Here is a 119,752-nt window from a genome sequence, read left to right as displayed (position 1 = left end):
TGTCATTATTAGCTGCGTATTTACCTAAATGGGAGAGCCAGATACGGACGGGATGCCATAGTACGATGGCTTCACAACTAATCTGTCATTATTAGCTGCGTATTTACCTAAATGGGAGAGCCAGATACGGACGGGATGCCATAGTACGATGGCTTCACAACTAATCTGTCATTATTAGCTGCGTATTTACCTAAATGGGAGAGCCAGATACGGACGGGATGCCATAGTACGATGGCTTCACAACTAATCTGTCATTATTATCTGCGTATTTACCTAAATGGGAGAGCCAGATACGGACGGGATGCCATAGTACGATGGCTTCACAACTAATCTGTCATTATTAGCTGCGTATTTACCTAAATGGGAGAGCCAGATACGGACGGGATGCCATAGTACGATGGCTTCACAACTAATCTGTCATTATTATCTGCGTATTTACCTAAATGGGAGAGCCAGATACGGACGGGATGCCATAGTACGATGGCTTCACAACTAATCTGTCATTATTAGCTGCGTATTTACCTAAATGGGAGAGCCAGATACGGACGGGATGCCATAGTACGATGGCTTCACAACTAATCTGTCATTATTAGCTGCGTATTTACCTAAATGGGAGAGCCAGATACGGACGGGATGCCATAGTACGATGGCTTCACAACTAATCTGTCATTATTAGCTGCGTATTTACCTAAATGGGAGAGTCAGATACGGACGGGATGCCATAGTACGATGGCTTCACAACTAATCTGTCATTATTAGCTGCGTATTTACCTAAATGGGAGAGCCAGATACGGACGGGATGCCATAGTACGATGGCTTCACAACTAATCTGTCATTATTAGCTGCGTATTTACCTAAATGGGAGAGCCAGATACGGACGGAACGCCATAGTCCGATGGCTTTACAACTAATCTGTCATTATTAGCTGCGTATTTACCTAAATGGGAGAGCCAGATACGGACGGAACGCCATAGTCCGATGGTTTTACAACTAATCTGTCATTATTAGCTGCGTATTTACCTAAATGGGAGAGCCAGATACGGACGGGATGCCATAGTACGATGGCTTCACAACTAATCTGTCATTATTAGCTGCGTATTTACCTAAATGGGAGAGCCAGATACGGACGGGATGCCATAGTACGATGGCTTCACAACTAATCTGTCATTATTAGCTGCGTATTTACCTAAATGGGAGAGCCAGATACGGACGGGATGCCATAGTACGATGGCTTCACAACTAATCTGTCATTATTAGCTGCGTATTTACCTAAATGGGAGAGCCAGATACGGACGGGATGCCATAGTACGATGGCTTCACAACTAATCTGTCATTATTAGCTGCGTATTTACCTAAATGGGAGAGCCAGATACGGACGGGATGCCATAGTACGATGGCTTCACAACTAATCTGTCATTATTAGCTGCGTATTTACCTAAATGGGAGAGCCAGATACGGACGGGATGCCATAGTACGATGGCTTCACAACTAATCTGTCATTATTAGCTGCGTATTTACCTAAATGGGAGAGCCAGATACGGACGGGATGCCATAGTACGATGGCTTCACAACTAATCTGTCATTATTAGCTGCGTATTTACCTAAATGGGAGAGCCAGATACGGACGGGATGCCATAGTACGATGGCTTCACAACTAATCTGTCATTATTATCTGCGTATTTACCTAAATGGGAGAGCCAGATACGGACGGGACGCCATAGTACGATGGCTTCACAACTAATCTGTCATTATTAGCTGCGTATTTACCTAAATGGGAGAGCCAGATACGGACGGGATGCCATAGTACGATGGCTTCACAACTAATCTGTCATTATTAGCTGCGTATTTACCTAAATGGGAGAGCCAGATACGGACGGAACGCCATAGTCCGATGGCTTTACAACTAATCTGTCATTATTAGCTGCGTATTTACCTAAATGGGAGAGCCAGATACGGACGGAACGCCATAGTCCGATGGTTTTACAACTAATCTGTCATTATTAGCTGCGTATTTACCTAAATGGGAGAGCCAGATACGGACGGGATGCCATAGTACGATGGCTTCACAACTAATCTGTCATTATTAGCTGCGTATTTACCTAAATGGGAGAGCCAGATACGGACGGGATGCCATAGTACGATGGCTTCACAACTAATCTGTCATTATTAGCTGCGTATTTACCTAAATGGGCGAGCCAGATACGGACGGGATGCCATAGTACGATGGCTTCACAACTAATCTGTCATTATTAGCTGCGTATTTACCTAAATGGGAGAGCCAGATACGGACGGGATGCCATAGTACGATGGCTTCACAACTAATCTGTCATTATTATCTGCGTATTTACCTAAATGGGAGAGCCAGATACGGACGGGACGCCATAGTACGATGGCTTCACAACTAATCTGTCATTATTAGCTGCGTATTTACCTAAATGGGAGAGCCAGATACGGACGGGATGCCATAGTACGATGGCTTCACAACTAATCTGTCATTATTAGCTGCGTATTTACCTAAATGGGAGAGCCAGATACGGACGGAACGCCATAGTCCGATGGCTTTACAACTAATCTGTCATTATTAGCTGCGTATTTACCTAAATGGGAGAGCCAGATACGGACGGAACGCCATAGTCCGATGGTTTTACAACTAATCTGTCATTATTAGCTGCGTATTTACCTAAATGGGAGAGCCAGATACGGACGGGATGCCATAGTACGATGGCTTCACAACTAATCTGTCATTATTAGCTGCGTATTTACCTAAATGGGAGAGCCAGATACGGACGGGATGCCATAGTACGATGGCTTCACAACTAATCTGTCATTATTAGCTGCGTATTTACCTAAATGGGAGAGCCAGATACGGACGGGATGCCATAGTACGATGGCTTCACAACTAATCTGTCATTATTAGCTGCGTATTTACCTAAATGGGAGAGCCAGATACGGACGGGATGCCATAGTACGATGGCTTCACAACTAATCTGTCATTATTAGCTGCGTATTTACCTAAATGGGAGAGCCAGATACGGACGGGATGCCATAGTACGATGGCTTCACAACTAATCTGTCATTATTAGCTGCGTATTTACCTAAATGGGAGAGCCAGATACGGACGGGATGCCATAGTACGATGGCTTCACAACTAATCTGTCATTATTAGCTGCGTATTTACCTAAATGGGAGAGCCAGATACGGACGGGATGCCATAGTACGATGGCTTCACAACTAATCTGTCATTATTAGCTGCGTATTTACCTAAATGGGAGAGCCAGATACGGACGGGATGCCATAGTACGATGGCTTCACAACTAATCTGTCATTATTAGCTGCGTATTTACCTAAATGGGAGAGCCAGATACGGACGGGATGCCATAGTACGATGGCTTCACAACTAATCTGTCATTATTAGCTGCGTATTTACCTAAATGGGAGAGCCAGATACGGACGGGATGCCATAGTACGATGGCTTCACAACTAATCTGTCATTATTATCTGCGTATTTACCTAAATGGGAGAGCCAGATACGGACGGGATGCCATAGTACGATGGCTTCACAACTAATCTGTCATTATTAGCTGCGTATTTACCTAAATGGGAGAGCCAGATACGGACGGGATGCCATAGTACGATGGCTTCACAACTAATCTGTCATTATTAGCTGCGTATTTACCTAAATGGGAGAGCCAGATACGGACGGGATGCCATAGTACGATGGCTTCACAACTAATCTGTCATTATTAGCTGCGTATTTACCTAAATGGGAGAGTCAGATACGGACGGGATGCCATAGTACGATGGCTTCACAACTAATCTGTCATTATTAGCTGCGTATTTACCTAAATGGGAGAGCCAGATACGGACGGGATGCCATAGTACGATGGCTTCACAACTAATCTGTCATTATTAGCTGCGTATTTACCTAAATGGGAGAGCCAGATACGGACGGGATGCCATAGTACGATGGCTTCACAACTAATCTGTCATTATTAGCTGCGTATTTACCTAAATGGGAGAGCCAGATACGGACGGGATGCCATAGTACGATGGCTTCACAACTAATCTGTCATTATTAGCTGCGTATTTACCTAAATGGGAGAGCCAGATACGGACGGGATGCCATAGTACGATGGCTTCACAACTAATCTGTCATTATTAGCTGCGTATTTACCTAAATGGGAGAGCCAGATACGGACGGGATGCCATAGTACGATGGCTTCACAACTAATCTGTCATTATTATCTGCGTATTTACCTAAATGGGAGAGCCAGATACGGACGGGACGCCATAGTACGATGGCTTCACAACTAATCTGTCATTATTAGCTGCGTATTTACCTAAATGGGAGAGCCAGATACGGACGGGATGCCATAGTACGATGGCTTCACAACTAATCTGTCATTATTAGCTGCGTATTTACCTAAATGGGAGAGCCAGATACGGACGGAACGCCATAGTCCGATGGCTTTACAACTAATCTGTCATTATTAGCTGCGTATTTACCTAAATGGGAGAGCCAGATACGGACGGAACGCCATAGTCCGATGGTTTTACAACTAATCTGTCATTATTAGCTGCGTATTTACCTAAATGGGAGAGCCAGATACGGACGGGATGCCATAGTACGATGGCTTCACAACTAATCTGTCATTATTAGCTGCGTATTTACCTAAATGGGAGAGCCAGATACGGACGGGACGCCATAGTACGATGGCTTCACAACTAATCTGTCATTATTAGCTGCGTATTTACCTAAATGGGAGAGCCAGATACGGACGGGATGCCATAGTACGATGGCTTCACAACTAATCTGTCATTATTAGCTGCGTATTTACCTAAATGGGAGAGCCAGATACGGACGGAACGCCATAGTCCGATGGCTTTACAACTAATCTGTCATTATTAGCTGCGTATTTACCTAAATGGGAGAGCCAGATACGGACGGAACGCCATAGTCCGATGGTTTTACAACTAATCTGTCATTATTAGCTGCGTATTTACCTAAATGGGAGAGCCAGATACGGACGGGATGCCATAGTACGATGGCTTCACAACTAATCTGTCATTATTAGCTGCGTATTTACCTAAATGGGAGAGCCAGATACGGACGGGATGCCATAGTACGATGGCTTCACAACTAATCTGTCATTATTAGCTGCGTATTTACCTAAATGGGAGAGCCAGATACGGACGGGATGCCATAGTACGATGGCTTCACAACTAATCTGTCATTATTATCTGCGTATTTACCTAAATGGGAGAGCCAGATACGGACGGGACGCCATAGTACGATGGCTTCACAACTAATCTGTCATTATTAGCTGCGTATTTACCTAAATGGGAGAGCCAGATACGGACGGGATGCCATAGTACGATGGCTTCACAACTAATCTGTCATTATTAGCTGCGTATTTACCTAAATGGGAGAGCCAGATACGGACGGAACGCCATAGTCCGATGGCTTTACAACTAATCTGTCATTATTAGCTGCGTATTTACCTAAATGGGAGAGCCAGATACGGACGGAACGCCATAGTCCGATGGTTTTACAACTAATCTGTCATTATTAGCTGCGTATTTACCTAAATGGGAGAGCCAGATACGGACGGGATGCCATAGTACGATGGCTTCACAACTAATCTGTCATTATTAGCTGCGTATTTACCTAAATGGGAGAGCCAGATACGGACGGGATGCCATAGTACGATGGCTTCACAACTAATCTGTCATTATTAGCTGCGTATTTACCTAAATGGGAGAGCCAGATACGGACGGGATGCCATAGTACGATGGCTTCACAACTAATCTGTCATTATTAGCTGCGTATTTACCTAAATGGGAGAGCCAGATACGGACGGGATGCCATAGTACGATGGCTTCACAACTAATCTGTCATTATTATCTGCGTATTTACCTAAATGGGAGAGCCAGATACGGACGGGACGCCATAGTACGATGGCTTCACAACTAATCTGTCATTATTAGCTGCGTATTTACCTAAATGGGAGAGCCAGATACGGACGGGATGCCATAGTACGATGGCTTCACAACTAATCTGTCATTATTAGCTGCGTATTTACCTAAATGGGAGAGCCAGATACGGACGGAACGCCATAGTCCGATGGCTTTACAACTAATCTGTCATTATTAGCTGCGTATTTACCTAAATGGGAGAGCCAGATACGGACGGAACGCCATAGTCCGATGGTTTTACAACTAATCTGTCATTATTAGCTGCGTATTTACCTAAATGGGAGAGCCAGATACGGACGGGATGCCATAGTACGATGGCTTCACAACTAATCTGTCATTATTAGCTGCGTATTTACCTAAATGGGAGAGCCAGATACGGACGGGATGCCATAGTACGATGGCTTCACAACTAATCTGTCATTATTAGCTGCGTATTTACCTAAATGGGAGAGCCAGATACGGACGGGATGCCATAGTACGATGGCTTCACAACTAATCTGTCATTATTAGCTGCGTATTTACCTAAATGGGAGAGCCAGATACGGACGGGATGCCATAGTACGATGGCTTCACAACTAATCTGTCATTATTAGCTGCGTATTTACCTAAATGGGAGAGCCAGATACGGACGGGATGCCATAGTACGATGGCTTCACAACTAATCTGTCATTATTAGCTGCGTATTTACCTAAATGGGAGAGCCAGATACGGACGGGATGCCATAGTACGATGGCTTCACAACTAATCTGTCATTATTAGCTGCGTATTTACCTAAATGGGAGAGCCAGATACGGACGGGATGCCATAGTACGATGGCTTCACAACTAATCTGTCATTATTAGCTGCGTATTTACCTAAATGGGAGAGCCAGATACGGACGGGATGCCATAGTACGATGGCTTCACAACTAATCTGTCATTATTATCTGCGTATTTACCTAAATGGGAGAGCCAGATACGGACGGGATGCCATAGTACGATGGCTTCACAACTAATCTGTCATTATTAGCTGCGTATTTACCTAAATGGGAGAGCCAGATACGGACGGGATGCCATAGTACGATGGCTTCACAACTAATCTGTCATTATTATCTGCGTATTTACCTAAATGGGAGAGCCAGATACGGACGGGATGCCATAGTACGATGGCTTCACAACTAATCTGTCATTATTAGCTGCGTATTTACCTAAATGGGAGAGCCAGATACGGACGGGATGCCATAGTACGATGGCTTCACAACTAATCTGTCATTATTAGCTGCGTATTTACCTAAATGGGAGAGCCAGATACGGACGGGATGCCATAGTACGATGGCTTCACAACTAATCTGTCATTATTAGCTGCGTATTTACCTAAATGGGAGAGTCAGATACGGACGGGATGCCATAGTACGATGGCTTCACAACTAATCTGTCATTATTAGCTGCGTATTTACCTAAATGGGAGAGCCAGATACGGACGGGATGCCATAGTACGATGGCTTCACAACTAATCTGTCATTATTAGCTGCGTATTTACCTAAATGGGAGAGCCAGATACGGACGGAACGCCAAAGTCCGATGGCTTTACAACTAATCTGTCATTATTAGCTGCGTATTTACCTAAATGGGAGAGCCAGATACGGACGGAACGCCATAGTCCGATGGTTTTACAACTAATCTGTCATTATTAGCTGCGTATTTACCTAAATGGGAGAGCCAGATACGGACGGGATGCCATAGTACGATGGCTTCACAACTAATCTGTCATTATTAGCTGCGTATTTACCTAAATGGGAGAGCCAGATACGGACGGGATGCCATAGTACGATGGCTTCACAACTAATCTGTCATTATTAGCTGCGTATTTACCTAAATGGGAGAGCCAGATACGGACGGGATGCCATAGTACGATGGCTTCACAACTAATCTGTCATTATTAGCTGCGTATTTACCTAAATGGGAGAGCCAGATATGGACGGGATGCCATAGTACGATGGCTTCACAACTAATCTGTCATTATTATCTGCGTATTTACCTAAATGGGAGAGCCAGATACGGACGGGATGCCATAGTACGATGGCTTCACAACTAATCTGTCATTATTAGCTGCGTATTTACCTAAATGGGACGGCCAGATACGGTCGGGACGCCATAGTCCGATGGTTTTACAACTAATCTGTCATTATTAGCTGCGTATTTACCCTAATGGGACGGCCAGATACGGTCGGGACGCCATAGTCCGATGGTTTTACAACTAATCTGTCATTATTAGCTGCGTATTTACCTAAATGGGAGAGCCAGATACGGACGGGATGCCATAGTACGATGGCTTCACAACTAATCTGTCATTATTAGCTGCGTATTTACCTAAATGGGAGAGCCAGATACGGACGGGATGCCATAGTACGATGGCTTCACAACTAATCTGTCATTATTAGCTGCGTATTTACCTAAATGGGAGAGCCAGATACGGACGGGATGCCATAGTACGATGGCTTCACAACTAATCTGTCATTATTAGCTGCGTATTTACCTAAATGGGAGAGCCAGATACGGACGGGATGCCATAGTACGATGGCTTCACAACTAATCTGTCATTATTAGCTGCGTATTTACCTAAATGGGAGAGCCAGATACGGACGGGATGCCATAGTACGATGGCTTCACAACTAATCTGTCATTATTAGCTGCGTATTTACCTAAATGGGAGAGCCAGATACGGACGGGATGCCATAGTACGATGGCTTCACAACTAATCTGTCATTATTATCTGCGTATTTACCTAAATGGGAGAGCCAGATACGGACGGGACGCCATAGTACGATGGCTTCACAACTAATCTGTCATTATTAGCTGCGTATTTACCTAAATGGGAGAGCCAGATACGGACGGGATGCCATAGTACGATGGCTTCACAACTAATCTGTCATTATTAGCTGCGTATTTACCTAAATGGGAGAGCCAGATACGGACGGGATGCCATAGTACGATGGCTTCACAACTAATCTGTCATTATTATCTGCGTATTTACCTAAATGGGAGAGCCAGATACGGACGGGATGCCATAGTACGATGGCTTCACAACTAATCTGTCATTATTAGCTGCGTATTTACCTAAATGGGAGAGCCAGATACGGACGGGATGCCATAGTACGATGGCTTCACAACTAATCTGTCATTATTAGCTGCGTATTTACCTAAATGGGAGAGCCAGATACGGACGGGATGCCATAGTACGATGGCTTCACAACTAATCTGTCATTATTAGCTGCGTATTTACCTAAATGGGAGAGCCAGATATGGACGGGATGCCATAGTACGATGGCTTCACAACTAATCTGTCATTATTAGCTGCGTATTTACCTAAATGGGAGAGCCAGATACGGACGGGATGCCATAGTACGATGGCTTCACAACTAATCTGTCATTATTAGCTGCGTATTTACCTAAATGGGAGAGCCAGATACGAACGGGATGCCATAGTACGATGGCTTCACAACTAATCTGTCATTATTAGCTGCGTATTTACCCTAATGGGACGGCCAGATACGGTCGGGACGCCATAGTCCGATGGTTTTACAACTAATCTGTCATTATTAGCTGCGTATTTACCTAAATGGGAGAGCCAGATACGGACGGGATGCCATAGTACGATGGCTTCACAACTAATCTGTCATTATTATCTGCGTATTTACCTAAATGGGAGAGCCAGATACGGACGGGATGCCATAGTACGATGGCTTCACAACTAATCTGTCATTATTAGCTGCGTATTTACCTAAATGGGAGAGCCAGATACGGACGGGATGCCATAGTACGATGGCTTCACAACTAATCTGTCATTATTAGCTGCGTATTTACCTAAATGGGAGAGCCAGATACGGACGGGATGCCATAGTACGATGGCTTCACAACTAATCTGTCATTATTAGCTGCGTATTTACCTAAATGGGAGAGCCAGATACGGACGGGATGCCATAGTACGATGGCTTCACAACTAATCTGTCATTATTAGCTGCGTATTTACCTAAATGGGAGAGCCAGATACGGACGGGATGCCATAGTACGATGGCTTCACAACTAATCTGTCATTATTAGCTGCGTATTTACCTAAATGGGAGAGCCAGATACGGACGGGATGCCATAGTACGATGGCTTCACAACTAATCTGTCATTATTAGCTGCGTATTTACCTAAATGGGAGAGCCAGATATGGACGGGATGCCATAGTACGATGGCTTCACAACTAATCTGTCATTATTATCTGCGTATTTACCTAAATGGGAGAGCCAGATACGGACGGGATGCCATAGTACGATGGCTTCACAACTAATCTGTCATTATTAGCTGCGTATTTACCTAAATGGGACGGCCAGATACGGTCGGGACGCCATAGTCCGATGGTTTTACAACTAATCTGTCATTATTAGCTGCGTATTTACCCTAATGGGACGGCCAGATACGGTCGGGACGCCATAGTCCGATGGTTTTACAACTAATCTGTCATTATTAGCTGCGTATTTACCTAAATGGGAGAGCCAGATACGGACGGGATGCCATAGTACGATGGCTTCACAACTAATCTGTCATTATTAGCTGCGTATTTACCTAAATGGGAGAGCCAGATACGGACGGGATGCCATAGTACGATGGCTTCACAACTAATCTGTCATTATTAGCTGCGTATTTACCTAAATGGGAGAGCCAGATACGGACGGGATGCCATAGTACGATGGCTTCACAACTAATCTGTCATTATTAGCTGCGTATTTACCTAAATGGGAGAGCCAGATACGGACGGGATGCCATAGTACGATGGCTTCACAACTAATCTGTCATTATTAGCTGCGTATTTACCTAAATGGGAGAGCCAGATACGGACGGGATGCCATAGTACGATGGCTTCACAACTAATCTGTCATTATTAGCTGCGTATTTACCTAAATGGGAGAGCCAGATACGGACGGGATGCCATAGTACGATGGCTTCACAACTAATCTGTCATTATTATCTGCGTATTTACCTAAATGGGAGAGCCAGATACGGACGGGATGCCATAGTACGATGGCTTCACAACTAATCTGTCATTATTAGCTGCGTATTTACCTAAATGGGAGAGCCAGATACGGACGGGATGCCATAGTACGATGGCTTCACAACTAATCTGTCATTATTAGCTGCGTATTTACCTAAATGGGAGAGCCAGATACGGACGGGATGCCATAGTACGATGGCTTCACAACTAATCTGTCATTATTAGCTGCGTATTTACCTAAATGGGAGAGCCAGATATGGACGGGATGCCATAGTACGATGGCTTCACAACTAATCTGTCATTATTAGCTGCGTATTTACCTAAATGGGAGAGCCAGATACGGACGGGATGCCATAGTACGATGGCTTCACAACTAATCTGTCATTATTAGCTGCGTATTTACCTAAATGGGAGAGCCAGATACGAACGGGATGCCATAGTACGATGGCTTCACAACTAATCTGTCATTATTAGCTGCGTATTTACCCTAATGGGACGGCCAGATACGGTCGGGACGCCATAGTCCGATGGTTTTACAACTAATCTGTCATTATTAGCTGCGTATTTACCTAAATGGGAGAGCCAGATACGGACGGGATGCCATAGTACGATGGCTTCACAACTAATCTGTCATTATTATCTGCGTATTTACCTAAATGGGAGAGCCAGATACGGACGGGATGCCATAGTACGATGGCTTCACAACTAATCTGTCATTATTAGCTGCGTATTTACCTAAATGGGAGAGCCAGATACGGACGGGATGCCATAGTACGATGGCTTCACAACTAATCTGTCATTATTAGCTGCGTATTTACCTAAATGGGAGAGCCAGATACGGACGGGATGCCATAGTACGATGGCTTCACAACTAATCTGTCATTATTAGCTGCGTATTTACCTAAATGGGAGAGCCAGATACGGACGGGATGCCATAGTACGATGGCTTCACAACTAATCTGTCATTATTAGCTGCGTATTTACCTAAATGGGAGAGCCAGATACGGACGGGATGCCATAGTACGATGGCTTCACAACTAATCTGTCATTATTAGCTGCGTATTTACCTAAATGGGAGAGCCAGATACGGACGGGATGCCATAGTACGATGGCTTCACAACTAATCTGTCATTATTAGCTGCGTATTTACCTAAATGGGAGAGCCAGATACGGACGGGATGCCATAGTACGATGGCTTCACAACTAATCTGTCATTATTAGCTGCGTATTTACCTAAATGGGAGAGCCAGATACGGACGGGATGCCATAGTACGATGGCTTCACAACTAATCTGTCATTATTAGCTGCGTATTTACCTAAATGGGAGAGCCAGATACGGACGGGATGCCATAGTACGATGGCTTCACAACTAATCTGTCATTATTAGCTGCGTATTTACCTAAATGGGAGAGCCAGATACGGACGGGATGCCATAGTACGATGGCTTCACAACTAATCTGTCATTATTATCTGCGTATTTACCTAAATGGGAGAGCCAGATACGGACGGGATGCCATAGTACGATGGCTTCACAACTAATCTGTCATTATTAGCTGCGTATTTACCTAAATGGGAGAGCCAGATACGGACGGGATGCCATAGTACGATGGCTTCACAACTAATCTGTCATTATTATCTGCGTATTTACCTAAATGGGAGAGCCAGATACGGACGGGACGCCATAGTACGATGGCTTCACAACTAATCTGTCATTATTAGCTGCGTATTTACCTAAATGGGAGAGCCAGATACGGACGGGATGCCATAGTACGATGGCTTCACAACTAATCTGTCATTATTAGCTGCGTATTTACCTAAATGGGAGAGCCAGATACGGACGGGATGCCATAGTACGATGGCTTCACAACTAATCTGTCATTATTAGCTGCGTATTTACCTAAATGGGAGAGCCAGATACGGACGGGATGCCATAGTACGATGGCTTCACAACTAATCTGTCATTATTAGCTGCGTATTTACCTAAATGGGAGAGCCAGATACGGACGGGATGCCATAGTACGATGGCTTCACAACTAATCTGTCATTATTAGCTGCGTATTTACCTAAATGGGAGAGCCAGATACGGACGGGATGCCATAGTACGATGGCTTCACAACTAATCTGTCATTATTAGCTGCGTATTTACCTAAATGGGAGAGCCAGATACGGACGGGATGCCTTAGTACGATGGCTTCACAACTAATCTGTCATTATTAGCTGCGTATTTACCTAAATGGGAGAGCCAGATACGGACGGGATGCCATAGTACGATGGCTTCACAACTAATCTGTCATTATTAGCTGCGTATTTACCTAAATGGGAGAGCCAGATACGGACGGAACGCCAAAGTCCGATGGCTTTACAACTAATCTGTCATTATTAGCTGCGTATTTACCTAAATGGGAGAGCCAGATACGGACGGGATGCCATAGTACGATGGCTTCACAACTAATCTGTCATTATTAGCTGCGTATTTACCTAAATGGGAGAGCCAGATACGGACGGGATGCCATAGTACGATGGCTTCACAACTAATCTGTCATTATTAGCTGCGTATTTACCTAAATGGGAGAGCCAGATACGGACGGGATGCCATAGTACGATGGCTTCACAACTAATCTGTCATTATTAGCTGCGTATTTACCTAAATGGGAGAGCCAGATACGGACGGGATGCCATAGTACGATGGCTTCACAACTAATCTGTCATTATTAGCTGCGTATTTACCTAAATGGGAGAGCCAGATACGGACGGGATGCCATAGTACGATGGCTTCACAACTAATCTGTCATTATTAGCTGCGTATTTACCTAAATGGGAGAGCCAGATACGGACGGGATGCCATAGTACGATGGCTTCACAACTAATCTGTCATTATTAGCTGCGTATTTACCTAAATGGGAGAGCCAGATACGGACGGGATGCCATAGTACGATGGCTTCACAACTAATCTGTCATTATTAGCTGCGTATTTACCTAAATGGGAGAGCCAGATACGGACGGGATGCCATAGTACGATGGCTTCACAACTAATCTGTCATTATTAGCTGCGTATTTACCTAAATGGGAGAGCCAGATACGGACGGGATGCCATAGTACGATGGCTTCACAACTAATCTGTCATTATTAGCTGCGTATTTACCTAAATGGGAGAGCCAGATACGGACGGGATGCCATAGTACGATGGCTTCACAACTAATCTGTCATTATTATCTGCGTATTTACCTAAATGGGAGAGCCAGATACGGACGGGATGCCATAGTACGATGGCTTCACAACTAATCTGTCATTATTAGCTGCGTATTTACCTAAATGGGAGAGCCAGATACGGACGGGATGCCATAGTACGATGGCTTCACAACTAATCTGTCATTATTATCTGCGTATTTACCTAAATGGGAGAGCCAGATACGGACGGGACGCCATAGTACGATGGCTTCACAACTAATCTGTCATTATTAGCTGCGTATTTACCTAAATGGGAGAGCCAGATACGGACGGGATGCCATAGTACGATGGCTTCACAACTAATCTGTCATTATTAGCTGCGTATTTACCTAAATGGGAGAGCCAGATACGGACGGGATGCCATAGTACGATGGCTTCACAACTAATCTGTCATTATTAGCTGCGTATTTACCTAAATGGGAGAGCCAGATACGGACGGGATGCCATAGTACGATGGCTTCACAACTAATCTGTCATTATTAGCTGCGTATTTACCTAAATGGGAGAGCCAGATACGGACGGGATGCCATAGTACGATGGCTTCACAACTAATCTGTCATTATTAGCTGCGTATTTACCTAAATGGGAGAGCCAGATACGGACGGGATGCCATAGTACGATGGCTTCACAACTAATCTGTCATTATTAGCTGCGTATTTACCTAAATGGGAGAGCCAGATACTGACGGGATGCCATAGTACGATGGCTTCACAACTAATCTGTCATTATTAGCTGCGTATTTACCTAAATGGGAGAGCCAGATACGGACGGGATGCCATAGTACGATGGCTTCACAACTAATCTGTCATTATTAGCTGCGTATTTACCTAAATGGGAGAGCCAGATACGGACGGGATGCCATAGTACGATGGCTTCACAACTAATCTGTCATTATTAGCTGCGTATTTACCTAAATGGGAGAGCCAGATACGGACGGGATGCCATAGTACGATGGCTTCACAACTAATCTGTCATTATTAGCTGCGTATTTACCTAAATGGGAGAGCCAGATACGGACGGGATGCCATAGTACGATGGCTTCACAACTAATCTGTCATTATTAGCTGCGTATTTACCTAAATGGGAGAGCCAGATACGGACGGGATGCCATAGTACGATGGCTTCACAACTAATCTGTCATTATTAGCTGCGTATTTACCTAAATGGGAGAGCCAGATACGGACGGGATGCCATAGTACGATGGCTTCACAACTAATCTGTCATTATTAGCTGCGTATTTACCAAAATGGGAGAGCCAGATACGGACGGGATGCCATAGTACGATGGCTTCACAACTAATCTGTCATTATTAGCTGCGTATTTACCTAAATGGGAGAGCCAGATACGGACGGGATGCCATAGTACGATGGCTTCACAACTAATCTGTCATTATTATCTGCGTATTTACCTAAATGGGAGAGCCAGATACGGTTGGGATGCCATAGTACGATGGCTTCACAACTAATCTGTCATTATTAGCTGCGTATTTACCTAAATGGGAGAGCCAGATACGGACGGGATGCCATAGTACGATGGCTTCACAACTAATCTGTCATTATTAGCTGCGTATTTACCTAAATGGGAGAGCCAGATACGGACGGGATGCCATAGTACGATGGCTTCACAACTAATCTGTCATTATTAGCTGCGTATTTACCTAAATGGGAGAGCCAGATACGGACGGGATGCCATAGTACGATGGCTTCACAACTAATCTGTCATTATTAGCTGCGTATTTACCTAAATGGGAGAGCCAGATACGGACGGGATGCCATAGTACGATGGCTTCACAACTAATCTGTCATTATTAGCTGCGTATTTACCTAAATGGGAGAGCCAGATACGGACGGGATGCCATAGTACGATGGCTTCACAACTAATCTGTCATTATTAGCTGCGTATTTACCTAAATGGGAGAGCCAGATACGGACGGGATGCCGTAGTACGATGGCTTCACAACTAATCTGTCATTATTATCTGCGTATTTACCTAAATGGGAGAGCCAGATACGGACGGGACGCCATAGTCCGATGGCTTTACAACTAATCTGTCATTATTAGCTGCGTATTTACCTAAATGGGACAGCCAGATACGGACGGAACGCCATAGTCCGATGGCTTTACAACTAATCTGTCATTATTAGCTGCGTATTTACCTAAATGGGACAGCTTGAATCGGACGGGACGCCTTAGTCCGATGGCTTCACAACCAATCTGTCATTATCAGCTGCGTATTTACCCTTATGGGACGGCCAGATACGGACGGAACGCCATAGTCCGATGGTTTTACAACTAATCTGTCATTATTAGCTGCGTATTTACCTAAATGGGACAGCCAGATACGGACGGAACGCCATAGTCCGATGGCTTTACAACTAATCTGTCATTATTAGCTGCGTATTTACCTAAATGGGACAGCTAGAATCGGACGGGACGCCTTAGTCCGATGGCTTCACAACCAATCTGTCATTATCAGCTGCGTATTTACCCTAATGGGACGGCCAGATACGGACGGAACGCCATAGTCCGATGGTTTTACAACTAATCTGTCATTATTAGCTGCGTATTTACCTAAATGGGACAGCCAGATACGGACGGAACGCCATAGTCCGATGGCTTTACAACTAATCTGTCACTATTAGCTGCGTATTTACCTAAATGGGACAGCTAGAATCGGACGGGACGCCTTAGTCCGATGGCTTCACAACCAATCTGTCATTATCAGCTGCGTATTTACCCTAATGGGACGGCCAGATACGGACGGAACGCCATAGTCCGATGGTTTTACAACTAATCTGTCATTATTAGCTGCGTATTTACCTAAATGGGACAGCCAGATACGGACGGAACGCCATAGTCCGATGGCTTTACAACTAATCTGTCATTATTAGCTGCGTATTTACCCTAATGGGACGGCCAGATACGGTCGGGACGCCATAGTCCGATGGTTTTACAACTAATCTGTCATTATTAGCTGCGTATTTACCCTAATGGGACGGCCAGATACGGACGGAACGCCATAGTACGATGGCTTTACAACTAATCTGTCATTAGCTGCGTATTTACCCTAATGGGACGGCCAGATACGGTCGGGACGCCATAGTCCGATGGTTTTACAACTAATCTGTCATTATTAGCTGCGTATTTACCCTAATGGGACGGCCAGATACGGTCGGGACGCCATAGTCCGATGGTTTTACAACTAATCTGTCATTATTAGCTGCGTATTTACCCTAATGGGACGGCCAGATACGGTCGGGATGCCATAGTCCGATGTACAATATAGTTTAATTTAAGATTATTTATCTTATTACTAGTTGACGTGTACTTGGCGTTGCTGGGGATAGACGTGTACCATCACGGACTGATGAAAACATTTAATTTTCTCTACTTTCTATATTACATATATGAAATATTATTTAATTTAAAGAAAGCAGGTACGGGCAAATACCGATAGGCGGGCCGTAATAAACATATGACAAGTTTAATTGAGTTGCATTTTAAATAATATTCGATTTTCGTTTAGTACTTTTATAGCTTGAAATGCTGAGTTAACAAATAAATTTTTATTAAAATATTTTCGAAGATATAGCGATTTAAAACAAATTAAAGACCTTTATTTTCGCCTGGAGACAGCGCAGAAAATATCCGACCGAAATGTGTAAATACTACTGCAGCATATTTTTGGGAGGTCATTGACCAAATGACCCTCACAAAAGAGTCGCCATTGTTTGTGCGAATTTGGTTTTGAATTCACCCGTTCTCATGCAAAAAAATGCTGAAACATACAACTGCTTTCTTTAAAAAAAAATTCTTATGTGAAACTGCGCAAGAGTCCCAACTGATTCCAGCCATCTAGAGCCAGTGAGACTGTGGTATCCCCAATTGGGGTATGTTGTGAGGCTGAAAGTAGTGGGGAGGGGATGGAGATTGAGAAGAGGAAGTTGGGGAAGTATCTTAATACATATTCAGAACTGGTCACCAAACGTGGCCAAAGCCATTTCAAGCAACATTTCAACTCCGCACCAGGGCGATACAGAAAGTATCTTCCACTCAGGAACGTGCCGCAAATGCAATATATATTATTTCAAATGAGTAAATTGTGAAATAACGCAAATAAAATTTACTTGCGCACGCTGGGATTTGAACCCGCGACCTCCGGCTTGCTAGTCGAGAGCCCTGCCCCCCAACCACGTAGGCGACCATACATGCATGCTTACTGTGATTTCAAGCCAATTAATTCACCTATACTTCAATCAATGAAACGGATGTGGTCAAGTATTTCTAAGCACCCTGTTCTACGGTACCTACCTGCTGTTAGTTTCATTATGATTTTTATAAATACCATCATACAATAAGATCAATAATTCTTTTTCATTGATTATTGTTGTAACTCCCGGTGGTTGGTTGCTCTTTATATTCCTGATTCCGCGATTAATACAACACATAAAGGAACTACGGTGAAAAATACTATGGCTTAAAAATATATATTCATATAGATCTGAAGCGATCGATACTACTAGAATGTTCCGGAAGGACGGCCAATGTAAGATGCATTCAGCCTAGAACTCTGTGGAGATGCGTCTAATTTTATACTGATAACATTATGACGTTTCCTACCCACTTGTTATTATAGCGCAATGAGCGCCTACCTACTTACCTGCGCCCGGCGGCGCTCGCCCAGTAGGTACATCGAGCCGTCTAGACATTACGCGCATCCGCCAGAATATAATACTTTATTATTATTCATTCTAGACCACGTGTCCCGGAAAGACAAGGATCCTGGGTTAGAGTCCTAGATGTGACCATATCCTTTTCTGATTTTTCTGTTTCAGATTTTCGTTTAGAAATCGCTAATATTGTCTTCAATTACTTTTTTTTATTTTATGGTTCCTTTCGTAATCCTCTAACTAGGGCTAACAACAATTTCATACAACTTTCATGTTTCTAACTAACTAGTACTGCGGCTCATTTGGTCTTATTTCTATTACCATCTGATGGTTGTATTTACTCAACTGATTTTACGTTACATTAATGAGTTTTATGAGGAAAAATTCTTAGCTGGATAAAAAACCTCATAGTGATGAGTTACCAGTTGGGTAATTTGACAGTATATTGTAACAATATTTGAAACATAACTACTTATTAATCATTATTCCCAAGAAGAAACAAGTAGATAATAAAGACAGCTAGGGTAACATTCAGTTTTTAGCAAATGGGATACATAAAATCTTATTATTTAAGAAAGGACAAGGATGAAGAAATATTAAGACAATTGTCTGTCAAAAGAAACATCTTAATTATATTTTTAAATTTAACTAAGGAATTGGTAGACTTAATATGATTTGGATGAATATTAAACATACATTTCTAAGGTCGAGGAATGGGTAGGTAGGTGATTGGTGGGGGTGTCGCTGAATTAGGTACTAATTGAGCAACTCATTATTAGTATAAATACCGGGTTTTATCGTAATTAGGTCATTAGTCTTTCAGCTATCGTCCACCAATCAACGGGAGAATTGTGAATATGGAGAAAATCGAGTTCCGCGCTGTCATAAAATTCCTTACCAAGCAAGGAAAATCAGTTCAGATCATACTGGAAGAGATGTTATCAGTTTACGGGGACTCTTGTCCAAGTAAAACTATGGTTTACAAGTGACATACCATGTTTAAACAAGGCAGGGAGTCGCTTGAAGACGACCCACGGCCAGGAAGGCCTATCGAGGTGACCACTCCGGAAATTATTCAAAAAGTCGAAATATTAATAATAGAAGATGCCCGACTAAAGAAGAAACAGCTCGCAGAAATGGTTGGAGTATCGGATACAACCATTTTCTAAATTCTTCACGGCCATCTTGGCATAACTAAAGTCAGCGCAAGATGGGTCAGAGAATGCTCACGCCGCCTCAAAAACAACAGCGCGTGGTGTGTTCTCGTGCAGTTTTGGACCTCTGTAGGGAATACAAAGATGGAGTGTTGGCTCAAATTGTTACTGGTGATGAAACTTGGGACCTGAGTCTAAACAGGACTCTATGCAGTGGCACAAGAAAGGCACACCACCACCCAAGAAGTTTAAGGTGTCACAAGAAGGAATCCTGTTGATCGATTACAAAGATAAAGGTGTTTACATAACCGGAGTTTACTACGCTTTAATTCTAGAGCAATTAAAGGAAGCCATCAAGGAGAAAAGAAGGGGAAAATTGACCAAAGGTGTCCTTCCTCTGCACGACAACGCGCCTGTTCACAAGAGCCGTGTTGCGATAGCTGCCCTGCAGAAGATGGGCTTGGAAATTTCGCCACATCCACCCTACAGTCCTGACCTGGCTCCCAGTGATTATTACCTTTTCCAAACTTGAAAAAAGGGGAAAAAGTGAAGGATACTGTTTTGGCGTATTTTTTAGGCAAAGACAAATCTTTTTTTTTTGAGGGTATACATAAGTTAATTGAAAGATCCGAAAAATGTATTAGGGTAGCTGGTGAAAATATTGAAAATGAAAAATAAATTTGGTTTTTTATTTCCACTCCTTACCCCCCATTCCGCGAACTTAAAAACGTTCCCTCGTAAGTGGTGCCTGATATAAATAGTTTCTTTGACCAAAAGAAGTTTTAGTATGTACCGCCACAAAGTTCAATGTAGTCAATTCTAGTTGCACGCATTTGTTGTGTTCTTACAGCAAATTTAATATTGATAAAAAATCGACAAAGCATTTGAGTGATATATGGCTGTTTTATACACATAACATTACATTCCTTACAAAGTAGGTTGGATGGATGACAGAATTTTTTTTGTACATAACTTTAAGGATCAATTTTTGAGTAATACTTTTTAGTGGTTCAACATTGGACTTAAGACATGATCCCCATCAAAGATATTAGAAGAACGAGATATGCTATGTTGGCCGCCGGACCGTAGACGGAGTACTACCTAATTAGGGTACTTTGAATACTATCGGGACGTGTACGTACAAAAATCTGTTCTATGTATTAGTGCGGATACCTTAGCGTAAACGAAGGTGTGCAGTAGTATTGGTGAACAAAACCGGCGACACTGGGCAAAACAATTCCACACAGTATGAACTGCTCATAGCACATCTCGTTCTTCTGATATCTTTGATCCCCATGTTATAAGAAAGTCGAGATTGTACTGAGGCAAAATAGACAGTTTTTAATTTCTCTTTGTCCAATATGTGTCGAAGTTCTTTAAAATTGAATGTAAGTCTCCTGATAAACTTTGTTAACATATCGATATGGTCATTCCATCTTCAAAATTTACCAATCTTTACACCTAGAGACATGAAACAGTCTACACTTTCCAAGGGGCAGCAATTACAATTATGTATAATTTATTTATTAATGATACTCATAATTAGATTATGAGTATCGGAAGGCTGACTTTTTGATGATATACTAAATGTGACATATTTAGTTTTTATTGTATTCAATGTTAAGATGTTATTATTCAGCCAACTCTTTACTGCTCTTAATCCTAAGTCACATTTGTTAAAAGCATCTCTCCAGGTTTTACCCTCAAATATTAAAGCAGTATCGTCTGCGAAACTAGCAATGTTGCCAGGAACATCTAAATTACACAAATCATTAATGTAGAGTAAAAGCAATATTGGTCCAAGCACACTACCTTGCGGAACCCCAAAAGAGATTGGTTTGCTATTGCTTAAATGATTATTTATCTCTACTTGTTGCGTTATATCACTTGGATAGGATGTGAACCATCCTAGTGCTGTACTGTTAATGCCAAGAGAAGTAATCCATGGGAAACCGCATCAGATGCTTTTGATAGATCTAAGAACACAGCTAAAGCATTGTTTCAATAGTCCAAGGCAGTAGTGACTTTGGACAATACCCTCAACACTGCATCACTCGTTCCTATATTCTCTCTGAAACCGAACTGATTGCTAGAGAGTATATTATATGTTTCTAAGAATGATACCAATCTCGACTTAGCCAATCTCTCTATTACTTTTGAAAGAGTATGGAGTAAGGATATAGGTCTGTAATCGTTGACATCTAAACGATCTCCATCTTTAAAAAGGGGAATTACTTTAGCTTTCTTAGAGTGAGAAGGGAGCATCGCACTCTCCAAGCTAAAATTTACAATACAAGATATGGGACCAGCTAATTCGAAAACATGCATTTTATACACCATAATACTTAAAGAATCAGTAGCACGAGAAAGACATTTTTAAATCATTTATCACATTTGTGACTTCAGAAATGCTAGTTGGTTAAAAATCAAAATTGTCCCCTGTAACGTGAAGTTCAGATTTAAAATCATTCACAAGACACATCTCACTAGTTTTATTAGCACTCCACAAATTATTAGCGAAGCTTGGACGAATGTCACTGAAAAAGTTATTTATATGATTAGTAATTATATTTGGACTCTCTTCCATTGAAGTAATAATGGTATACAATGGCAACTCAAATATCATAACTATGACATTTTCTCGGTCCACTAGAATGTCTCTCAAAGGCTGCAGTTTTAACAAACACACAATTACAATTAGTTCTTTCGAAAGAGGAGTAAGATGATAAAATACCTGATGATAAGATGATAAGACTACTGCTCGGAATCGGAACTTGGAGAAGCAGAGGATGACCACCGATGCACTGGACTGACGAAGAGACTGAAGCGGGCTCCAGAATGACTAAAAAAGAACTTCATGAAGAGTACAGCGAGGGCCTCATGAAAGACAAGCTAGTGAGAATACAAAACAATCTTCACTAGCATAGTCCCCCAACAAACCCTGGCTTCAAACATTGCCGCGATGATGACGATCACAGCCCACTTCTCACAGGCTGTTGACATTTTACGTACACATCCTTGCAGAGCGGTGGATATTCAGTATGGTCCTGGAGAGAGAACACCATTCAGAATCGTAACGTTTAGTATCTATGTATACTATCCTTTTCCGCATCTCCTTCCCCTCCCCGATTTAGGACTCCGGCGAAGTAATAAGTGTATGATTTGGGAGTTTGGTATTTGGCCTAACCAATATTATTGCAATTACCAACTGATTTCTATTATCGACCTTGTTTTTTAGAATAAATACCTAATTTCCGATGATAACTTAGAAAATCGATGTCCTCCGCCTAGTTTAGATAACGATTAGTAATAATAGATTTATATTTGTTCTCGAGGGAGAAACTGACTTCATTGTAGGATAATATGAAATCGAATTATTGAACTGCCAAAATGGAATACGCCCGCCTAGTAAAAGGAAATTGAGGAAATGTCAATACAATCGGAAATACTATTTATATTGGTAACTATTTATTGTTAGTTCATGTTCAGCCCGCAAAACAAATCGCTAGTTCTATATTGTGCTAATTCTATGGAATCAATAATGGCAGGGGCAGGAACGCCAGCAACAAGAACGCAGGAACAAACTGTTGTAGGTAGGTAGAAGGAAGAGTAGCTAGACACCATAATATTACGTCCACTGTAAATGCCAAAACGGACTACATTTTATTCCCGGTGGGACGTGGTATTATTATTTTCATTGTAGTAATAATAATAATTTAATTTGGTTATTATTATTTTTTACTAACCGTAGGTAAGTACTTCAGAAATATTTTTTTCTTATATTGAACAGCGATTTAAAATTAAAAAAAAACCGCACGAATGACAGCAAACTTCAACTGTGAGTGGCATATCCAATATCTATGCTTCAACTTATTGCCGATTTCGATGTGTTGTTGTAGTTTACTAGTTTGTAGTTAATTATATAAGGGACAATGATTTTATAGTACTAAATCATTATATTAATTTACAAATACTTCCCAGTGAGTTTCCCATCTATTATAATTACTTATCAACTGCTGTGTGTTTTAGTGTGCGTCATTCAACGTTGACATTGTCACACACATTCTTTGCGAAATACAAAACATATTATCTAGGATTAATACGATTGCTTATTCCTATGTGCCAATTACACAGCGAACGCTGTGCTTCTACCAAAGGAATTAAAAAGGCTATTTATTTGTTCGGGCGCTGTATCCCACCCAGGTTAGGCGGTATTTCGCCTCCATTGGCGACCGACCTTTGCTTTTCCACCCAGTCAGTTAACCTCCTCGGTCTGCCTCTGGGTGAAGTTGATTTGATAATATGTAACATTGGTATGATTTGGTTGTTGCAGGATTGTCAGTGTCCATTGATTGCAGTACAGGTTGGTTGCAGAGTCAGCATGTCTTCGCTAGACAAGTGGGTGGAGCTAGCCAAGCAGTGCAAATACCTGCCCGAAGATGACCTGCGGGAGCTGTGCGGGCTGGTCTGCGACCTGCTCACGGAGGAGTCCAATATCCACCCCGTACAGACGCCGGTCACCGTGTGCGGGGACATACACGGCCAGGTGTGTAACCTACACGACAAGGTCATAGCACGGCAAACACAGAATAGAGAAACTAATGGTTGTCGTTTGTTCCAGTTCTACGATCTGGAGGAGCTGTTCCGGATAGGGGGGCAGGTCCCCGACACTAAGTACATCTTCATGGGAGACTTTGTGGACCGGGGCTACTATAGCCTGGAGACTCTCACGCGCCTCATGACCCTCAAGGCTCGCTTCCCCGACAGGTACACTGAATTCAATTTCTACATCTTCCTATTTCTCTACATAATATGCCTTTCATCAACTATTTCAAAGTTGTTTGAGAAACTTCTTTTAAATAAAATCATTCACTGTATCAAGCCAGTAATTTCACCTAACCAACATGGTTTCACTTCAGGAAAATCTACTTTTTCCAATCTTTTAATTTGCCAAAACTATATATCCGGATCCATGTCTAAGAAGTTACAAGTTGAAAGTCGATACTGATTTCAGCAAAGCATTCGAAAAAGTTAATCATGATCTGTTGTTAAAAAAGCTTAATAAATTAGGAAGAGCAGGGTATTTATACATGTGGTTTAACAGTTATTTAAGTAACAGGCAATTGGCTGTTAAAATTGATGACTTTATTTCATATAAATTTATTGCTACCAGCGTCCCCCAAGGGTCACATTTGGCATCAATTGTTATTTTTGATATTTGTAAACGATGTGCTCACTATCTTCAACGATGTCGAAGTTTCAATGTTTGCGGACGATATGAAAATATACAAAGCTATAAGAAATATTAATGACTGTCAAATAACTTGTTTAAACTTTTTGTTGGGTGCCAAGAGAACTATCTACAACTAAATATAAGCAAATGTCTAATTATGAGATTTCATAGAATAAAAAATCCAATAATTTATGATTACTCCATCAATGGTGTAGTTTTAACCGCTGTAACCGAGGTGAATGATTTAGGTGTAAACTTTGATCAAAAACTGAATTTTATAAACCATATTGAAATTACATCAAATAAAGCTTTGAAAATATTGGGTTTTGTAATAAGAATTTGCAGCCAATTAAAAAATATTCAAACCCATAAAAATTTGTACATGTCATTGGTTAGGAGTCAAATTAAGTACAACTCGACAGTGTGGGCACCTAGTTACGCTAGTCATTCACTCACGATAGAAAGAATTCAATATAAATTCTTAAAATTTATTAATTTCAGAATGGGTATTACAAGGGAATGTGTCAACTATGATTACCTACTATGTCAATTCAATTTATTAAAATTATCTGAACGCAAATTATCCTCGCAAACCAACATCGAGGCATTATCTACCGTTCTATTGTGATATATCCAACACAGAATCACAATTCTACACCCCCGTTTACCGTATACAAAATTTGGGTAATGACTATAAAGATGTTGTTGATATATTCAACACATCATTCACCAAATAAAACAAGTCATTACCCAATTTATTTCAGAAAGAATTTTCGTTCAAGAATCGCTAAATATGACCGAAGGAGATAGGGTCCTATTAGCTCAAATATCTTTATGTATTTTGGTAGAGTGGTGCCCCGGCAAGGCAAGGTTCCTGGGTTCGAGTCCTAGATGTGACCGTATCTTTTTCTGATTTTTATGTTTCAGATTTTCGTTTAAGAATCGCTAATATTGTTTTCAATAATTAAATTTAACTATACAAACTAGGTAGCTATGTTTATCTTACCAATGTATTGTAATTTTCTTAGTGTTATATTTTTCCATCTTGCATGGTGGGGTATCTAGTTTCGATTTTATTTCGTCAATGACTTTTAGTCCAGTCAGTGGGGGATAAAATAGGGCTCCACCTTGCAAAAGGTTAGGTAGTAGCGATTTTCACATATGTTGTTAAGATTGGGACTCTAAAGAAAAAAAAAAGTTTTCGACCTTGGGGGGGTCGAGCTCGATCCGCCATCTTGGATTGAAGGTGCCAAAATTTGGTTTTTTCAAAATAATTATGAAGTGGTTGATTTAACAAACAAATTGCTGAAGACAAACTTAAAACCAACTAAATTACCTACATTTTTTGTAGAAAGTTTTTTTTTGTAAGTCTAATAGGTAACGAGTTACAGCGGTTGAAAGAAGAAAATTTTGACAAAAAATTGTAAAACTCCAGTTTTCTTGATAAATTTTGTACTAACATATTACACAATATCATTTTAACGTATTTCTACGTTACAATATACTTATATAGCATCATCCGTGTTGCTCGATGACGTTGATTTGTTATAGTGGGATCCTAGTCTACAGCTGACTTGGCAACACTGATTGAGTCCTGGTTACAGGACGTTGCCTGGATGCTCATGTCTGCAGATGTTCTTTTCGATGAAACAATGCCAGTTCAAGTTTCACAAGAACGATTTTTAGCCAATGAAAATAACAAAGTCCGTGAGATTTCGATGCTTACAAAGCAATATTATACAGGATGATTTTACAGTTAAGCAGGCTGAAGAAGATGATGATGAGTTGATTGTCAGTACTGCGATTTCCTTGTGTTCATCATATGACGCTGTTTTCATTATTGGTCAAGACGTTGATCTCCTAGTTCTGCTGACAGCATATGTACCACCCAAAATTAGTATATATCTTCGCAAACCTGGGAGAGGCAAAACTTTTGAAAGACTGTATTCTGCGAATAGTGTGAAATACAAAGAGGCGGCTGAGAATATTCTGTTTCTTCATGCCTTTAGCGGCTGCGATACAACATCGTCCTTCTTCAACCAAGGAAAAACAAAATATTGTTCGCTTGTGCAAAACGACACAAGACTCAATGCCATGATAGGAATCTTCAAACAACATGATGCAACACCAGAAGACATAGCAGTTGCAGGAACACGCTTTCTTGTTGCTTTGTACGGGGGTGACATGGATAAGGAAACCTTGGAAGAAGTCCGCTACAAACGTTTAGCAAAGTCGACAACAAAAAGCAAATTCAATCTTGCCTCTTTACCACCAACGAACGACGCTGCACGGTACCATGCATTTAGAACGTACCATCAAGTCCAAAAATGGTATGGAATCCAAAAAAATCCAGAAAACTGGGGCTGGAAACGTGACACCAACGGGCTTGTTCCAGTAAGAATGACAAAGAAACCAGCACCCGAGACTTTATTAAAATTTATTTCATGCAATTGTAAAAAAGGATGCGGCGTTGCATGTAGCTGCAGGAAAGCTGGATTGAAGTGTTCTATTGTATGTGGGTGCTGTAATGGTCAAACATGCCGAAATTCGCCAGAGGTTCACATCGATGTCGAGGACGAAGAAGAAGAGATTTTGTCAATGGAAGCCCAGAATCTCAGTATCACAGGCAATGAGTTAGATGATGACATTGATGACGAAGACTGTTATTAAGTAACATAATTTATAGTAACATAATTCATAGTAATAATAATCTGTGAAGTAGACCTACTGGGGATACCACAATAAAAAAAATTCGACATGTTCTCTACCTCATGGTGGTGTGGAAATGAGTTAGCAAAATTATTATAATTATGTAATGAATAACCCGAAAAATTTACAATGTTGGGAATTTCATCATTTTTTAGAAAAATATTCACATTTCCGCCACTGTAACTCGTTATCTATTAGACTTACAAAAAAAAACTTTCTACAAAAAATGTAGGTAATTTAGTTGTCTTTAAGTTTGCCTTCAACAATTTGGTTGTAAAAACGACCACTTCACAATTATTTTGAAAAAAACAAATTTTGGCACCTTCAATCCAAGATGGCGGGTCGAGCTCGACCCTCCCAAGGTCGAAAACTTTTTTTTTCCCTTAGAGTCCCAATCTTAACAACATATATCAAAATCGCTACTACCTAACCTTTTGCAAGGTAAAACTCCCCACTGACTGGACTATTTGTTTTAGAGGTTGTTTTTTAATTTGTCTTCTATTTTCTTTTTGATTTTGCTTTGATTTTTTTTTTATCCTGTTTTGATTTTGTTGTGCTTATTTACATGTTCTTTGTAGTAAATAAAAAAAAATAACATGTAAAAGCCCAGCCGGCCGTGAAATTAGAAATAAATAATGTATTATCACCGGCTAATGGAATTAACCTTTGCAGGATAACGCTGCTGCGCGGCAACCATGAGACGCGGCAGATAACACAGGTGTACGGCTTCTACGACGAGTGCCTCACCAAGTACGGCAATGCCAATGCCTGGATGGACTGCTGCCGCGTCTTCGACCTGCTCACCATCGCCGCCGTGAGTTCCTACACCCCCTCTCTGATGAATGTACCCTTTGCCTGTACCTCTAACTCTGTGACTAATGGTTTCCTTGTGTGTTGAGCAGCTGATTGACGACAAGGTGCTCTGCGTGCATGGGGGCCTCAGCCCCGACCTAAAGACGCTGGACCAGATCCGCTGCATCCACCGAGACCGCGAGATCCCGCACAAGGGCGCCTTCTGCGACCTGGTGTGGTCTGACCCCGAGGAGGTGGAGCGCTGGTGAGTATTGACAGAACTCGCCCATTGTATTGCGTGGAGTGTGTGTTTGCTAACCTAATCTAACTGCATTATCTCATGTCCAGGATGGTGAGCCCTCGAGGAGCCGGCTACCTGTTTGGGGAACAAGTGACCAAGGAGTTCCTGGAGATCAACAGTCTGAACCTGATCTGCAGAGCGCATCAGCTGGTGGATGAAGGCTACAAGTACATGTTTGGGGACCGCCTGGTGACGGTCTGGTCGGCACCAAACTACTGCTACCGCTGCGGGAACGTGGCGTCCATATTGGAGATTACCTCGCCGGAGCGCCGCGAGCCCAAGCTGTTCCGCGCCGTACCCGACTGCGACCGCGTCATCCCCAACAAGTTCACCACACCCTACTTCCTCTAGCGCTCCACCCCACAACACCGACCTGTATTCTTCTATTCTCAATGGCCTTTCAAAACTCACCACTATTGTTACTTGATTCTTTTGTGCTCCGTGCAATGCAATGCCATCTCCATTGATTGCTTGCCACTTTAACAATAAGCAATGGAATAAAGTTGTTATTGAAGGAAGTTCTGGCTATTTCCAACACGTTATTATATTGGTATGCGGGTACGGGTACCTGGTTACTGTATGGTAATGGGCTACAGATGCAGATATGGTTTAATCTTTAATACGGACAAGCGCTATTGTTAAAGCGTCAAAGTTAATAAAATGTGAAAATATTGTCACTGGAAAGCGATCCTGTTGTAACCAATACAAGTAACGTTGTTCTATAGCTTATCTGGGCCCGTCGCTTCTATGAAGATACTTTTACGGCTGGTTTAAAATTCACAATTTATTTTCTAAATTTTGATTAGCTTTTGAATTTCCGATATAAAATTGTATTTTATGATATCCTGTGATAGAACATTATTATTTTAAGAAAACAAAATAAGTATTGTGTTGGGATTATTGCTACATTTTGATTTCTTATTCTAATCCTCGCCAAATAAATCTGTTGTCATCTTAGCAATGAACTGTTCCCCACTTTGTCTAGTTATTTGTTATTGGTGTAAGTGGATATTATGTACCGGGAACGGTTACAGGTTTGATGGTGGGGGGTTCAACCAATCCTCCCTTCTTTTAAATTAATTAAAATCACTGTAATAAAATACATTATTTTACACTTTGATCAGCAAATTATTATCACTCTTGTGATAAATGAACAAATTTTAAAATTAGCATTTTTTTAATGTTTATTGGTACAGTATGTAATTATTTTTAAAATAATGAATGGATGGATTTATGGGGAGAGAGAGAAAGGGCAAATTACCCACATATTTGGTACACTTTCAGATTTATAAATGAGGTTATATTGGTGACCTTGTTAACATTCAGGAAATGTTTAATTCTGTTTGTGTACATATGATGATATAATAGAATTATTATAAACTTTGATATGTCTTCAAGCATTATATAAAATGGTGTGAGTTATTATATTGTAATGTTATAACTTCCATCCACGTTTTGATACTGAAAGAATTGGGAACATTTGTGTGTTTTTAAATGACTTGTGTATTAATGTTTGAGGTTGCATAGTGTATATTCTTTTTACTCTGATTTTGTATACCTAGTTATCAAAAAAATAATATTTTAAATAACACAATTTCAAATGGTGTCTGATGCTTTTCTTTTTAAATACCTACCGTAAACCAGGGTAACTTTGTCACTTAAAATTGTGACTGCGTTAATTAGAAGTTTAGTAGTATTTATATTGGTGATTTTTAATTAGGTAATTTATTGTGAAAATAGAGCACTTGAGCATGATTTGCCCCATCAGTAAGAAAGAAAAGATTACAATGTGCAATATGGAATCAAATCCAAAAGGTACATTATGTTACGGCCATACACACAACATCATAGAATAAAGAATACAACGAGTGCCTTGTGGGTCAATTTGGGCCTATATTTCCATACAAAAATGTGTTTCATCATAATTACTAAATTCAAATGTGAAAGAGAGACAGATTGCGTGCTAAATGGTCTAGAACCAAAAGGTACTAAAGTCAGTGACACATTTGTTTCCATTCAAATTAGTATTGAAGGCACTTCTAGTTTTCTTCTTTATTCTATACACGATATGGACCACAATCACTTACATAAATATAAATAACAAAACTGCTATATCGACGCTAGTCTACATATGACATCATGCTTTTGTTATATGTGCACTCTCAAAAGGGAATTCGTATATGCACCATTTGCTGAGTAGATTTTGAATTTTCGCAACATGTGCAATCTTGACAACTATAAAATTGCTGGATAAAGATACCCCTTATGAAATATGAAACTCTTTATTTAATATTTTAGGGAAGGGCTCCTGTATTATTACTGCTTCAGACATGTGCCAATTTATGTATCTCACTTATGTTACGATTGCGTGCAAAGAGTTAAAGTGCTCGTTTGGCCAAATCAATGTTTTCACGTAATATGCAAACATGTCACCGTTATCTGTCTCATTAGATAAAATGTACTAATAGATAATGCGGCTGTCGCATATGTGATGCTGATGCCTCACATATCGACGGCAGAAAGGCCAATTGACATAACCAACATTTTCTATTTTCACTTTCTGATACATTTATCCGTATACTCAAGGTTTATTATAAATTATGAAAACATGGTACCAAATTTTCATTGTATGTAAACATCAAAATGTGAAAATTGAAGTGAAAAAATGTTGGTTACGTCAATTAGCCTTTCTGCCGTCGATATGATCCATAAAGTTCTACTAAAACATATTTTGTCAAAACGTGCTTCATGGTGGCACAGAAAAGGTTAATAACATAGACATATGAATATTAGTAGACCTGCCCTAAGTGATTAAAAGCGTATTATCCCCACTCCCCATACCGGTTCCATTGGAGCCGGCTGGGCTCGCGTACGGCCTCAAGTGAAATTTGAAAACGTGACGTCATCATTCTTGTGCGAACTATGGTCGAGGCATCATCGGTTCATTTTACGAAATAACACGGCAAAATGTTGACTTGTAAAAATAGATGTGAAAAAGAGAATAAACCCAATTGTCGTATTACATTCCATAAGTAAGCATTATTTTACTCTATTTTAAGCTTATTCACACCGTATTATATGGATCAGTTTTAGAAACATATACTATCACATTACAATGTAGCGATTCTCAAGTGTGCTCATCGTTGTTTACTGGGGTAAGTAAATTATGAAACATTTGTAAAAGTGTCTTAACTAAATACTCTGAAACTAACTACGACTCTGCAAACAGAAGAAATTTACTTTGCCGAATTTGGACTTCGCAAATTAGTTCATAACGTGGCGAGTAATTTGCGCTCCCATGTAAAAATGTCTATTCATTCAAAAGCAGATTTTACTTTTAAGAACTAAATGGTGATATTATAATGCGAGATGCCTATTTACTGTCAGATTGATTTATTGACGAATCACAGTCAGCTTCACCCCCTTCGTTCTTCAACAGTTGATATTACCCCTCGCCATTATCTTCTCGTCTATTAATTCCTATGTCTGTGGTTAATAACTACATTCTGAAATTGTTACTACATCCTGCTTTGCGGGTTAAATACTTCGGGTGAAGTTAAAAAGACAATTGAAGTCTCGTCTCCAAAAGGAATTTAATAACCCCAAAACATAGTTCTGAGATAATTGAGCAAAACTGTTAGGTCGGGTTGTTTCACATAATTTGAACGATTCATCAAATTCCAAAGTTAATATTTCAAGTCCTTTTCAGTTCCAATGAAATAATAACAGAATTTTCACAGAACTTAAATTTTAACTTTGATGAATTGTTTAAATTCTATGAAACAACACATCCTTAGATGATCAAATCGAAAAAGATATTTGTGTTTTCTTTGGGGTTTTATTATTAAGGGCCAGTTGTTTCACCGAATTTGAACAATTCGTCAAATCTTTATGAAAGTTGCTCGACTTTCAATAAATATAATATTCATGTATAATAATATATATATAAACCATCTGGAAGAAATTGATAGTGATAGTGAAAACCCTATGAAACTCCGTTTCCTAGTTTAGAAGAATTTAGCGCACAAAGAGACAGACGCGGATAGTGACTTTGTTTTATATGCAGAGATACCAATGTACTGTCACGATTACGAATTTACTAAGTTCGCTATTATCTGGGATGTTCCCTAACGTTGCAGACTATTCCAGAATGTTCTAGAAACTTCCAGCCCTTATATATTTAAAAGCACGCCCTTCAGGTAAAAACAAGAACCTTCTTCATGAATGGAGGATAGAGGGCTACCACACCATATAACTCTGTTGATCCTACTGGGACTCGTTTGACTTTGGGGGACTTTTAACGACAGGCTCATGGGCCAGTTGCTTCACAAAACATGTGCTAAGTAAAGACGTAGTGGCGCATCCTTATATAATAAACGAGTAATATTATATTGAAATAATTGTATTTGACGCTGCTGTCAAGTTCCCGTTAACCGCCAATGCTCAGCTCGTCAGCGTTTGGTTAAATTATGATGATCATTATGCTTGACAAACTAGAGACTGGCCGAGTTCAAATGGCACGCGTATGTCAAACGATGATAAAATAATACAAGATGACAAAGTGGTGCATTGGGATAAGTTGTGAGAGTGGAGGGGGAAGAGAAATAAACGACAATGATTTGAGCTTTAAGTCACATTAGTATTATGCCTCTTGGGTGATTAAAGAAACACATCAGTCTATCACAGGCAGCGCTGTAATCGGTTAGTGTGTAGCCAATGTCCACACCACTGTAACTGTAACGGCGAGCTGGCATATCCGCAGTGTTCGTTTCGAGCTTCAGTATATAGGATGACGTGTCTCTCGCTTGTGCAGCTTACATTTTCAGACTACTCGAAAATTATAAACAACTGCGACGGTAGTGGAATCACAGGTCGTTATAAAAAATACTCTTGCTTCATTAACATCCATATGTTAACATGATATAAGCTGCTTTTGCACACAAAATCAGAGGAAAATACATGGCAGGCTCGCTGTAGGCCATGGCCTTCCTTGAAGTCCACGAGTACCCTTTGATTTGTGGAAAACACCGACAGACATTGGCTCACCGTGAGACACGTGATTCACGCACTATGAGTTTTGATAACGGTTACAGCTTGCGGATGAGTTTGCGGCTAAATACAATAAGCAGATAAAATATTGCCGTCACAAATTGGTCGCTTGCACTGGACCTAAACTCGGTGCAATAAATAATAACTCCGAATTGGTTAACTCATAAATATTTAATGACGGTACTCTTGGCTATCATAATATAAACAGGAGCGGAGTTATCTACATGACGGGTGTGCAGCAGGCAGCGTGATGGCAGAGGCGGTGGCGGGGCGGGAGTTTCCTACTTCTTCGCCTTTGGCTTGAGGGTGAAGTAAAGGATGAGGAGTCCTGCAGCGGCGTACGTTGCCTTGGCAACCTGCAAACAAATGTTTAAATGATATAACACGTAATAATATTCTCCCATCACACTAAAACAATGGAGACAGCTATTTCCGTTGATTGACAACTGGAGCAATTCAAAGCCACAAAACAAGTGATATCAGAAAACAACTTCAGAGACAGACAGCACCATTTATTTAAGACTGGTGTTTTCTACTCTGTTATTATTATTTCTCAAAATCAAACATACTAATTTCGGTTGTGGGTGATGTGAAATATTCCTGCGCAATGTGTAAAATTATTCATGTTCAAAATTGGAACTGAAAAATATTAAATTCCTAACTGACGTGTAGTGACGTTGTTCGACTTTTCTCTACTTTCTATAAATATAATATGCATGTATTATACATATTAACCTTCCGGAAGAAATTCTCTAAATGATAGTGAAAACCCAATCAAAATCCTTTGCATAGTTTAGAAGAACTAAAGGCACAGACAGACGCGGATAGTGACTATTTTAGTAAATAAAGATATCAGGCAAGCGATAAAGTAGGTACCGTCAATATTTTATTAATGAACAATTCTTTATTTCGTATTTGTAAAAAGCATTAACTTTGTGGCTCGTCATATTTACAATAAAAAACACATGCTACAACTTTTCGTACGATTGTAATGTTTTTGTATATTTATAAAATCATTTGTAACTCATCAAATTTATTTAATTAACATCATATAGGTAAATTTCTTCTCGGAAAGGCAATTATTATTTTTAATAAATATTTTCAGCTTCACAAATACTAAATTATAATAATGGTCGGCGCTAGCATTAATATAGAATATCAAGTTTAGGGTAAAACATTGCGCTGACTATGAGTTGATATTTGACGGATCGATTAGAATCAGGTGTTTTTCACCTGTCAAAAGTTTTTCGTATTATTTTTTATAGTTAAGCAAAAACTATTTGTAACGTAGCCTTTTAAATCTGTTTCAGATTCGTAATCACAAGAACTTTTCATAAACCTGGAAAAAAATAATATTAAATCTACCATCGAAAAATTTGAAGGTTATGTACAAAAAAACTTACATAAATACCTTAGGTTTTCTCAAAATATTGTCAATTTTAATATTAAAACAGTAGAAATGAATCGATCCATGTAACATAAAAGAAAAACTAGTGATATTATGGAGTTATTTGTGTTAAATTTGATAAAAACTTACGTTTGCTCTGCCCTTGTCGGTGACGGAGTTGAACACCTTCGACAGTCCTCTTAGTTCGTCTCCTTCAGCCATTTTCTGGGGAATTATTCAAAAGGTATATTAAATTAATTGTCTGTACTTCGTTGCCAATTGCGACGTAAGTTACGATAAAAATTTAAGCGGTCAAACTTTACCTGTCAATTTATGGAATCCAAAATGGTAGCAGAATATTATATAACTTCGTTGGATTGGCTGAACTCCGCAGTCCACGGCTACCAACTGTATCATTCTCTCCTGCTGCGTGAACTCAGTCGCAATACTCGGTCGTTAAAAATTACCAACTTGCGTAAATACGCGCGTAATATGAAATAACAATCCATTCACGGCTTTTTAGGTTCATTGAATGATTTTCTCCTGCGACGTTAACTCGGTCGCAGTACTCCGCAATCCGTGGCTACCAACTTGCAGAAATGGCGCGTAATATGAAATAATATTTTATCATTCTGTCCCTCCGCCATCGAAATCTAAACAGAAATAAAAAAAAATCACTAATAAAAATAGTATTGTCCAATATGCAAAAAAATCATTTCGAATTGTAGGTTTTTTGCAAAGGTCTCCTACTTTTCCCACTGCTGGTAGAGGTATATTTATATTTTTCACACAGGAGGCCTTGAGGAAAATAATTTAAGTCGGGGCCTATGTGATCTTTGGAGATGCTGCGTGGAGTGTTTTTTTGAGGAGAGGAAGGAGTAAAAATGGGTTGTAGTACGGAGAAAACACAGAAGCCTGCAAATCATTCCACAGCTGAGCCGTTGAACTCAAGAACGAGTCGTAGAAACCACCCATTCTCAATTAGGAATCAATGACGCTAGTTCCTCGGAGTATCTTCCATTGAAATAACGGTAGAACAAGGACAGCTCTACTGCCTGCTCCTGCGCTCCAAAGATTGCAATCCAATAGGGGAATCTACCACACCTCAAAGTCTTGCCGCGTGGAATTATATGCGGTATCGAGTCAACCATAAATACTTGGCCAATGCTTTGAATTCTGCTTTTAAAGTCACTTTAGACACTCTAGGAAACAACGCCTACGGTCGGTCTTGTGGATCTCTTCTGCCGGTCCTGTCCGGTTCCACTATGCCTAGGGATTGGGTTTAACCCAACATTCCTTCATCCTGCAGACTTAATATGGGAAGTCTCTTTGGCGGTCTGCTACATGTCCTGCTACCAGTTGTATAAATTGATATTTTCAAAAAATCGATTTAACTCATTTGCCAGATGTAGTTTTCTCACGAGACATCAAAGATTCGTCTTCGGATCTTCCTTATAAAACTGTTCCAACACCATTTTACTCTTCATTCTGTCTTCGCGAGTGTTCAACACTTTGATAAGTGTCTAAAGCCTGTCGAACTAATTAATACATTATATTCAATTTACCAAAAAGGGAACAAAGAAAAACAACAGGGTCTAGTTTGACAGCTGGGAATTTGTTGTTGAGAAAACAAATGAGGTACATTCAGTTTATTTTTACATTCTTTATTCAAATTAGTTTATTTTTTCTTTACAGTAGAGCACAAGGTACCTAGCTTCCTAGTTAATCGAAGCTTTGTGACATGGTAAATAAAATAATGGTGTATTGCAAACATCTTAGGTAAATGGCTACATTTATAAGCACTATTTAAATATAACAACAAAACATATACAAATAAAAACATTGAATACTTTCAAAATAAGTATTGTGAGAATACTAATTTGGTAGTCTCCTGTTACTATTTTTCCCAATCGTAAAAATATTATTAAAAAAAATAACTGTGAAAATAGGACTATAAATTAAATTAAAATGTGTATTGTAATAATATGATACCTAATGTTCAATATTTTAATTTATCATAAAATTTACCTACATTTGAAAATATATACTAGTTCCATCATTGATACAAAAAAGTCGTTATTAATATAGACAAATTGAAATCAAATGAGTATGGAAAATTGATTGTAAAATCAAATAATTCGGTTATCTTTGAGAAAACTGCTTAGTATTTAAACATGTGAAGAGAAACATAAATAACTCAGTCGGCAATAGCCAGAACCGGTTCCGCGCCCTCACCAGAGCTCGGTGCACTCAAATACAAAACTTAATATATGTATGTTTTTAAATCATAAAAAAAATATATACAAGATGTCCATGGAGAAAATGCAGCATCTTGGAGGTGATTCATGAAGTATAAAGATGCATTCTCACCTGATCTAGCTTTTCTATGGATTAGAAACCCTAAGTTAGCGGACACAGATGTTTCGGTAATTATTCGGGATCGCTGGCCACACTTAATACGATTTAAAAAAAAAATACCTTTTGATTCACCCTAATAAAAGGCAACTATCTGCATTTGGGAAATTTTAATTTTACATTCTAATTTTCAATTAAGTAAAATGAAAATTCTCTATTAAGAGCCAGCGATCCCGTATGTTTACCGACGTTTCAATTTAAGTTGATCAACTTGACACTTGAAAGCATAATTGACAAGTGAACCCTGTTTAAACAAGTTGAACAAGTTTTTTCAAACAATTTTTGTTGTTCATTAAAATTTGATCAACTGAAACATCTGAACTCGCTATTTCGTTCTATAAATTGACCATAGAGACTCATAGGACAGATTAGATGTGAATCTAGTGTAAGAAAAAAAGGTTTTTCAAAATTCCAATGATTTAAGGTACTCTTCAGGTAAAAAATGTTCGTTTTTTCATATTGAAACACAAAAACCAATTGTTTTTCGGAAAAGCTATTGAACTTCTTTACTTGTACTGTCTTATAAAATCACCAAAGTTAGTGCTCTTTACCTCTGGACACCTTATATAAAATCGAATACGCACACTAACTTCAATACTAATATATTATGATAGATCATTTCATAAGGCCTATAAGATTCTAAGTAGAGGGTTAAAGTTTTATCATGGTAATTTGTAGCTAGGTGTAGTTTAAGTAAAATTCTAGCGTTATTAACCACCCTCCAAGTTTAACCCATTTCACTAAATGTTGGCTACCAAAATAAAGAACACACTCAAACAGATCATATTGTCATCTGCTTATTCAGTAAACAAATAACTTATAATGTTAATAATACGTCCAACTCCAGTCAAATATTAGCAATATCAACAACGTTAACATTCCTTTCAATGGCGGCAAATAGAATTTATTTACTACTTGATGGCGGTGTTGTGCGCTTTCTAATTTGTACTTTGGTCAATATTGATAAAAAAGGTTCTATGTGTGTGTATGTAATAATTACAAACAACAAAAACATTCCAAGGCGTTTTTCAGGATGCCAAAAAACGTTGATAGGTTATTTTGTGAAATATAATAGGAGTTTGTTAAATACTAACAAAATAAATGTTCCTGATTACTAAAAAGTGAAATCAACAAATAAGAAATTAAAGAAAAGTATTTTATTACCTTCTAAACCACCAAAGACAGAGTTAATAACAGCCGCATTAATATTTTTTTTTATGTATGAGCAAAAAGCAGTAAGGTCGCACACAGGTTACCTATTTTTTTTCGATTTCTATAATTTGTAAACATAAAAAAAAAAAAATTATCACATAAAATTCATTAAAATGTATGAATGAAAACCGAGGCGCACAACTCAAGCCGCTAGGGGGCACTAGTGTAGCATGTTGCCATCAGAATGTATGGGAAATGTCAGAGGCAGGGATTATTAATATTATAGGGTACTCGCTGTAAACAAGCACAAACAAATGTATAGGTTGACCTGACACCGTGAGTTACTGGGAATGAGTCCATTTCAAATGCACGTATCTGGGCACGTATCAATCCAGCCGTCAGCTCGGCCCTTTACGGGAACCATATTAAAAAAAACTTAACACTCAATTAATAGAAAAACAGACTTCACACGAGCTTCGTGATGAACATTGATATGACAATCGGAAGAAATTACCGAGAAGGATTTGAAGTTTAAAAAATTACATGTTTAAATGTTATCAGGGCGAATAGAGTTTGCGGTTGTCGCATATTATGGGTGATTTTTAAATGAATTAAGGAATATAACACCTAATTATTTTGTTCAAATTTAACGTATGGCAGATCTGGCGCTGGCGATAGCACCTGTGATAGAATAAATATTAAGCTCTATTGGCTAAAATCTAAGCGTAAGCCATTGTTTCTCAACCTGGGGGTCAGGTACAGGGAGGGTCACAAAATAAGTAATCCAAAAATCATTTTATTAATTAATTATTTTTTTATAAAGAAAGACAAACATTGCCGGGTTACGAATAACCTGACAATATTTGAAAATCTCCTACTACCACCACAGTAAGCGGAGAATGTTGCGTGTGTTGTGATGGAGGACTTAGCCAGCCAGGGAATTGAACACAATTGAAGTGGAACCCAAACAAAATGTCAACTCAGCCACCGACTGCCATTCATTAAATAATGAATGTCAAGTTATAATCAACTGTTAGATACATATGCCTATTTCCTAGTAAACTAATAAATAAAATTGTGTTGACTAATTCATTAATGCGACAGTCGAGTTTGATTTTCACTTAAAAGGTTTTCTAAATGCGGAACAACAAAAGTAAATTATTTTCAAGTAATAAACGATTTCTATGTTTAGTTTTTAAAGCCAACGTAGACGAGAAGCTCTTTTAACACAAGCAAGAACAGTTTCAATGTTTTAAAAAAAACTCTGTTACTAAGTTTACGGTTGTGCAAGCTAAAACTTATTTAAATCTATATCTATGTTTTGTCAGCCGATATTTCAATTAGTTGATTGTGAGTCTACAGTTAGATAATTTGGCAGCTGAAACAACTTTTTGTAAATATTCTGCTAAAAGTAATATGAGAACAAATGTTATACATGCCTTGTGGTTTGGACTTGTTGCTCATTGGGATTTGGGGTAAGTGTAAACACATTCTTTTTCACGTTAGTGGTGTAAAACTTTGATAAATGTTAAATTATATATCGAGGGGGTCGTAAGGTTTTTACCTTTTTTTTGGCTTTCGAGGGGGGATTGCGCGACACTAAAAAAGTTGAAGAAACGATGGCGTTAGCTATTTGTGGCTTTCAAGGGGGGCGCGACACTAAAAAAGTTGAGAAACGACGGAGTTAGCTATTTGTGCCAAATATACCATCATTAATGCAGATAAACAATTAACCCTTTTTTTTATAAAAAACTTATAACAAAATGCATTATCAGAAAAATGATGGCAGAAGTCAGCTATGCAAGAAATCGCGAGATTATGCTACACTGAGATAATAGAACAACCTCAAAGGAAAAATAATCATAAGAATTATAATTTTTATTAACGGTACTTTCCAAAAGGAGGCGAATCGACATCACATTTCAATAAAATCCAGTATTCAAACATATTATTTTTTAACAAAAAAAAAAGAAAAATAGATTTTTATAAATTATCCCATAAAGTGTGTTGCTCTTCCTCCCCCGACAGGTCCCATCATTGGAGCAGGTGCACTGTTAGCTCCTTCGGAAGCACAACACCCCAAAAGAAAAGCAACTTACATTCATAGTATTATATATTGTCCAAGTTAATTTGTCCAACATCACATAGTGCTAATGTAATTGCTTTTCATTTCTTACATTCCATTTATGCATACTAAATCAGTACTTTGTTAGCACCATTCAATAAAAAATTAAAAAAATAGAAAAAAATCTTAAAGACAAAAACAGTAAATGAATCTTTGGAACTGCATATAATGTTACAAATTGAGATAATCTTTTCCTCTTACGGAGGTAAAATCATTTGTATTAGAGGACCGGCCCTTAAGATAATTCTTTTTAAACTAGAACATTGTATGGTGGCTAGTTTCAAGTAGAATTTATCCCCGCTAAACAAACTAACCTAACTTACCTAATCTAAATATGTTGATAAAAAGCATTAATATTATTTCTGACAGTAGGTGTGCCACATTATTAGCTGCAAACTTTCAATTGAGAAGAGTGTAGTGTAGTAACATCATACGGCAGAAGAAAAACCTCGCAACACAATATGTATTACACTTTATATAATAAAAAAATAGCTCAGTGGGTTTCAGCTAAAGATTAGCGACAGCTGGCATAATATAGCGAATATAGCTTACATTTCACTAATAATAATATACTTCTTTGAATAAATTATGTTGCAGTTACAAAAAATATATTCCATAGACGTTTTCAATTTTGGTAATACAATTTTATCTTAAAACTAAATTAAAAATATGCAACGATAACTTAAGCAGTCAAGAATTTTGAGATCAATATTAAAATATCAGTAAATTTCAAACGGGTGATTTAAAATAGGTTTTCAAAATAATGGATTATATTTGGTCCTCCAAATTTTGATTCAGAATAAGGCCAGGATATTCACAGACAGTCAAAATAAAACAATAAACCCTTTAAAACATATTAGGAACGATTGTTTCACAGAATTTTAACAATTCATTCAAAGTTAATATTCAAGCCTGAGAAAGAACTGTCCCATTATGAATTAATAACAGAAACACGAATAGAACTTTGACAGAACAGGAATTTTAACTTTAAAAATTAATAAATTGTTTAAATTCTGTGAAACAGCCCATCCTTAGCCAAATTAGTAGCATATTCAATGATAATTTTTATATATCTGACCAAAACCAAATCTAGCTCTAGTCCAATGCCGTAAACTATCTTTTGTCCTTATCTGCAAGGTTTACCTTTTGTATATAATGTCCGGAGAGACACTTCTCGTCTATACTAATCCACAGAGAATCTCTCGTCTGCGGTCATCCAGATACCAAAGATCTATGCCAGAGTTAAAATGGAGACAACAACTAAAATAATTGAATGATATTCATTAGAAATACCCGTATGTACATACTCTTTGGTGTACCAAACAATAAGGTTAAAATCTTTTTACATACATAATACTTATCCTTTTCACTTTAGAATTCCTCAAGCACGGGGAACTTTGACTTGATAACTTTAAAATAAAAACAATAAATATATATGATTATTTGTGCAGCATGTAATGCTGTAAGCGGTGAATAGGTTTATAAAACTTTCTCCAATAAAGCACCAAAACTTCAAGATTTAGTGTCCAATCCATTGTCTCGGCTGATTCGTAAAGTACTGTCGAGTCCATAGATAAGTGATGTTTGTTTAGTTGCGGTCTTCCTCGTTGCCGCTCTCCTCGGAAGAAGCTCGGTCTGCGGCTGACAAGGCCACTCTGGCGTACTCGTCCGTGTCTATGCTCTTGCAGAAGTGAATGGCATACCTACAAACAGATATGTTTAGTTTTGTGTTCAGCAGTCTGTTACTAGCTACAAACATCATTTTACATTAGAGCCTCTTGGAAACATATCTGAACCCCCCCGTACATACATTATAAAAGTTTGTTTTTTTCTATGTGATTTGTTTGCTGTTAAAGGAAAAATAATTATTCTTCTCAGTTTGTCTCTAATAATTATACTTGATTCTATGGATAAAATACTAAAATTTTGTATGATTAAAAATTATCATTAATAAGTTAAATAATTGTTTATATTTTTAGTGTATAAACTGCAAAAAAAGTGAGTGACAGTTTTCTCGCTAATTCCCTACACAAAAGGAATGTGTTTTCTAAATATCCAATTCTTTCAAAATTATGAATGTTTCAGTAAGTTTTTTTGTTGACATTTTCATATTCAGTACTAAAATTTTATTATTTAGAAATTTCTATGTTTATTTCAAATGCAAACATTTGAAAGGTAATATTATCTAGTTTCTAAAATGATATTTGTTTTTACGACAACTAAAAAAATAAGATTAAAATACCTCGGAAGCATTCCGAAGGTGTGTGAGAAATTTCACCATCGTTGTGAGTTGTAGGTAAAAATATTTAAAAGCCAGAAGGGTTACGAGAGTGTACGAAGAATCACCTGAGTTTCTCCCTGAGCACGGCCTTGCAGGAGTAGCGCGGCATCTTGAGCAGGAAGAAGCAGGTGTAGCTCTCGGGCAGGAAGTGGTCAGCAGGCTGGTACTTGTCCAGCACCTGCAGCACAAAGTCTCGGCCGCGGAAGTCGGCCTGGGAGCGCGGCAGGCGAGTGCGCCCCCACACGAAGCGCAGGAACAGTGCGCGCTCCGCCGGGCTCAGCTCCTCCATCACCTCCCAAAACCACTGCACCAGCGGGGCCCCAGCCTCCACTCCTGCCACAGTATTATTAGTATTTACATTTCATCCTTAGTCTTGTCAATTATATCCTTTACTGCATAACATCTCTAGTAAACATACTTTCCAAACACCTACACATTGAATGTCAGATCCCCACGTACGCACCTTTGTAAGTGGCTAGAGATCTGAGGGCGTTGAGAGGAATGTCGGGTGAGCCGCACACGAGCGCTTCGAGTTCGGCGGCGCTGAACAGTGACAGCAGCGGACCCGGCACCACGCGTGAGGCCCCGTCACGCACTGCCATAGCCTGCGCATCAAACTCGTGCAGTCTGCAACCAACCAACCACATTGAGTGAGTGAGTGTATGTTAAACATGTACATATACAGTTCAATACATAATGATTAAATGTATTGTTTTGTTAATTTTTTAATTCATATTCCTTTCTCACAAATTTAATTTACTTATTCCATACTATGCTGTCTTAGTAGAGGTAAAGTCACAAGGAGGAAATCCATAATTGGTTTTATTTTACTATATTATACTTATGTACAAACTGATTAAATGTAAACTGTCGATTTCCTGAAAATTAATAAATAAATAATAGTATTTGTTTTTCTATTTGCTAAAATTAGGGTCTTAGATATTCATTCTTAGATGCCATGTACATATTTATTATGGGATTATACAGCTCTGATTTGGGATTTGTAATGTGTCTTTTGAAACATGTTAATAATTTCTGTTTCGATTTTAGGTCCGGGTTAAATCTTCCCCATAGGAAAAACTAAACCCTTCCACACACTTTTCCACAAATGATCATCTAGTCAATCAACATTATGCAAGTGCATTATATAAGCAAAATAAATACAAAACAATACAAGAACAACACGTCAACTCACCAGAGATCAAATGGGAAAATAATTCACCGACTCCAGATATTTTCATATCAGAGGGTTCGGCTCGGTAGAACTTCTAACAGGGCCTATAAATCCTACTGATCCCTCAACATAAATATTTTAAAAAAATTTCGTTATCCTACATGTATTTAAAATGACTGATTTTTGTATTTTTATATATAAATTTTTTGATAGATCTAATACGCCTAAATTTTTAATAAGAGAGCTAGGTATAATGCCAGTAGCCAAAATAACGAATGGTAATATTTTTATAGTCTGAGAATGCCAATTATTTTTATCTCATTTCCTAATATTTATACTATTTACTATTATATTATCATTTAATTGACTTTTACAGCGTGAATTTAATAAAACTTCCATGAAAGTAATGTTTTTTTAATAACATTTTCTAACACCTTCTGCCTGAGTATGTATATAAATACAAATTAAAAAAAAACCAATGTTTGTATTGTGCTAAAACGAAACCAAAATATGAAATTTTTTTGGTTATCTTCGGCGAAGAATTATTTAAACTTTTAATTGTATGAACAAGATAAAAAGTGAAGTGGCAATTTTTAAAAATAATACAACTGTGTATTTTAAATTTAAAAATAATACAACTGTGTATTTTAAATTTAAAAATAATACAACTGTGTATTTTAAATTTTGAATTCTGTAAATTTTTCGATGTTTACCAAAAATGTCTGTGGTAAGCTTTATTTTCAATGCACTTTTTAAATAGGAAATAAATATATTACAAATACAAAAACTTAATTTTATTTATTTTCTAAAATAGTATTTGTTTTTACGACATCTTCAAAATGAAGAAAAATATAAAACATTTAAAATACCTTGGAAAACTTCCAAAATTCAATGAGAAAGTATTAAAGAATTTGAAAGTATTGTTCGGGGGTAACCTGTGCTACCTTTGGGGGGATTCTACAAGATTTTATTTAGAAATTCCAATGTTAAGGTAGTTTTTAGGTAAACAAGTTGAATTGTTTGTATGAAAAAATATTTTTAATGAGAAAGTAGACATTTGTCATTTCGAAAAAAGTTATTTATCTTTTTTAATTCTACCTTCATGTAGAATGACCTCCTGAAGTTAGCGCACTTTACCCCCGGATACTCTGTATAACTTATGTATCTTTCCGTGAACTATTTTACGTCTCAATTAGTAAGGTTTTCACATACAGGTCGTTTATCAATTGTTGTTTAGTAAGACCGGTACTCTTCTAGATTTTTATCTTGGATAAAATAATAATAGGTATAAATTAGACATGTATTTTAATCACACTTTTGAATATTTAGATTTTTATTTCAATTTGTATAATAAATAAAAAAAAGTGTTTGTTCTTGAACTCACCGGTAGTTGAGAGCGAGAGAGACGTATTCGTGACGATTCTCCGGGGTGATGCGGCGGTATCTCCGAGAGAGGGGGATTTCTCTGCCTGATGCTGAAGGAGTTGAGAATGGCAACTCCAGCTGCTGGAACTCCTGCAGACATATTACTTTTAGACGGACTGTGATGCATTACTTTAAGGACTATTGAGTGATGACCTCGGATTGTAGGAGATTGAAAACACTTTGTAGGGGGAGTTAGAACAGCCAGGAAGGCATTGTTCTTAAATTATACTATAATCTTTTGGACTGTAATGTAGGTAGACTATCGACCAACAAAGTCGTGTAGACAGGGCGTGAGGATGTTCCAAAAAGAAAGTAAATTACCTCGCAATCAAAAGATGGTAAAAAGCATTGCTTTTACCTTTTATTGGTCTGCAAGGAGCAAATTTGTATCCCAAGATATTATGCTTTTGAAGCGAGGTGACGGAATTAGACGAATTAAAGGTAGGCCGAATTATCTAGAGTTAATAATATATCGATGACTCTATTATCTCTATATCTTAAGAAGTGACATCTACACACGTCTATCAAAAGTATTAGCAAAGTCATCAATGCTTTACAGCTCAGAGTGTGACAGTAATGTAGCAGTTTCTCACATTGTGGTCAGGCGCCATGTCGCGTATGCAGAGCAGCGCGGGCAGGAAGCCGGCGTCCACCTCGGCTAGGTCGCGAGGGCGCAGCGCCTGCCCGCCCAGCTGGCGCCACACTCCCTCCGCCAGGTGCAGGCCCAGCGGAGACCCCGTCCTGATGGCTATACCCATAAGCACGCCTGCCATACAGATAATCAATATTACATTAGTATATTCTATTTTTATTTTATTAACACTGTACACATAAAAATTACAAAGAACAAATACCAATGATGCACAACAATATATATACGAGAGGAAATGAAGTGTGGGTGAAGTGAAAAGAAAACAATGATTAAGGCTATCTGAAAGTGAAAAGTGAATAGAGAGGCAGATAAGGTCTGTAAATAGTAGGACCTTAACATCTCTACATTTGCTTATAATATCATTAATGAATATTAAAAATAATATTGGTCCGAGGTGGGACCCTTGAGGAACCCCACTTATGGCCTCAAGTATATAAGATTGTACAGAATTAATCTTTACATCAAGCTCAATACCCAACAATCGGAGTGACCAGTAACCCCACTTATGGCCTCAAGTATATAAGATTGTACAGAATTAATCTTTACATCAAGCTCAATACCCAACAATCGGAGTTTAGATTTAAGTATGTGATGTCGAACCTACTTCCACTTGTTGTTACAGAATAAGAGATTCTAATGGTATAACAATTCGTGACCTTCTTGTACTTACTGATTTAAACATTTTCTCTTCATCTCTCCACACACTTTCTTCCTATTTAATATTCTTTGTTTATTAGAAAGGATTATGAAGTATAATTTTAATCCCAGACGATATTACCACAATATTTTAAGGACATATGTAATAGGTATATTAACTATGTATAATTCAATACTTAGAACCATATATCTTGTACTGAAATGTAGCCATGTTGGATAGGATCAATAATGTTGCTGACAGGTTATATAATAGGCCTCATAGATTACGAAAATTTGTCAAAAAATTTTTTATAAAATATATAGTTTTTATAATAATAAATCTGTTTTTTTACCTTGTGACGTCACAACATAAAAATGTCCCGTCTTTGATATATTTTTTATAAAATTCCACACTGATTTTATTTTTAAACATAGCAACACTATTATAGTTGCTTTTGACATCTATGCAAATATATTTGACATTTGACCATTGACATTACATAGTTTATTTATGATGACATCATTTACTTCACTTTTGCGAACAATGTTTTGTGAAATTATAAAGTAATCTTATGATTTAAAAGATGGCTGAAATTAGATGATTTGATCGTTCAGAGATGACGCTGCGTTTACTGTGCAAACTTGTGTTATGAGCCGTCAGTCGCGGACAAACTTGCCAATGTCATTGCATTTAACTTACATTACGTCAAAAGGATAGTAATTTATGAACGCCTATAAGGTTTTGTTACTATGTACATGTGAGTAGTTATAATACGGACATGTTGATAAAAAGACAATTCTTTATTTCGCCGTTGAGGTAACCAATGTATTTAGCCCGATTAATTATTTACGTGTAGCCTTTGAATAGGCGATATTTGGTAATTATTATTTGAAGGCATAATATTATAAGCCGTAGAAAATCATAGAAATTTGACAGATATTATAACTAGGGTTGCCAATGCATATGTTCTAAAATACCCACAAGTTCCTTTACCTCCAAAATTAAACAAAATTCTGCGTAAGTTTGCATTTTTTTTAATTATCAATTCATTTTCGGGTTTTATTTTTTCTTCAGGCAAAATAGAAATTTGTTCAAAAATTTGCTGCGAAAGGAAAAAAAAAAAAAGTTTTTTCTTACTTGTAATTGTAAACATTATTTTTCAATATGGTAGGATAACCCAGAAATGCTTTTGTAATCGGTATAAGTTACATAGTTCTCATATTGTAGAATCCCCGCTTTTTCCCCACATCACAAAATACATAATCGGTTTAAATTCTCAGAAATTCCCCGCAATCTGGGGATATTCCCACGAATTGGCATCTTTTTCTGGATGGCTTTTTTAAAAAATGATTTTTGTGTATTTACTAAAAAATAAATTTGCACCCATAAATTATGACCTGTCTTTCAGGTTTAAAAAAATGGTCCTTTTTCGAAGATCGTTATTTTCAAAAAATATTTTCGTAATGTAAAAAAAAAAAAAGTACAATTGGTATGTAGAATGAGGTTAGGTAGATGTGTTTGCGCGTTACCCAGGAAGCGGTACATGTTGAGGTTGAGCACGGTGCAGGCGCTGGGGTCCAGCAGCAGGCAGTCGCGCGAGGCTCCCTGGTCGGCGCGGCCGTTGGGTGTCCTCATGAGCAGTGGGGCCGCGCCACTCTGCAGCTCCTCGCACATCTCTGCAATGGATTCGCTGTAGCCGCCGCCGCAGTCGTCCACACTCTCGCCTGCAACGCAACAAGCATAAACATAGCTGGAGAAAACAATTCTAGAGGCTGCTGAAGTAGCAGCGATGGCTCTGTAATGTGAATAGGACAGATGACGTAGTGGTTTCATTCAGCCAATGCTATGTACTCACCAGTGAATGAGTCCCATAATACTTTCTGCATATAGATTCGTTTAATATTTCTCCCAATACATTTGGACTTATGAACGATTGGGATAGTGTTAAATTGTATTCTAGAAGAATTTGAGAGGACAAAGGATTCCAGCCGCATATATTTCATCATATTTCTAACTGTGTGGGGTTGATATAAGGAAAGGAAGGACGGGAATCAGGAAGGGGCCAGTGTGTCCAGGAGTGAGTGACCTACGAATCTATCCCTCCCGCTGCGATGCAACACGATGGAGCTGGAGAGGTCAAGGGGTCTCCCCAAGCCGACCTCTCTCCATTCGGCCCGCAATGCAGCTGGCCGTCACCAAGACCTGGACACACCTCACTCAATGAACCCGGGTACCCCTGCCAAGTCACCAAACGTAGCGAATCACTTGGGATGACCTAAGGGAAAGGTGGTACCCCTACCCGCCTCCCAATGTTTCAACTTCATAATATTTTTTTGATGACCATCAAATAGACAACACAATCTTCATTTATTTATTTACAGCTGATCACAATTTGATCAAGAACTAATTTGTTATTTTTTTGTTGTAATATACCATTTTAAAATAAATTAATAAATTTCCTTGAAGGTCTTGTTTATGGAACCGAGGCACAATGACTCACCCACGAATTTGACCTTCCAGACGCGGTGCGGCAAGGCCAGCGCCTCGTGCGTAAGCAGAGGCAGGCGCTGCACCATCTGCGCGAAGACAGAACGCGAGGGCTGCGGGCCGACTCGTGCGCGGCGGGCCAGTCGCCGCAACTCCACCACGGGCCCGTGCTGCCGGTCGCGCACCATGGTGCTCATCACCACCTGGGAACAGATCGAGGAACTGTTTACCTAGGCACCAATGGGGGTACAGCATCGAACAGAACAGAAGAGAAGATGAGACGAACCTTCCTGAAGGCGGCCTCCTTAGCGTGGTAAGGCAGCAGTGAGCGCAGCCTTTCTATGGTTTTGGCGGCTAGCATGGAAATGACGGGTATAATCATCTCTGCGGCCTGATGCAGAAGTACCTGAGCACAAAACACACAGATTAAGATATTTATTTATTAATTATGAACACCCTGTTGGGCTTTTACATGATTTACTGCATGATATAGAGGCAACAAGAGTTGTAAATGTTTAGAAAACAAAAAAAAAAAAATAGCATAAGACATGGTATATATAAAAGTGCATTTAAGTGAATATAATATGTTATGGCAGCCACTAGAATAATACCTGGTACTTCCTAGAAAGATCTAGAACATCGATCACACCTACATCGTATGGGAACTTACGAGATGCTCGGCGAAAGTACATTGAGCGCCCGAGATCTTCGAGAGCAGCGTAGTACCTATCTAGAATAATAGCGAATCCGCTAGCCTACATATTTACGGCCTGAAAGATTCAAGATTTTACAAGGCGCATGTGACCATATAAATACCACATCGCGATACCTAGCAGTCAGTCGGTAGTACTCAGTCGATCAGTCTCGTTCAAGTGTCCAGCTGCAACTGACGACGGGCGCCCGCGTTCCATGAACGCGTACCGCGCCACCAACCCCCCCTCCCGCAAAGGTCCGCAGGTGCTTACAAGCATATCAGCTTTGCTTGCGGTTCGAGCTCACAATCATCGGCCAACCAGGACCACCGTACCTTTGGCTTACTTCACACTGGAGTACCAGGAAGACCCAGGTCTTCAACAGTGGTGAACACCACCTGCAAGTCCATCTCCACCGACGTGTTGTCGAGCCACCAACTTCATCGCCGTGATCGTGGACCACGGATTCATATCCCACCGTGATGTGACCTACGAGCATCCCATCGTGATGCACAACAACTACCATGACGACATTGTCATTTATCATCAGCAACAACTGTGACTACTCTGGTTACTCTATTTGGAATCTGTAATCTGACTAACTCAATAAAGCCGCTGATAGGATACCACAAACATCTTTCATTCGTCTCCTTACCAGAATTTGTATATACATATTATTAAGATGTCAATAGTAATCCAAGTGTATGAACATGAGAAATAAGAGTATGTGTTAGTTAGAACCGGAATTATTGTTGCAGAATAATATAATTTGCCTGGTTGCTCGATTTGGTACTTCAAGTTGAATAGGTGCAGAAGTTCACAAGTCTAGTTCGGAGTGAATAATTTTAAACAAAAAACGTAAGCCATTTATTTTCTAGGAAATGTATTTTTAAGGTGAATACACATAAGCATATACATATGAGCGCACATAACCCTATCAGAAAGATTGACAGCTCACCAGCCTGTTGAGCAGTGCGGGGGCGGGCAGCGAGTGCAGGAGGTGCAGCTCCAGGGGCGGCAGGCAGGGGGTGCGGGGCACGCGGGGGGTCTCCCGGCAGAGCGCCACCGTGTGGGCAGAGCCACACGCCACCATGCTGATCTTCTTGGACTGGGGAACAGAATACACTCATTATCATTACTGTTAACACGAAACCCATTTCAAACCATAATGCAAGATACTACCTGCAGAGCCAGGACGGGGCGGGGTCTCTGGGCGGCGGCGGTGGTCCCGTCTCCCAGCTGGCCCTCGTCATTGTCGCCCCAGGTGAACACCTCCCCGGCATCGCTGCATGCAACACAGTGGAGGGATCCTACAACACATTATAAGACACATTAAATCAAATCCAGCTAACTAAACATCAACTATAATCTGATAATATATACCTATATGTGAGCTTGGCCTGCTTCACCATATCACTCGCCGTACATTCTCGCGTGAGAACATTAAGGATATATTTGTAAGCTTTTAAGTACTAAATGAGAATCAGGAATATCGAACATTTCCACATCCAAACATTTTTACTTCTCCCTCATGTTCATTGAGCGTAGTCTTGACTTTTGATTGTTTTGCATTTCAATTGTTTGTACATTACTTTTCCGTTTAAAGATGGTAGCCGTTTTAATGGTTCAGTAAAAAGATTATTTTTTCAAATGTGAAATTGTTGTGTTTATTTGGACTTTCTTGATTGCATTTTTTAAATTGAGACAGTTAGTTAGTTTTTTTTTTATACATTTGTAAATCTGAATCGATTTCCACTTAAATGTCATATTTTTTCAAATTTATTTTGAATATTCGAGTTTGAAGGGTGGAGAAAATTCGTTTTACGCGAAAATATGTCTTAATTTTACGAATTTACACAAAATATCTTAATTTAAAAGGCCGGCTGACGAAAATCGACCAAGAAAAATCGATTTACGTGTAAATATATCGAATCTTTACGAATTTCTGAGGGGCCGGCCGCGACGGAAATAGTAATTTCAATTTACGCAGAAATAAATCATATTTTTACGAATAAATGACTTTCAAAAGCGAGATGTGACGGAAATAAGCTGCGAAATCTCGATTTATGTGGAAATATATAGTATTTTTACGAATTTAAGTCGAATATCCGAATTTAAAAGGCCGGCCACGACGGTAATCAGCCGTGAAAATTTGATTTACGCAGAAATGTGTGGTGATTTAACAATAATAACACTCTTTTGGACACGAGGTCCACTGTTCACAGAACTACTAGTTATTATATTTATTTACGGCGCAAGTACCTTTGAATACACATAAGAAATCAGTCAAAATATTTCAGGTTCACAAAAGTCGAATGCTGTATTAGTCTAAGTTATTATTTAATGCAAGTTATTGACGATACATGAGTCATGTAGCAATGTATGTATTATAGATTATTATGCGTTGTTTGTTGGTTACCTGTGGCGATGGATATGATCTTGTAGCCTTGCAGCGCGTGCACCTTCCTGGGCCTCCTCACGTGGTCTGCGCTCCCGTGTCCCAGCCGGTGGTAGTCACCCTTTCCCCTGCAAACACAAATAATACTAGTTTCTGGATACACATATATAGAGTTGTTTAACGCATTGAAGATAACAACACAACTCACCAAGTGTAGACACTGCCGGACCTGGTCAGCGCCACAGAGAACTGTGAGCCACACTCGACTCTTGCCACTCCCAGCCCCGCCAGGGACTCTATCCGCAGTGGAACCTTGCAATTATCAGACCCACCGCGCCCTGGAACCATTGAAGATAACAACACAACTCACCAAGTGTAGACACTGCCGGACCTGGTCAGCGCCACAGAGAACTGTGAGCCACACTCGACTCTTGCCACTCCCAGCCCCGCCAGGGACTCTATCCGCAGTGGAACCTTGCAATTATCAGACCCACCGCGCCCTGGAACCATTGAAGATAACAACACAACTCACCAAGTGTAGACACTGCCGGACCTGGTCAGCGCCACAGAGAACTGTGAGCCACACTCGACTCTTGCCACTCCCAGCCCCGCCAGGGACTCTATCCGCAGTGGAACCTTGCAATTATCAGACCCACCGCGCCCTGGAACCATTGAAGATAACAACACAACTCACCAAGTGTAGACACTGCCGGACCTGGTCAGCGCCACAGAGAACTGTGAGCCACACTCGACTCTTGCCACTCCCAGCCCCGCCAGGGACTCTATCCGCAGTGGAACCTTGCAATTATCAGACCCACCGCGCCCTGGAACCATTGAAGATAACAACACAACTCACCAAGTGTAGACACTGCCGGACCTGGTCAGCGCCACAGAGAACTGTGAGCCACACTCGACTCTTGCCACTCCCAGCCCCGCCAGGGACTCTATCCGCAGTGGAACCTTGCAATTATCAGACCCACCGCGCCCTGGAACCATTGAAGATAACAACACAACTCACCAAGTGTAGACACTGCCGGACCTGGTCAGCGCCACAGAGAACTGTGAGCCACACTCGACTCTTGCCACTCCCAGCCCCGCCAGGGACTCTATCCGCAGTGGAACCTTGCAATTATCAGACCCACCGCGCCCTGGAACCATTGAAGATAACAACACAACTCACCAAGTGTAGACACTGCCGGACCTGGTCAGCGCCACAGAGAACTGTGAGCCACACTCGACTCTTGCCACTCCCAGCCCCGCCAGGGACTCTATCCGCAGTGGAACCTTGCAATTATCAGACCCACCGCGCCCTGGAACCATTGAAGATAACAACACAACTCACCAAGTGTAGACACTGCCGGACCTGGTCAGCGCCACAGAGAACTGTGAGCCACACTCGACTCTTGCCACTCCCAGCCCCGCCAGGGACTCTATCCGCAGTGGAACCTTGCAATTATCAGACCCACCGCGCCCTGGAACCATTGAAGATAACAACACAACTCACCAAGTGTAGACACTGCCGGACCTGGTCAGCGCCACAGAGAACTGTGAGCCACACTCGACTCTTGCCACTCCCAGCCCCGCCAGGGACTCTATCCGCAGTGGAACCTTGCAATTATCAGACCCACCGCGCCCTGGAACCATAAACAAAAACACTTTTGTACAATGTAATGTAGAAATTTAATTTAGTGGGACAAAATTTTTCATTACAAACACCGATATTTAACAAAAAAAACAATACTAAAGGGTAATAGTGGACTGATGACTCACCCAGTTTGCCATAATCCCCGTCTCCCCAAGACCAGACGTTGTCATCGTCAGTAACGCACAGTGTCTGCGCATCGCCCGAGCCGCATGCCACGTCCACCACGCGGTACCCAAACAGCGCCTCCACCTGCAACATACACGCATCGGTTTATTCAACTGCAAACCTGGGTAAACTGTACACACTTTTAGATTGCGGACTTACCAGTTTTGGTACCAGCTGGTCCTCCGAGTCCCCGTGGCCCAGACGGCCGTAGCGCCCCTTGCCCCAGGTGTACAGCTGCCCGGCTGCCGTGATGCACGCCGAGTGTGCGCCCCCGCACGCCACATGCGTCACCTCGATACCCACAAGCGCGTTGATCAGCTTGGGCCTGTCGTACTGACTGCAAAACATACAAGGAACAAGTTCATTTTAACACTGATCAAGATATATACATTTAACCAGTCCAGCGTTCTTCGTGTGAGCGATCTAATATCATTCATCCTGGAATTTTTTGCGATGGAATTTTAACCTTTACGCTTTGAAAACTGTTTAGAGTCAACAAAAAAATAAATAACTTACACCCTATTTCCGTGGCCGAGCTTTCCATCTTCCCCTTCTCCCCAGCTGTAGACGGCCCCCTCGGCGGTCATGGCCAGGCAGTGCTTTCCTCCCGAGTTACAGGCCACCTGCGCAGACAATACACAATTGTAACCAAATAGAATTAAATTAGAAGTGGCGCCCAACATGGGGGTAAATCCTCAAACCTATATTGAAATCAATAACACAAGTGGTACTACGATGTAGGACTAACCTTTGTAATATACACATGTTGGATTGACTCCAGCAGAGTGGGAACCAAAACAGAATCTATTCCACCGATTCCAAGTCTTCCTCCTGCTCCATAACCTAAAATATAAACAAAGTAGGTTAGTGAGGGCTATATGCTTGGGGAAATAGAGGCTCATTGACTCCCTAAAATTACAAGACGACTATATGAAGTTCATAATATAAAATATCATACAAAACAAAACAACAGTAGCGACATCTAGCATTATAATGAGAAATTCTGTCCATTCTGCATGTACCTACGCGTAGCCACCTTTGGGTAGGAGTAATAGTGAAGTTAGGTACCTGTGGCGTAGAGCTTCCCGTCGTGCGTGACGGCCAGCAGCGTCTGCTCGCCGCCCACGAGCTGGGCCGGGCGCAAGGCAGAGAGCGCTTCGCAGGCAGCGGGCAGCTTCACCTTGGCGCCCTCCACGCCGCCCAGCTGTCCGCGGTGGTTGTGCCCCCAGCCGTACACCACCCCGCCCCCGCCTCCCCACCACAGCGACCAGTCCTGGGGTCTCCTGCAACACACACACACCATGGAGTACTAGTAGATGACACGGACTCTTGTTTATCCAAAGGACAGAGAGAGACAGACTGACTTGTTGAGCCATTGCAGCAGCTGCTCGTCGTGCTGCTTGCTGAGGATGGAGTGGTCCTCCCAGGGTACAGGGCCTTCCGGTTCGGGCCCGTCGGCCCCCAGCTCCGCGATGCGCTTCCTAACATCGGTGCAGAATGAAGGCGGCAGAGGAGTCCTGCAATGTTCAGAGTATTGTTATATGTTAACCCCTTGGTTATTTTTGTGTCCATTTGTACATTTATTAGTGAGTGAGAAGGTTTACCTGTTGATTAGAGCTTCGGCTGTGCGCATGGCGAGGCAGTACCTGCGCAGCCAGCCCCAACGCGGAGCTTCGGGGCCAACGCACAGCGACTTGTCCAGCTTCAGAGCGCATGCCAGCGCCGCCAGCTCCTTCAAAAACACAATGCATTAGAACAGAGATCACTCTAAGAGTCACTTAACAACATCTATTCCATATTACAATATTCATGTACAAACTATTGAAAGAATACAAAACAAAGTCTTACACTTTCAAGTTTTAAAAAGGGTATTCCAGCATATAAACTTAGCACATAAGCTTTCAGATTCCACTATGTAATACTAGAATTCGCGATTTATGGCAATTCAGAAATTCTGGGACTAACTACCCTATGTACTTATCATTGCCCAGAATACTGCTGGAGGGAAGTAATTATGGTGAGTCAGTGGAAATCTTCAATTTATCACTAAATAGATTATATGTATTTTTATACATAACTGAATACATTTCTTCTTTTTAGAAGAAATTTTATTCCTATGTAGAAGCCCTTAGAAAGGGTGTTAATAATGAGCGAAATAGCAGTAACGTCAGCATCTCACCCTGAAGTAGTGCGAGTGCATGAGCTGGCTGCCCTGGCGGACGAGCGGCTCCTCGTAGTCGTGTTGCACGAGCAGTGCCGCGGGCAGCAGCCGCGCCGCGCTCTCGGGGGCGGCGGCGCCGGCGGACACTTGCGCGCGCAGCTTGCGGGCCGCCCAAGCGTTCTGCGACCCGCTGAGGCGCGGCAGCAGCAGGCAGTGCAGTAAGGCGGCCGTGAGCCGGGGGGTGAGGGGGTGCGTGGCGGGCAGGGGGGCGCTCAGCAGTCGAATGGCCATCTCCACGCACGCCCGGGACAGCACGCCGCGGTCAGATCCCACGTCCTATATATACACGGGGTATAATCAAACAAACTCGCACAACTTACAAACTGTAAAACACTATTATGATCTTCAAATGAAATAAAAAGTTGTAAAAAGGTCCGAATGATACCTCGTCCATAATATAATGGAGTTTAGTCGTGGGTGAACAAGCTACAAGTCTTACGTTGGGGTTGTGGAAAGCCATGACAGGATGCACGACGAAGCGCCAGCCCCACCCGTTGACTGACCCATCACTTGAAAAGTGCCATTTTAGGGTATCGCCTGAAAAACAACAAAACAATTACTTCTTCGCAGAGTTTAAATTATCATAGATAGCTCACAAAAAGTTGTGGAAATTGCTTTAAATGGCAACAAACAGATGGTTCAAAGGCAAAATGACATAAAAAAGTATTATGGTCCGTTTGACGGCCGGCGTGGTCTAGTGGTATACGCTTTTGACTACAGATCCGAAGGTCGCGGGTTCGAACCCGGCGTGCGCAAATAAATTTTATTTTGATTAATTTGTGTTATTTCACAATTAATTAATTTAAAATAATATATAGTATATTTGCGGCACGTTCCAGAGTGGAAGATACTCTCAGTATCGCCCTGGTGTAAGACCACCATTCAGAATTGAAACGTTGCTTGAAATGGCTTTAGCCGTGTTTGGTGACCAGATCTGAATAGCCAGGTACTTCCCCACCTTCCTCTTCCCCATCTCCCTCCCCTCCCCAATACCCTCAGCCTCACAACATACCCCAATTGGGGATGCCATAGTCTCACTGGCTCCAGACGGGAGCAGTTGGGACTCTTGTGCGGTAATATTGTAAAAAAAAAAAAAAAAAAGTTACTCGTAGGATATTTGGAAATCTTTAGGGAATGGTTTTCTCATCCAGCTATTTGTTGCAAATTTTTGCCTATTTAGGTAAAATGATGTCATAAACTGTATATTGGTGCACCAATGCTAAATTTTCAGCTGATTCTATTTTCTTACTTGTTTTTTTGCAAAATAATGTTTTTGTAAATTGTACCGTTTTACTCTCTAAATAGTATAAAATAAGGCAGCTATCCGCGTCTGTCTGTTTGTGCGTTAGTTCTTCAAAACTACGCAAAGGATTTTAATAGGGTTTTCACTATCATTTAGAGAATTTCTTCCGAAAGATTTATGTATATAATACATTCATTTATATATTTATTGAAGTTAGAGAAAAGTCGATGTTTTGTAATCAAGTCGTAAATAAAATATTTTCATGCGCTTACATTGCTAACGCTGGCTAAACCTTATAAGAAACATCAAAATAATGTACAATGGAGTTGTATATCTTAAAAAGGGCTGCAGACAAGTCCGCGAAGGTATATGTTTATCTCCTAAGAATAACCCCCAGCAAAGTCGGGTACACGTCAGCGTGTGTTTATAATAATCTACCATAAATAGTTTCCCCAGAATACCCAGAGAAATTACTTTTTGATTGTGCCTATTAGCAACAGCGGCACACCGGAGAGGTTAAGCTTCATCTGTCGTTTTAATAAGAATATTATCTTCTCCGTGCTATGTGACTCGTTATTATTTTTTTGCAATTGCATGGAAATTTTTGAATATCAAAGAAGATATTTTATAAGTTAAATCAAAATAAAAACTGTGGAAGAAACTAAAAGCAAAAAATAAAATTCAGAAGCCCTCTTATCTTCACATCTGTATATAAAATAATTTGTTCCAAGATCGGCGTCACACAGTGTTGCCATAGTTAATTTATTTCAACCTTCTACAGTCATTGTCAAGGTGTGATATATGTACCGGGTATGATGACGTCGGGCGCCCAGTCGGGCGGGTCCCGGCCAGAGCGCGTGGCCAGCACGTGCGCGTGTCCGTCCGACAGCGTGAGTGGGTCGTGGCGCCGTTCCGTGCTGCACAGCCGGTCGAACTCTACGCGTAAAGTTACCGCGCCTGGGATGCGGACCTCACCTGTGGACAATGTTAATAACATAATGTAATCAGGCTCAAGAGATTAAGAAGGGAAGTACCTGGATATTCAGATCTAGTGAGGATTTTATCTCTCCAAGTAAGCACTATATTAATAAATAATAATTCAATTACAGAAAACATTTTGTTTTAAGAAAGCACATTAAAGGCGATTTTGGTAACTTTTATCCCGTTACACGGACGTGTGTCACACATATATTTGCAAATATTTTCACTGAAAATGTGTAAATGTAAAATAAAGTGGTGCACACAGAGAAGTACAGTTACTACCCGCGACTCAAGTACGGGATATACCATCTGGGGAGCTGATGGTTATTAGCTCACCGGTGAGGCAGCAGTCGTCTGGGTACGGGTGCGGCGAGTCCTGCGTGACGGGCGGCGGGGCGGGCGGCGCGGCTCCGGCCTGCTCCAGCTCGAGCACGCACGCCTCACGCACCGCGTCCTGCACCACCTCGCTTCCTGCTGACATGGCTGCAACACAAACAGCACACATTATTTATTTAGAAAGACCTGAGAATTTGGCCATTATTTCGATTTGTATAATTTTCGATATGAAATTATCGTTGTATTATTTTATATATACAACAAAGAAGAGTGTCCCGGCGGAGGTTTGTTTCTAAAAAATCAGTTTTAATCCGAAATTGAACCAATTTGCACACGCGTCTACAAAAGATTACGAAAATTCACCCCCACTCCCTTTTCTCCCCCTTAAAGTAGAATTTTAATACTTCTTGATGAAATTTTGTACACTCGACTTTCAAAATAAGATGAAAATTATTGTCTAAGCCAGAGAAGTTGGTGTTACCTTGCAGCACGTTGGTGAGCACATTGACAGCGTTGGGGGCCTCAACGCGGCCCGCCACGGCCAGGCGCAGCAGGTCCAGCAGTGCGCGCGCCTCACGCTCGCCCAGCAGCGATGTGAAGTCGTCCAGGCTGACCAGAGGCGCGTCGTGCGGCGGGCACGGCATGGTGGCGGCTGCCACAGACACGGCGCTGGCTGACATGCGCGCCGAGTGCCGCGAGCTCATGGACGCGCTCAGCGGGCTGCTCACCGAACTCTACAATCACAAATGGCATATTATAATTACTAGGACACGGCAAAGCTGGGGCGAAACGTACTCTAGGGAAAAATAACTAAAAGCATATAAACACTTATTTAAGATCTCTTCCCGATATTACCTTGCGAGGAGTCGAGCATGATGCCAATAAGTTTATTGATTTATTATACGTAACGTATGAAGTTTTGTAAATAAATACTGTTTTTATAAATTGAATAATAATATTATTGAGTATATAAAAGAAATAAAAAAATATAATGGATTTCTAGAAATTTAACTTAAAAACAATAAATATATTATAATCTTCCCTTTGTCGTATTTTGGCCAGCTAACCTCACTTCAACGAGGCCCTCCAGTCTGTAGGCGCCTACAGCGGCAGGGCCTCTGGGTACCCAGTGGATGCTAGCCACAACCCGAATATATAAGACATAATTACGGTGACGAGATTATGTAGATCAGCCGGAGCTTCCCCTCCACCCTCCCTCGCCGCCTCCTCCTCTTCTATCTCGGCGCTGGTGCCCGCCACGCTGGCGGCCATGGAGCCGCTCCTGGCCATCGTGGCGCCACTGGCGGCCATCAGGTTGCCACTGCCAGCCATCAGGTTGCCACTGACGGCCATCATGGTACCGCTAGCGACCATACCTGTGCTGCTGAGCGCTAATCCTGTCAAAACAGAAAGATATAAGAGATGGTAAACTATAGAACTACAAACTTTAATCCTTCATTCAAACAGTACATTAGTTCCCAGATGCAATACAGAATTGTATTAGTGCAGGTATTAATCATTACTCAGTCGCCTCATATGTGGAGTGAATATACCGACATCTGTTTTTCCTCCTTCATATAATCCGGACCTCATCAATAGTCAGTTTCAGTTGGCAATTTATAAAACGAACAGTGAACATTCAATACTAGCGTGAAAAATCAAGATATATTTTTAAAAATATACATTTTTTTTAAATTAGCCGAGAATCGAACCATGATGATTATGATGCCAGAACATCTCGAGAAGTTTTGACACAAAAAGTTGACCACCACCTCGAGAAGGTTGGTGCCTGGGGTAAGGCCAAATTGGTCAGTTTCAACGTCTCTAAAACCCAAGCATGTCAAATAGGGAGATCAATGACTGCAGTTTGATGGAAGCACCCTCCCCAGTAAAGACTCTATTGAAATGCTTGATGTAAGTATATCAGACAGGCTCAAGTATCGGGGCAGCTAAGAAACAGCTGGATTTTTGGAATAATAGAGAGTTTCACATTTTGTAGAACCTTTTAATGTAGATGCTATACTGTGTTTTCCTCCCACCCACCCAGTAGTTCACATTATAGTGGGTTCAGATTATAGAGACTATCCAGTATTCAAATAACGTATGGTGTACGGAGAGGATGTAGTTAAAGATCTAGTGAGCAGTTTGCTTACCACTGGCGGCCATAGCGGTTGCGCTCCCCACCATCGTCCCCCCAGCGGCAGGGGCCGCGGGCAGTCCCACAGCGGGGCCCGACGTGCCGAGGATGGTGGTCACGGAGGGGCTGGCGCAGTCCAAGGGGATGGGCAGCGGGGGGTCTCCTTGCAGCGCGCAGTGCGGCCGCAGGGCTTCTATTATCAGGGAGCGGGCCTGAAACCAGACGAAGAATATATTATTTATTTATTAAAACAGAGGCCCATTGTGCTATTTCACATTTCACTGAGGTGATCTCCCCCTTGGTTTCCCCCTGGTCCATTTTTGGTCTCACGAGTATCTAGGGAAATAGAAGGTCCACCCCAGCCGTGCCCCGAGTGCTGGGGTAAGGTTTAAATACTCGGTTAGATATGAGATGTGAGCACGGTAAATTACACCTTGGCTTGGGATGGCTATTAGTATTGGCAGGTCGTGTTTCCAATCCTTGACTCCTGACACTAAGGAAGAATGTAAGAATTCAGGTTATTTTTAACTGTTGTGCTAGTCGTGTTGGTTACCTGCAAGATGTGTGCGGCGTTGAGCAGCAGCGAGAGTGCGTACTGGCGGCAGCCCAGCGGCTCCAGAGACAGCACTTGCTGCGCAAGTGAAGGCAGCGGGCTCTGTTTGTTGGTACCGGGCGCGTCCTTAGCCGCCTTCGGTTCTTCATTGTCGTAGATGCCTAAATACACAAACCATTTGTATAAAGGCAAAAGCATAACGGAGTCCTGTTTTTACTCAAACGTTTTACAATTCGTCTGTCTGCAAATTTTTTTACATGTACCATTTCTGATTCAAGACGGTGGCCATTTTATAATAATAATAATAATTTTTATTTCAGGATATGGGGAGGTTAGTGCTATCCCACACGTCTCATAAACACATTGATTGTACAATAGTATATGGGACCTTGTGAATGTAACCTGTTTTTGTTTGTTTTTCTTTGGAAATTCATGTAAGTGTGATGTAATGTCAAGTAATGGCGTGTTTATTTGGACTTTATCAATATATTATCAATATGATGGAGTACTTTACCAGGCAGGGAGTTGGTATACCGGCCTGAAGAAAGTTTGAAAAAGGAATTTTCATTGAGATTTTTTTGTCTATGGACAAATTGCATAATGAATTATTTGAAATAATATATAATAATAATAACATAGCATTTATATAGCACAGTTGAGTGTCATTTCACTTCAAGTGACAAAACAAAAAATAAGCAGGACAGGACAAAACAAGAACATTGAAATTAAAACATAATATAAAACAGGACGCAGTTTGTTCTTAGACATGAGAATGAGAGTAGACAATATATAATATATGTGGTTTATAATTAAGTGGGCAGGAATTTAAGTAGAAATATAATAAATGATTACCTAAAGTCTGTGCGCCCAGCGGATCTCTCTGCAGTCCAAATGGTAGCGGAGTAGCCGGTCTGTCGCTGATGTTCAGTATCCGCGGCACCACCCACGCCACGCTGTGCGAAGACCCCGCCGCCACCCTCAGCAAGGGGGGAGGGGGGCTCCCCGCGCCACTCGCAGCTGCTGCCGTGGGGGAGGGGTAGGCCCCCAGCCCCACCACGGGGCCGGGCCGCTTGTTGACCGCCGTGGAGCCGTTGCCCTGCTGCCCGTGGTCATTATCCCCCCATGCGTAAACCTTGAGATGTTGGCCGGGTATCATTAGTATTGAAGAGATCCGAATTTTGAGTATAAGAAAACGTTTCCAGCAACAAATGTCAAAGTAAGTTTATATTTTATTTATATTACAAACTTATGAGAAATGAAACCAATGTATAACATAAAACAACTCAAATGCAAAACTATTATCTGGACATTACAGTTGTCCTAGCATCCAAGAAATCTTCACTACTAATAAAAATATAAATCTACGTGGATACTCAAAAAAAATTACCAAAACGCCTTTTGCATCTAATCCTAGAAAACACTTCCTTGCAAATAGAGTAGTGGATGCTTGGAACAAACTCCCACAACATGTCATCGATGCAACAAATATAAATCAATTCAAAGCTCTATTGGATTCACATTTGGAGAGAAGAAAGGACTTAGTTCAAACTTAAAACAACGCAATTACTGTCAAACTTGTTGTGAAATCAGATATGAGCGCATCAGCAGAATGCTGCCTGCTCATTACATAATAATAATAATAATATTTGGCCATAAAAAAATACCATGATGAATTGAGCTGTGTAACAGCAAAATGTTCTCCATTCCTGCTTTAGATGCATGAATTTCTTTGCATAGGATCAATATGTTTAGTTTGGTACCTGTCCATCAGCAGTGGCGGCAAGGCAGTGCAGCGCGCCAACGGCCACGTGCACCACGCGACGGCCACGCAGCCCCTCCACCAGCACGGGGCGCCGCACGTGTCCGTCACTGCCGTGGCCCAGCCGGAAGTAGTCTCCCTTGCCCCACGTCCACACCTCGCCTAGCGCCGTCAGCGCCACGCTGAACTGCGCGCCGCATGCCACCTGCACCACGCCCAGCCCGTTGAGGCGCTCCACGTTCTGCGGCACGGAGCAGCCCTCCGACCCGCCTCGACCTGCAACACACAATAGACTGTATGGTCTTCTGACCGCAAAGCTAATCACTTCCAATAAGATAAGCGAATTAAGAAAGTAATAATAACCTAGCTTGCCAAAGTCACCGTCGCCCCAAGAGTAAACCTTCCCCTGGTCCGTCAGCGCCAGGGTCTGCGCATCTCTAGAGCCGCAGGCCACTTGGATCACTCGCTGACCTGACAGAGCCTCCACCTGCAAATACATTATACATCAGCAGAGTTAATTATACATAGTAGTTCTGTGAACGGTAGAGTACCTATTTAATAAATCAAAGAATTTGTAAGTGAATTACATCAATATCTCAGTGACAATTCTTTTTTCAAACTTCCTTCAGGTAGGTACCATAATATTGATTATTCCGATTTGAATGCTCGTAGTAGAAATCATGATCATGCGAACTATAGCGGGATAAAAAGGTAGTATCCAAAGAGGACACCATCTTGAACCGGAACAGGAATGTAACAAGCAAATTTACAGACTGATAAAATGTCAAAGATCGAGTTAAAACAGGACTTTGCTCTGCTCAGTCAACTACCGACCTGCGTCGGCACGGTCCTGGTGAGGTGGTCCCCGTGGCCCAGGCGGCCGTACTCGCCCAAGCCCCAGGTGTAGAGGCGGCCGCGGCTGCAGACGGCCGCACTGTGCGCCGAGCCGGCTGCCAGCTGCACCACGCGCATGGAGGACAGTGCAGTGATCAGGCGCGGCCGCCACAGCGAGCGAAAGTCGCCGTGCCCGAGGCGCCCATCCTCGCCTTCACCCCACGAGAGCACCTGCAAATAGCAAACAAACAAACTTAACATTGTACTCTTGATTTTACAGCTGAAACACAACATAACATAATACTAGTAAATATTGCCTACCTTTCCGTCAGAGGTCAGACACAGCGTATGCTTGCCACCCGAGTGCACGGCGACATGACGCACGATATGCTGCGCCAGGAAGGGGTTTGCACGCGGCAAGGCCACGTTGCTCGTGTGACCGAGCCCCAGGCGGCCGCCCGTGCCCTCTCCACACGCGTACAGCTGAAATACAACATTCGCACTTGAAAAGGATCTGACATGGTCAAATAAAATGATATATTCTGGAGAGCTAGATTCTGATTCTCGCAGTTTCTAAGTAATGGTGTTTGTTATTACCTTTCCGTCGTGAGACACAATGAAGAGAGTCTTGGAGCCCCCGGCGATATGCACGGGGCGCAGCATACTGAGGGAGGCCTGCAGCGAGGGCACCTTCACCTTGGAGCCCGGCACCCCGCCCAGTTGCCCCCGATCGTTGAGTCCCCATACGTACACCTGGGCAGGATAAGAAGTGGGATATAACATCAGTGTATATGTACAACGTGACGCAAAACACACGGTGTCCTAAGGCACTAACTTTGTTTGAGAATAAAAAGAATTGGTTCTATTGTTTATGTTGCGCTTTCTCCTTCTTTAGAGGGTTAGCGTTACAGGGTCCATCATCATAGCATAATAACCTAAAAATTAATTACAACAATACTTTTTGCCGTGAAAATCTCAAATCATATCAGAATTAGTTCTGTTTGTTCATTATCTGGAACGGTCAAATCGGACGATCTTACGGGCCAATGCAAATCACCAAAACGACAGATTGAGCGGTCGGGAACAGTGTTGCCGACTCCATTATCGAAAAAATATGAGTCAATCACCTTTAATTCTTCTGTAAATTAACTTTACTTACTCACATATCTGTTTTTGCTTACTTAGATGGAAATTTCAATGGAAAATCATCATGAGCGTTGTGGCAGGTTGCCCAGATGGTGCCACATGACCAGAGAATCGATGACGAAATTCACATTGAGCCAAACTCACCGACCAATTATTTCTCAAAAATATTGACAAAATGAGGAGTATAGTGATCCATAGTTTGTCAATGTGTATTCTGCTTTCGTTTACTTCACAAAAGTCGTTATGACATAAGATGCCATTTGCAAAACTGAGAGCATCTTCCAATAGGGTGATGACTTTGGTATAGTGATGACAGTACATAATACAGTGTGCGAGCGTCTCACCTTGGGACAGTCATCCGGTACGGAGAGGGGCGGCTCCGGGCCGCTAGTGGCGTCTCCGTCACACCACTCCTCGGCCAGGAAACTCATGGCCTGAGGGAAATAAACACATTCATTAGCATATAATGTATAGTGAGGATTATCAGAACTGGATGATACAAGGAACAAGACGAACCTTGAGAGACTCGCCGTGAGATTCCGCAGAGCGCACCCCGTTGATGATGAGTCCGTGCACCCGGCAGTCGATGCCACCGTTCCAGCACTGTTTGATGACTATCTCGATTGTCCGATAGTACTGGGGAAAATATAATTAGTATGTATATAATTTAAAGCTGAATTCTGATTAATCAGTTAAATTTGGTAATGCTATCTGAAAGGCTAGCGAATATTCTCTGATATTGTTCTGAATTGAAACACGAACAATGGTGCCGATTTAGGTAGCATTACATCGGCTGTGTTCAATGGACATTTTTCTTTCGTGAATAATGCGTATTTCAGTTCCTCACCGCTAGATGTCTTTAATAAAATAATGCTTACTTTAGTTCCTCACCGCTGGATGTCTTTAGTAAAAATTTCATTTCGTTGGCATCTTATTTTATCACCTATCATTGTTACTACAGCCCACTAGGCCGTAAATATTTATTAATTAGTAATTTGCAGTTACCTCGGGGACGTCTTTGAGAAGCTCCAGTAGCAGAGGTCCCTGTCGGGCGGGGGGCGGTGGGTGCGCCGTGCGCAGCTCCCGGCCCTCTCCTCCCTCCACTCCCCCTTCCCAGCCGCGGACGCCGAGCGCAGAGGGGCAGTACGAGCCACAGTCCGGCTGCAGCCGCAGCGCCAGTCGCCTCACCAGCACGCCCGACTGCATCTCTATGCGGATCCAGTGCTAAGGAACATTATCTGGTTAGATCACGTCATAGCTCTAAAGCTGGCGGCCGTCCATTTTGTATTTGTAAGTTACAATAATCCATGTTTAGCCAATGAAAAGGAATTCTGTTAAGATACAGGTAGTAAGAAAAGAGGAGTAATCACAGATTCTCAAATAAAAAATACCTTACTTACTTTTTTGGATGCAAGATCTTCTATTCACAGAACTTAGTAGTAGACTTTGCGTGCAAAAAAGTAGTATGTTTCCAATTTTCTTTAATTTAATAATATAAAACCAAAATATCCTTACAAATCCTAAGATTTGTAAGTAGGTACTTAAATACCAACCTACTTAATTACAAACCATATATTTTATGAAACATTTTTAAAATTTCAAATAAGGATTATACAATTTGTCCAAAGAAACAACAATACATATCTCAATGACAATTCATACATACAAAGGCAAAAACCCCGCAAAATAGCAGTAAAAACCTGCGCTAGTTCACAGTATTTTCAGTATATAAATATTGTAGAAGTTTTAAATTGATAAGATGGCGGTGTTAAATTGTCAATCATGGTTTATAAGTCATCAATAGTAAATGCACAAAAAGAGGTATTTATAAAAGTAAGTTAGTTGGAAATGTTCTATATAGTTTGATGTGCACATGTCAACGGGGAATTGATGGATGATACGTGATGTGTACTGACCCTGCCGCGACCCGAGTCGCTCTGCCAGAAGGTGTGGGGGCGGGCGTCCAGCAGGTGGGCAGCGAGCGGCGCGCCAGAGGATACGCGCAGCCAGCGCAGGCAGCTGCGCCACCCCAGCACTTGCCTCGCAGAGGGGGGAACCTCTACGCAACACAGATACACACATGGTAGAGTTCTGCATTCAAAGGGGTTTAGGTGTTAAGACATGCAGGTATTATACACCCCAACTCTGTGGTTTTGTTGCAAATAAGAAGAAGAACAGATATTTGTACCTTTGGCGGTGGTGGCTCTCTCCATCTCGGCCAGTTGCCCTGTCCATCCTGGTTGCTGGGGGAAGTCCACCGTCACATCTCGGCCGTTGTTGGCAATACCTGCAAAGAGGGCCAAAACTGTACAATAGTTATAATACCTCCAACTTCTGACATTTCCTATACAATCTGGTTGTATGTTATACTAGCGCCTCCATCTTCTTCTCCATCATATGTTAATAAAAGGTAGAAATCGAAAATTAAAAAAATAAATACTAGGTAACCTACAAACAACTATTAGGTTTGTATTAACAGTTACAAGCCTACCACCGCCACCAAGCTAAATAAATTGAATTATTGTCTTGCAGCCATTGTCGTGCAGGAATGCAACATGCTACTCTCGCGACCATCGTTGCCAGCCAATACAAGTATGTTGTAGTGCTGCACAGACAAGTATATGATATGTGGTTGCTCACTGGTGATGACCCCCGTGCTGCTGTGGTCGATGAAGCCCCACTTGTAGCGCGGCTGCTCCACGCTGGGCCGCACGCGCACCAGGTCCCCGGGCACCAGGGGGCCGGCGGGGGGGCCCAGGACAGGGCCCGCAGGTGGGCAGGGGGAGGCGGGGGGCGCCAGGGGTGGGTGCCCCAGCAGCTCCACGTGCACAAAGCGCACCCAGTACATGGAGCCGCGCTGGTACCATTCCACCTACAGCAAACACACTACAGTGAAACATTGAACATTCCTCGAATAATCTTTTTTCCGAATTTGTTTTTTATTTCTTCAACTTAATTAATCAATTTCAAATTAAATTCTCAAAAAAGATCATATCGTTTTACTGCATTAATCATTTAGAACATGCGGTTTTCGAACTACATATCTTACTCGATCGATCTACATATTTTTCATAAGATGAATGCACTAAAGCATATTTCGTAGATAAATGCTTGGTTTCGATTATAGATACTCGTAAACAATGAGCGGAACATACAAAATTTTTAACATTAAAGTTGTCATTAAACATTTACAGCCTTACTAAAGAAAAACCACTTCACATCTGTTAAACGGTGTTTTTATTACACATTGTATAAAAGCTATAGACATTTAAATTCGAATATTTAAATATTGAAGACAATATTAGTGATTTTTAAACGCAAATCTGAAACAGAAAAATCAGAAAAGGAAACGGTCACATCTGGGACCAGATGTGACCGTTTCCTTTTCTGATTTTTCTGTTTCAGATTTGCGTTTAAAAATCACTAATATTGTCTTCAATATTTAAATATTATAATTTGAGGTTTTACTCAATAAGTTATTCCGAAAAATAATAATTTAAATTCGAGTTGGTACTAACAAAAAAATATCTTTAACTCAGTTAAATTCAAATTGAATTTTATGGTCTATATTTTACAAGAACTTCTTTAAAGTAATGCCTAATGCACGTGTTGGTAACCATGTATCGAACAAATTAACGTTTTAACCCTAGATTCATATCCATTCGTCCCACAGACCGCGCAAAACGTAAATTTGTTTCTAGTGTCTCGATTGAAAGAGATAGAATGATGACCTTTCAAGTACCTTCCTAGATCGCTTGTTCATTAATAACGCGGGTGTGCTTGCCTCGCAGTGAAGTCTTGTGGACAAGTTATAGACCTTTGAACGTCTGAGAGACGAATGTTTATGAATAGTGTAACTTTTGACGAGACTGCAAGTTATTTTGAAAACATTGTTTTTGATGAGTTCTGGTTATACAGAGTAAAAGTAAGTATAGGATATTATTCTATATGAGTTATAATTTATAGTAACATCTTATTTTGTCGTTCAAAATGTATTATTGTGTGGATTTTACATCAAATCTTTTTATTTTATTTTAGAATGGTTAATTGGCAAATTGATGACTATTTGAATCGTTTATCTGATTCTGGTGATGATGATTTTACCAGTCAGCAAAAGGATGTAGAAATTAGTGATGTCGAAGATCATGTGGAATTAGATGAAATGGTCCCGACAGATTCCGACAGTGATAACGACATGGTTACATAAAAGACACGAAATGCCAACTTTGAAGAGATGCCTAAAAAGGAAAATCGCCGAAGTTTTAGATGAAATGCCTACCATTGACACACCTGGTCCAAGTGGTACTAAAAAAAAGGTTTGTGGTTATTGTGATTACAAAAAACGGCAAATGTCAAGGTTCCAATGCAAAAAGTATATGTGCATGGACCATCGCGGCCTCATGTGTCTGGAATGTACCGATGAAATTTAATTTTAATTCGTTTTTTTTTTGTTACCTAATTAAACACATTAAAGAATGCCATACTTAATTTATTTATTTTATTTACAAGTACCCCAAAACTCGTCCTTAAATTTATTCGTCTGTGAGATGAATGTTTATGAATAATGTTCCTCTTAGATAAGGTTATGAATCTAGGGTTAAAGTGTGCAAGCAATGTGTTAAACATTTCAGTTTTTTTGAAAACTCTTTAAATTAAATGACTGTGTTTTTTAAATTTTGATTTCTCTGAAATTTTGCAACGGTTGATCAAATTTTTTTTAAAGCTTTTTCATGTTTGAAATTAAAACTTTGAAAGTATTAAAGTATATTTTAAAAAATCTAATACGTAATTTTATCTAGTTCCTAAAATGGTATTCGTTTTTATGACATCTTCAAAATGAAGAAATATATAGAAAATTTAAAATATCTTGGAAAAATTTCGAAATTCAATGAGAAATTAATATTATTTAAAGTTAATACAACAAATATACTACCCCCTGTGACTGGATAAGTAATGTATATGTCTTATGTATCTTTCCATAAACTATTTTATGTCAGTTTCTGTTTTATTTCTATTAGTAAGGTTTTCACATTCACGGTCATTTTTCAATTGAATAAAATTTTCACTATATTTTTTAGTTAATAGACCGTTAATATGTAATATTTTTACTGTAAGGAAAATCTTTGAAAACTAGAAAGACACATTGACGTTAAAGTCCTATCACAGTGGTAAAGAGTCGAAAGAGAAGATCTCAGTGTTGTAACATGAAACTAACCGAACATGAAGCGAGCAAAGACACATTGACGTTAAAGTCCTATCACAGTGGTAAAGAGTCGAAAGAGAAGATCTCAGTGTTGTAACATGAAACTGACCGAACATGAAGCGAGCAAAGACACATTGACGTTAAAGTCCTATCACAGTGGTAAAGAGTCGAAAGAGAAGATCTCAGTGTTGTAACATGAAACTGACCGAACATGAAGCGAGCCAATCGTCATTGGCAAACCGCTGACGCCCATGTAAGTGTTTTAAGAATATGAAAACTTTACCCATAAAATACATTACTGACTGACAGAATGGCAGCATTTGGGCACGGGACAGTAGATTTAGCAACGGTGCAAAATAATTAAATAGAAGTAATTGACAAGAAGCGCGGCAATTAACCAGACAGACAGAATGGCAGCATTTGGGCACGGGACAGTAGATTTAGCAACGGTGCAAAATAATTAAATAGAAGTAATTGACAAGAAGCGCGGCAATTAACCAGACTGACAGAATGGCAGCATTTGGGCACGGGACAGTAGATTTAGCAACGGTGCAAAATAATTAAATAGAAGTAATTGACAAGAAGCGCGGCAATTAACCAGACTGACAGAATGGCAGCATTTGGGCACGGGACAGTAGATTTAGCAACGGTGCAAAATAATTAAATAGAAGTAATTGACAAGAAGCGCGGCAATTAACCAGACTGACAGAATGGCAGCATTTGGGCACGGGACAGTAGATTTAGCAACGGTGCAAAATAATTAAATAGAAGTAATTGACAAGAAGCGCGGCAATTAACCAGACTGACAGAATGGCAGCATTTGGGCACGGGACAGTAGATTTAGCAACGGTGCAAAATAATATTGCCCGGCACATGGCGGACCAATTTTACGTTTTTGCCTGAAAAGTAGCCCTATAAGATGGAATTTCGAAAAAGGTTACTTTCTACTTTCTTACTTGTGACGGCCGGCATAGTCCAGTGGTAACGCATTGGACTGCCATTCCGAAGGTCGCGGGTTCGAATCCGGCGTGCGCAAATAAATTTTATTTGATTAATTTGTGTTATTTCACAATTAATTAATTAAAATAATATATAGTATATTTGCGGCACGTTCCAGAGTGGAAGATACTACCAGTATCGCCCTGGTGTAAGACCACCATTCAGAATTGAAAAGTTGCTCCAAATGGCTTTAGCCGTGTTTAGTGACTAGATCTGAATAGCCAGGTACTTCCCCACCTTCCTCTCTCCCTTCCCCACTTACCTTCAGCCTCACAACATCCCCCAATTGGGGATGCCATAGTCTCACTGGCTCCAGACGGGAGCAGTTGGGACTCTTGTGAGGTATTCACTATAAAAAAAAATATTCACTATAAAATTGTCACATAGCAATACTTCCCGAAGTTGAAGTGCACTTTACCCCCGTACACCCTGTATTATCCACTCTCGTACTTGACTTACAACCAGTGATTCCTGACATTATTTGGAGTAAAAAATGCTGATGAAATTTGGTCTCTTAATTAAAAATATTAATATGGGAACATATGAATTGCTTACTGCTGTTTAAAGCCAATGAATCCACCTAGATTTCGCCGCCTATCCCGTATTTTTAGGTTCTATAAATTTGGCACATTATGACAGCAATCGCTCAAAATGTTTTTGCACATCTGCCATGATACGCCAAAAATCGCTCAGGTGGATATTCCAGCATTCATAGAAAGATAGATTTATTCAGATAAAGGTTTCAGTGTATAAGTATTCCCGTAAAAACCTCTGTGATCCCTCGGTGTAAGTAAATTGGTATCCGTAAACATACCTGAAGGTTGAGGTCATGCAGTCCCTCGCGGTCCACTCGAACTATCCGCCCCAAATCTCCCAGCCGCACCTGTTGAGTTTCAATAACAATGAATTTCAGTTTCAGTGCCCGCAGCCCGGGCGTTTATTTTACGGGTAAATTGGTTAACTTCGTATGAGACAAGGTATAAGTATAAAGGTATGTATTACCTCCTCGTAGGCCTTGCAGCAGCGCACCGGCTGACCAGGCCGCGCCTTTTCCGACACGTAGCGCGCGTACTCGTCGTCACTCGGGAAGTCGGGGCGGCGTTTGAACTGCGTCACAATCTGGAGGAAATACAAATAATTAATACTACCAACATTTGAAACATAAGTAATTCAGCTTTCCCCTTAGCCACCCACAACAGTTTACAAAGTAAAAGCAGAATCCTAGAAATTCAAAATGGCAGTCGGAAATATTAATTTTGGCGATTGGCGTTCAGTTCCACCTAATCTAATCTTTTGAACCAAATCACTGAAATTGATGCCCTCCGTGGTCGAGAGGTAATAATAGTAAAAATGATTGGATCAATTCTATAGAGCTGTAAGGCTCTCGACTAGCAGGTCGAAGGTCGCAGGTTCAAATCCCGGCGTGCGCAAGTACATTTTATTTTACTAATTTGTGTTATTTCACAATTTACTCATTTAAAATAATGTGCAGTATATCCAGAATGGAAGATACTCTCAGTATCGCCGTGGTGTAAGACCACCATTCAGAATTGAAACGTTGCTTGAAATGGGCTTTTGCCATGTTTGGTGACCAGATCTGAATAGTCAGGTACTTCCCCACTTTCCTCTTCCCTATTTCCTTCTCCTCCTCATTACCTTTAGCCTCACATGGTGATGCCATAGACTCACAGGCTCCAGACGGTTGGGAGTAGTTGGGACTTTTGTGCGTTTTTATATAAAAAAATAAAAATTAATCGGTGCAGTGCTCCATAAATTCAAGATGGCCGCCGAAATTCTGCATTTTGACATAATGTTTTAGTTCAATTCCACGTAACGTCCTTTATGTTGAAAAATAATAAATATTTTTAATTAAACAAGAAATCAAAATTGTTGCAGTTATTTCAGGATATCACAGGAAGTGGCGGCTTGTACTCACAAAAATGGGTAGTGCGCTAAAAATATTGCCAATCTATCCCTACGTCAGGTCAGGTGAACCTTCAGCGGTGAAAGATACCAGCTATTAGCAATTTTGAAGCTTATACCGACCTACTGGAGTGATCGGTATGCGAACTGTAAACTAAAGTGGCGCCATCTCACCAAAGAGTTTACGAGGCATTGGCGAGCTACGTTCATGTTTTTGACATCCACTCTCTGCAGGTATAGATAATTGATGTTCCCGGGTGATGTTTCTCGATGAGCGATATGGAATTATCTTATTGGCTCGCACCACGTGATACAAAGAACGACAATTCGAGCCGGTTGAAATTAACTTAATACTTTTATAGTATTACGTTTGTTACTCTCATTTTTTAAGATATTAGTGCGATGCTTCAAGCTGCTTAGAGCTAGCCGCCACTGATCACAGGTCACATGGCCAATGATTAATATTAAAAAAATCAGCAAATTAATGCCAAAATAATAAATAAAATTAGTTTTCAGAGTAAACTTGTTTGACATTTGAAAACCACTAACAGCTGACTCCACTTTACTGTTGTGTGTTGCGACTGACCTGTGTGACTCGGGTCTGGTTGGAGTCATTATCGCTGAGCAGGTCCTGGCAGGGATGCTCCAGCAGCCAGCTCACCACGCGCACAATGGTGGTGTGGTCCGTCTGAGAGTGCGGGTCGCAGTCTGCAAACATCCCGAGGTTAAACAACAGTAGCCAAGGTTATGTAATTCATGACTGTAGCTTCAAGAGATAGACATACCCAAGGCCTTGATTCCCGACTCCACATCTTTGCGAGGGAAGCCCATCTCTATGAGCAGGCGCACCAGCGGCGCCGGCAGGGGTTCCCCATCATCCTCCGCGTCCAGTATGGCTGCAATCAACAAAGGCCGTCAGACGAGACTCCCGCCAGCACACGACTATTGCCATCTCCCCAACATGCTTTCTACTGATATGCTTGGTGTAACTCGGCTCAGTTGTTTCGCAACAATTCATACCTTTTTGTTTTTTTGGCAGTTGAAGTGTTCCCGTTAAAAGCCGATTCTAAGTCTGTTTCAGTTTTTTAACAAACGTAATCAGCAGAAGAGGACAACTAACATGTTGTTAAGCTCGTCAGCTTATTACAATTCAATAGAAAGCTGGAACGCACCCAAAATAGGCATTTAACAGGGATCTTTCAAATGTCAAATAATCAAAATGGCGCTGAATGGCCAATTAATGAGAATGTTACATTTGAATGTCTGCGAAACAACTGGGCCTAAGTGACCAGCTCAGGCATGGGGGCTTTATCGAAGTCAGAGTCAAGTTGGTATCCCAGAAGCTGGGCGTACTACACAAATACTGCCAATAGCACACAACCTGTACAAATATCATGTGCACCCACTGTTGCATTCGGCGGCCACCTCTAGTCTGGGGCCCTAAAATACTCTTGACTCTGTGCAGAAACGGGCCCTCTGTTGAAGATAGATTCCCCAATCTTTAGAACACTGGCTCAATGGAAGATGCTCTGAGGGACTAGCATCATAGATTCCTTCGGCAACGGTGCATAGTCAGGAAACATGTCAAATGCGCACTCAACATTTACCACAAGAAAATGAGTCGTTTGTACGTCTCATTCTTGAGTTCTTCAAGACTCATGTTCACTCCTTCCTCTCCTCAATAAAAACCTTAAGACAGCATCCCCTAAGATGACATAGGCCCTGACGGAAATGATTTTTATCAAACAAAAACAAGTAATCAATACACTTACCTTGGATAGCGGCTGCGGGCACAACTCCTGTGGGAGTAGCTGCCTCTATAACCTCCATTATGTCCGAGGTCACGTCTTGATCCTGCTCTTGGTCTATGAGTTCTGCAACAAATCGGTGTTGTGTACGTGTAATCTGTATCACAGAGTACTTATTGAAGGCTACCTGGTCATCCACACACAACAGTATCTCAACAAATAATCAACACTATGTTACCAGTCTGCATGGCCAGATGCTCCGTGAGGGAATGCAGGGCGTGGCGCAGGGCGGGCAGGGGGTGTGCACTGCGCAGGGGGGAGGGGCGGGTGGCCAGCCACAGCAGTCGGCTCACCACCAGTTCTCCGCCTTCCGATGTACCTGCAACCGAGCAAACGACCAAACAATCACGCAACCCGCTGACAAAGGGGCACGGAAGAAAGAAATACATTGTATGACCACCTCCACTCCTTATAGAGATGTGTGGGTGTTTACCTGTCCGCTTAGCTTGGGGCAGGGCCAGCACGGCGCGCAGACGCTCCTGTCCCCCCAGTAGTGCCGCGGTGGCGCGTACAGTCAACAGCTCCAGTTGTTGGCAGCGCAGGTGCGGTACAGAACAATCTGCAAACAAACAAACATAATAATACATTATATTTCAATATAATATATCCAGTGGGCAAGGCAGTGAATAGAAGCTAGGCCCAATGACTCGGTCAAATAAGTACCCCCTCCACTTGCATATAACATACTCAACTCGGCACTTCACTTGGTCCCCACTCGGTCAGTGCGATTCAATCGGCTTATCCGACGTAGCACAGTGGTTCCGTGCACCTGACTACAAATCAGAAGGTGCGGGTTCTATTCCCGTTGGCAGCATTTATTTTTTCTCGGATGATGGCAATGCATACTACGCTATACGTAAAAATAAACATTTTATTGATAGGCTTCCCGCCTGGAAGGCCTTCTTAGAGAACCGCTCTAAATTATGGCGGCTCGGACGGAATGGATTTTGATTTAATTTTAATTGTTTTATTGTACATAGTTAAAGAAATAAAAAATATTTGACTACATAAATACAGCTATATAATATGAGAAGGGTGGCCCATCACAGTTCAGATATACTTTGGCGATTGCAAAGGGTTATAAAGGTGATTAAATATGACATAGTGATAATGTACCTTGCAGCTGTGTGGGGGGCAGCGGTGGAGCCCTAGCACCGGCCGTGAGCAGCGTGGCCCACCCTCGCAGCTCCTGGGGGCCCCCGCTCAGCTGCCACACCTCCAGGTGCTCCTCCACAGGCACTACGTTATCTATCTCCACCTGCAGCACAAACAACAGAACACATATTATATAATGCCCTACGTTTACAGCCGGTTGACCTAGATGGATGTCTAATGTAATGATGAGGTAACCTTGACAGGAGTGTCTGCTCCGTGGTGCTGCACCAGCAGTCGGGGGGCCGCTACGCGCAGCACTGTGGCGCTGCGCCCCCCCTCCGTCACCTGCTGCCCGGTGTGGGGCCGGTGCTCCGCCCCTCCGATCACAGCCAAAGCTCCACCTAAACAAATCAGATATGTCTTTAGCCATGTTTAGCAACCAGAATAGTTTTCCTCTTCCCTTCGCAATTCCGTCAGCCTCACTTTCCTTTACTATTATCATTTTTGCCATTATTTTTCAATTATTTCAACAATACAAGAATAATTTTCAAGAGTACTTTGGTAGAATAGCTAGTAGTGTTAACTCCCACAGACAAAGGAAACCACAGACCCCCATAAAACAAGTTGTACAGGTGTTCCACTGATTTGACAATAAATGAATCCCATAATATGACAGACAACTCAAATTGTACTATCACTATTTAGTCTTCGAAAATTAAATCGGCTTACGAACAAGACTGTCGTTTTTACAATGGTGTGCGAATTCCTCGCTTTATTGTCCGTCGCTAACCAAAATTGCTAGGCGAAATGGAGTCAATACTGGATGTTCAGTTAGTTTACAAAATCTGAATATTTTGTTAGAGAATTTAGTTCGACGCTTTGATTGATGATTGATCTTATAATTTATTCACCGCAGAATTTATTTTTGGCGTGGCTCTGCAATCTGATATGATAGTGTTAGGTGGTTCGGTTAGAAACAAACATTCCGACCCTGCGCACTAAAGTCCCACAGTGGACTGCGCTGCAAACCGTTATCTATCTTTTAACTAACGAACTTAACTTTTCTGGGCAGGGTCTGGTTATTCAATGAGTTCTTGACAGAGGTCAATATAAAATTGATTTTTTCATTTATTCAAGAAATGCTAGAACCCTCCTAGTGGATTGTTACATAGTTTGCCTCCAACTCGTCGAAATGATAACCAAATTTTGCACAAAGGCATATCTATCTCTTCTGATAGCAGTGGCTAACAAAACTTATCTACTTCGAAATTTTAATGGTGTACCTTTCACAATAAATAATATCAATACATTAATCAACTTCCAAACGGTGGCCGCTAAAATACAGTGCCCAACTTCTTGGATAACTTCTTAAAGGATGCGGTAGTCCCACTGGCTCGGGGCACTTTGCGGGGAATCATGTGCGGTATTCAGAGGCTTCCCTCTGCAAACAATGATGCCTGCTGTAAGTGTCCCTGACTTCACTTACCGATTAAGCAGAGTTCGTCAGTGGGGGCATCTGGCTGCAGGGTGGCGGGGGGCACGCGGGGCGCGGCTGTGGTCCCGGGGGAGGCGGGGGGGCTCAGCAGAGAGGGGCAGCCACCGCCCCCCCCCAGGGCATACGACTTCCACTCACTAGAGGTTAGCTGGAAATGTCAATAGATAGAACCGTTAGATGAGTGAGACAATAAGTGGTGACACAGACCGGTTAGCAGCCGAGTGGTACTGCGAGTCCATCCTCCGCAGCCGAGTCTTCCTCAATGACAGCTAATCTGAAACACTAATCAGTGGTTGGCTGGTGGCTGGTGCAGTTAACGATCATGCCAGCTGTCAATCCTTGGTTATTTCTGTGCAGTGATGAGAGTTTTCTACAAAAGTTTATAATAATTGTAATTGAAATGCCTCAATGATGTATTGTGCCGAGAACGTATGGATAGGTTTCCAAGTGATGAACAGTTCAGAAAAAAGTGGATTGTGCCTTCAAAGTACATAAATATAAACCGATAATAAATTCTTGTATCTGCAATAAACATTTCGTTCTATCAGACTATGTGAATCTGTTATAATCGTAAGTACAGTCTAATTTGAGCAAAGCGATAATTTAAATGGTAATATAAATATAAAAAACACCAGCACACTCTTTCACAACTGATGTTAACCTCATTTTCCAAACAGAAGTTAACCTCATTTTCCAAACAAAAGTTAACCTGATTTTCAACAAAGTTGGTATTTCTTTTATACAATGCAAATCTGAAATTAAACGGCAAAACTTAAATCTCATCTTATTCTGTTAAAAGTATCTGTATATACATATACAAAGATAAGTTCGAAACCGCCATATTCATCAATCATATATTTAAAAATGCCTTTAAATCCCTAAAATAAAATCTTTTGAACACATAGCTGTCAGATTACCTGCCATTGTACCAGATAGGAGTAAGACAATGACCTGTTTGGCGGCCAAGTGCAGGCAGTCCTCGAGCAAGGCGGCAAGCGGGGGCGCCCAGAGTGGCGCAGCGAGCAGCGCGCGCAGCAAGCGCACCACGGCGGCCGCCACGCTGCCCGATCCCGGCGCCGTCAGCAGCGCCAAAGGCCGCAGATCCACACCACCGCTGCAGTCCACCATTTCGCCCACTGCAACCAAAAATACGGTATTCCTATTTAGGTCTTTGAAATACAATCGCTTTCAGTTCTTGGAAAGAGGTTGGTGTGATTATATATAGGTAAGTTGAAATTATTTAAATTTATTTTTTATTAGATTGCATTTTTCAGCCAATAAGCACTATCGGCTTTTCAGAAAAAGTTAAACTATTGACAAATATTCCAAGCTGTCTGCACAAATTGTCAGTTCCAAATTGAATTTACCGTTGTAGTGAAAAGGAGCGGTTGTCTCTCTAGGCCTTTCACTGCCATCCGTGGTTGAGACTTTATGACGAATCTTGGTGTGAACATGGATGAACGATGTATGGCGAGTAATTTGATGGATTTGGACAAAACCAGCGTTATTTCATTGAATGGATTAGTCTTTGAAAGTAAATAAATCTTACCAGTAAGAGGGGCGAGGGGGTCGGCCTCGGGGGGCACGGGGGCCAGCAGGCGCCGTCCCACCAGGGACACGAGGCGCGCCAGCAGCTCTTTCTGGTCTGGGGCGGCGTGTGAAGGCAGCACTCGTTGCAGCAGTTGACACACTTGGATCTGTGGACAGAACCGCTTGATAGAACGCAGTCGGCAGGAGTATGTACTGAAGTACCGGACTGAAGGAGTGCTGACTGACCTGCATGTAGAGGGAGTCCTGCGTGAGGGTCTCGTCCGTGGCCTCCAGCACGGAGAGGGACAGCTTCATCCAGGCGGGCGAACACAGGGCGGAGCGCATGTCATCGCACACGGCCATGTCTGGATAAAAACACACACTTAAACACACTCCTAGCCTCATTCACATTCATTCATACTATTCTATTATCCTGACTCTTGACATGGCCCGACTCAAGTATCTGATTCACTTGGTCGTGCCATGTCTCGGAAACAAATTATCTTTCTGAAATAAATTTACTGGCCAGGATCATATATATTTAATATAGTAGTCCTATTTCAGTGGATTTATATTTGTTTATTTATTTAGAATTAACGGCTTAAGTGCTATTTACATACAAAATAGTTATTATAGTAGAAATATTAGAAAATATACTAAAGAGAGAAAGAAAATAAAATTTTATTATGTAAGTCCACAAAACAAAAGGATAAATAACATTATTACAAATGAACGAAGAAGAAAATCAAAAATCCTAGTATACAGCGGCCTCTTTAAAATATGCATTGCTAAAGTGTTGCGGCATTGAGGCATATTAAAACATCAGCTACATTAGCACAAGAGTTACCAATGGTATGTAATCTATTTGTAACAGAATTGTAGTCTGAAACCGTAGTATGTATAATTGTCACAGTACCTTGATCTAATGGTATAAATATAAATATTCAGCGGAAGAGCTATTCTCCCTTTGTATAATGTCTATGATGCTAAGCATAAAGAGTACAACTTAAAAACAACAACAACAAGGAGATGCATTTTAAATTCATAAACTGTGATTACCTCCATTGGGTGATTGGGTAACAAATGCCTATTTTCAAATGAAATTGACAGATTGTCCCAGAGATTGAAAAATGAATAAAGGAGAGTGTCTGTGGCGGGCAGTGTGGATTTTATTTTTATACAAATCTACATTTTATTCCGAGCTTGAAGAAATATTGCACACTTGACCTTCAAAACAAGAGGAAGGTCAATGTCTATATGAGATTTCGAAAAACCACTCCCTATACCTTTTGCCACCCCTTAAAGCATTTGCTTACCCCTTGTGATGAACCAAGGTCTCTCCCGAGGTAAATGATATAAACCATCAGAGTAGAGCCATCTATCGGAACAGACACATATGAATTACAGGGAACTGCATGCAAAGGTGAGAGGTTTCTTTTAGGGTTGCTACGACAGGGTTGGATTGCCCAATCATAGTCACATAAAGAAAGGGAGGCGTGACTTTCTGACAGGACAAAGGAAATTACAGATAGGGGGCGTGTTTAGGCTTTGATTTATATAGCATCGACCTTGGAAATATTCTCACCAAATGATTAGGTGAACGAACTGGGTTAGATTCAAGGATAAAACGCTTGACATTTTAGGGGTTCAAAACCTTTTTTTTTGGCATAACATCACTCGGACAAAGCGAGATTTGGTGGCAACAGGTCTGTTACTCGAGGTTAAAAGAAGTAAAAGGGTTGTCAATTTCAGACACTTGAAAGTGTTGATTTTGGGAAAATTTCGAACATGGTTTTGCGTCATCTAGTCGGTAATAACAGTTAACGAAGATACTTAATTTTATACGTGTCTTATGGAAGACGAAAATACATTAATATTAATAGTTAAACGATTAGCAGAGGAATTATGACCAAGTACATACGAGTTTGTTTTGGCAGGGGCTTGAAACCTCTAATTAATGTGAGGTGAGAGGAGAGACAAAGACAAAAGATAGGCGTGTGGAGGTATCGCCGGAGTTAACACCCAAAATTACAGAGAGGGGTCGTGAAAATCCAGTGATAATTCTTGGAATAAAACTGGTCAAAGAAATAGACAGGTTATCAAATCGAAGCGGACTTGGGCGAGGGACAAAAATAGCTGACATAATGTGTACTGGGGCATATCAACTAGAGCGAATACCGGTAGGAACCTGAAATAATCGGAGAGAGGTGAGATAGTTATACTAAACCACGGAAAGAAAGGTAAATAAATGTGAAATGTAAGAGACGACCTTACGCAAGGGATTTATCATACGGAGGAATGGGAATGTTTGTCAGAAGTGATCGATTCGGAAGGTAAAGGGAGGGACGGACGTGTACACCATTCAATTCGACAAAAGGCGAGTTGCGAGTTCTATTTTCACACGGAAGAAAGAAGACTGAAGGTAGGCTGTAGGAAATGTCCACGAAAACGGAAAGTTAAAAGGAAAATTTTGGCTAGTTACGCGTAAGAGGGTGTCTTAGCGCGCTAAAGGGAAGGTCATCAGAACACATATCACGGACCAAATAGGAACGCGAAAAATTTAAATTAAAAAAACAGGTCAATTTTGACGGATTAGAAGGCACCTGCCAGATGAGGGAAACTTAAGAATTTCACCAGTACGGGCCTGTGTTGTGAAACAGCGAATGCCCATTTTTTCTGAGAAACGCAGGAGTATAGACCTGATAAGTTTTAAGTGACACAGAGGATATTGGGCGAGAAATATAAGGCCGTAGCGCTTCTATAGAGTTGGGATTGCGATGACAAACGTGATTAATTACTGTTATAAAACGGCGTGCGCGGGGACAAATCGGGATGAGTTCGTCACAAGTCGCCGAGGACCTTTAAGGAAGTATACGCGCCGCGTTACGAGGAATTATCACTTTGGTAAATTTATTCTGGACTTAGAACTTCTCTGGTCAAAACATACAGTTCAATTCAGTGTTTGAAGAAATTAGACTCAGTGTCCTTGACGTAATAATAAATTCAGGTTGAAAGTTTAATTGGTTTAAATTCTGTAATTAAAATTAATAAACGCTAAAATTTCCTTCTCGAATAAAGAAGAACGCGATTTTTATGTTTTAAATAAAGTCACGGATTATAAGTGAGTTGTAATTAAAATTAATAAACGCTAAAATTCCTTCTCGAACAAAGTTGAATGCGATTTTTATGTTTTAAATAAAGTCACGGGTTATAAATGAGTTGTAATTAAAATTAATAAACGCTGAAATTCCTTCTCGAATAAAGTTGAACGCGATTGTTATGGATTCAAATAAAGTCACGGATCATAAACAGAAGATTGTAATCAAAAGATAATAAACGTTAAAATTCCTTCTCGAATAAAATAGAACGCAAGTGTTAAAATCTCTCGTTGGGGCTTCGATGAAGCCTTCGGACTAAAGTTAAATTTATAACTGAAAATCTATATACCTAAGTATCTTGCTACCGCGTTTTGGGCTCGATCGAAGCCGCGTTACAACAAAATTTTTCAATAACTACTAGGTTAGGGAGGGAGGACCAAAGTACATTCGTTACGGCAAATAACGAGGGTAACACAATCAAAATTAGGGAAATAAGAAAGGGGGGATATCTCAGGTGAAGAAAAAATATTAGGTATAAACTTAGGGTAAATCTAGTGGTATTCGCGAACACCCCGCCAAAATGGCAACGGTTGTGTAAAACCCAACCTGGATGTTGTTATTTAGCGGATAGGGGCTTGGTAAGTTTTTTTATTTCCAATTCAATTCAACCAAATTCCCAGATGGACTTGGAACGCGTGATGCTGATATTTGCCGACTGACAGTTACTACTAATCCACTTTAATATGTACATAAAACCAACATGTCAATTTTCAGGATTCCCCGACAATATCAATATAATTACCCTCAAGCCTTACCCCATTCCCAAATTTACCCCTCGACTAAACTTCATAGTTGGGTAATGTCTGATAGTGTCGCTGCAAATCCGTTTCTCACAAACACGGACTAGACAGAAGGATTTTTTTTCTCACGCTATCACGTGAGAGGGGTTGCCAGCGTGGGCGGATCGGGCCAACGGAGCGCTGGGGGGCTACTCCCTCTAACGGGGCCGTGTTAAGTTAAGGGGCGCGAAAGTGGAATGGAAATAGTGATGCCAATTGGTAATGAACGGGAACATGGTCAGCAGTTGGGGCGTATAGTCTGAAGGCACTTTGGACGTCTGTGAAAATCCACGTGGGAGGGCGGCGGCGTGAGATACGTGGGAATAAGTCCGCAGCGCTATCACATTACCCAATGGTGTCGACCGAGAAGCTGATGTAAGCCAACTGGAACGCTCCCTTGGCGGAATTACAGCAGCTTCTTTGAGGTGAACTGTAGGTCTGACGGCACGTGGGAGATTGAGCTTCATCAGCCAAAACCTACACGACACACCTTTCGCGTTAGTATCATGATATGGGATGCAATTACCTTCCCCATCTAGACTCAGTAAAGTAGTTCGTCCGGAGGAATGGGCGTTGGAGCGATTTCGGAAATGGCGTGATGACTTAATCCGCTTTCTCTTGGACGTGAATGGATCCGATAGGTCAGGGTACCTTTATGAAATGGGTCGCCAGCTATGGGGTATAGTCTAGCCACGTCGGAGTCAGCATTTGATTTCTGATCACCATCCACCGTTCTCGTATTTGGTCAGCGGAGGAGCCAACGTAATTTGCAAAAAAAAAACATTTCGATCATATAGTTTACCCTTCCTCTCCCCCCCCCCCTCTCGTCCCTTCCCTATAAAAGATTAAGTGTCGAGTAACAAAATTAATATATGTAAGACAGAATGGAGGCGACCCCGGAGCTGAGATGACGAAAACCGTCGCACTATGCATGTCAATACCATACTATACTAATTTATGCAATAACGAAACTATTTCATGTCCTTGGATTTATTAAAGGTAGGAAAGAGCTTAAAAGGAAAGGTTTACAAGCGATTACCACTGTATAAGAGTTAGGCGTACTGCAGGTGACAGGAGTAGGCTAAACACGCGGTCTTGTAAGAAAGTTTTTAAAATTTCAATGGTAAGGGGATCATTCACTCTAATTTAAACGAACCAGGATTACCACAAATATATGCATTAATAGCCCGTTCATATCTCATATGAATTTCAAAACCAAAAAAGAAACACAACGCTGAAAAAGGGGCATTATTGCGAATTAAATCTTAAGATCTTTTGCCGTATGTTCCATGCGGGGATCGAAAGGCTTAGCTAGGGTTTCCTCTTAAGGTAGTCCTTTTAAAGGGCGCCACCAACAGCTTAGGAAAATCGAAGGACAACGACCAGGATGTTACAATATTTTGCAGATCAGACAGGAGAAATAATCATTATTTTAACGTAGGTATAAATGTAGCAGGATGGAAACATTACACCCTTCAATTTTGATACTTCTTGATGAAATATTGCACACTTTAGCTAGTTACATAATATTTTTAATATAAAATTATAATTGTTATTTATAAGAATTTCAGACTATCCTGGGATTTTTCACAGGTTTGTTTAAGACACCCCAGCCCAAGTAATGAGAAATAAAAGATGCATACTTTTAATGAGTGCCACGGCAGCCCAGTCGTTGAGCACCCCCCTGACGAGCTGCATGTCCCTGTGTCGGGGCTGCGGGGGAGCCAGCAGCCGCTGCAGCAGGCCGGCGACCAGGCGCGCCGCAGGGGCCCCGGGGCCTGTCCCCGCGGCTCCCAGCAAAGACAGCAGCAGCCACAAAGCCTGGCCCCGCACCGAGGAGCCCCCGCCCCATTCCAGGCACGGCAGCGAGGATTGGACTTCTTGGTCGGGGGTGAGGGGAGTGCTGGGCACCGGGCTGGGAGCGCGCGCCAGTTTGAGGTCGTAGCGCTCCTCCTTGCCCATTCGGTAGGAGTTGGTGGCCCCCGTGTCCCATTCCACGCGCACCCACCCGTCTTCTCCCAGTTCCCCCACCACGCGGCCTTCTGAGGGTGCCGGCCCGTCCTGTGGAACAAACACTGATAAAGTCATAGCACAAGACAAGGTTTTTATTCATAGCACAAAGGATAACAAATTATTATCAGCAATAATTATTAGCCTAAAACTACTATCAAAATTGAAAAATCTTCCAAAATAAACAATGTTATAAGTGCAGCTGACCGGCAATTAGAAGACTACGGGTTCATTTCCCATTGGCGTCATTTATTTTTTCTTTTGTGTGGGTGTTTCAGGCTAATAATTACTGCTTATAAAAATTAGTAATATATTCATTTATTTATTATGCCCACATATGATGAAACTAAATTTCGAAACAAACTCTTTCTAAAAAAGGAATTTTATTTGGGACAGCTAAATTGTACAACAATATTGTGAAACCCAAATATTAAGATTATTCGAACTTTAAAATATTAACGTAGGCGCCTGAAAATTGGTACTAATAAAACGTTAATGTGAAAGTTGAATATCCACTCGTTTGCCCCGGAACAAACGACCGGCCGCACGACGCTTCAACGCTGTGACTTGTTATTCTATCGACACACAACGGCACACCCCTACTGAAGCAATCCCAGCTCCGAACGCAAGGTATATATTACCTCGTCACATTCTCAACGGACCCTTGAGACACACACAGGGAGAAGCTGAGGATTGAGACAACGAGGTTCAAGATATGATCGCAGCACTTTCTAGTTTAGACTTTTTTCACTTATATGCACAATGTATATTTAAAAAAAATATAATTGATTCATTCTTCTTCTTTCGATTGATGCTAAAAACAGGCAAATTGAAATGTTAGAATTTACAGGCCTTCAATTAATTAATTAATAAATTCAATTACTTAATTTACATGGGTAGAAAAAACTATATTTACTTACAAATTAGCGGGAATATGGAAAAATGTTGTAAAAACATCGATCAATTTCGAAATCAACTCAATTCTGATCAACTCAATTCTGATCAACTCAATTCTGATCAACTCTGAAAGTATCAGTGTTGCCACTGTGAAATATTCTGAATAAGAGGGGCAACAAGTTTCATTTCCATAAAGCTGAAAATAAAAATAAATGGATCTCTAACCAACAATTTTATTTTTTACAATCACAATGCCACTTACTCGCGAAGCACCACTAATGTGGTCCGTGGCAATTTACAGTGTTATTAGAGTACGTTACCTGATCTCCCCACTTCCAATCCTTGCCTCTCACGACCCGGGTGCCAATCTTCATGAGCGCCGCAAGCCGGGGTCCCGGGGGAGGGGCCTCTCCCCCCCCGCTGCCCCGGGCCGCCGCCGCGCCCGCCTCAGTCAGCGCCCGCGGGGCACGCGCGCCCCCTCCCCCCGCCCCGCCCAGCAGCGCCGGGGGAGCGGGGGGCAGGCGTGCCAGCACGCTGAGCAGCGCGCTGCACGCCCCGCCCGACCACAGCGCACCCGCCGAGAGCGGCCCGCCCGACACCGTACTGCCGCACAGCGCCATCAGGGATAACATCAACCTGACCGGATACAATTTACTTAATACACCTTTATAATAATATACACAAAGGAGCTCCTGATTGTACCTGAAGCTTTTCAATTTGTCAGCCAGGGGGTTCGGATAAATATTTTATTTAATTCTTTTAGACCCATGAGACTTTTATATTGGGTACATGTAAATATTTGTGCGTACAATAATTACTTGCATTACAATTTAATAAAAAAATAACATTGTTTACAATTTGGTAAAAAAAACTACTAGTAAAAAAACACGAATGTGAAAAACGTGAACTTTTAAAACTTAAATTTTTATTTTTTTTAATTTGACTTAGAATTGTAGTTTCCTCCCCAAGGATTGACTAAAATAAGTGAACACCGCTAAGACCTAAACCAAATCCCAATTGGATAGACTTGACTAGATGTATTTAAAAAAGAGATTCAATTAGATGTATTTAAAATTAACAAAAATAAGATTTAGGTGTGTTTTAAACGTTGAATTAGTTCTGTTAAAAATATGGATATCATTTGGATATTCACTTGTCAAACAATGTAGGCGAGGAATTGGCGAGTTTGCTTCATAATTTGTTTGGGGATATTGAAATAGGTTCTTATGCCTAGTGTATCGAGATGGTTCTCTTATGTTGACTAGACTCAGAAGTTCGCAACAGTTAAGCACCGAATTCACAATATTAAGAAAGAAGCATAAGTCACTTATGGACATATTTTTTTTTTTTTTTTATTTTTTTTTTTTTTTATAGTCGGAGGCGGTTTACTTACGTTCCCCGCGAGCACTTAGGCCATAGGCCCATTGTACTATCTCCCATTTTACCTCATTCCCTTGCCAGTAACCCGGTCCCTTTTATGAAGTTCACCAGGGCTGTCATTGGATATGTGGCGATGTCTTCTGGTTCCACACTGTGTCTTCCCAGGTATCTGAGCCTTATTCCCAGCAGAGCGGGGCATTGGCACCATAGATGAATTGGAGTCTCTTCCTCCTCTTCACATTTCCTACAGATGTTGGTGTTTTCCACTCCCAACAGTTGCATGTGTCTCCTGAGATGGCAGTGTCCCGTTAATAGTCCTACCAGTTCCCTCAGTGAGTTTCTGTCCATATCGAGTAGTTGCCTGGTTCGGTTAGGGTCCGGTCCGTTTATGAGTACTTTAGATTGCCTCATTCCGGGTGCCTTCTTCCATTCCTTCCAGTGTTGGGATTTGACCCACCTCTTGATATGTAGTTTGGTGTGGCAAGCTGCTACTCCTACGGCCGGCTCAGATCCCGCAAGTGGTGCTTTCGCCCCTTTCCTTGCTAGTTCGTCAGCCCGCTCGTTGCCCTCAATACCTTTATGTCCTGGTACCCAGAGCAGGGTTACTTTATTGATGGTCGCCAGTTCTATTCTTATGGACATAAGTCATCATGTCCTTACGTCCTCAATTGTATGTATTTTTAAGGTATTTGATAAAAAAAGGAAGTAAATAAATACAGATTTGGTATTTGATAAGGACTGAATGTTGGGTTTTGTCGTACACATTTCAAAGGAGTGAACAAACTTTACTATAGCTCATCTCGGGTGTATGTAGCAATATCAATCTCCTCGCAGTTACCTGGCCCTGCCTGGGTTGTCGTGGCTGAGCTCGTGCTGCGTGTTGTGCGGGGCGGGGCGCGTGGCATGAGCGCGCAGTTGCCGCGCCGCCCAGTGCGCCAGGCGCGCGTGTCCCAGTTGCAGGGCGGCGCGACGCGGGGCCGGGGCCAGCGGCACCAGAGACAGGGGCTGTGTCAGCTGCCTCGGAGGAGTGGGGGCATCTGGAAACAAGCACTAATGATATGGAACCAGCCAAGAGTACTCTTGTCCCAGCACACCGGGGACCACTGATTTCTTAGGAAACGGAATGTGAGTTTAATGCTTTCATGCATCTTCTTGCCTGTTCCTACTTTCTCATAGTTTAGGCTGTGATAGTGTGACAGAAACCTTCAATAGGAAATTATGTATTTACGGTGCAAGTACCTTTAAAAACGAGAAAAAATCATTTTTACAATATAAGACTACGAACAATTATACAGTGTAAACAAACTAATATGATTAACTGAACTAAAATTTACAAAGAGGCTATAGAAAAAAAAACTTTAAAAAATATGTGATTTCTTTTTTGTAAGTTCTTTCAGTACTATTAAAAACATCTACTTCTGCATATTGGTTACCTAAGCTGTGTACGCGTGGTATAAAGGAGTTTATAATAGAATTGGTATTGACATTATAGTTGCACGCTATTTAAGTATTTTGGCCGCAAAACCCAAATTTTAGTTGAAAAAAGGCCGCCCTGCCTCGTACGAGGATTTCACTTTCAATTCAGGGCTGTCATAAGGGGAGTTAATGATTTTAAAAATAAACATTACATCTTGACAATCTTATATCGGACAGCAAAATTAATTTTTCACTAGACAGTTATAGTTTATACTTTCAATAGGAATATGTATTAAGTTTATAATTTATTTCTTAAAAATTTGTGAACCTTGTAATGCGGTAACCAAATATGCGTGTTATAATCAATTTGGATCCAGACTAAGAAGTATACAATTATTTGTTAGTTGGCATCTGCAATGATTGAGGACGGTTTGTTAACCTCGTAGTGCGGTAACCAAAAAAGGTGTGTTATACTCAATTTGGCTACAGACTAAGAAGTATACAATTATTTGTTAGTTGGCAGCTGCAATGTTTGAGGACGGTTTGTTAATAAGCAATAATGAACACACCTTTCTCATTGTTCAGCAAGTGCGGGTAAGCGCCCAACACGCCCGCCATGGCCATATAGTGTACGGGCGGCGACATGACGCGGGTGGCGCCAAGCAGCTCCAGTGCGCCTGAGTAACCCATCAGCCGAATGTCGGCGCGACGAATCTAAACACCATTCACCACATATATTAAAGGCCAAAACCATGACCGGAGTACCACATGTTATCTACTTGGGGTTTGTAGTGGTATACAATGTAGAAAACAGAGTTTGATAATATAATACAAGTTTGATAATGTAACAACTGAACTACACTCGTGATTTGACCGGAAACGCTGATGTTGATGGCGGCAGTTGGTCGGCTGTTGCCTTTTAATCCAGTTTTATACAAGCCGTATCCATGACTCGCGGTCTGATTCTTACAGTGGTGACCTTCAAGTGATCTTGAAGACTAAAACAACTGATGAAATTAAACTAAATTAAAAACAAATGGCTCACATACCTGGCAGTACATGGCCTTCCTGAGCACATCTATATCGCAGCCGTCTTCGGCCATGACAAAGTCAATGATGGCAGCAATCATGCGCGTCCTCTTCTGGTGGTCCACCGAGGACTCGGCCGGCTCCCAGTAGGTCTCCCAGGCGGGGCAATGGCCTGGACAGAAATACAACGTGCTTATCCTTCAGAACATGGGGCAAGGAACACTGGACACTGAACAATGGCGCCGGACACTCACCTGCATCTTTGGCCAGCCAGGCGCCCAGCGACACGGAGTTGTCCCTCTCGGACTGGTCCACATCTTTCTCATCCTTGGCGCTGCTGAGCTCCTTCTCCTGCTCCAGATCCTCCACCATGTCCATCTTGACGTCCTCGGGGTCCAGCAGCAGGCGTGCCGAGCCCTCCAGAGAGTCCTTCAGCATGGAGTTGTCCGTCATCTCGTTGATGGAGCTGATGGATATCTCGTTGGTGGGCGTCTTATCTTCCGACTCTTCCACTTCTATCGTCGATTTGTCAATCAGTTTACCTACAAAACAATACAGACAACAATGCATTAATCCAATAAAGTCACCTACAAATTACAGAGGGTAAATTTACAACAATTTATTGGCAAGCTTAGGTATTTCATAATTACTTGTCAGAGCTATCTTGTCATTGTCCGTTTCGCTATTATCCTTCTCTACGGATCTCTCCCTCTTGACTGCCTTGCCATTGTCTATAGTGAGCTTGTCTTTATCTTTATCTCTGGTCACCATAGTGGCATTTCCCTGGTCGGCCATCTTGGAGTTGCACTCTATAATGATTATAGAGTTGTCTATGGTAGGTAGTTGCTGTGGTTTGGAAGAGTCATTGGAAAAGGTGTCCAAGTCCAGAGAGCTCTTGATGAGTGCTTTATCATTGTCGGCAGAGCTGCTTCTGAAAATTAGAAAATAATAAGTGCGTTTAGAATCGAATTGGTAATTTAAGTTCAGTTAAAATCAAATTAAGCTAAAAGGCAACATTTGATGACCAATGATCTTCAATAATTTATTAAACACGCAAGCGGGCTCGTTCCATTAACGACACACACCTACAACTGACGTACCTGTTTCTCAGCAGCTTAAGGGCAGCACGGTGGAAGGGCAGGGGCGGAGCGCGCAGGCGGGGGAGCGCTGCGGCCGCGGGATTGGCTGCCGCTCGCACCTCCAGCACCGGGAGGCGGGCGCGCTCCACACACCTACAACTGACGTACCTGTTTCTCAGCAGCTTAAGGGCAGCACGGTGGAAGGGCAGGGGCAGAGCGCGCAGGCGGGGGAGCGCTGCGGCCGCGGGACTGGCTGCCGCTCGCACCTCCAGCACCGGGAGGCGGGCGCGCTCCACACACCTACAACTGACGTACCTGTTTCTCAGCAGCTTAAGGGCAGCACGGTGGAAGGGCAGGGGCGGAGCGCGCAGGCGGGGGAGCGCTGCGGCCGCGGGACTGGCTGCCGCTCGCACCTCCAGCACCAGGAAGCGGGCGCGCTCCACCAGCGGGGCACACACCTGACATGTAAACAAACATTACAATTATTATTTAATGTTTTGTTTGCAGAAGATATAGCTTTGTAGTACGAGAGAGGGAGGCACTCACACACATCTGCCTAAATAGACAACTGTCCGGTAGACATACTGCTAATTGTTTTACGTGAGACAATGCTATTAAAAAGCAAGGTTCCTCAAGGCAGCTTGTTGGGACCCTTACTATTAAAACATTTACTTGAATGAGGTTGGCTAGCTGTTTTTTAATATGACAAACCATCCTGTACGCAGATGACATGATAAATTCATCTATAAACTCAATCGAGGACTGAGAGAAGCTGAAACGTATTGCAATGCCCACTGTCTGGAAATAAATGTCTCTCTATGCAATGGATGTGGAAATGATGCGTGCAATGGATCTCTATAAATATATTTGCAAGAAATAAAAACGTAATACATGCACAGCCTTTGCCTTTGTGAGATTTTTTGCTACATACTACACTGTACATATTTGTATAACTGTTCCAATTCATCGAAAAACATGTATCAAAACTTTCAATTATCAACCATTAGAACCTTCAGGTTATTTTCAGATTTTTTCATTAATATTGTAATTTGTACAAATAATTAGAATGATATACCTATTGCATTGGATCAGTAGAGCGAATGGACGGACAAAGGAGTGGTAGAAGAAGATGCCCAAGGAAGACATGGAATGATCAAGTATGTATGAGACAATGTACAAACGTAAAGCGCGCAAGGAGAGTGTGTTGTGTGACGGACAATACTGTTATTAAGTTCGGCTCTCACCATTGCTTTTTGAGTGAGAACTTTTTAACCATGAATATTGTATTTCAAACAAATAATTTGAATCATATACCATATATTACATATTAAAAAAAGCTGAAGGTACATATCGTACCACGGGAATAGCAGTGGCACAACTCAAAATACTTCTTTTCCCTGGAGAGTGATTTGAATATTTCGTTTTAGTGTGTTCAATCAGTTTAGTAATAAATGAAAAACATTGTTTTACGAAATTTGGGAAACAGTTTTGCAATTTTATTGCATATAAGAGTTTTTGAAAATTCTACAATTTTTAAGGTATTTAAGACAAGAATCGGTTTTGTGTCATTATTATTGCTGAAATCTTTTAAAAATTTTAACTTATGCCCCAAAGCAATATTACGAAACATTCATAATTTTGTTTGAATAAAAGTATTTTTAATTTCCTAAACTGTGTTTTAAGTAGTTGTAGGTAACCTCTTACAAAGTAGGATACACAGTAATTTGCATCTCATAGCCAGCGTAGCTTTATTAGCATCAGCAATAGTGGAAACCCTTAAACTTTAACTTGGACTTGGAATGAGCTGCAGAAACATCTGGCTTTGTCCACCTACTGCGTGGCGGCCGAATCGAGAGAGACTGGTTGAGGGAGACCTTTTGACCTCTCTAAGCGGATTCTCCCTCGACCCATCGCCTTGAACCTCAGTGGGAGGGATGGATTCATGGGGGGTGAGGTTTGTCTGGATCTTGGCGGCGGTTGCGTTTGTCCACCTACTGCGTGGCGGCCGAATCGAGAGAGACTGGTTGAGGGAGACCTTTTGACCTCTCTAAGCGGATTCTCCCTCGACCCATCGCCTTGAACCTCAGTGGGAGGGATGGATTCATGGGGGGTGAGGTTTGTCTGGATCTTGGCGGCGGTTGCGTTTGTCCACCTACTGCGTGGCGGCCGAATCGAGAGAGACTGGTTGAGGGAGACCTTTTGACCTCTCTAAGCGGATTCTCCCTCGACCCATCGCCTTGAACCTCAGTGGGAGGGATGGATTCATGGGGGGTGAGGTTTGTCTGGATCTTGGCGGCGGTTGCGTTTGTCCACCTACTGCGTGGCGGCCGAATCGAGAGAGACTGGTTGAGGGAGACCTTTTGACCTCTCTAAGCGGATTCTCCCTCGACCCATCGCCTTGAACCTCAGTGGGAGGGATGGATTCATGGGGGGTGAGGTTTGTCTGGATCTTGGCGGCGGTTGCGTTTGTCCACCTACTGCGTGGCGGCCGAATCGAGAGAGACTGGTTGAGGGAGACCTTTTGACCTCTCTAAGCGGATTCTCCCTCGACCCATCGCCTTGAACCTCAGTGGGAGGGATGGATTCATGGGGGGTGAGGTTTGTCTGGATCTTGGCGGCGGTTGCGTTTGTCCACCTACTGCGTGGCGGCCGAATCGAGAGAGACTGGTTGAGGGAGACCTTTTGACCTCTCTAAGCGGATTCTCCCTCGACCCATCGCCTTGAACCTCAGTGGGAGGGATGGATTCATGGGGGGTGAGGTTTGTCTGGATCTTGGCGGCGGTTGCGTTTGTCCACCTACTGCGTGGCGGCCGAATCGAGAGAGACTGGTTGAGGGAGACCTTTTGACCTCTCTAAGCGGATTCTCCCTCGACCCATCGCCTTGTACCTCAGTGGGAGTGACACATCGACCCCCAGATTCCTACCCACCCCTCATTTCCTTCGCAGAACTTCCTCTCCTTCCTATCCATAAAAAGACCCTACATACAGCATCACCAAAGATGACATAGGCCCTGCAGACCAAACATCATATTCCATTAGAGTCTCTGAGATCCGACCTGAGCGGGAGGGCGTCCATACATTATAAAAGTATTTTTATCTCTTTTTTCTATATTGCGTAGATGTGTTATTTCTTCGTTGCTGGAAAGAAATAATTATTCTTCTCAGTTTGTTATTTTTTTTCATGGATAAAATCCAAAAATAATGTCAAAATGTATGATTACAAATAGGTGGAATTTTTTATTCTTTCAAAATTATGGATGTTTCAAATCAAAATATCCTGGTTTTTTGTTAACATTTTCATGTTTGATATTAAAATAAATTTTTTTAGAAATATCAATATTTATTTCAAATACAAACATTTCAAAGATAATTTTATCTAGTGTCTAAAATTATATTTTTTTAAAGAACATAGGTACAAGTTGAGATTTAGGTGAAGAAGGTGCCATCTTAGGTTTCATATATTTCCAGCATAATTCGAGTAAAATATATATAAATAAAAATGTTAATGTTTGTTTGTTCGAAATAATACACGCATCACATGTTTGTAAAAGCCCGTATGTGCGTTTAATATAATGTAAATCTATTTATATACATAAAAATGAAAATGTTCTTTTTTCAAAATCTTAAATTAAGTTCTTCACTTATTGCTTTAAAATTGTGACACAACCGAATACGCGTGTGTTTTTATATACCTATATTATATAGATGTCACCTGAGACAGGTAAAAACAAGCTTTTTATTTCGCTTGGCGGGGTACAGCTACTTTTATAATATAACAATGATATATTCGCTGTCAATAATATTTTTAAGAATTATTCCGTTTCATCGACGATAAAAAAGCTATCCAGGAACATTTCTGCATATTTAACTCAAAACGTAATTTTTTGACTTGTGCCACTGTTTTAGCTCAGGTGCGAAATATTGTCACATTATTAAAAAATGACCACAGTTAAAATGCATCCAACACAGCATATTAGCATATTTTTACAAAAATACATCATAGAATAGTATAAGGAAAGCGTGATACATTGTAGAGGCAGTAGAGTAAATTAAAATTAATTTGTTGGCAAAATCAGTGGGCTGATCTTAGTGGATCCTCCGAAGCATCCAGTAGCATTAGTGAGGAAATCAGCCATGTTGGTCTCCATGACCCAGGAGTGTCCGAGGGGCCCCGCGGTCACGTGCGTGGCTGCGCGGCCACCCTCCGGCCTCCGCACCGACACCTTGTCCAGAGCCGAGAAGCGAGTCCCCGCCTCCCAGCTATACAGCTCCTCTCCATTCTTCACCCGGTAGAACAACGTCCTGTCATTGTCACTTCCCACCCACACCAGCGGCTCGTTCTTGATGCCCACCAGGCGGATCAACATGTGCGCCTCCGTTTCGCGCAGGGATGACGTCTCGATACTGAAGATGCCTTCGCAGTCCAGGTAAGACAAATACAAATGCGCAGATCCTTCGTTCAATAACTTCACAAGGTATAGAGCATTGACACACGCCCCGCCGGCGCTCACGATGCTCGGGAGCTCCAGTCTTCTCCCCGGTCTGCCGGCGCTGTTCAGAACCAGGATGGCGTTCCCTCCACCGTCAGAAACATACACGTAATCGATTCCACCAGCCGCGTTATCCACCACCAGATACTGCAGCGAAGACGTCGGCACTACCAATTCCCTCAAGTCCAGCGTCATTACGACTCTCTGCTGATTCATGGAATAGGCCACCACTTTAGGCGGGCATTTGAACTGCGCGCCTTCCAAAAGATCGATAGTTCCCGTATCCAGAATCCAAAGTAAGCCGTTGTCGTCTAGGAAGATGTCCACGACAGATTGCAGAGCATCGCAATTGCCGATTCTCTGCATCTTCCAATTGGGGAACGGGCGCAGCGTGAGCTGGGAGTCCTTGGTGAGAGGATAGGCTATGGCCAAGGTGGCCGGCACCCCGGATCTATACCTGGGCAGAGCCACTATCAGCTTGTGCTTGTGAAACTGCATCCTGGTGGCCACCACATTCCTGGGAATGAAGCGGCCCGTCTCCTTGTATATTTCCTTCTCGTTTTCCGATGAAAATGTCAAACTGCGCCCAGAGATAGAATAGTTCAACTTCAAAAGGCTTTTCTGACATTTTGCAGCGGCGGAATTTATCAGCAAAACTGATAAAAACACCACAGTGGGCACCCACTTCAAAACCAACATGGTTTCTTCTAGAACACTAATCTCAAATGATGCCTACATATTCAATTTTCCTAATTTATACACCGACCCAATGTCACCGACTAAAGCGGTGTCACGTAATGCGGAATTCAAACTCTTCAGTTTTTCTGAAAGATTGTATCTTTTTGTCACAATTGTGCCGTGCAAAACAGGAGCGCAACAATGCATTTCCACAAAATGCTGACAAAGCAAAGAATCTTTCCAAGGATTTAATACTGACACAATACACAATGCTAAATAATAAGTTTATGTGTATTATTAAAAAGAAAAACAATGTATTCGGAATGATGAGAGAGATGACTCACCTCCTTGCCAGCCAGCCTGGCGTCCAGCCGCGGAGACAGCTGCTGATGACATAGTTCTGGCTGTATACAGTACAGGAGAAGTTGTGATTATGAGAGAGATGACTTACCTCCTTGTAGCCTCGGGCCATCTGCTGCCGCATCCGGGCCAGCCGCCACTTGTTCTTCCACACGGCCTCCGCCACTTCCGCCAGCCCGGCGTCCAGCCGCGGAGACAGCCCTCGCGCCTCTGGGAAGACACACAACACTCACTTAGTAGACCTATACCATGACATTGCACTGGCACCCAACCAGTGTTGGCTCCTCTACAGAGGTATTTTGGTCAATGACCTCCCAAAATATGCTGCAATACTAATAACTTAAAAAAAGGATTTAACCAACTATATTACCGATTATTAATTTATTTTTAATATTTATGCATATTCGTACGGTAATAGCGACTTAGAGTGCCATCTAGCTTCCAAATGAGAAGCTACTATATGTACCTAGCGTGGGTCACATCAAGTTTTGTCCCCAAGCTATCTCCTTTCTTTCTCTTTGCTATACAGATAAAGCAGGTAAACATGTCTGATGTATGCTTAGTATCATACAAAATTTATTTTAAAGGGATTTTCGGACATGACCGGATTGTGCGGATATCTACAACCTAAGATTAATATGTTACTAGCAGTTAAAAACCCGCTCCGCGGGTTTTTTTCTGCTAGGCCCTGCGGGCGGCTCTTAGTTGGACTTCGCCCATTTTAAGTGATATTAACAACAGTTACATTTAATAGATAGATATTAGGACATTCACAGAGAGAGGGTGAGTATATATATTGTTAAAACACGGAACAGGAAGGAGTTAATTAATAATAACATTCTAAATTTACGCATGAATGACAGTTGTTTGAATAAATGAAATTTTACATATTTGTGATGGATTATTTCAAATTAAACACTATTATTGACTACATGTCTACAACTGATATTAACTGTTATCTTAGGTACCTAATATAATTAGCTCATAGGAGACTTGCAGTGCTTAAATATGTGTTACAACCGTCAATGTCTATAAGTTGAATCAATATCGTTTAGTTTGTCACAATTAAAGATAGTTATAACAAAGTTGACTTAAATAATAGATTATTACATATTGATTAATTGTACCCGTGTTTATGAATAAAAAGAGGGGAATTGTGCGATGAGATTAGCAGTCGGTTTAATTAAAAGGTGTTAATTTTACTCCAACTGGTGGTAATTCTTTACCTACAACTGTTACTGTATCTAATAAAGTTTAAAGTTAGATTATATATACAACATCATCAGGAGAGTAAAAATCAATATACAGGGTGTCCGGAAACTCGTAGTACAAGCGGAAAACTGGTGAATCTACATCACATTTGGAGTCGATTTTGTAGTATATTTTTTTTTTATTTGAGCTTTCGTTATCGAGTAAATCGAGTTTGAAGTTGATTTTTTTTATTTTTTTTTTTTTTTAATCAAATTCTTATAAATTATTACTGAAGATCAAAGTACCCAACTAATTAAAACTATTTGAAAGTAAAACAAATGAAGAAACTCGGATTTGAAGCATTATTTTGAAATCACCCTTCATTTAACCCGGTGTAATCATAAAATATTTCTGCTCTGCAGGGTTAAAACATCTGTTATTCAACCCTAAACACCAGAAAAAACTTTAACCCTAAAATAGCCGAAAAATATTTTTTTTTGGTTTTTTTTTTTTTTTTGAAAATGCTCAAATCAAAAAACTTTATGTTTTTTTGGGTTCCCCATGTGGTGTAGATTCTCCAGTTTCCCGCTTGTACTACGAGTTTCCGGACACCGTGTATAAAGGTAGATTATTACAATATAGCGCCCCTGAGGTGATATCTCACAAAAGCGGCGCTATACAAATTGTCCAATAAATTAATAAATATAATGTTTACATTTTATTGTGTATACACCGAAGTCAAAAATTAAATATAGATTGCAATTGGGAAAGAAGAAGTGGAAGGAGGGGGGAGGGGTAAGAGTAGGCTGGGTTTATAATAATTAGGAATTACAATATCATTAGACGGGAAAGACCAGTTGAATGGGAAAATATTTAAAAGAGAGTTTATAAAAAAATTCTTGTTAATTATATCTGCTTTTATATTAACATGTTTCCTCATTTCTAAAATTTCAAAATTATTTATAAGAAGTATTTTAAGACCTGAAAAAAACAAATAGCATATAACCATAAAACAATATATTCATAAGACAAATAGCATTTAATAACGGTTATTATAATAAATTGATAGTTGAAATACTAAATAAAAACGGCGTGATGGTTAGTTAGTTCTAAATAAAAAAAATAAACATATTCTCTTCAAACGATCTTTCTAAAGATAGAAATAAACAATGGCGTAGAATTCTATTTGTGGATAACGATACTTCTAAAATTATATATAAAAACAATCCTGGTACTATTCAACTGGCGTTTTACACTAATAACAATGAAGAAATATATTCTTAATAATAAAGACAAAATTCAAACAAAAAATCAGGAGTTTAAAAACTCAATTGGGATGATTGTAATTTCTTTTACAAAGGTAGAACCAATAGAAACTTTGAAGTCAGAACTAAAGAATATCGCAGGGCTCTAAATGGAAATAGTGAATCTGAGTTTGCAAATCATCTTTTGAATAATGATCACACTTTCGATAAAAAATTCAGGTCTTAAAATACTTCACTCAGGATATAAAGCACCGCAAATAAATAATTTTGAAATTTTAGAAATTAGAAAACATGTCAATATAAAATCAGTTATAATTAATAAACAAAAAAATATAAATAATAATGAAAAAATTTATTACAAAGTGATAAGCTTCCAGAAGAAATCTTTTTTTTTATTTTTATTTTTTTTATTTTTTTTTTTTTATTATTGTACGACAGACAGGTAAGTCCAATTATGGTACAATTTTATTAAAACTAACAATACATGTACATATATTTTTTAAAACATGGTATAGTGATATTAAACACATCTATATCCGCTGGTAGGGCATTTAGTAAGGTCATACCTCTTGTCATGCTATGTCGGGCAATGACATCTGTCCGACCCTGCGGTATACAGAATAGGTCGTGGCTACGATTTCGACAGTATTTATCAGGAACGAATAATCCACAGCATGACAGGAGATATGGGCAATCGATAAGGTTTTTTAGTAACTTTAATTCAAATACCATGAGTCCGGCATTACGCCTAGTCTCCAGGCTTTGGTAATTTGTCTCCTTTAGCAGTTCCACGTGATGCATGAATTTCGGATATATTCCGTATGATCGCATGTAAACATACCTTAGGAATTTTTTTTGAATTTGTTCAATCATATTTATGTATTTAAGTTGATAAGGTATCCAGACAGTACTGGCGTACTCCAGCTTGCTTCTGACCACTCCGTTGAACATGGAGGTCATTGCTTCTTTGTTATTGAATTGTTTGCAAGTTCTAATTACAAAACCAAGAGTTTTGGAGCAAGCCGAGGTAAGCTGGACTATGTGGTTTGAAAATGTCAGCTTGGGATCAAAGATCACCCCAAGGTCCTTGATGATGTTTACGCGTGTAAGTACTTCACCATTCATTCTATACTGGCAGAATACCGGATTTTGTGAACTAAGTGAAATAAGTCATAACAACGCATTTTTTAATATTGAAGTTAAGTTTATTTTCTACCGACCATATCATGATTGAATCGAGGTCGGCCTGCAGTTTCGAATAATCATAATCTGATTCGATTTCCTTCATCAGTTTCATGTCATCTGCGAATAGTAGACATGAGCTGTGACGTATGCAATCCTGAATGTCATCAATCAGAATGAGGAATAACATGGGACCGAGATTCGATCCTTGAGGAATTCCTGACAGAGCTGCGAACTTATGGGAGTCGTATCCATTTATATTTACATACTGACTTCTATCTTTTAAATATGACGCAAAAAATGTCAGTAAGGGTTGATTAAAACCTATTTTATGCATCTTTTTATTAGAATATCGTGATCTACTCGGTCAAATGCCTTTGCGAAGTCCGTGTAAATTACGTCCGTCTGATGCCTACAGTCTAGGCCTTGTGCTACCCGTCGAGAGAAAGAGAGTAAGTTGGTTACCGTTGATTTCTTCGGTAAGAAGCCATGTTGATTACCTCTTAAGAAAGGCGTGATTTGTGGACTGATTTTATCACAGATAATCATTTCAAAAATTTTTGGAATTGTTGACAGTACTGCAACTGGTCTATAATTTCTGACGTCAGTCTTTTCATCAGCTTTGTGAATGGGGCTGACCCTCGTTAGTTTCCAACACTGTGGAAATGTGGAAGACATGATGCAGAGATTAAATATGTACGCAAGGGGAACACAGATATTTGGAGAGATTTTTATAATTATTGAAGGAGGAATACCGTCCGGACCAGTAGCTTTATCAGGTCGGAGATTCCGGATACAAGTTTCTATTTCCTGGATGTTGGTCAATCCGAGTGAGATATCTCCAACGTTCCAGGGTGATGCTGTTGGGAAATTGGTTTCAAGTTTAGGGGTTACTTGACTATAGACGGAATGAAAATAGTCAGCAAACTTATTTACAATTGTGTTAGGGTTAGTAAAAGTTACGCCTTCCTCAATCAAGCATGTTGGTGAGGTTGGGTTAACTTTTTGTGACCTAATATAGTTCCAGAAAAACTTTATGTCGTCTTTGATCCCATTCTGAACATTTTCCATGTATTGTTTTTTAGCAAATTTCTTTCTTCTTAGTAAACGCTTGTTAATCGTAAGTAGTCAAATATTGTGAGTTGCATATTTAAATATTCGCGCCATTCATTTGGTGCGTTTTTAAACCACCAGAGGTGCGCGCTCTGTCGGCCATCTATAGCCGTGCGTATCGGCCATTGAAGGAACGCGTGATTTTTTTATAAACGTCAAACATAATCACGTAACTGTGGATAATTTTCATTGTAATGTAATTAATCCAATGGATTATGAACTTTCTAAAACATATTTTCTTCGATATTATCCAAAAATTATGTGAGCAGAAACGATGCTTTTGAAGAAATTTCGTATTATTATGAGGCGATCCTATTTTAGTATGAAATCGTGTCTTAATTTTCAAGTTAGCGGAATTTAACCGAAACAGACAATTTAAATTTGACCAATCAGAGGGCCTACATCGTCCAGACGCAAGAGTATTAATACTATCAGATTAAAGGGAGATGTGAAAAAATGTCAGTCGTAAGTTTTTTGTGTTATAAATGCCATCTTGAACTTGAATATTATTTTGCAAAATAGTTTATCCATTATTGACGTAATTTGCATGGAATAATTTAAAACGTCATATTCTGTGGACATCATATCGAAAGAAATCGCAAACAATTCTTAACTTATTAAAATAAAGTGACATTAGTTAATGTCAAGAGGTTAAAAACAAAAGTTATCAGTGCATTTGTGGGTGCAATAACTAGGTACTTTTTCATTCATTGTTTACTTTTTAAGTCTACTTATAAACAATGGACTGAGTTTGGAGTTAATACAAATTAAAATTAAAACTTTTAATAAGAAAAGAACTTTAATAGAAAAAAAAAAACATTAATTACTTGTGTAAATAAATAATCCTAAATTAAGCAATATCGTAGTACCGGCAAATTAATTACATACATTGGCGTTTTTTTAATATTCATTACGCATTAACAATATGTATTACCATTTCATATTCATTTTTTTTCGATTGACCTTCCACTTCTGGACTCCTGGAGCCGCCTAAGCTATTTCTGAGCTTCCTATGTTTTATATCCAGCTTTTTATTTGAAATTTAAATGTTATAATATTGTTGTGAGTTTTGAATGAGAGTGGGATTCTTCTGTAGAGTTTAGTACCATGGTAAAGGAAGCTTTTTTGCCCGAATTTTGTATTTGCAGTTGCTTGTTGGATATGTTTTGATATCTAGTGTTTCTAATATAAGTGTTAGTTGTTATTTCTTGTGTTTTGTATTTCTGAACGTAAAGGAGTATTGTTTTAGAATAGAGATGTTTAACCCATAGGAGCCGGCAAGAATAGTCAATACATAAAAATACACTTTTGTTAAAGCCAACATGAAGACAATACCAAACAAACCCAGTAGAAGTAATATCCAAAGGCAAAATGAATGTATAAGGTCGACAATGCAATTGCAGTTCTTCGTGACGTGCGTGGGCACTATTGTTCAACACTGCAATTGCAGGACTCCGGCTCCTAAGAGTTAATTGGCATTGACTTGCTGTTTGGCAAGACTTTCACTATGGCTTTCTCACCCAGCGTAGCAGCCCTGAGCGCGGGTGCGTGTAGCGCCAGGTGGTGTATGAGCGCGGCGGCGAGGGCGCGTGCCAGCTCCTCTGCGGGGTGCTCCGGGGGCTGCGCCGCGCTCCCCGCGCCCGGGCCCCCGCGGCCCCTCCCGCAGCGGGAGAGCGCTACCCACAGCCAGCCGGCCGGGGATTCCGCCTGCAATCAACACACATCATCAACTTGAATCCCATCCTTTCTGCGAGTACAACTATTATATTGTAGAGTTAGTTACGTTGAGTTTAGCATCAGCCAGTGCTGCGGTGAGGGAGGGCGGCTGGGGGGGCTGCTGGGGGGGCGCGGGGCCCGAGGGTGTGCTGCCCGCCGTGCTGCCGGGGCTGCGCGCCTCGCCCTTGTCTTCCTCGTAGGGATTGGGCGGCTGCAGCACCTGCAGGCCTCCGGTGAGGGCGGGGTGCGCCAGCAGCGCGGGACACTGCAGCTCCGAGGGCTGCGGGGGCAGGGAACGGGAGAGGCCGCAGCTCAGCAGCCCCAAGGCCAGGGCCAGGTGTGAGGCCGCCGCACCCATTACGTGGTGCAAGCGCGTACCGGCATTCATCTCCTACAACATGGACATACGCATGAATAAAGCGAGAGGTTCACTGCCAGCCGCAATAGAAGTAGACTAAATGTAGTGACAAATGCATTGTCGGTACTCACGGCGTCAGTGTAGCTGGGCGGCTCCGCCACGCCCCGGCAGTGCGCAAAGAGGCGGTGCAGGTGGCGAGAGTGTGCGGGCTGCGCAGCGCATAGTGCGGCCGTGGCGTCGCGCCCTGCGTGCCTCCGCAGTAGCTCTTCCAGCGCGCCATCGGGTGTCCTGCAACAAACCCGTGCAGCGATCAGATCGCTAGACTCAGACTGTATCTACGTGATGTATGTGCTGTACTTACTCTACATGTTGAGCGTCATAAACCCTTCCGTTGACGATTACCCACAGGTTGCCATCTCGAATCTCATTTTCTATGTCACACCTGAAATAAAACTGATATTGTTATGATATATGTAGCAAGTTGGTTTTGTATAAAGTATGAATGTTGTAATGAACAGAAGATTTGACCTTCTGATGAGTGGCGGGTCGCACATGAGGGGCTGGTCGGGCCAGGCCAGGTCAGTGCGGTCCAGACGGGGTGCGGGCGGTGCGCACGCCCTGAGGCGGTCCAGGGCGCACAGCAGCTGCAGGAGGGGAGCGGTGGGACCCGGGCTGGCGGAGCGGCGTGCCATCAGACACAGCAGTACGCACAGCTCACAGAGGACCGTACCTGCAAATAGTGTTTCATTTCATTAGCACTCTGCTATAGCACTGTGTAGCTATTAACAGTGGGTAGGATGAATAGAATTGGACGCTATACTAGATGGATACGAATGTCTGAAACCGGTCCAGTTTTAAAAAGTTTTAAATTGGTTTCATTATACTTTAATATGTGAAACCTCACAGGAGCGCCCCTGTCTGCAGAGTGTAAAGGTAGAGGAGCTGAGTCGCCACCTGTTAGGCAGCATTGTGAGGCGGGTAAAACTGGGATTATTGCTTCATATACCCTTACTCAATATTACCGTCTCCTTCCTTCTACATTCCATTCCTTTGTGGAGCGTTACCTATATCAAGTAAGAAGAAAGAAGATGTCTACTTTCAGTCCCCTGCCACTATCGGTTGGTACTCACCCACAATGTCCTGGTTGAGGATGGGCCACACGGCGGGCAGCAGGGCGTGGGTCTGTACGGCCAGGGTGGCGCGCCGCAGGGTGACGGTGCAGTTGCGCGCTATGAGGGCAGAGTGGCGCGTCAACAGCAAGCGCGCTGAGCGCCGCACGCCCGAGTCGCGCGACCGCAGCTCCAAAAACAGCAGTCTGGGGTTTCAACAAATTGTTTAAAGAGAAACTTATTAAACTATTTAGTCAAACAGAACAGTATGTATGGGTGGATCGCGTTTCTATAGCACTTGCTCTGCCAGTTCCATGCATCCAGGGTCAGTGTCAGCACCTGGAGCGCTAGCCTCTATTAATAGTTAGAATTGCATTGTGGTTAGGTTAGGTAGTGTCACCTCTGAAACTGCAGGAGCAGGTCCACGGTGGGGCTGATCTCATTATTGGCCGGGTCCCGCGCCTCCTCGTCACGCGCCTTCTCCCCATCTCCCGGGGCCCCCTCCCCCGTCGGCTTGCCCCCCCCCTCCAGCGCGCCCAGCGCCGCCTGGCTGCTGGCCGAGATGCTGCGCACCAGCTGCTTCACCTGAAACATTAACAGCGTTATGAGTTCTGAGATATTGACTGTTCAACATTTCATTTGACTGTACTGGCCATAATATGTATAATATACACATTGAAACATATTTCAATTGATAGACGACACAACGGTTATGTATTTTAATCAATTTATTCATAAGTTCTGAGCACAATACACTATACACCTAAAAGAAAACTAACAAATATAATGCTATTTTTCCATAAATTAATATTTCTCGTTTTACTAACAAAAATCATGTTACAATATATTAAAAAATGTACAACTTTATCACCATAATATAAATTTGAAGAAGATGGTGTTACCGGCGATATGATATGGCGATATTGAAAGGGATAAGTTGCAACAAAGTGGGTGAGACAATCGTATTGGAATGGATCTGCACAAAAACAGTGTAATTACCATACTACACAGCCTAATAATCATAGCACTTACTAATTGAAGTAAAGGAAGCGCGTCCATCTTCTCGTTGTCCGTGAACTCCTCTTCAGGCTCATCGGAATCTGCATCTCCATCTAAACATTCAAACACTTACTAGAGTATGTATTAGGTCCTCTGAACCCCTTGGCTTTGTTAGTACCTTTTTATCTCCATTTGTATTACTGTGCGATATATGATTTAAGCAGTGTTAGAAAGTGCCAACAACACCAGGCGTTTTATTATCTTTTAAAAGAGATGCTTCCAAATATATTCCAAAAAGTCATCAACCGCCATTGCTTGCAAGTTTGCAAATTTTTTTGGTAATCATTTTTGTATGAAAATAAAAAAAAATTAAAGTGACAATATCCTTTATAATACGTTTGTGTTCCTAGTTCTTAGTTTAGTGAATACGTTTGTGTTCCTAGTTCTTAGTTTAGTGAATACGTTTGTGTTCCTAGTTCTTAGTTTAGTGAATACGTTTGTGTTCCTAGTTCTTAGTTTAGTGAATACGTTTGTGTTCCTAGTTCTTAGTTTAGTGTAATGTGGTATTTTTACAGTTTACAAATAAAATAAACAATCGTAAACAAATTGCGTATGTCCGCTTGTAGTGTTCAAATCTGAAAGAGTCTTTCATCTGGTTTCCAAAATAGTATTTCATTTTGGAATACGTTCAAAAACAGCCATTATACAAGGCTTTTTCAACAACATTGATACTGCCAAAAGATCACAAGTGCGCAGTTCTTCTTTAATGTATCAGCCGGTGAATACCAGAACATCTTTTGGACAAAGGAGTTTTTCTTATAAAGCTCCGTTGCTTTATAATATGCTCGGTAAAAATACAAAATGTATAGGTTCGTTGAATCTATTCAAGAAAATGGTAAAGAATTCCATACTGGCTGGTAATGTTTGTTGGATTGCCCGTGTCGTGGCTTCTGTCACCTTAGCAGCCCCATATTCCATGTGATCCATCTGTTATGTGATCTACTTATTTAATTGAATATAATTGTAAAGATGCTCATCTTGACACAGAAATTACAGGGAAATGAATGCCAACTGGGAAAATTCCAAATAAATCATGAATCTGAGAGATCATTTCAAGTAAGTTGATGACAAAATGTCAGAATACCCCGGAGGTTAACCTAACCTAACCTAACATGGGGTGGTAGTTTGCTTTACCCGGAGAAGCGTCGGACATGTCTTCTTGGCAGGACGGCTCGGCCCAACTCTCGTCCCCTCCCGCCTCCAGCTCCAGTTCGTCCTCGTCCCTGAAGCAGGAATACACATATATTATATTTGACCGTGTTTCTAGTCATGAAATGAACTCTTCCCCCCCGAGGCCAAAAAGCTGGCTAATATTAGGGATGTCCGTGTCTTATGGCCATAGAACACAAGAAATGCCTTGTGGACGTGTTTCGTGATCTAAATATTTGAAGGGATTAAATTTAAAATACAAATGGGATGGAGATCTACAATGTCAGGCAAGTGTAAGTGAGGCAGAATGCTGGGCACTTGTGGTTATCTTCTTTATTTTATGGTTATGGCCAACGAAATTGGACAAATGATAATATGAATTATGATTTGTAGATATTAGTCTAAGATCTGAGCTGAACACATGTAGTGCAGTGAAGTTGCAGTCAATATAACAGAAATGCGTTTTTGAAAGGAAAATAGAAAAATGCTACATTCATACAAATGCCACAAATAATAATAAAACATTTCATTGGTTTACGCTCATTGCTCCGTCAAAGGCCTTAAACAAATTTAAAATGTTCATAGTCTTCCATGACTTTTTGTTTGCATAATATTTTGTGGTTAAGTTTTCATATTTAATAAACACCTAGCGTTTTGCCAATGACGAGGGGCTCGCGTATGTTTGTTCCATCACGATTGTCGCGATACATCATCTCTTTCGACCTTTGATGCGGTAAAACGATACATAGAGGAACGATCGCTGCAACCTATTATTGAGAGTTTTTAATCCATCAAATGGCAAACAATTATTGGGGGAATGATCCATCGAGATTTCACTGTAGGCATGTTCCTGTTTTTACTGTTGTTGTTTTAGGAATATATTTAGACTTTTAGTGAAAAAGAAAGGAAGTATACTTACACGAGGTTTGGTGCCCTCAGGTGCTTCCTCAGTGTGGAGCGGAGCCCCCCTCCGGCCAGCAGGGCTGCAACCAGCAATTCTCGCATGAAACGTCTCCCCGGAGAAACGTTGTCTGCCTCCCCTCCTAACAACAACAACCAGTCAATACAGGCCACACTCAATTAGGTCAGATGCAAGTCATATACGTCAGTCTGTGTTACCCTTGGGCAGCAGCGAGGACAGCAGCCGGGCGCGCTCCGCCGAGGTGGGTAGCAGCACAGGCCAGGCGCGGCGCAAGGTTTGCTGGGCCGCAGCCCTGGCCAGCCCCTGGCCGCCCCCGGCCGCAGCGCACACAGCCGCGCGCACCCCGCACACCCAGTCGCGGCCTTCCGAGGGACAGCTGCCCGCCATCACGCCTTCCAGCTGGAAACATACACACACAGTTTCATAAATGTACTACCCCTGAGAATGAACACAGACACCCTATGATTATGGCCATTAACCAAGTATTACCTGCAGACGGAGCAGGTTGAGGGTTGCCACGGCGACACACTCGCTCTCCTGCACACTGAGGCGGCTGGGGGGCGCAGAGGCAGGAGCCCCCGGCGCCCCGGGTCCCTGGGACAGCCACAGAAGCCTCTCGAGTTGTCTGCAAGCAAGCCAACAAACGAGTCACAACCAGGTACGTAATATAGATATATAAGTTTAGTACTAGACTCACTTGAAGGTAGGCTCAGTGAGGTCCAGGATGAAGGGCAGAGCGGGAGGCAGAGCCCAGGCGCGGCCCTCGCTCCACACAAGCATTTGGTTGGGCCCGCACGCCACTCCCACCACAGCCAGGTTGTCCTGCGCGCGGTGCAGCAGCTGCAGAGGCCGCGCGCCCCCCCAGCCCCAAAGCTCTCCGCCCGAGGTCACAGCCGCAGCCCCCTGGGCCCCCAGCGACAGGGACACCACCGCTTTATCTGCAAAACACACACATTAACAACAACAGTCAAACTCTCTTAAGAAGTATTCCAAGGGACCAGAGATAAAAAAACAGATACAACTGAAAATTAGTCATTTTAAATCGAATTCTAGACGTATCGACTCTTTTTCAGCTGATTTTGAAATTCGACTAAAAAATCCAACTTCGGACTCGATTTACTAGAAAACGTAAACTCAAAACAAAAAGAGTTGTACCAAAAAATCGTTTCCGGTGAGTTTCACCAGTTTCCCACTTGCACTACAAGTTTCCAAACTTACGCAAAAGTGTATGAAACCGTTTGTAATTGGTGGTCAAAATAAAATAAGTAAATAATGAAGACCTACATAAGTGCCCTTGAGGAGATTTTTCACATAAACAGTGCTATACAAATCATCCAACTATTATTATTATATTATACTTTTTATATATGTATGACCAAACATACAGGGTGTCCGGGAGGTGATTCTACATGATGGTAGAAGTAAAAAATATGAATAAATTTTTCAAAATTCCATTGCTTTTTCGCGTACAAACAAAATTCCTTAAAAGAAGAATAAAAATGTAATATGTATGTTTATTTTCATTTTTATGTTTCCTCACTTCGATGACCAAGTGACAAATAACAACTTGCTTGGTAAAAATTCTGGATCCAAAAATTCATCATAATTAATTTCATCTGAATTGAATGAAACTGTTAACAATGAGCACTGAAATTTGTTCTGGGGTAAATTAGATTACTTATCATAAAACGAGTGGATAACTACGGCATTCTGACCTCCATTAATAATTGAACCTCTACAACATGCCACGACTTTGTGTAATAAAGAGGTAGGATAAGAAGTTACCCTGCATCCCCTGCACCAGTGTGGCGGCTATCACCTCCTCGGGGCTGTAGAACCTCAGCATGAAGTAGTTCTCCTCGTCCCACGTGTACACCCGTCCCCTGAACACACAAACATAACACGCATTGATACACCACAATCACACTTGTATAGCGAGGGTATAGTAGGGACGGTGCGACTGACCTCTCGTCCAGCGTGACGCAGAAGTGCGGGCCGCAGTAGACGCGGTGGATGCGCAGGCCCGCCAGCCCGGGCAGGGGGGTGAGCTCGGGGGCGGGGGGGGAGTTGGAGCCCCACTCGCGCCACAGGTACACCGTGCCCCCGCTGCTGCACAGCAACAGGTGCTCATCATTCCAACCTACCAACCGACATTGAGATATATTGTGTGAATATATTATTATTGATGGGGCGCTGCTTGACGGCGTAAGTGAGAAAGCAAGTAAGTTTACCGAGCGCCATGTGTAGGACTTTCTCTCCAAGAGGCAGCTGAATGGCCACGGGAGTCAGCAGTTGGGTGCCCCAGCCGCCCTCGCCCCACAGGTACAGCACTCCACGCACCGACAGGGCAGCGCTGTAACAAACAAATCATTTCAATGTCGGCAATATTCCATTGCACACAGAACTCTATCTGGTCACCACTATTACCTGGATGAAGGGCCGCACGCCACGCAGGTGATGCGGCGGCCTCGCAGGCCGGGAATACGAGCGGGCCGGTCCCGGGCCTGGCGTCCGTCCGCTCCTAGCCCCAGCTGCCCCCGCCGGCCACAGCCCCAGCTCCAGGCGCTCCCGCGGGCCCCTGCCGCCAGGTAGTGGCGCCCCCCGGGGTGGCAGGCGATCTGCAGCACGCGCTCACCCTCCACTCCTGGAACACATACGTCAAACACGTGACACCGTGCACTTTATTCATTTTAAAAACATTACAAAAAGAAATTTCATATTATTTTTTTAATGACAAACTTATGTTTATAAGACAAGGTTTTTATGCATAGTACAAAGGATAACAAATTATTATAAGCATTAATTACTCGCCTGAAATATCCACACAAATTGAAAATATCTCCCGAGTAAAAATAAGTGCCGCCGACGGGAATTGAACCCGCACATTCTGATGTCCGTTCAGGTGCTCTGGACCACTGAGCTACGTCGGCCTATTGCCAACCCGCCAAATAATTTAATATGTACAAGTACTTCAATCGACAATTACTGCTTATTAAATTATAAGCAGTAATTATTAGCTTATTATCGTTTCCAACGCGAGAAGGAAATGCGTTGTACGACTTGTCACTAGGAGCGCTGATGCATGAAGAAGACCGTTGAACAGCAGTAGGCACATAACTCGTGTGTTGGTCCATGCAGTCAGCGACAGACATTACCATCGGGAACATAGAAATGACAGTCAAGTTTTCGAACCATCCACAAATTGGTCTGAAGAAATGTGGAGTACATACCCTAGCATACCCAAGAGAAAGGTAGTAGCCACGGGTAGGAGCCAGCCTCCCTCGGGTAGAGAAATCTCAGAAATTTCTTCTGAACCTTCATGTTGAACATGAGGGATGATATGATGCAGATGAGTCAACGTAAATACAAATAAATACCTAGGATGGGCTGAAGCTGCAGAGTATCGTAGGGAACCGAGTACAGCGCTCCGTCCTCTGCCAGCAGCAGGGCCAGCAGCTCGGCGCAGGCCACCTGTCTCACTCGCACCTCTCCCAGCGCCACCGGAAGGATGTTGCCGTTGTACAGAGAAATCACCTTCTGGGTGGGCGGCTGCTCCTTCTGTATTATACATATTCCATTTGATTATATGTATAGATCGGATATTCAAGCAATTTGTACATAAATGGACATCTACACTCACAGTTGTCATTCCCTGAATGGGCGTCAGCAGGGGGGCCGCAAGTCGCTCCAGGTGACAGAGCAGGGCCACTCCCACTGTCCGCACTCCCACATCTCCGCTCTCCCCTTCGGCGGGCAGCTCCAGGTTCCTGGATTAACACAACAGTCATGATCACACTGCTCAGTGTTCATTCATAGTGGATAAGTAAGGTAAAGGATTGATTACAAAGTCACCTGAGGAAGTTCTGCGTGGGGGAACAGTCTACCGCAGGGCCGTCGGGCAGGTCAGGGCCCGGTGCGGGGGGCTGCAGGGCCCCCAGGCGGCGCAGGAAGGGGCCCAGCGGAGCCACACACGCCTCGGGACACAGTCTGAACAAGCAACGAGGTTAATACGGTTCAGGTACAGAGTCAGGTCAGGCTCTGCAGCACAGTATAGTCACCTGTTGTCGTGCGTGGGTAGCTGCAGCAGGAGGGCCGTGGCCTTGAGGATGCGGGGCAGTTCGGCCTGACGCACGCACAGCTCCAGCGCCAGACACAGAGCTACTCGCCAGTCCTCGGAGCCTATGGCGCAGCCCGCCTCTCTGTCATGGAACAAAAGGTCATTATACTCTCAACCCTTATGAAACCCTCAAACTTTATATATTTCTTTTCAAAGAACCAATTTAACCTTTAATACATATTTTAACATCCACTGTAGTGGAAAGATAATTGAGAAGCTGAATGCAATAACAACATGGAGTTTTCTGTAAAATGCATTATGTAACTAGATGCAAACTTTTGCATGTACTTCCGTCTGTATAAAATCCGCAGAAGTCATATTTACTTGACCAAAAAGGCGATGGGAGCAAAAACAGCTTTTGCGTTTAATTTGTTATTGCATCAAGCTCCTTAATTGATATATTTAGCGATAGAACAAAAATTTCGCGAATCTCTTGTGACCTAGTACAGTTTTCTATTTACTTCTGTTTATTATTCAGAAAACCTTATTTTATTTTCACTTGACCTACTCTTTATGTTCTCGCGGCTATTAGACGGCTGACCCCTGACTGTTGTCTGTAATATAAATAGTAGAATATAATGAGTTGGTTGTTGATTGGACCCACCCGGTGACGATCTGGTGCAAGAAGTCCACGGCCGTGTCCATGAGCTCGGGCCACAGGTCTTGGGGGGCTTGGTGCGGTGCGGGCTGGAGCGGATAGAGTGCGCGGGGGGGCAGGGCGCGCACGGCTGCCAGTGCGTCTCGCAGCAGAGCCGCGCACTCCTCGCGGGCGTCGCCCCCGCGCCACGCACGCCGAGCCACTCCTAGGGCCAGGCGCAGCGCGGCGCGGGCACCCACACGGGCCAGCACTAGGCGGCAGCTAAAACACACTATCACATTACTAAGGTTCTTTTAACCCCTAGAGTGCAAAGAAATCCACCGTGTATTTCCAAACCCGTTTCATCGCCCTTGCCGGGATTTGATGGTATTTTGAATCTTAAAAAATGCTCCCAGCATACTAAAATAAATTTTACTCGCTAGACAATAATAATGTATCCTAATATTATTGTAGCTTGTCGTTTTGTCACTTGTAAACATGTTTATTTTATTTGTAAAAAAGCGTGTCGCAAAATTTCATGTCAAATGTCATGATTCAGAATTTGAAAAGTCATAGAATTGTATTTATTTACAGAAAATACTAATATGACTTCATTTTATCATGCAGAATAGTGCTGAGCGTTGAAGATAATTTTATGCAACGTCAACGCTGATATTGTTGGAGATTTTCAACTGTTGAAAATTACCTTTGGAAATAATGCCGACGTTATTTCTAGTGATTTATTTATGGCTTAATAATTAACGTTTTACATAAGAGTTTTTTGTGCATAACATACAGCACCCTCGAGGTGATTTCTTACGAAAACGGCGCTATATAAATTAGTAAAGTATTATTATTCCGTAGTCAGTGAAACCCCCTCATTTCGTAAGAAGAAATGTCTAGTGTTGAAAAATAAACAAAGAAAAGGTGTTTTATAAGAAAAATAATTATATTTATTTATTTTTTCATGTTCTCCATAAAACGGTTATACACCAATATATCATGGAAAAGATTACAAATTAAAAAGTTTACAGAGGCAGTTTTACTATTTTGTGACATGTGTTAAAAAAGATAGTTACTGAATTGTCTGTAGGTGACATTGAAAATGTCGATGGCTAATGCAGAATCGTTAAGCAGTTGAGTCGCTCTGTTTATTGGCACGTTCTGATAGGCAGAAGTCCTCGCTTTCGGAGCATATAAGAGTGCATGGGATCTCCCTCGAGTATAATTGTTAGGGACATAAAAGTTAACCTCTTTCAACATAGGCAGATTGTGTATTGTACCAGAGATTAACATAAAAAAGTGTTTATCATATGGTTTACTGAAGACATATACTACTTTACTAACACTAACTAATAAAACCTGTAACATACAATCTTCTATATAAATCAAAATGTAAATGTTCGTTTGTTCAAAATCTTAAATCTACCAAAGTTCTTGACTGATTGCTGAAATTTTCACACAACGTTGCATTTGAATATGCGTATGTTTTTATATACCCATAAAAACATACGTATATTGATTTTGTAACTTTAAAAATTGTGCTCTCAATTTTTAAAGTTTCATCAATTTCAAACTATCCGTACCCATTGAACAAATTAATTATGTTAATATAATGAAATTACTTGATTTAATCGAATTATTTTGGAGAAGAACCATTAGCTATTTGTTATTTTTATACAAATTAGTGAATGGCTTAATGGATACACCTGTCTTAACAAAGCTAATAACACTATGTTTCTTTGTTCAATAGTTCAAAGGATATATAGGCTTGGAAATAAATTAATATCAGTTCCGTTGATATTTTCATTTTTTCCATACTAAAATTTAATTAATAAATTTCTAATGTTCTGTTTCCTTTATTAGTTCATGTAATCTGTAACTAACTAACCATCACGCTATTTCTCCGCAGGGGTAGGCAGAGAGGATGGACCACCAAACTTGGTATTGGCACACCCTTCTTGCCTCATTCACATTCATACATATTCTTCTATTATTCTGACTCTTGGCATGGTCCAACTCTTGCCAGGGTTTTTAACTGATTGTTATTATTATTATTACACAGTGTCAGCTGGCACACGGTGGGCGATTGGCATTTCAGTCCTGGCATTCCAAGGATTAATCATATGAAATGTACTGAAAGCAGCCTGCGAGAACTCACTTAGCCGGTTCCGGTTCTCCCTTGTCTTTCTCCAAGTCCCCAGTCTGTAGGGGGCCCCAACCATGGCGGGCGCTCGCCGCTACCAGCGCCTGTCTCTCCGCAGCGTCGTATACCCTAGAATCAACATACCAACCATTTAACAATAAACGCTGATTACGGGCCAGTTTCACCCCTTGATCTAATGGTAATCAGCTTTCAAGAATAACCATCACATTGCTGTGCTTGTAGGTTCATCAAAAGCTAAAACGGGCCGGGAATCCTAGAATGCACAGAGTTTGAAACACCTCAACAAACTACCAGTGAGCTTGTGCTCGGTATAACAGTGGATGGAAATAGGCTTTAGAGGCCCGTGATGGAAAGGAATAGTGTACTTGGATAGCTCAACGAGGTGGCGGCCCATGATGGAGCAGTAGGTGTTGAGGGCCACTGCGGGCGCAGCGCTACTCGACACCTCCAGAGCCTTGTCCACCATCTCCTCGCCCAGCCGCTCCATGAGTTGTTCCACCATGGCCACATCTGAAAATACAAAACCAACTTATGCATGTGTGTACATGCAGTGGCAATTCCCACCACATATTCCGCAAACTCACTAGAAAAAATAGTTGATGCTTTGTCTAAACCAAAATGAATGAATTCTTTAAGAATAAAAGCAATTAACATTTGCAGAAATATACAAAAAATTATTCTGGATCATTTTCAAGCTACAAGCTTCCACTCCGCGGCATGTCTTAAAGCTTACAAGCGACGACCAGCTTGTAGCGAAGCTAATCGACAGAGTCCTTCGATACATTTCTCAGTGCGCAGAACCTACTGCGCATGTGGGGATATTCCGCACTTATACATCAAATATGCGCACTTGCATGTGAATTCAAATAGCCAGGGGACAGATCATTATATCCCCTCTTTCTGTAGTTTCAGGCGGGAATCGTGTGCATTCAAATTAATGAATGAAGGAATTCAGCCTCGTAACATTTTTATTTGATTATAATTTTAACAAAAGAACGACAATTAATTAATAATTCAAATGGCAAATACGAATACGAAAAAACGTTATTTTCTTCACAACTCACCAACCAGTTTGAAAGATAATCATTTTATTTCTTCCCGCTCAAAACAAAAGAACTCTACTTCTTCTACTTTTTTTCAAATAGTTATAAACTATGTAGGAATGTAGCAGTGGTGGTCCGTGAATTTTATTATTGATGTAACTGTAAATATTTATTTTCTTCAAAATTTCAATTTTTTTTTAGATTTACAGAATTCTTTCAGTTTAGGGAAGCGCCGCATCCCCAACCTGATAAAAACTTCACCAAAAATTAAAAGTTGAAAAAAAAAAAATCTTTTCAGCTGCAATCCATAATGTCTGTCAATCTTAGCATTCTAGCTCACTGAAAACTCACAGATCGCTAGTGGAAGGTACTGTGGATAAATGGTGTGATAGTAGGAACCAAACATAATATCATTTCCAACCATTATATTTTTTTAATAACATATGAAAAAAATAATTTTGGATTTAAATCTAAGAAGAATATTGAGACTTGTTTAACCCATGGTTCCTTGAAGGTAGATTTAGCCGGCTTTAACACTTTTTTTGGCAATTTCATATTTGATATTTACAAAAGTCATGAAACGAGAATCATTTCATTTTTTCCCTCTCAATACCTGCGAGAGGCCCCCAGTGGGAGGCCTGCAGCAGGCGCCTGACGGAGGGAGGCCGCGGCTGGGGTTTGGGCGCAGGACGCAGGGCGGTAACTCGTGCGCAGTGCACGCACGCACAACCCGACACCGGCCCGCACGTGCCACCGGGGCAGCAGGAGCAAGTCAGGACCTGTAACAGGAGATGCACGGTTACCGCAGGAGGCTCGGGGCCAGGGGGCTGGGGGCCAGAGGTCTAGGAAAGCCAGGGCGGGTAATATAGCGAGGTGGTCACCTTGAGGCCGCAGTAGTAGTTCCCGTTGGGCCCCCGCCTGGAAAGCACCCCGGCGGGGTTGGTTGCGGCGGGCTGCAGGGCGGCCAGCAGCTGTGCGCCCCACTGTGCCGCTAGCCAGGGCTTGCGCAGCGCCTGCAGCGGGGCGCGCGAGGCCCACACCGAGCCTCCACCCCATTCCTCCTCCGATGAGGTGGACATCTGGAACAAGTTATGTTCAGCAATCACTTCCAGAGATAATGACAGACTTCAAGTGAACGCGTTGGCCTGTACTCGATGAAAGTATTTGGTATTTACAGATATAACTGGTCTAAGAACTGTGGCCTAGCTCCGATATGCTTAACCCTCAGGCTTCTGGCATATTGACCATAATATTTCTTAAAGATGCTGTCGGAAAGTCGGAGAATTTGTGTTTATTTCCGCTTCTCTACAAAATTAAAATAATTGGGATATTTTTGAATGCATCCATAAACTAAAAACTGTTTTTTAAAGATGTAATAAAATACGCTTTCAAATTTTATTTGTCTAAACATTGAACTAAAATTCTGATAAGAAAAAAAAAAACATTTTATGTTAAAATTTTTTTCAGACAAATGTATTACAAACATTACTGCCACCTCAGTTTATTGTCGTTTCATATAAAAATAATTCATAAAAAAATCACATAAATTGTTCTCAAATTGCGGTAGGGACCATAGCTTTCATAGAGGTGTACATTCGAATTATTCTGTGGTTATCTTCTATATTCGAATATAAAGCTTAGTATTTTTTCTTTCTAACACCGTTTAGTTGATATTTCTATGACTATGAACGAGACACAACCATTTCTATGAGCTGTTTCAATACATATTCCGACGAGTTAATAACTACCTATTGTAAACAAACAATCTATTTTAATTCTTTCTTTTCTTTTCTTTCTTTTCGAACTTTAGTTGTACAAAATATGTATGCTGATTTATCTAAATTTCGCCTGTCCTAAAACGGGAATTCTTCCTAGCAAGTTAAAACATTCTCCAAGTGTATATAACCTGTAGTAAATAAAATAATGGAATATTTTGGAAGAGGTTACGTTGTTACCAAATTTACGGCAGAATACCACTTTCATTTAATTTTAAAAATACGGCATTTCATTCGCAACTATGCTTACTTATTATTCAATATAGGTATATCTTTCGTAGTGCGATCTTGCTTTAAACGTCTAAAATGATGATATCAACATGGGATTTTGCTGCATTAATATTAAAAACAAACTTGTCGATCGTTCTTGTGTTATGAATATGTAATATATTCGTTAATTTAGGAGCGCTAGCGCCATATAAGACTGATCGGCCCATCGGCCTAGCCACTCATTAAACATTTAAATCTAATTGCCATAACTTAATTATATGAATCGTTTTGATAACAGAATGTGGTAAAAGAAATATCCTACCAGATGTAGAGAGATAATTCACTCGGTTTACATTTCTCGCAAAAATCACTATTTGACAGCCTTTGCAAAGGATATTAAGGGTGTTCAAATGTCAAACAATTTTACTTATGCACAGCCATTGCACAGCCTTCTAGATGCAAGAGCTGTCAAAAAGAGCATAGTTCTTATTTACTTTATGGCTAGCCAGATTATTATCAGTGTGACCATAGTTTTTTATTTTTTTTTATTTTTTTATTTATAATGTATTACAAAAAACATGGTAAGTAACACATTATTCCCAATGAGTTGAGATAAAACTCATTACGGGAAGTACAGACACATAAAATACATTTTACAAGGATATTACACTTTTAAAAAAATACAACATATTGAAAAGGAAAAGAAAAATAAATAAAAAAGGAAAAATACATTGTTAAGAATAGAGATTTTAGAAATACTAAGAGACATCTATACACATGAAACATAGTAAACCAACATATGAAAGCGAGCGAAAATTCACTGGTTTAAAAACATTTTCAGGAAATAATCTTTAAGCGTTTTAACTAATATTTTTTTGTTAGTTACTGATTGCTTTATTTCATTAGGTAATGCATTGTATTGTCTATATGCAATATATTGTAATGAGTTAATACCAAATTTTGTTGTGTGGGTAGACGATGCTAGGTGTATTAGATTTTGGGACCGTGTTTTGTGCTGGTGTATGTCTGAATTAAATGCTGGTTTGATGTTAGTGTGTGAGGATCTATGTATGATTTGTAATATTGTACAAGTGATATTGTATTTAGGTAGAACCGTAAAAGGAAGTATGTTTGTCTTTAAATATATATCTTTGATATGTATATCCCACGGTAGACGGTAGATATTCCTTATTGCTCGATTTTGAATCACTTGTATTTCTGATATTTGTTTTTTAGTAATAGTGCCCCAGATACTAACTAAATAACTCAGATGGGAGTGAATCATCGCATAGTATGTGGCCCTTAGTAGAGATGTAGAGAGAAGACCTTGGAGTCGGTACAGTACGCCGGTTATTGGGGATATTTTAGATTTCACATGCTCAACATGGGAATTCCACGAAAGTTTAGAGTCTATTAATAGCCCTAAATATTTCGTGACTTCTATATTTTGGAGCTTCTCAGTTCCAAGTGTGATATTCATGGGCACATAATCCTTATT

At 41.2% G+C, this 119,752-nt stretch overlaps 3 protein-coding genes across 4 annotated transcripts; 1 reads left to right on the top strand and 2 right to left on the bottom strand.

Annotated features, from left to right (window-relative positions):
* The first annotated feature begins 23,859 nt into the window (after positions 1–23,859).
* Positions 23,860–32,059, top strand: PpV (Protein phosphatase V). Of its 2 annotated transcripts, none has more exons than XM_089643278.1 (6): positions 23,860–23,881; positions 24,377–24,589; positions 24,665–24,810; positions 28,658–28,799; positions 28,888–29,042; positions 29,126–32,059. In XM_089643278.1, exons 2-6 carry the CDS (start codon positions 24,425–24,427, stop codon positions 29,427–29,429), a joined length of 912 nt encoding a protein of 303 aa, XP_089499404.1. In that variant the 5' UTR covers positions 23,860–23,881; positions 24,377–24,424; the 3' UTR covers positions 29,430–32,059. The 2 variants fall into 2 exon arrangements, with proteins under 2 accessions (XP_089499404.1, XP_089499403.1); XM_089643277.1 differs by lacking the exon at positions 23,860–23,881 and adding an exon at positions 23,888–24,023.
* Positions 32,060–37,218: 5,159 nt separating this feature from the next.
* On the bottom strand, positions 37,219–118,710 carry HERC2 (E3 ubiquitin-protein ligase HERC2). The gene is made up of 88 exons (XM_089643359.1): positions 118,577–118,710; positions 117,151–117,348; positions 116,883–117,048; positions 115,592–115,736; positions 115,221–115,334; positions 113,087–113,341; positions 112,424–112,564; positions 112,218–112,352; positions 112,006–112,132; positions 111,743–111,923; positions 110,793–111,009; positions 110,597–110,718; positions 110,331–110,505; positions 110,151–110,248; positions 109,063–109,303; positions 108,855–108,990; positions 108,563–108,764; positions 108,363–108,486; positions 107,429–107,517; positions 106,268–106,347; positions 105,636–105,820; positions 105,257–105,441; positions 104,655–104,856; positions 104,488–104,568; positions 104,258–104,414; positions 103,836–104,159; positions 103,573–103,759; positions 97,393–97,511; positions 91,795–92,231; positions 91,345–91,625; positions 90,949–91,236; positions 90,715–90,866; positions 90,235–90,379; positions 89,088–89,286; positions 87,190–87,505; positions 85,606–86,023; positions 80,272–80,390; positions 80,045–80,192; positions 79,447–79,631; positions 78,487–78,643; positions 77,256–77,401; positions 77,022–77,163; positions 76,339–76,464; positions 76,084–76,224; positions 75,870–75,971; positions 74,883–74,993; positions 74,684–74,805; positions 73,177–73,293; positions 72,989–73,057; positions 68,613–68,844; positions 68,161–68,259; positions 67,889–68,031; positions 66,978–67,196; positions 66,489–66,608; positions 66,317–66,406; positions 65,424–65,579; positions 65,148–65,309; positions 64,827–65,057; positions 64,356–64,479; positions 63,994–64,268; positions 63,086–63,365; positions 62,234–62,394; positions 61,697–61,892; positions 60,714–60,940; positions 60,025–60,277; positions 59,544–59,690; positions 59,034–59,201; positions 57,423–57,520; positions 56,942–57,259; positions 56,367–56,494; positions 56,127–56,279; positions 55,831–56,045; positions 55,511–55,605; positions 55,279–55,385; positions 54,922–55,099; positions 54,723–54,846; positions 54,457–54,586; positions 52,974–53,080; positions 51,737–51,864; positions 51,513–51,662; positions 50,149–50,268; positions 49,876–50,065; positions 48,905–49,099; positions 46,680–46,852; positions 46,046–46,176; positions 43,951–44,114; positions 43,553–43,820; positions 37,219–42,909 (listed from the first exon to the last, which is right to left on the bottom strand). Exons 2-88 carry the CDS (start codon positions 117,346–117,348, stop codon positions 42,795–42,797), a joined length of 14,877 nt encoding a protein of 4,958 aa, XP_089499485.1. The 5' UTR covers positions 118,577–118,710; the 3' UTR covers positions 37,219–42,794.
* LOC149414596 (protein yellow-like) lies at positions 95,829–96,962 on the bottom strand. The gene has a single exon (XM_089643198.1). It carries the CDS (start codon positions 96,960–96,962, stop codon positions 95,829–95,831), a length of 1,134 nt encoding a protein of 377 aa, XP_089499324.1.
* Positions 118,711–119,752: the final 1,042 nt, after the last annotated feature.

This window comes from Hesperophylax consimilis, chromosome 19, assembly GCF_061612785.1.
Source record: "Hesperophylax consimilis isolate HC1 chromosome 19, BYU_Hcon_1.0, whole genome shotgun sequence".
Lineage (NCBI taxonomy): Eukaryota > Metazoa > Arthropoda > Insecta > Trichoptera > Limnephilidae > Hesperophylax > Hesperophylax consimilis.
This window is presented reverse-complemented; position numbering and strand designations above follow the sequence as displayed.

Excerpts from the sequence above, each read along its gene's own strand:
- PpV (XM_089643278.1), top strand. The coding sequence starts at position 24,425 with ATGTCTTCGCTAGACAAGTGGGTGGAGCTAGCCAAGCAGTGCAAATAC. Across the intron at positions 28,800-28,887 it reads ACCTGCTCACCATCGCCGCC|CTGATTGACGACAAGGTGCT; the intron begins GTGAGTTCCTAC and ends TGTGTTGAGCAG. Across the intron at positions 29,043-29,125 it reads CCCGAGGAGGTGGAGCGCTG|GATGGTGAGCCCTCGAGGAG; the intron begins GTGAGTATTGAC and ends TCTCATGTCCAG.
- LOC149414596 (XM_089643198.1), bottom strand. The coding sequence starts at position 96,962 with ATGTTGGTTTTGAAGTGGGTGCCCACTGTGGTGTTTTTATCAGTTTTG.
- HERC2 (XM_089643359.1), bottom strand. The coding sequence starts at position 117,348 with ATGTCCACCTCATCGGAGGAGGAATGGGGTGGAGGCTCGGTGTGGGCC. Across the intron at positions 89,287-90,234 it reads CTTGCTGAACAATGAGAAAG|ATGCCCCCACTCCTCCGAGG; the intron begins GTGTGTTCATTA and ends GCTTGTTTCCAG. Across the intron at positions 62,395-63,085 it reads GCTGGGCGCACAGACTTTAG|GCATCTACGACAATGAAGAA; the intron begins GTAATCATTTAT and ends TTGTGTATTTAG.